The sequence below is a fragment of the Hemiscyllium ocellatum genome, chromosome 42 (assembly GCF_020745735.1).
Source record: "Hemiscyllium ocellatum isolate sHemOce1 chromosome 42, sHemOce1.pat.X.cur, whole genome shotgun sequence".
NCBI classification, from domain to species: domain Eukaryota; kingdom Metazoa; phylum Chordata; class Chondrichthyes; order Orectolobiformes; family Hemiscylliidae; genus Hemiscyllium; species Hemiscyllium ocellatum.
In genome coordinates, this window is record NC_083442.1 from 36,238,204 (window position 1) to 36,343,629 (window position 105,426).

The 105,426-nt window shown below is 42.2% G+C and overlaps 1 protein-coding gene across 1 annotated transcript; it reads left to right on the plus strand.

Annotated features, from left to right (window-relative positions):
* The first annotated feature begins 16,186 nt into the window (after positions 1–16,186).
* On the plus strand, positions 16,187–94,652 carry LOC132834727 (transient receptor potential cation channel subfamily M member 1-like). Its single transcript, XM_060853691.1, has 27 exons — positions 16,187–16,267; positions 22,122–22,201; positions 22,325–22,517; positions 26,648–26,861; positions 28,055–28,179; positions 28,695–28,866; positions 30,245–30,419; positions 32,886–33,009; positions 34,831–34,903; positions 38,717–38,817; positions 41,213–41,362; positions 41,445–41,579; positions 41,701–41,751; positions 55,165–55,305; positions 56,905–56,934; positions 60,334–60,632; positions 60,853–61,081; positions 62,052–62,171; positions 62,727–62,858; positions 70,029–70,157; positions 74,551–74,802; positions 77,164–77,338; positions 78,096–78,116; positions 79,001–79,145; positions 79,618–79,808; positions 88,719–88,851; positions 93,329–94,652. Exons 1-27 carry the CDS (start codon positions 16,187–16,189, stop codon positions 94,650–94,652), a joined length of 4,995 nt encoding a protein of 1,664 aa, XP_060709674.1.
* Positions 94,653–105,426: the final 10,774 nt, after the last annotated feature.

Consider the following 105,426-nt stretch of genomic DNA (forward strand, 5'->3'; position numbering starts at 1 on the left):
ACTTAATTTTGACTATGATCTTAATGTTTAGATCAAATTCCTAGTCTTGAGTAATGGTCTATCTGTGCCCAGTATCACAGTAATCACTGATCATTGCTATCTGTATATATTTACATGTGCATGCCAAGTGTGTGTCTGTAATTATCTGTTATCCTTCCTGGGCCACATACTTTGATTATCTGGTTTTGCTTCACTTACTAACTCAAGTGCAGATCCTTAGTTAAAACATACTCAAAGTAGTGGCTATTTTGTGTCATTCTGTCTCATCATGTTAGCCCATCACTAGTTTCACACCATCGATTTCTGTTAAAGCAGGAGGCTCCAACTTAGAGTCCCCTGGATTTGGGCCTATAGTATATGTTCTGTGTTGGAAAGCTGGAGTTCAGTGACAGAGATCCATCATTTTTAGGTTAAAAACTACGTACAATGAGTGACCAGAGACAGTTATTTGTACTTCTATTTACTATCACACTGCTTCCACTCAAAACACTTTCCTGGGATCTTAAGACCATAGAAAAACATTGTTGTTCCTCTTTCATATAGGTTTTTAAAAGCCAAGCTCTTCTCTTCCCTCAAGTGCCTTGCACAGTTTCTTGATACCAGCTCATGTTTCTCATGCTAAGAATTGGTGTGGGTGTTGTTTACTGTGTTGATATAATTTTGACACTGTCAGCGTGCATGCTGTGTTTACACGTCTTTTGCAATTCCAGCTGCATTGATCACAGTAACCAGCATCAGTTACTATGACAACACTGTACCACAACCCTTGTTCGTATTAAATGTTGTTTCCAGTTTCTCGGTTGTTGCTCTATGTGGGTGGTTTGAGGGTTCTTTTTCACATTGATTGTGCTAGCACCAGGCATACCTAAAAATGAGGTTTCAGCGTGGTGTCTCTACAACACAGTAAAAGCTGCATCAAACAAATCAAACCTCTAAAGTCCCAAGTCTTGCCACATTGAGTGGTGAATGGTGGTGGACAATTAAATGGCTCTCTGTAAGGGGAGGCTTCGTAAATATCCTTATTCTTGATGATGGGGAGCCCAGCAAATTAGTGCAAAAGAGTGGCTGAAGCATTTCCTATCTGATGTGCCACTTCCTCAGATACCCAGCATCACAGATCCCAGCCTTGAGCTAATTTGATTCTCTCTATATGATATCAACAAATGGCGGAAGTCACTGGACTCTGCAAAGCTGATGATCCTGAGAACACTCCAGAAGTAGTGCCGCGCCCTCACCAAACTGAACAAGTACAGTTACAACATCAGCATCTATCCTACAGTGTGAATAATTGCCCAGGGATGGCCTATCTGCAAAAATGATAGATTCAACCTGTTCAATTACCACCCTACTAGTCTTAAGTTGCACATTCAATACGGAAGAGTTTGCACTCCATTCCGGAATAGCAGGCAGTGGCCAGTGGGGTACTGCAGGGATCAGTGCTGGGACCGCAGCTTTTTACAATATATGTTAATGATATAGAAGATGGTATTAGTAATAACATTAGCAAATTTGCTGATGATACTAAGCTGGGTGGCAGGATGAAATGTGAGGAGGATGTTAGGAGATTTCAGGGTGACCTGGACAGGATAGGTGAGTGGTCAGATGCATGGCAGATGCAGTTTAATGTGGATAAATGTATGGTTATCCACTTTGGTGGTAAGAACAGGAATACAGATTACTACCTAAATGGAATCAATTTAGGTAAAGGGGTAGTACAAAGAGATCTGAATGTTCTTGTACACCAGTCAATGAAGGTAAGCATGCAGGTACACAGGTAGTGAAGAAGGCTAATAGCATGCTGGCCTTCATAACAAGAGGGATTGAGTATAGAAGCAAAGAGGTTCTTCTGCAGCTGTACAGGGCCCTGGTGAGACCACACCTGGAGTACTGTGTGCAGTTCTGGTCTCTAAATTTGAGGAAAGACATTCTGGCTATTGAGGGAGTGCAGTGTAGGTTCACGAGGTCAATTCCTAGAATTGCAGGACTACCTTACGCTGAAAGACTGGAGCGACTGGGCTTGTATACCCTTGAGTTTAGAAGACTGAGAGGGGATCTAATTGAGACACATAAGATTATTAAAGGATTGGACTCTCTGGAGGCATGAAACATGTTTCCGCAGATGGGTGAGTCCCGAACCAGAGGACACAGCTAAAAAATACGGGGTAGACCATTTAGAACAGAGATGAGGAGAAACTTCTTCACCCAGAGAGTGGTGGCTGTGTGGAATGCTCTGCCCCAGAGGGCAGTGGAGGCCCAGTCTCTGGATTCATTTAAGTAAGAGTTGGATAGAGCTCTCAAGGATAGTGGAATCAAGGGTTATGGAGATAAGGCAGGAACAGGATACTGATTAAGGATGATCAGCCATGATCATATTGAATGGTGGTGCAGGCTTGAAGGGCAGAATGGCCTACTCCTGCACCTATTGTCTATTGTCTACTTGATGAAAGAGCAGCGGTCCGAAAGCAAATACTTCCAAATAAACCTGTTGGACTATAACCTGGTGTTATGTGATTTTTAACTCTGTGGACATAGAAAGAGCACAATTTGGAGCTAGATGTGGAATCTGCTACTGATTCCTAATATTTAAGTTCACAATTGTGGAATTGTGACAGACATAAGTTATGAATGGTAATCAAGTGTCTGGACAATCCGTTTCTCGGTAAGGATTCTCCTCTCTGGAACAATAGTGGGCAATGTTGAGCACAAAGGAAATTAAATAAAGCAAGGAAGAATAAATTGTTGATAATTTAACTGTTCTATTTGTAATGAGGAAGGTGAAATGGTTTGGTATCCACTGATTCTGTTCAGAGTTAGCGGCTGTAAAGTTGTTATTCATTATTGAGTGTGACCACAGATTAGGTCAACAAGTGTTTTCCCTCAGTGCTGACTGTAACACCCTATCCACCACTTACAGCTGTTACTTTAAGGATGTGGAGTGGCATGCAATTTCTGGGCATCAAGGGTATGATTCTGCTGTTTTCAATGGGTGGAATCTGACCCAGGAGCCAAGAATACAGACCTCCCAAAGGCTCGAGTTCATTAACCCCATGCATCAAGGCTTGGAGCAGACGTCAGAGCCTTTGTTGTTCAGCTACATCTGACAAGGTACACATCCCATCTCTGGTAATCTCTGAACAGACAAGTAAGAGATTTAAATAGAATCTAAATTATAGGGAAAGCTGAAAAGTGACAGGATGTTTTGTGAAGGACTGTCTTGGAGCCATTGCTGATTGGGAGAATTGTGTCGCTGGCTGAACAGAATGATTCTTTTGTAAATCCCCCATCTTTTTCAGTTCCCATATCTTGCTGAGAGCTTAGTAGATGTACAGACTCAAGGGGCCCTAATTTTCAGCCTTGTTTTGTGCAGGATGGGTAAATATGACTTTTGTTTGTGGTGTGGGATGGTATAGTTAACCCCAGTGCTCCCAGGACAAGAAAGAAGGAGAAATCATCTATTGATGTTCCTCTCCACAGATGCTGCCAGACCTGCTGAATTTTTACAGTAATTTCTGTTTTTATTTTTATTACTGATGCTCCTGTTTCTGCTAGTTTCCTCAGGGCTGTTAGTTGGTCTCACATTTGTGGGGAAAGATTCTGGGTTAACCTCCTGAGACTTGAGCCCAAAACTTTGGCTGACACCCCAGTGCAGACTGTTTAGAGAAAGAAGAACCAACATGATCCAGACTAATGTCACAATCTCGATGCAAAATTAGTTCAGAGGCAGTCTCCATTTTTCTTATATTCTCTACCCCCCTCCCCACCATCGCCCTTTCTGGGATGGGCGGGGATTGAAGTGGGGGTGGTATGAAGTTGAGGGTGGGGTATGTAGTGGTGTAGAGGAGGGGTGGGGAAAGGGTTGGGAGAGGGGATCAGGTTGGGATTGGGGAATGGGATAGAGGTGGGGGATGGACTGGGGGATTGGGTAGAGGTGGGGATGGATTGGGGGTGGGGGTGGAGAGGGGGATGCAGAAGAGGTGGAGATGGATGTGGGGAATGAAGTTGGGGTGGGGGATACAGAGTGGGGTGCAGATATGGGAATGGGTTGAGGTGATGTTTGGGGTTGGAATGGGGAATGAGGTGAGTTAGGGATAGGGTGGGAGTTTGTGGTGTTGGAGAGTGGAATGTGGGAGTATGGGAGTATCATTCACCAAGTTGGAATAGATTCTTTCCTCGAGGTAAGAGAATCCTGGGGTATGTGTTATTCCTGAGTTGTGGTATTCGGTTCCCTTTGTTCCAGCTGTGTATGAGTTACTGGAATGTAGCACATATACAACAGCTGCCCTCCGCCAATAGATGTCTGGGGCTTAAAATAACTTTATCCTAATCCTCTTACCTACAAAGTCAGGCTGGATTCCACATGTGCAAATGTTCAGTTTGTGCCGTACTGGATACGCACTGAGCAGGGGCCAGGAGTCTGGCCATGAGGTTTTGACCAATGGCTAGGACAGAGATTTTCCTTGACCAACCCTCAAGACTTCTCATTCATACCATTCCATCACCAAAAGCTGGGAAATCATGTGCACATCATTTCCTTCTAGAAACTGTCAATAGCTCAGTTTAGTTTGGTGAGCAGAGGTGGGCCTAACCAGAAGCAGTGATGGTTCAAGGATTTACAAAATAAAAAGATTGTTATTCAAACAAAGTAGCCCGAGTTTTATAATCTTGAGTTATTTTGCCAAAATATCAGAGCATTTGGAGGCAAATGTCAAATTTAAAATTACATAATTTCACATTGACATCTGTTCTATATCTACATTTAACCAAAAATCAATGGCTGCTAACTGCATGTTGATTGTATTTTCAGAGTAAGTTCAGGATGAGGTCTGGAGATAAGCTGTGCAGGGCCCACAGAGAATCCCTAATAAATCTGCCCGTGGAGCTCATTGAGTACAAGTTCCCTTGGTAACAGGAAATGGCCTGCCAGTCAGGACTCATCATCTGAGCCCTTTATGAAGTAAACTGTCAATCCCAAACTGGAACTAGCTGATGTACACTACGAGCAGTGGCTCTATTTTGGTGTTCAACCATAAATGATGTTCCTTTCCAGTCGGGCTTCCTGAGTCAGTACTTTGATGATCAGAGTAAAGAAACGTTTCTCACAGCCTTACCTTTTACTGATCCTGGTAATATTATCAGTTCTGATTGCTGCTTTATAGGAAGGATGTGGAAGTATTGGAAATGGCACAGAGGAGATTGACCAGGATATTGCCTAGTGTGGAGAGAAGGTCTTAGGAGGAAAGGCTGAGGGATTTGAGGTTGTTTTCATTAGAGAGAAGGTTAAGAGGTGACTTAATAGAGATATACAAGATGATCAGAAGATTAGATAAGGTGGACAGTGAGAGCCTCTTTCCTTGGATGGTGATGCTAGCATGAGGAGATATAGCTTTAGATTGAGGGGTGATAGAAATAAGATAGAGGTCAGAGGTAGTTTCTTTATTCAATGAATAGTAAGGGCGTGGATCACCCTGCCTGCAATAATAGTAGACTCGTCAACTTTAAGGGCATTTAAATGGTTATTGGATAAACATATGGATGATAATGGATTTGTGTAGGTTAGATAGGCTTCAGATTGGTTTTACGGGTTAATGCAACATTGAGGGCTGAAGGGTCTGTACTGAGCTATAATGTTCTATGATGGTCAGCGCCTGATCCAACAGTCTACGGTTGGAGTCAGGAGTTCTAAATCAGCTTTCAGAGGGAGCAAATGTATCTACAGCAACCAATAAGGCCAAGGTCATTAGCCTGATCAAATGTAGTTGTACTTTTTGTAATTTTTTCACAGGATGTGGGCATTACTACCAGGGCTTTTATTACCCATCCCTAATTTCCCTTAAGATGGTGGTGAGCTACCATCTTGAATCAGTACAGACTGTGTGTTGAAGTACACCCCCAGTGCTAAGTGGGAATGATTTCTGGGATTTTGACTTTTCAGTGACACTGAAGTAACAGCGATATATTTCCACATCAAGATGGTGAGTGGCTTGAAGAAGAACTTGCAGTTGATGGTGTTCCCATGTATCAGCTGCCCTTGTCCTACTAGGTAGATGTGATAGTGGATTTGGAAGGACATATTGCTTGCTTACAGTAAACCTTATTTTCTGGGTTAAAAAGTCTATTATGTAGATGCTGTAAGAGTTGTATCCTCTAACATTAATCATACAATAGGTCAAAAAAAAGGAGGATTGGTGCCAGTGAACTACCTCAAACCTCCTTTAAACAGGTCCATGCTCTAAGAAAGGTGCCAAATATTGCAAGTTACCAACGGTGATCGTCGGAGAGAGTTTCACATTCTCCATACAATCATGGCTAGGGCCCTGTGGTTGAGTCTGAGGTTAAGCCTCTGTGCTCAAGAGGGAGGTGTCAGGGTGGGGGCGGGGGGAGCAGGGTGGGGGTTTGCCATGGCAGTGACTCAGACCAGGAACAGCCTGTGATTTCTGTCCCTGCCCTTTTTCCCATTTACATAATACACAACAACCTCTCCAGGTAGGAAACACTAATTGCCCAAAATTGTAGCATCATTTCAGTACAGTACTTTGGGAACAGAAACTTGGAAGATGCAACATTTGGTACATAAAACATAATTTTATCATTGTTAATAATGCGTCATTGCATTATAATCCAAAAAATTCCAAAATTATTTCTTCCAAGGGCTTTTGGATTAAGGCGATCATAGTTATTTCAAAACTTTGGCCATTAGTTATTTTTATAGGTGTAAAAGTGTCATTTTACTAACCAGAGGATGCTGCTGACTCTATCCTGTACAGTTTAATGGTGGTCTTCAACCAGTGTACCACAGCAGTGTGGTGTGAGAACTGTCCAAGTGTGCTATAAAATTTTGTACTAAAGTAAAGAAAATCGAATGTAATCAAACATTGTTTCATCTTCAACAATATTCTGTCCAACCAAAATTATAATTCAAACACCTCGAAGTTTGGACAGCAGTACATAAATATCCAATGATTTCTGACCGCGTTATTACTGTATTCTTGCTGTTTCTGAAATCATATCTCAGTGAGCTAGTGTTTCCAACACTAGAGAGTGGATGAAAACAACAGGAGGGAGAGTTTGTCAATGGAGCAAGATTTGTAGGTGAAAGCTGAAAATGTGTTGCTGGTCAAAGCACAGCAGGCCAGGCAGCATCTCAGGAATAGAGAATTCGACGTTTCGAGCATAAGCCCTTCATCAGGAATGAAGGGCTTATGCTCGAAACGTCGAATTCTCTATTCCTGAGATGCTGCCTGGCCTGCTGTGCTTTAACCAGCAACACATTTTCAGCTGTGATCTCCAGCATCTGCAGACCTCATTTTTTACTCCAAGATTTGTTGGTGGCCATTTCATCAATTCCTTCTGGGACCAACAGACTGCACACACTGGCAAACCCAGGTCTCCCACTAACCTGGTAAATTGCAATTTTCTCCACTTTGTGTTTTGCTCTGATCCATTGAGTTTCAATTAGGTATCGGTTCAATTACTTCATAAAAAATATTCTTTTAAACAGTGTTACAAAAATGAAATGTCTTCTGCAAAATTTAAACTGGGAACTGACTGCAACATGTGGAACAGATTAAAGTCTGTAAATAGTTAAAAAGAGTTGAATTGAGCAGACATTAACAATGTTTCGGTGCTCATGGTTGAAGATGGTGTATTTTTTCAGAGCTTATGATTCTTCTGTATCTTGTGTATGCACTATGTTGCAAACCTCTGCAGTAAGACAATAACTATTATAAATTTAAGTAATGGGCAATTAATTTGGCTGAAAAAGCAGGTGTACTGTGGAATTGTTTGTCTCACTGAAGTGTGCTGAGTTGTTGAAAGAGTTGGGAATAAATACCCTAACATATAGTGCAGCCATACAGTACGGCTGTGGGGGAATGGATCTGGTACCCTGGCTCTTGGAAACTAAACAATTCAAATTCTGGCTTTCATTCCCAAATATTCATCAACTCAATGACCCCATTCTAAATGGATTAAAGCCCTTGTTTTTAATCAATTAAATATTGCGTTAACATAATTAAATAGCACTAATCCATTATGACAAGTGCATATCCCATGCAGTCAGGTTATATATCTGGTAACATGCAGGGCTTGTTGGCTCACACTCAATCAATTCCTCAATCAACTCTTCAAAATAAGATGATTGTTGAGCAAGCACATTGAGGTGAGGAGAGAGTTTGACTCCTTTAGCCAGTCAAAGGAGTCCCTGGCTAAAGGAACTGAACCCATATGGTTAGCAACACTCTGCATTGAAACACAGCTGAGAGTGTGTTTATTGAAAGGCACAGCAGGTCTGGCAGCATCCAAGGAGCAGGAGCATCAACATTTCGGGCCTGACCCCTTCATCAGGAATGAGAATTGAAAAATAGCTGTCCAGCCAACTGATCTAACTGAACACACTTTTAAGGCTGCAGGAACATTTACACTGAATCAGGCTGTGTCCAGGACAGAATGCTAAGGTGAAAGTTTATTCTGACTGGTGTATTGAACCATCCTGTATCAGTCCTGGGAGTGTGTAATGGGGAGAGTGTAGTTCAAAGAATAAATAGCAAAATCAGCTTCATAAGTGGAGACAAGCAATCCAGAATTGAAAAAAACATGAAAAGCCTTGCCTCCCATTATCCTTAGAGTCATAGAGTTAAACGGCATGGAAACAGGTCTTTCAGCTCAAACAGTTCCATGTTGGCCGTGGTGCCCAGTCAGTTAATTCCAATTGTTTACATTTGGTACATATCCCTCTAAACCTTTCCCATCCATGTACTATCCAAATGTTTTTTAAAAATATTGCGATTGTGCCTACCTCAACCACTTCCTCTGGCAGCCCATTCCATATATCCACCACTCTCTGCGTGAAGAAGTTGCCTCTAAGGTCTTATTTAAATTTTTCCTCTCTCACTTTAAACCTATGCCTTCTAATTTTCAATTCCCCATACCTGAGAAAAAGATTATATGCATTCATCCTACCAATGCTCCTCATGATTTTATACACCTCAATAAGGTCACCCCTCCTTCTGCATTTCAAGGAGTAAAGTCCTATCCTGGCCAACCTCTCCCTATCATTCAGGCCTACTTGTCCTGACAACATCCTCATAAATTTTCTTTGCTCTTTTTCCAGTTTAACAATGTCTTTCCTATAACAGGGTGACCAAAACAGTACAAAATACTCCAAGTGCAGCCTCACCAATGACTTATACAACTGTAAGATAATGTCATACCTCCTATACTTAATGCCTTCTTCACCACCCTGATTATCTGTGATGCTGCTTTCAAAGACATGTGTACTTATACTCCTAGGTCCCTCTGTTCCACAATACTCCTCAGGACCTTGTTTTAGAAAAGGAAATATGTTGGCCTTACTGGCTAAATGTGACTTCAGACTCACAGCAACGTGGTTGCTCTTAACTGCTATTGAAAATGGCCGTGGAAGCCAGTCAGCCTTATCGAAGCACTGTTCAGTGGAGGCTGGGTTTGGGTAGAGAGTTGTTTTCAAGCAGATTGGTGCCAATGGCAATAAACTGGATAGAATTGAGACTTGCCTTCTAGCTGTACCCATAGCAGAGACTGTGATGTTATTACCCAGACTTCCCTTTGAACAGAGAACTGAACAAAATAAATAAATTCTTTCTTCTTTGAAGAAAATATTTTAATTTGACTTCCTTAAGTCCAAACTTATATTTCTCTATGTTAAACTTCATCTGATCTGATCTATTTATGTCTCTTTGTAACATCCTGTTCCTCCTTTTCCAGTTGGAGGTGGGAATCAGAAGCAGGTTTTGATTCTGGGTCATGAAGCTGCCCCAGCTGCAAATTCACCCTCTCGATGATCTTCATTGGGTTGGGGTTTTAACAGCTCGAGAAATGGATCTTCCACCCAATTAAGGCCCAGGAAGCTGGGATTCAGGTAGTACACAAAGGAATTAGGCCACATTCAATCCCAAATTGACAGCCGTTGCTGTGGTTGCCATCTCAGTGTCTTCATCTTCAAAGTGTGCATGACAGATAGAGAGCTGGGACCGTGGGAAATGGTCAGGAATGGTTGCTGATGAAAATATAATAGTTGCTCAGTTGTTGTTTTTGTCCAAACTTTCACTTTCTACATCAAAGAAGGTCCGTGCCACTGTCCTCATTGCAGCCAGGCTGTAGCTGTGGGCAGCCTCAGAGGGTTCTGACAGGAAATCTGTAGAAAGTCAGAAGACAAGGTCCCTAATGATCTCAACATCCCCAGTAAACAAAGTAGGTGATAATGTCTCAGGGTGTAAAAGTCTGAAAGGGTTAGTACTGAGCAGTGCTTTAAGCAACACCCACAATCATTATGTCATATGGACTTAGGACTTTGACCAAGTAAAAGTGATGAAGTGGATCTGCCTTGGTGTCTCTGTTATATTACTGTCGCTTGTGTAGTGTTGCAGGTGTGTTGGTTAGATCAGTGGCTGGACGGCTGGTTTGTGATTTTCAATTCCAGCATAACCTGAGGTTACCATGAAGGACTGGCCTTCTCAAACTCTCCCCTCAACACATGTGGTGATCCTTAGGTTAAACAACTACCTGTCATCTCTCTCATGAAAGAGCAGCCCTTTGGTCCATTAGAATTCTACCAACTTTGTATTTATCATACAATAATGTACGTACTGTTTCATCTACAAATAGTTTTCTTTTAACACATTAGATCAAGCAGACCCTGTAGATCCCTACCAGGATAGACAGAGAGTCACAGAGTCATAGAGTCGGAGATGTACAGCACGGAAACAGACCCTTCGATCCAACCCGGCCAGATGTTCCAACCCAATCGAATCCCACCTGCCAGCACCCGGCCCATTCCTATTCATATACCCATCCAATTGCCTCTTAAATGACACCTTGCAAAATGTCCATATTACAGAGGAGGAAGTGCTGGATGTCTTGAAATGCATAAAGGTGGATACATCCCCAGGACCTGATCAGGTGTACTCTATAACTCTGTGGGAAGCTAGGGAAGTGATTGCTGGGCCTCTTGCTGAGACATTTGTATCATTGATGGTCACAAGTGAGGTGCCAAAAGACTGGAGGTTGGCTAACATGGTGCCACTGTTTAAAAAGATTGGTAAGGGCAAGCCAGGGAACTATAGACCGGTGAGCCTGACATCAGTGGTGGGCAAGTTGTTGGAGGGAATCCTGAGGGACAGGATGTACATGTATTTGGAAAGGCAAGGACTGATTAGGGATAGTCAACATGACTTTGTGCGTGGGAAATCATGTCTCACAAACTTGATTGAGTGTTTTGTAGAAGTAACAAAGAGGATTGATGAGGGCAGAGAAGTAGATGTGATCTATATGGACTTCAGTAAGGCGTTCGACAAGGTTCCCCATGGGAGACTGGTTAGCAAGGTTAGATCTCATGGAATATAGGGAGAACTAGCCATTTAGATACAGAACTGGCTTAAAGGTAGAAGACAGAGGGTGGTGGTGGAGGGTTATTTTTCAGACTGGAGGCCTGTGACCAGTGGAGTGCCACAAGGATCAGTGCTGGGTCCTCTACTTTTTGTCATTTACATAAATGATTTGGATGTGAGCATAAGAGGTACAGTTAGTAACTTTGCAGATGACGCCAAAATTGGAGGTGTATTGGACAGTGAAGAGGGTTACCTCAGAGTACAACAGGATCTTGACCAGATGGGCCAATGGGCCAAGAAGTGGCAGATGGAGTTTAATTCAGATAAGAGTTCAGCAACACTCCCTAAAACCTTACCATTAAGTGTATAAGTCCTACTAAGGTTTAGTTTCCCAAAATGAAACACCTCATATTTATCTAAATTAAACTCCGTCTACCACTTCTCAGCCCATTGGCCCATCTGATCAAGATCCTATTGTAATCTGAAGTAACCATCTTTGCTGTTCACTACACCTCCAATTTTGGTATCATCTGCAAACTTATTAAGTATACCTCTTATGCTCACATCCAAATCATTTATCTAAATGACAAAAAGTAATTAACTCAGCATTGATCCTTGTGGCACTCTACTGGTCACAGGCCTCCAATCTGAAAAACAACCCTCCACCACCACCCTCTGTCTTCTACCTTTGAGCCAGTCCATGGAGCTTTGGTAAATAGCATCCCTGCCTCTCGGCCAGATCTTCTGAGTCCCATTCCAGGATTTACTGGCCACAGTAAAATTGTTCATGTGGGTAACAGTCTGCTCATCCTAGAAATATTTCCCAACTATTCCCCAAATGGAAAAAAAAAGAGATCAGCGAACAATTAACAGAACCATTTCACAAGGATCAGATTAGATTACTTACAGTGTGGAAACAGGCCCTTCGGCCCAACAAGTCCACACCGACCCGCAACCCACCCATACCCCTACATTTACCCCTTACCTAACACTACAGGCAATTTAGCATGGCCAATTCACCTGACCCGCACATCTTTGGACTGTGGGAGGAAACCGGAGCACCCGGAGGAAACCCACGCAGACACGTGGAGAACGTGCAAACTCCACACAGTCTGTTGCCTGAGTTGGGAATTGAACCCGGGTCTCAGGTGCTGTGAGGCAGCAGTGCTAACCACTGTACCGCCCACAAGGATACCTTCAATTTCAGAACAGTACTTTAACAGCATTTAATTGGTGTAAAAAGCTGTGAAAAATAAAACGTGCTACAGAAATGCAATTTATTATTTTTAATATTGCTATTAGCATCTGTAGGATCTGGTTTTCAAATGAAATGGTTTGTGTAGTATTGGGAATATTCCAGCAGATGGCGATGTTTTGCCCAAATTCGGAGGAATGTAGGGAGTGAAGATCATAGAACATATGCATAGAATATAGAAAGGTACAGCAGAGAACAGGCCCTTTGGCCCATGATGTTGTGCCGAGGTTTAATCCTAATGTAAAATATAATAACCTAACCTATGCACCCCTCAACTCACTGCTATCCATGAGCATGTCCAGCAGTTGCTTAAATGCCCCAAATGACTCTGCTCCCACCACCACAGTTGGCAACACATTCCATGCATTCACAACTCTCTGCGTAAAGAACCTGCCTCTGACGTCTCCTTTATACCTTCTTCCTAATATCTTCAAACCATGACTCCTCGCGCCAGGCAGTCCTGCCCTGGTGAAAAGTCTCTGGCTATTGACTCTATCTATTCCACTCATTATCCTGTTTACCTCGATCAGGTCTCCTCTCTTCCTCCTTCTCTCCAGAGAGAAAAGTCCAAGCTTATTCAACATTTCTTCATAAGGCAAGCCCTCCTGTCTAGTCAGCATCCTGCTAAACCTTCTTTACACCCTCTCCAAAGCCTCTGTATCTTTCCTATAGTAGGGCAATCAGCACTGGACACAGTATTCGAAGTGAGTGAAAACAATGACTGCAGATGCTGGAAACCAGATTCTGGATCAGTGGTGCTGGAAGAGCACAGCAGTTCAAGCAGCATCCGAGGAGCAGCAAAATCGACATTTCGGGCAAAAGCCCTTCAGTAGGAATAAAGGCGGAGAGCTTGAAGCATGGAGAGATAAGCTAGAGGAGGGTGGGGTGGGGAGAAAGTAGCATAGAGTACAATAGGTGAAGCAAATGTGGCTGTGGTAGCGAGTTTGTTTCAGGACATGGTTGAAGAGCTTCAGGGCAGAGGAAATGACTTGGGAGTTGCAGTGGGAGAGGGACTCCCTGAGATTCTTGTAGAGAGAGGAGGAAAACTTCTTCAAGGCAGGCATCCTTGCAAGAGGATTCGCAGTAGGGTTAAAATCAACTAGGTAAAAACAATGACTGCAAATGCTGGAAACCAGATTTTGGAGTATTCTAAGTGTAGTCTCAACAGGGACTTGTAGAGCTGCAGCAAAACCTCGCAGCTTGATCCCCTTGTTAATGAAAGCCAAAGATCATATACTTTCTTAACAACCCTGTCCACTTGGGTGGCAACTTTGAGGGATCTATGTACTTGCACACCCAGATCTCTCTGTTCCTCCACACTGCCAAAAATCCTGTCTTTAATCCTATATTCAGCATTCGAGCTCAACCTTCCAAAATGCATCACTTCGCATTTATCCAGGCTGAACTCCATCTGCTATTTCTCAGCCTAGCTCTGCATCCTGTCAATGTCACGCTGCAGCCTGCAGAAGCCCTCGATACAATTGACCACATCTCCAACATTTGTGTCATCTGCAATTTACTAACCCAGCCCTCAACCTCCTCATCCAAGTCATTTATAAAAACTACAAACAGCAGAGGTCCAAGAACAGAGCCCTGCGGGACCCCACTTAGCACTGAACTCCAGGCAGGATACTTTCCATCTACAGCCACTCTCTGCTTTCTGTCAGCCAGCCAATTCTGAATCCAGATCGCCAAATCTCCCTGTATCCCATACTTCCTGACTTTATGAATGAGCCTACCATGGAGAGCCTTATCAAATGCCTTGCTGAAGTCCATATACACCACATCCACTGCTTGACCATCATCAACCTGTCTTGACACCACCTCAAAGAGCTCAATAAGATTTGTGAGGCATGACCTGCCCCTCACAAAGCCATGCTGACTGCCTTTAATGATACTATGCTTTTCCAAGTAGTCATAAATCCTACCCCTCAGAATTCTTTCCAAAACCTTGCTGACCACATAGTATGACTGACTGATCTGTAATTGCCAGGGATTTACCTATTACCCTTCTTGAAAAGAGGAATAACATTTGCCTCCTTCCAATCCTCCGGTACGACTCCTGTGGAGAGTGAGGAGGCAAATATCCTTGCCAGTGGCTTAGCAGCCTCCTTTCTCACTTCCCGGAGCAGCCTAGGATAAATCTGATCTGGCCCTGGGGACTGATCAATCTTAATGTTTTCCAAAATGTCCAGCACATCAACTTCATCAATCTTGATCTGGTCAAGACTGTATCCCAGCTCCTCAAAGTTTTCATTCACAACAAAGTCCCTTTCCTTGGTGAAAACCGAAGCAAAAAACTCATTGAGGGCTTCCCCATCTGCACGGAAAGGGGAAGGTCAATTTCCTGAAAACAAGTGATAGGTGTGGAACTCTCATGCAAACCTTCCTGCACGATCCACAAGCTCTTTGCTTTAAGATAGAAATATTGAAGGATAATAAGAATGCGGTTAGGCTGACTGTGATATTAAAGAGAGATGGAAAGTGCTGGAGAAATTCGCCACCGTTGAAACAGAATTAATGTTTCAAATCCATAATTATTCTTCAAGAAGTTGTTTCTCTCCCCAGATGATGCCAGAGCTTTGAGTTTCTTCAGCACTTTCTATTTTTATTATAGGTCTCTATCACCCACTGTATTTTGTTTTTATTTGGTATATTAAAGGGTAGGGAGAATGAGCAGAGGAGTGGGATTAAACTTGATGGGTTACTAAAGGTTGTGGGGAGTAGAATTGGTTGGCCTGGTATGAACTAGAAGGACTGAATGGCCTCTTTCTTTGTATTAATGACAGCCTCCATGGAGAAGGTGGCCATTTGAAATTTGTTAAGCTGAATGGCCTGTTTTGGTGCTGGAGAAATTAGTTTTACTGTGGTTACAGACAGGAATATGAGGCAGAGATGTTGCTGGTGATCTCTCATGAATACTTTGGAAAAATCCTCAAGTGACAGCAATTATGACCATCACTGAGTTCCAGTAAAATCCTGAAGAAATTTCACGCTCTCTGCAAAATGTCAATCAGAAACATTCTATCATTTCACCTGCAACCATTTTAATTTAATCTTGTTCAGTAAATTATGATTGCGCCTTGTAAATCCATCCCTGTTGTGGACTGGGCACTATCGGGGCTGCCCTGGTTAACTCTCAGCATATAGCTCATCATTAACATTACATTCCAACAAATGTTGGCCATCTGCTTAATTCATTCACTCTTTTCCTGATGATATAAATTATTTCCATCTGACTCCTGTGTGTGTACGAAATCTCCACTCTGCAAAGTAGATTTATTTCCAATCACCATTTGTTAAATCTCCTTCCTTACAGCCGTTGTGGTCGGAAGCTGATTTAAGCCTGATTATAGTTGGGGCAGAGTGGGACTGATGTATTGCCCCGTGCTCCATTGATCTACTTTCTGCACAACTGTCTCTGTCAGGCTGCTGCGATCTCTTTTTTTGATTTTCCTCCCGTGTAATGTGTGTCGGCACCCATTGGTTGAGTACAAGTGAAAACTGAGCCCACCTTGAAGATGCAGGTCCAATGGGAGCAAGTAGAGCCGGCTGTTAAAGAGGAAGGATGCTGACAAATTCCTTGAAACAAACGAGTGGCTCCTTGAAACGCACCTCCATTAAACGTACAATATCTGGGTCACAGAAGGTGAGTAACACGGTGGTCACAGTCCAAGCTGTTGATTCATCTTCATCATCCTGTGTATAAACAGTGCTTAACTATCAATCAAGTGTAGAACCGAGCTTAAGGAGACCATTACAGGAGAGGGATCCAGATCCATTCTAGGTCCAATCTTTTATAATTTGAAACAGATTTAAAGACTTAAATTTTCCTCCAGTTTGTGTCTGATTAAGTGACACGTTTTGTTATGATAACTGCATCATACATGCCCTTTTACTTTTATTACATGTGTAAGTGTGACATTGACTTAAAATTAAACCGAGCATGTTTATTTCCCAATCTCCTCACTCTTACTGGGTCTGATTTCCAAGTTATCTGATATTCTCTTGTGCTTTGTACAGTTATACCAAGGAAGTGATCGGTAACAGGCTATTTGACAGTTGAGGATATCACTGACTATCTAATTCTATCCACATCCAATTCTCCACATTTCCAGCAAAACTGACTGACAAAGTTCAAAGTGTGAACATCCAGGTGATTATTGGGAGGGGGAAAGACAGAGACACTGAAGGCATTCCAGTGACCTTATGCCAAATAAGCAGAGGCTAGTGTACGCAGGCCCTTTTGGGGGATTATTGTGTAGATATTGGATGGGGAGGTGTGTATATGTATATATGGCATGGGGGGAGGGGGGAATGGGGTGTTGGTGGTCAGGGGACCTCATAGGGGTGATTGTACAATGGGAATGTTACTGGATAATTAATTCAAAGGCCTGGACTAATATACTGGATAAATTAATTCAAATCTCATCACAGAACCTGTGGAATTTTATTTCATTAAAAATCTGGAATAAATAAAACTTGTTAAATAGCATGGATTGTCATAAAAACCCACCGATTCATGGGCATCCTTTAAGGAAGGAAACCTGTCATCCTTAACTAGTGTGGCCTAAATATGACTCCAGAACAATATGGTGAACTTCTACCTGCCCTCTGAAATGGCCTGAATAAACCACTCAGATAACAGGGAAATTAGGAACAGGACACAAATACTGACCTTGACAGCGACTCTTGCATCTTAAGAATGGATTTAAGAAAATGTTTGTTTCGGGTGGCAGTGAGGAACTGAGATTATGATGATTGAGGAATGCGCTGTTGGACTGGGGGATGGCATGTAAGAGATTGATGCATGTTCTATATACCCCAAGATCACAACTTCCAACCTTCATGCAGTACATTTTCAATTCCCTGCCTCTGTGTTGTGTTTTCACGATTACATGAACAATACGGAGAACTCCTGTCATTGTAACTTACAGCAAACTAAAAGAATGAAAAACTCTTCACAAACAAGATATGAGCGATAATGAGATCAAAACAAGAAAAACACTAAACTGAAAAGAAGAACATTGACAAATTGTCTTCCTTTACAACTGAAACCATGTGCTGGGCATAGTCAGTTTTCTGATTTTGGTGTGGATTTATGACAGTATGTCCTATGATGGCAATTCTTTGTGAGTAATTCTGAACACAAATTTATATGTTTGAACACATTCCACTTTAATGTGTTGTCAGTACAGGGATTAAAGACATTAGTCATTGTCCAAGCAATTTAATCATTTCTCATTTAAAACTATTTGGATTCTGGAATTGCTTTCTGATATCGATCAGGGAATATTTAACTCTAAGCATGATAAGTCCTAGAATGACAGGAATCTGAAATGTGGAAATACTTAATGATCAACACTGACCACAGCATTTTGGGAGGTTCTCATTCTTCACCTTGGGATACTGCTCACCCATGAGCTGACTTGCTGATCTTGATGCAGGGCTTTACGAAGTATTGAGCAGAGGCCACTGTAGAACTGCCACAGGGAGACAGGACAGGACGTCTCAGTCATTTTGGTCATTGGTCAGAACAGACTAGAAATAAATTGGGAACAGTCACTGATGTGGCATCTTATGGTCAATATGTGACCTGCGGACTAGGCAAGTTATAAGCAGTGTGGAGCATTCATCGAGACTTGTTTTCCAGAATTATAACGGACACATTTATTGGAAGCAAATGTTAGAGGTTAATTCATCAAATGAACAAATGAGGTGTTTATTTAAAAAAAAGATGCCTGCTCTCAAATTCATTCATGTAGCATTATACAATGACATGACAGTAAGTGGCCATTTACCCATGGAGCTTTGCTGACTTATTGAAGGAGTTATCCATTTGGTTATTTTCTCTTCATCTCTTCCCATTATTGTGCACATTTTTAACTTTTAAAGGATTTATTCAATTCATTGGTGAAAGACGCAATTAATCTGCTTCTACAAGCATTTTTAATGAATTTCTGAATGAGCAAATTATTCAAACAGATTTTATCCTTTTGTCTTCAACATCTTAAATCAATGTCCTGTATCCCAGTGAGAGTCAACATCTCCAGGAACTTGCAATTATGATGCGATTAGACAAGATTTGGGATGCATAGGATGGTGAAAGAAACTGCAGGGATTGGGCACAATTAAAATGTGGAGCTTATTCAAGGAACAACTACTGCGTGTCCTTGATTAGTGTGTACATCAGGCAGGGAGGAAGTGCTCGAGTGAGGGAACCGTGGTTTGCTGAAGAAGTTGAACCTCTTATCAAGAGGAAGATGGGAGCTTATGTAAAGATGAGACGTGAAGGCTCAGGTAGGGTGCTTGAGAGTTACAAGTTAGCTAGGAATGACCCAAAGAGAGAGCTAAGAAGAGCCAGGAGGGTGACATGAGAAATCATTGGCAGGTAAGATCAAGGTAAACCCTAAAGCTTTCTATTGGTATGTCAAGAATAAAAGAATGACTAGAGTAAGATTAGGGCCAATCAAGGACAGAAGTGGGAAGTTGTGCATGGAGTCTGAGGAGATAGGAGAAGTGCTAAATGAAAATATTTGGTCAGTATTCACACTGGAAAAAGACAATGTTGTCGAGGAGTATATTGAGATAAAGGCTACTAGACTAGACGGGATTGAGGTTCACAAGGAGGAGGTGTTAGCAATTCTGGAAAGTGTGAAAATAGCTAAGTCCCCTGGGCCAGAAGGGATTTTTATTTTAGATTCCCTACAGTGTGGAAACAGGCTCTTCAGCCCAACCAGTCCACACCGACTCTCCGAAGAGTAACCCACCCAAACCCAACTCCCTCTGACTAATGCACCTAACACGATGGGCAATTTAGCATGGCCAATTCACCTGACCTACACATTTTTAGACTGTGGGGGGAAACTGGAGCATCTGGAGTATTGCAGAGCCTTTGGCTTTGATCTTTATGTTATCATTGTGTACAGGAATAGTGCCAGAAGATTGGAGGATAGCAAATGTTGTCCCCTTGGTCAACAATAGGAGTAGAGACAACCCTGGTAATTATAGACCAGTGAGTCTTACTTCAGTTGTGGGTAAAGTATTGCAAAAGGTTGCAAGAGAGAGGAGTTATAACCAGCTAGAGAGAAATAAATTAATTAGGGGTAGTCAACACGGTTTTGTGAAGGGTCGGTCGTGCCTCCCAAACCTTATTGAGTTCTTTGAGAAGGTGACCAAACAGGTGTTTGAGAATAAAGTGATTGATGTGCTGCATATGGATTTCAATAAAGCATTTGATAGGGTTCCCCACGGTAGGCTGTTGCAGAAAATACAGAGGCATGGGATTGAGGGTAATTTAGCGGTTGGATCAGAAATTGGCTAGCGAAAGAAGACAGAGGATAGTGGTTGATGGGAAATGTTCATCCTGGAGTTCAGTTACTAGTGGTGTACTACAAGGATCTGTTTTGGGGCCACTGCTGTTTGCCATTTTCATAAATGACCTGGCTAGGGCTTAGAAAGATGGGCTAATAAATTTGCGGATGACACTAAGGCCAATATGCATTAGACAGATTAACTGTGATTATTTTTCTGTGACATCTCTTTACAAGCCTGTCAGTAATTCCTCATCTAGAGAGAATGTAGAACTATAGCTTTCACCTGGGTCTTTGGAACATTTGCACAGTTGTTCCAATTATGGTGAATCAGTTGAACATGAACCTGGGCTCCTTGAGTTGAAAAGTGAGTTTGAATTTTGAGGACTTTCTCCTGTGGCTGGCCAATCATTGCAGCAGCTAAGGATCAGGAGTGTGGATGTGGGGTGAAAGGATCCTTTTGCACGGTGGTGATGGGTTCTTATCAACAAATGCCTCATCTCACATGTGAAGTAAAATCCTCAGGCCAAGAGGATGTCATGAAGCCACAGGAGGATTTACCTGGCAGCTCAATTCATGAGCCAAACAAAACAGCTTCTTCAATTCCTGGTCACATGAGCAGCTGCTTAAATGGCTACACTTGACTCACAGAGTTCAAAAGTCATCTCCACTGGCGTGGAGAATTGCAAGAAAACAACAAGAACCTGATCATGGGACCGGATCACTAAACTGAACAAGACACTGAAGTTCCAAAGTATTCTAACTTCATTGTAACTACATTGTTAGTGAACTGAAGAAATTCCCAGGAACTAAAGGTGAGAAAGTTGAGAAATGGAAGACTTGGTCTCCTTTATAACAGAGGTCGTTCCCCAGTCTGAAGTGTAACTTCACCAACATTTCATTATCAAGGTAGAATTATGATGCATATTTAAATTCTACTTTCTGATTTTGTGTTTCTGTTCTTGGAACATTGCTTTACTTAGACCTAACAGTGTGTAATTCTTGTTTAAACGAGTTGGACACATGACTGGCAGCTAACTTTGTGGTAGGGCCAGATTCCTTTTGAGTTGAAAAACTGATGATTAAGTTTAGACGCTAGAGTGCCAGGTTTCCAGGAACTGCTGGCCAGAGGCAGGGACTGTCTGTAATGATAGGTGCCAGAGCCTCCAGGGAAGACTGAGGCTGTTATGACATCCAGGTGTGTGAGTTTACAGATTTCCTTGAAGTTTTGGACAGTGAAAAATCTCCTGAAACTACACAGAAACCTTGGACTTCACCTACACCCAAGTGATTTCCATCAATTCCTCCTTGGTGTTAGGAAATTCCCCTTGGGAGTGGTGGGTTTGGAATAGCAGAGCCACACAACAAAACTCTGGTTTCAATATTAATAAAAATGCCTTTTGAGTTTAATTTCAATCCGTGATTTATGGTTAAACTTGTCATAAGTTTGTGTCAGTGTGTCTCTCAAATATTAAGCTAAAGGACTTAATTTTGCAGGAAATGGAAAGATGCAGCATTAGGGAGACAAAATTCTCCCAAATCTCACTCTCCATCTGATTCAACTTGACAAAACTTTATTGCCTGTTTCCAAGTCAGCACAAAGTCCCATTTACATACCATCCCTGTGTTTACTGACCTATATGGACTCTTTGAGATCAAATCCCTCAATGATCTTGCCCCCTCTTTACCTCTCCTCCAGCCCCACAACAATCCAAGACGACTCATTTATAATTTTCCGCTTGCCACCAATGCTAGCTGTGCTGTGAGCTTCCTAGTCCTTCTGCTTTGAAATTCCCTCCCTAAATCTCCCTATTGCTCTTCTGCCTCCTTCAGGAGGATCTTTAAAAGCCATTTCTTTGACCAAGCTTTCAGTCACCTCTAATAATTGTTGCAATGGTGCAGTGTCAGCTTTTATCTAGCATGCCATTGTTAAACACCTTGAGATATTTAATTATGTCACTAATGTTGTATGAATGAAAGGTATCAGAGTATAAGAGTCTACATTTTCTCAAATGAGATTCCATTTTTTTGTTAACAACAGAACAATAGGCAATGGGCTGAAGGGGTGAGAGTGTATGCTCCTTCACTGACATCTGGTTGTGAAAACTGCAATACAACATAAACTTGTTTTTTATCTCTAGATTATATCCTTTGCAATTTGAATTTAAAAATTCTTATTTCTAACTCCAGGGTCACAAAGCTTGGATTGAGAAACATTTCCAGAAACGTGATTGTATTTGTGTTATTCCGAACCCCAAAGATCCACAAAGGTAAGAGTACAGTTCTGAAGAGCTGGGCATTCAATGTTATGAGGTTTCAACGTTAAATGCAAGTTGTGTTGGTCACTTAGTGTCTCCTTTGGATGTGATAATTCAGCTCCCTCTTTTTCCAAGGTGCGGCTGTGGTCAGCTGATTGGCCAACATGTCACTATTGCTCCAACTGCTCCATCCAGTGACACAGGAGAGGAGGAGAAGCAGGTGGTTCAGCCTGAGAAATGGACACCCCAGAAGCACACTCAGGCTAGTCCCACTGATGCTTACGGAGCCATGGAATTTCAAGGTGGTGGGCACACCAGCAAAGCCATGGTAAGGACCAACACCAAATTGTACATTATGAATTTCATGTGATATTGACCCAAATCAACACTAAAATCTTTCTTTGCATTCCATCTTGGAGACACTGGATCTGGCTATACCTTCCCAAAGTGTTTGATCTAAGCATTAGACTTGGTACAATGTAAATAAATATTCAAGAAGATAATTAAATACATGAATCTGATCCTAATGATTATGGCTCTGTTGTTCACTGTCTGGGAATAAGATCATAAGACATAGGAGTGAAGTAAGGCTATTTGGCCCATCGAGTCCACTCGCCATTCAATCATGGCTGACGGGCATTTCAACTCCACTTACCCGTATTCTCCCCGTAGCCCTTAATTCCTTGTGACATCAAGAATTTATCAATCTCTGCCTTGAAGACATTTAGCGTCCCGGCCTCCACTGCACTCTGCGGCAATGAATTCCACAGGCCCACCACTCTCTGGTTGAAGAAATGTCTCCGCATTTCTGTTCTGAATTTACCCCTCTAATTCTAAGGGTGTGTCCACGGGTCCTAGTCTCCTCGCCTAACGGAAGCAATTTCCTAGCAACCACCCTTTCCAAGCCATGTATTATCTTGTAAGTTTCTATTAGATCTCCCCTCAATCTTCCAAACTCCAATGAATACAATCGCAGGATCCTCAGCCGTTCCTCGTATGTTAGACTTACTATTGCAGGGATCATCCGTGTGAATCTCCGCTGGACACGTTCCAGTGCCAGTATGTCCTTCCTGAGGTGTGGGGACCAAAACTGGACACAGTACTCCAAATGGGGCCTAACCAGAGCTTTATAAAGTCTCAGTAGCACAACGGTGCTTTTGTATTCCAACCCTCTTGAGATAAGTGACAACATTGCATTCGCTTTCTTAATCACGGACTCAACCTGCATGTTTACCTTTAGAGAATCCTCATCTAGCACTCCAAGATCCCTTTATGAATTTTCTCACTGTTTAGAAAGTAGTCCATGCTTGTATTCTTTTTTCCAAAGTGCAAGACCTCGCATTTGCTCACATTGAATTCCATCAGTCATTTCCTGGACCACTCTCCCAAACTGTCTAGATCTTTCTGCAGCCTCCCCACTTCCTCAGTACGACCTGCCTGTCCACCTAACTTCATATCATCAGCAAACTTCGCTAGAATGCCCCAGATCATTAATACATAAAGTGAACAGCTGTGGCCCCAACACTGAACCCTGCGGGACACCGCTTTTCACTGGCTGCCATTCCGAAAAAGAACCTGTTATCCCAACTCTCTGCCTTCTGTCAGACAGCCAATCCTCAATCCATCCCAGTAGCTCACCTCGAACACCATGGGCCCTCACCTTATTCAGCAGCCTCCCATATGGCACCTTATCAAAGGCCTTTTGGAAGTCTAGATAGACCACATCCACTGGGTTTCCCTGGTCTAACCTACTTGTCATCTCTTCAAAGAATTCCAACAGATTTGTCAGGCATGGCCCTCCTTACTAAATCCATGTTGACTTCTTCTAATCCTACCCTTCTCTTTCAAGAAATTAGAAACCTCACCCTCAATGATGGATTCTAGAATTTTACCTACAACCGAGGTTAGGCTAATTGGCCTATAATTTTCCAAATTATTCCAAGGAATGAGGAACAGAGGGCTTGGAGTTAGATTGGAATGATGACTGCTGTGTGTTATGTCACGTCTCACAGCAAAAATGTATTATTGTAAAAGAGATAGAGGACTTCTCACTTTTTCAGCCCAAACGTTATGCAATAAGAAGGTAAAATTGTCTATTCAAATTAGAGATCTGTACTCCAGTAAATTTATAGTGGCTGGTCATCCAAATGATTTATGATCCAGAGCTGTTTAGTATTCTGAGAGGATTATTTTATAAGCAATTCACAGAATAGAATTCATAGAATCCCTACACTGTCGAAGCAAGCCGTTCAGCCCATCGAGTCTACACCAACCCTCTGAAGAGCATCCCACCTAGACCCACCCCTTCACCTGCAAATCTGCATTTCCCATGGCCAATTCACCAAACCTGCATTTTTTTTACTGGAGAAAACTAGAGCACCCGGAGGAAACCCACACAGACACGGGGAGAATGTGCAAACTCCACACAGATGGTCACCTAAGGCTGAAATCAAACCCAGGTCCCCTGCGCTATGAGGCAGCAGCGCTAACCATTGAGCCACCAAGCAGTTCCAACCGTGATGCTTGCTGCCATGTTGCCATCGTGATATTTCTTTAAAACATTCATTCATTGATGTGGGTATTGCTGGCTAGGCCAGTGTTTATTGCTCATCCCTAATTGTCCAGAGAGCAGCTAAGTTTAGCAACATCTTTGTCAGTCTGGAGTCACATGTAGGCCAGACCAGGTAACGAATGCAACTTCCTTCCCTGAAGGGCAATCGTGAACCACAATTGGGTTTTTCCACCAATCAACAATGGATTCATGGTCATCCATTAAATTCCTAATTCCAGATTTTATTAGATTCAAGTTTCATCATCTTCTATAGTTGGATTTGAATGTGAGACTCTGGATTAATATTTGAATAATCATGCCACTAGCCTTCTTGACATGACATGGAATGATAGCTGATGATCTTCAACTATCATGATGTGTATCCTGATGTTAGCTCCTATTATACATGCATGAGACATGGGTCACACGATACTGCAGCACTCAATGACGTTTTATCACAGCACTTATATTTACATATGCACTGTACAATCACAGGCACGTGCATGTCTCAGTTCAATCCAAGTAACTTGGATGTAGTGTAATACACTTCCTTCAGCCCATCATGCTGCAAGAGTGCTCAGCTCAGTAAGATGGAAACTGAAATCTTTGTACCATCTGGCAACATGCTGTGATTCAGTAATGATATGATCAAGTCCCTTAAAGTTATCACATATCTGCTGTGAAGTAGAACTCGCAATGGGAAATGGATCTGGGTCACTGTGAGGTGATGTAGTAGATTGGGCTTTTATGGGGTATTCTGATGGTGTGGATGGGGTTGGGACTGAGGAATTTTATTGCTAGTTCTGTACCAAATTTCTCTTTTAAAAATGTGTTGTTTTCTTTTGTCCGCTTTAATTGTGAGCAAATGGATTGAGTTTGTGATGCATCTCATCTTCCTGCAGGGACTTGTGCTGATCAGAAGGTTTATGATCAAAATTCTGTTACAAAAATGTGATTTAAAGCTGATTCCATCATTTAATCCCATTGTGACCCAGATTCACTGTTTCACTCAACTGGAGTGCAGTTATACAAACTGATCTGTATAAAACCAGCTTTTTGAATAATTTGAATGAAGTGTTGGTCAAGGAACCAAGAGAGAAGCAGCTGCTGTTCCAGCAAACATTTCAATTTTAAAGAATGAGAGGCAAAGAAAGAGTGTGAGAAAAGGGGGAGAGATAGAGCCAAAATATATTTCCGACTGTGTCCCCATGAGAGTCAGCCCCTTCAGGAACTGTGTCCCAGTGAGAGTCAGCCCCTTCAGGAACTGTATCCCAGTGAGAGTCAGCCCCATCAGGAACTGTATCCCAGTGAGAGTCAGCACCTTTAGGAACTGTATCCCAGTGAGAGTCAGCACCTTCAGGAACTGTGTCCCAGTGAGAGTCAGCCCCTTCAGGAACTGTATCCCAGTGAGAGTCAGCACTTTCAGGAACTGTATCCCAGTGAGAGACAGTCCCTTCAGGAACTGTATCCCAGTGAGAGACAGCCCCTGACGGAACTGTATCCCAGTGAGAGTCAGCCCCTTCAGGAACTGTATCCCAGTGAGAGTCAGTTCCTTCAGGAACTGTATCCCAGTGAGAGACAGTCCCTTCAGGAACTGTATCCCAGTGAGAGACAGCCCCTGACGGAACTGTATCCCAGTGAGAGTCAGCCCCTTCAGGAACTGTGTCCCAGTGAGAGTCAGCACCTTCAGGAACTGTATCCCAGTGAGAGTCAGCCCCTTCAGGAACTGTGTCCTATGGAGATTCAGTGACTTTAGATTAGATTGAGACCAAGCTCAGTTTGGGCAGGAGGATCCATTTCGAGAGCAAGAAGATTTCAGGTTCTGTGGTAAATGGATAGGATGATCTGTGATGAAGGTTTAATTTGTAAATTTTGCTTTGCCTCAATCTCCACTTCTGATCCTGCAGTACATTCGTGTTTCCTATGACACCAAGCCTGACCTTCTGCTCCAGCTCATGACCACAGAGTGGGAACTAGAACTTCCGAAGCTTCTCATATCTGTTCATGGAGGACTTCAGAACTTTGAACTTCAACCTAAATTGAAGCAGGTGTTTGGCAAAGGTCTGATCAAAGCAGCAATGACAACAGGAGCCTGGATATTTACAGCTGGAGTCAACACTGGTGAGAGGCCAAACAGAGTGGGACAACAAGCGATAGGGAGTTTCATGGTAGTGGTGAATTGGCGAATATTGTCCATTCAAAAAATGCTAGTTTAAAAGTAAATTGAAGATTTGCACACCTGAAGCATACATAATATATGTGAACTAGAGGTGAAATAGAGTTAAATGGTTTTAACCTGGTCGCCATTACAGAGACATGGTTACAATGTGACTAAGATTAGGAAATAAATATTCTGGGATGCAAAACATTTCAAAGAGGCAGACAGAATGGAAAAGGAAAAGTATTTGCCTTGGTTAAAAGATAGCATGAGTACGGTAATGAGAAAGGATCTTGGCTAAGAATCTCAGTCCATTTGGAGATTAGAAAAGGAAAGTAAACATGGCTGACAAGAGACAAAAGGCCCCGTAATAGCCATTAAACAATTAAACAGAACATTATCCAAATAATTGGTACTTTTAAAAAAAGTCATGAGGAGTTTTAACTTTCAAATAGACTGGGCAAATCAATTTGGCAAAGGTGATCTGGAAGATACCACTCCACATTCCCATCTGTGGCCCGGAGCAGGGCAGCTACCATGGGACTAGGGTGTAGCCTGATGTTAAATCGGAATTAAAGATTTTCCTTGAACTTATTTCACCTTTTATTCCTGCTTGTTCTTTGGAATTTAGCTCATACCTCTGTCACACCTAAAAGCCGGGCAATGATGCATAGCATTGGAGTTAATCTTTACATATTTTCAGAAATTATTATCTACAGAGTTACACGTTACAAAAAGTACAGTTACAGAATGTAGTGACGCTCAGATTAATGTGTACTCTCCTCATACAATTAAACACAAACAATATACGATTACCATTCCCCACCTCTGCCTGTAACCCAATCTTGGCCTGTGTCCCCACCTCAACCTGTATCCCTTCCCCACCTCAGTCTGTATCTCCCACATCTCCACCTGCATCCTGCCCCCTCCCCCACTTCTGCATGTATCCTCACTTCTGCCTGTATTCCAAACTTTGCCACCCAAACTCCAATCCTCCCAATTTCCCCACCATCTGCCCGACATGCTTCCCTGTAGATTCATTGCACACTCACCATATCCTAGCCCCGTCGTACTGTCCCAACAAATTCCCCCATTCCCCAGGACAAGTGGTCTGTAACACTGCTGGGGCTGACAATTACTTCTTGTTGATTTGAAGGTGTGATCCGTCATGTAGGAGATGCCTTGAAAGATCATTCTTCCAAATCGCGTGGAAGGATCTATGCAATTGGATTTGCTCCCTGGGGCATTGTAGAGAACAGAATGGATTTAATTGGGAAAGATGTGAGTATTAAAAGCAGTAATTGTTTCCTCAGATCAGAAACTTCTCAAATTGTGCAAATTCCCAAAAGGTAGGATGTACCTGACTTGAAGGCCAGGGAACCAAACTCAAGAAGGTCATGGTCCCTTTGAGTTGATTTCTCTCCAGGTAATAATGGGATGTTTTCTTTGAGACAGTTTCTGATTCCAGTGAGAGCTCCAGTGTCAGCTTTACCTTCTGGGATGGGTATGTTAGTGTTGAGTGTAGTGGGGCCGGGCACCAATAATCTGTGATTGGACAAAACACCAAAGGTCAGGGAGAGCGGTAATGTCAGTGAGGGTTAGGAAGAGGAGAAGGTCACTGAGGGTCAGGAGAGGGGGATGTCACAGGGTCAGAGGAGAGAAAGGTCACTGAGGATCAGGGGTATCAACTGAAAGTAAAGGGGCAGAGGTCACTGAGGGTCAGGGGAAGGGGGGAGGTCACTGAGAGTTGGGGGAGGGGGACAGATCACTAATATTTTGCTGTTTTTTTTTCCCAGGTTACCAAACCCTATCAAACAATGTCAAACCCTCTAAGTAAACTGACTGTGCTAAGCAACACCCACACTCACTTCATCCTGGCTGATAATGGCAGCCTGGGCAAGTATGGAGCTGAGGTTAGACTCCGGCGACAACTGGAGAAACATATTTCCCTGCAGAAAATCAACACACGTAAGGAAATTTTCAGCACAAGGTGTACCCAGCGTGTGCACTGCGAGTCAGCTCGTCGCTAACATTAAAAGAAGTTTGCCAAGTCCCTGTGGCCAGTGAGTTTCCCTTTTTCATCCTGTGCCTGGGAATATTCATAAGGCGAGGAGGACAAAGGATCACTCAATTGTCACCAGGTCACTTCTATACTTTTCAGTTTTATTGAACTTTTGTGAGCGAGAGTTGATAAGACAAGCAATAGACCTGAAGTTTGGAGATTCTTTGGTTGCTCATGATAATGTTTCTTTAGGGAATTTAGATCCACACAGTTTCTCTTTGGGAAAGGGAATGAATGTCAACTTTACAAGAATTGACAGCGAGGATCAATGATCATTCTGAAAATTCAATACATTTTACCTTTTCTATAAGTTAATAGAACTATTCCAGTTTGACAGTTTCACCTTTCTAATCCCACCAACATAGCATTCCACCTCCACAACAAGTTAGATACAGTGTAAAGCTCCATCTACACTGTCTCCCATCAAACACTTCCAGGACAGGGACAGCACAGGATTAGATACAGAGTATAGCTCCCTGTACTCTTTTAAACAGAAAGTAAACTTGGAAGTTCTGTGTACTCATTTAAACTGAAAGTAAAATGCATCGTTCCCATCAAACACTCTCTGGACAGGGATGACACAGGTTTAGTTACAACATAAAGCTTTCTCTGCTCTTTTAAACTGAAAGTAAAGCCCTCTTTATACTGCCAGAACCAGGACAGCACACAGTTAAGTACAAAGCAAAGCTCTCTCTACACTGTCCCCCATCAATCACTCCCAGCACAGGGACACCCTGGGTCGAGCGTGTGATGGTAGAAAAGCACAGCCAGTCAGGCAACATCCGAGGAGCAGGAAAATCAATACTTCGAATATAAGGTCTTTATCAGGAAGGGACAGCATGGGAAAGGTAAATGTAACACACTCTCTACTCTGTTCCCACCAAACACTCACAAGACAGGGACAGCACATTCATTTAACTGTCTGTGAATACATGCCAAATCCAACTTCAGAAATTTTCCCATGACCACATGACTTATGTAGGTGGTCTGCTGCCTGAAATTAACTTTGGGATCTTCATTTTGTCCTGTAGACCCAGTCCTGTTGTGAACAACATCACTCTTGAGATCAAATTCCCTTATAGCAAATAGTTGTTAGAGAGTTGCATGGTATTTGTCCTGGTTACATATGGAGCCTTGATTAAAGATTGTGGTATTCAGTCTGTGACCTCTCTCACTACCAAGTCAGGATATTGTTATCTCTGAACTTATTGACTTGAATTTTTGCAAAGGTGGGACTGTGTGCTTTTGGTTTGAGTTTTCCTGACTTTTCTGTTTTGTGCCTAGGGCTTGGCCAGGGAGTACCAGTGGTGTGTTTGATCGTGGAAGGTGGTCCCAATGTGATATCGATTGTCCTGGAGAGTCTCCGTGAGGACCCTCCTGTCCCGGTGGTGGTCTGTGATGGTAGTGGAAGAGCTTCTGACATCCTGGCATTTGCGCACAAGTACTCAGCAGAAGGAGGGTATGACTTTAACTCACTTACAGCTTGACAGTATGTCCATAGCAACCCAGTACTATCCAACCCATAACTGTGTGAGACTGTGTCACCTGAACAACGCAAGAGTATGACAACATTTTAGCATCTGATGATCTTACAAAGCCCTTTACTTGTTCACACTTACATTGATTTATATTTTGATCTGAATTTGAGAAAAATATGAATTTGCAAGTCAGCATATGCCATTGCAGCACAGCTTCTCTCTTAGAGCAGCTTGATCTCATTGAAAACTCTGCTGTCCCAGCCCTAGCTCACTCCACGTTTGTTCACACATTACCCAGGTGCTTGCTGATTTGCATAGGCACCCAGTCTGACAGCACTTCAATTTTTGAATCCCATTCCTTTTTAAATCACTAGTTCGACCCTCCCAATCTCTGCAACCTCATTCAGCGCCAAACCCTTCCCAACTCTGGAACCTCCTCCAGTCTCTATACTCCTCCCTATCTCTGTCACCTACTCCATCCCCTACACAGCCCTTCCTATCTGTACAAAGTTAAAAATCACACACCAGATTATAATCCAACAGGTTTATTTGGAAGCACTAGCTATTGGAGCGCTGCTCCTTCATCAGGTGGTTGTGGAGAATACTGGTTGTGATGAAGGAGCAGCGCTCCAAAATAAACCTGTTGGACTATAACCTGGTGTTATGTGATTTTTAACTTTGTAAACCCCAGTCCAACACCGGCCTCTCCAAATTATAACTCCCTATCTGTCACCTACTTCATCTCCTACACAGCCCTCACTATCTCTGTCATCTCCTCCAGTATCTACACTCCTACCTACCTATATTACTTCTTCCAGCCCCTGTACCTCCTTATCTCTATCACCTCCTCTAACCTGATGACCTTCTGAGATGGCTGCACACTCCAAACCCAGTCCTCCTCTGGTAGTTCTGACCAGATACCTTCAAGACCATCAATAATAGCCTTACTGGCATAAAATTCACAACAGAGGAGGAAAACAACAACAAACTGCCACTCCTAGATGTCACAGTAGAATGAATAGTCAATGGGGAACTTCAAACCAGCGTCTACAGGAAAACAACACGTACAGACCAAATACTGAACGACAGAAGCAATCATCCCAACATCCACAAATGAAGCTGCATTAGCACATTATTTCAACGAGCCACCACACACTGCAGCACAGAGGAAGAGCAGAGAAAAATCACCTATACAGCGTATTCAAAAAGAATGGGTACCCAGTGAACACAATCCACCAATTCTCAACAACAAACACAAACAAACAGACAAAATGCATCTAGAACCCCCAGCCACTCTCCCCTACATCAAAGGCATCTCAGAAATGACTGCCAAATACTCAGATCCCTTGGCATCATGGTAGCCCACAAACCCACCAACACACTAAAACAGCAGCGAATGAACTTGAAAGATCCTATGCAGACAACAAGCAAAACTAATGTCATTTACGAAGTACCTTGCAAGAATTGTAACAAATGCTACATTGGACAAACAGGCAGAAAACTAGCCACCAGGATACATGAACATCAACTAGCCACAAAAAGACATGACCCTCTCTCACTAGTATCCTTATATAGGATGAGGAAGGACACCACTGCAACTGGGACAACATATATACCCTAGGACAAGCTAAACAGAGACATCCACGAGAATTCCTTGCAGCATGGCATTCCAACTGAAACTCTATCGACAAACACATCCACTTGGACTCCATTTACCACCTTTGGAGAAAAAGAACAGGAAATGACATCACCAACCCAAGGAAACCGAAATACATAAATAGAAAGCAAGTCACTAACATCAGTGCTTCACCGGACTCTCACTGATGATGTTACCTCATATGGTAATGAAACGTCTGAAAACGAACCTTCCAGCTCAGTGAGCAAACTTACATCCACCCCTCCCTACCTCTGTCATCTCCTCCTGGCCCTACATCCCCTTCCTATCTCAGTAATCTCCTTCAGCTGCTACACCCCTCCCTATCTCTGTCACTGCCCCCAGCTCCAACACCCCTCCCTATCTCTATAACCTCTTTCAGTCTCTACACTCCTCCCTATCTCTGTCACTGCCCCCAGCTCCAACACCCCTCCCTATCTCTATAACTTCTTTCAGTCTCTACACTCCTCCCTATCTCTGTCACTTCCTCCAGCCTGACGACCTTCGCAGGTTGCTGCACACTCCAAACCTGGTCCTCCTCTAGTAGTTCTGACCTCAGGCCTGCCTAATCTCCTTGCCTCTGGGATTCCTGCTTTATCTCACCTCATTCCTTTAAGATGCTTCTTAAACCCGGCATGTTGGCAAGCTTCTCGTCACCTCATGATACTCTATCAAATTGTGTTTGATAACACCCCTAGGGAGATATTACTTGTTAAAGGTGCTATGTAAATGAACGTTTTTGACTCACAAATGAGTCACTCTCAGGTCTTTCATTTCCACTTGCTCTGTGCAGAATAATCAGTGAGTCAGTGCGAGATCAGCTCATGGTCACCGTTCAGAAAACCTTCAACTACAATCGCCATCAGTCACAGCAACTGTTTGTCAGCATCATGGAGTGTATGAAGAAGAAAGCATTGGTGAGCATCAACATGGGCATAGAGAACATTTATTCAGCACACAGTGAATTTCTTATTTTGTATATTTTACATTTATTTTACATTTGGCTTTCATTGTTTTTGATTTGTCATGGAAAGATTTGCCTGTTGAGTCCATCTTTAAACACTGATCTATTGAGTCAATGTGTAAACACTGGGCTGTTGATGAAGTGTATAAATGCTGGGCAATTGAGTGAGTGTGTAAATGCTGATCTGGTGAGTTAATTTGGTATTCTCTGTCACACTAAGTGTTTGAGACCAAAATATTGAGTGTTTTGGATACAGTGTATATGAAATCTTTAGAGCTAAAGGGATCAAAGGGTATGGGATGAAACTGGGAACAGAATACTCCTTTGGCTGATCAGCCACGGTCAGCAGACTCAAAGGGCTGAATGGCATACTCCTGGTAGAGAGAGGAGGAGAACTTCTTCAATGTAGGCATCCTTGCAAGAGGATTCGCAGTAAGATTAAAATCAACTAGGTGAAAGTGAGGACTGCAGATATTGGAGATCAGAGTCAAGATTAGAGTGGTGCTGGAAAAGCACAGCAGGTCAGGCAGCATCCGAGGAGCAGAAAGGGCTTTCGCCCAAAACGTCGATTTTCCCGCTCCTTGGATGTTGCTTGACCTGCTGTGCTTTTCCAGCACCATTCTAATCTTGACTCTGATCTCCAGCATCTGCAGTCCTCACTTTCACCTGGCATACTCCTGCTCCCACCTCCTATGTCTCTTGTCATGAGGTACGCTGTGATCGACCAACCTGCTGTTCATGTCTGGGCTGAAGCTGAGTGAGGCAGACGGTAGGCAGATGGTCCCTATAAAAGCTTTTCAAGGGAGAATTTCAAAAATGGAAACAAGGGTCACTAGCATTGTATTCTACTAGGTAGGCAACAACTCAGCAGCTGACCCTTCCATTAGTGATACACAAATGGTTCAATTTTTAGGTTTTTATCAATCCATTTAGCTTAACCATGGGTTTTTGTTATCTCAGACGTACAGTCAATTCTTCGATAACATGATGTTAGCATTCTTGTACAACCCCGAGTTATAGAAAAACCATGCTTTAGAAACAGCACTTAAAGTGTTGGCGATGTAATCGTATTACAGCCAACACACGTTTTAAAAGTTTGCACTTTACAAATAGTGTCCCCGATTCGTCAATCAGGTTAGAATGAATTTGCGTTGAGGAAAAGTGTGTTATACCTGAATGGTCTGTAGGTCCTGTGGTGCAGTAGGTAGTGTTCCCGCTTCTGAGCCAGGAACTCCAGGTTTAAGTCCCACTCCAGGGCTTAATGAATAACTCAGACAAAAAGGTGGAGGAGCAACTTGTAAATCCTTCCAACGTACATCAATGTCAGGCACCAGGAATGGAAGAGATTGCTAGTCAGACACTGGATGGAAAATAATCGGACCTTCTACTGTCATTATCGATACCTCCAGGCTAACATGATGGAAGTGTCACCACATAGACTCCGGTCGTTTACGGCTCCAGTTAGCTCAGTGGCTGGGTAGGTAATAGGCCTCTCTATTCCTGATGAAGGGCTTTTGCCCGAAATGTCGATTTTCCTGTTCCTCGGATGCTGCCTGAGCTGCTGTGCCCTTCCAGCACCACCAGTCTAATCTAGACTCAGTGGCTGGTGTCGGTTTGGGAGCGTCTCTATGTCCTCCCTGTGATGAAGATCACGGCATTGTGGGTCAGACCTCTCTTCAGGGACAGAACCTGAAAAGAAAATATTCATTGGTTTATCCCTGAATTTATTGAGTCTTTAACCTGTCACTCCAGTTTTGACTTTTCTCTCCGACAGATCACAGTTTTTCGAATGGGTTCCGAAGGACAGCAGGATATTGATCTTGCTATCCTAATGGCACTGCTAAAAGGTAAGACGATTTATTTAGGTATTTTCTCATAGGATGTGGAAATTGCCGAAATTTGTTGCCCAATGTCTTTGAACTGACTTGGCCGTTTCAGAGACAAGTGAAGAGTCAACCACATTTCTGTGGGTCTGGTGTTACGTAGGTCAGGGCAGATAAAAACAATAGATTTCCTTCTCTAAAGAAAAGTACCATTTCAGAAGGCATTGGTGAACTATTCATGAATTTTTTGAACAGTTGATGGTTTCGTGGTCACTATGACTTAGACTAGATTTCAATTTCAGATTGCATTGACTTTAAATTTCTTTTCCATGATGGGATTCAAACCCATGTCCCCAGAGAATTTAAATGAACCCCAGGATACCTCACCCAATGACAGTGCTCCCTATCCCACCAGCTTCTCATTGAGTTATAAAGATGTACAGCATGGAAACAGACCATTTGGTCCAACTCATCCATGCTGACCAGATATCCCAACCCAATCTCATCCCATTTGCCAGCACTTGACTCATATCCCTCTAATCCTTCCTATTCATATACACATCCAGATGCCTTTTAAAAGTTGTACTTATACCAGCCTCCACCACTTTCTCTGGCAACTTATTCCATACATGCACGACTCTCTGCATGAAAAAGTTGCCCCTTAGGTCCCTTTTATATCTTTCCCCTCTCACCCTAAACTTATGCCCCTTAATTCTGGACTCCCCCGCCCCAGGGAAAATATTTAGGAAAAAACAATGACTGCAGATGCTGGAAACCAGATTCTGGATTAGTGGTGCTGGAAGAGCACAGCAGTTCAGGCAGCGTCCAAAGTGCAGCGAAATCGACATTTCGGGCAAAAGCCCTTCATCAGCCCGAAATGTCGATTTCGCTGTAATTTGGATGCTGCCTGAACTGCTGTGCTCTTCCAGCACCACTAATCCAGAACCTTGTCTATTTATCCTATCCATGCCCCTCATTATTTTAAACCTCTATAAGGTCACCCCTCAGCCTCCAACACTCCAGGGAAAACAGCCCAACCTATTCAGTCTCTTCCTATAGCTTACATCCTCCCACCCTGGCAACATCCTTGCAAATCTTTTCTGAACCCTTTCAAGTTTCACAACATCCTTCCTGTAGGAGGGAGACCAGAATTGCACACAATATTTCAAAGGTGGCCTAACCAATGTCCTGCATTGCCGCAACATGACCTCCCAACTCCTGTAGTCAATGCTCTGACCAATAAAGGAAAGCATACTAAATGCCTTCTTCGCCATCCAATCTACATGTGACTCCACTTTCAAGGAACTATGAACCTGCACTCCAAGGTTTCTTTGTTCAGCAACATTCCCCAGGATCTTACCATTCGGTGTATTAGTCCTGCTCTGATTTCCTCACATTTATCTAAATTAAGCTCCATCTGCCATTCCTTAGCACATTAGCCCATCTGATCAAGATCCTATTGTACTCTGAGGTAACCTTCTTTGCTCTCACTATACCTCCAATTTTGGTGTCATCTGCAAACTTACTAACTATACCTCTTACGTTCACATCCAAATTGTTTATATAAATGACAAAAAACAATGGATCCAGCACCAATCCTTGTGGCACATCACTGGTGTGCCTGTGGCCTCCAGTCTGAAAAGCAACCCTCAACCACCACCCTCTTCCTTCTACCTTCGAGTCAGTTCTGTATCCAATTGGCTAGTTCTCTATGTATTCCATGAGATCTAACCTTGCTAACCAGTCTACCATGGGGAACCTTGTTGAACGTCTTACTCTCAACTTCTGCTGAATTTCCTCCTGTTGTTATCTTCAACTGTGTTAAAATCAATGTCATTAGAATTGTTCTCATGCATCCTCTCCCCCAATCTCCTGATGAAATGCTTATTATATCCTAATAAATAAATAAATCCCAAAAGGGCTGGTTCAATTTTCTTTCATAGCCCATCTGTGTTTTTGGAATTTACTTGTAATTTACTCTCAGTACCATCGTGCATTAAATGCACTGGGAGCAATTAGTGAACATGGGAAAATGTGAGTTTTTAAGATACCAAGGGAAGTGAGATTTGTTAAACAGTTTATGGTATCGTAGAGAGGAATAATGTTTAAAAAATAAATTTGAACCTTCAGGTAATAGCTGAAAAGGCAGCACAACAAGATTTCACATGGTCTTCAGGAATTATTGGGTTTCCACCCAAGATTTTACATTTTTAGACTTTAGAGTAATTAAAAGGACTATTGACTAAAGGCTACTTTTATAAGCAACTTTACAGTCTGAAATTGATCTCCATCTCCCAACCCACAAGCCCATTTTACTTTTAACACAAAAACGACAAACTTTCCTCCCTTTAGGCAAAGTTTCGAGTCTCATTTTATGAGTTTTCCTTGTTTTTAATCCAAGCGTGAGGTCTCAGTACATTCCTTCATAGTGAACATTTTTTTAATGTTTTTGACATCGAGCTGCTTGATGAAGACTAGGTGTGTGAGTTTCAGGAATATCTTAGAAACTTTCTCCTCTCAAAGTTAAGTGCTATTGTAACAGGAATTACATGGGCTTTGTATCCAAATACTAAAACTGATCAAAAAAAATTTAGGGCCCAAGTCGATCTTGGAATTCAAAACAAAAAAAATGCAAATGCTAGAAATCAGAAACAAAAGTGTTCTGAAGTTTAGATTAGATTTGAGTTATTATTGTCACGTGTAGTGAGATACAATGAAAAGTATTGAAAGTATGAAAAGAAGGGTCACTGGATCTTGAAACATTAACTCTATTTTCTCTCCACAATCTGTTGTCAGACCTGCTGAATTTTTCCAGCAATTTCTGTTTTGTTTCTATTTTAGAACTTACATGGACAATGAAGAAGAGATCTTTTTCCATATTCTCAACTCCTTCCTGGGGCTTTGGAAACTACTGGTTTGACCAGCACCAATACTGGGTTTTCCCCAGGTGTACACCATGCACCTTGTTCCCAGCAGAACAGTCTGGGCCTCCTTTTAATCTTTATCACTGTGTCATGCAAACATCCTATCAGTCAGACTTCAGAACAGGTCAAAAAAACCTCTTTTATTTTACCCTAAGTTTAAAGGTAAACATCACACAACATCAGGTTATGGCCCAACATGATTATTTGGAAGTACAAGCTTTCAGAGCGCTGCTCCTTTGTCAGGTAGCTAGTGCGGCAGGATCATAGACACAGAATTTATAGTAAAAGATCAAAGTGTCATACAACTGATGCGAAGTATTGAACAAACCGAGATTGCTGTTAAGACTTTAATCAATTAGAATGGGATTGCAGATTTTAATTCATTAATATGTAAATCCCAGAAGTTCTTTCAAGTCACATTCCAGAGATAACTTAACATTTAAGTTTAAAGTTTAAACCTTAGTTATCTCGGGAATGTGACTTGAAAGAAGTTCTGGGATTTACACATTAATGAATTGAAACCTGCAACGCATTCTAAGTGATTAAAGATTTAACAGCAATCTCGGTTTGTTCAATACTTCGCATCAGTTGTAAGACACTCTGACCTTTTACTATAAATTCTGAGTCCTATGATCCTGCCGCACTAGCTACCTGATGAAGGAGCAGCGCTCTGAAAGCTAGTACTTCCAAATAAACCTGTTGGACAATAACCTAATGTTGTGATTTTTAACATGTCTCCACTATAAGTTTAAAGACACAGCCCCAAAAAATAATCATCTCATAAATATCATACTTGTAACCACAGTTATGAACTCGAATCATTTGTTATCAGATTGTGATTACTGAACTAACAACAAGCTACCCTGCCAGGCTTTCCTATTCTGATTCACGCCTTGTCTTTCTTCCATTCCAGGTACAAATGCATCAGCCCCAGACCAACTGAGTCTAGCAATGGCCTGGAATAGGGTGGATATTGCCCGGAATCAAATTTTTGTCTTTGGGAATCATTGGCCGGTACAATTCCTTTCATTTGTATTTCTGTTACGGATTTTGGGGCATTGACAGATTCACATAGCTATCTGAGAAAACGATGCAGTTCTGTGGAATGTAAGGAAGGTAGCCACAGCTGTGTGATAATCTGGCTATATCCTGGAATGGGATAGGACAGGTGTTGGATGGGATGTGTATGTGGGATTTCTGATAGAACTTTTGATGCAGGAAGAGTAAAATATAAAAATATAGTTGCTAAGCTTATCTTTGTCCCCTTTTTTGAACAAGGATGTAACAGTTCACAATTATTCAGCTAGGTAAAAACAATGACTGCAGATGCTGGAAACCAGATTCTGGATTAGTGGTGCTGGAAGAGCACAGCAGTTCAGGCAGCATCCAACGAGCGGCGAAATTGACGTTTCGGGCAAAAGCCCTTCATTATTCCTGATGAAGGGCTTTTGCCCGAAACGTCGATTTCGCTGCTCGTAGGATGCTGCCTGAACTGCTGTGCTCTTCCAGCACCACTAATCCACAATTATTCAGTTGCCTGGCACCAGCCTTGAGTCTAAGACTGAAAAATTATTATAAATACCTCTGCTATTGTAGACAACCAAGGAGATAATGGATAGCAGGACAGGACAGCATTTAGCACAGTGAACCCATTTTCTCATTTTTAGCTCTTACTATCTCTTATTAAGTTTTCTTTCTGTCCTAGCTTGGTCTTCAATATCTTCTTGTTTACCTGCCCCTTCCGTATCTCTCTTTCTCTCCTGGCTCCATCTCCTCCTATCTGTTCAATTCTTCCTCTGCCTCTCCCACTTCAGTTTCAGCATAAATACTGGCTTTTCCTAATGACCAATAGTTCTGAAGTCACTGGACTCAAAATCTTGACCCTGCTTTCTTCCCACAAATGCTGTTAGACCTACTGAATGTTCTCCAGTGATTTCTGTTTTTGTTTAACCCCAGTTTATTTGGTTTGGATCCATTTTTACCCCCAGTGAAATTGGCTTTCCTCACAGCTAACTCTGTTTTTGTTTTGTCCTTTTTTTATATTCAATCTAAACCTTGTGATAGATGATCACTGTTCCCTAAATATTCCTTGACTGACACTGAATCCACTTAGCCTTCCTTGTTCCCAAGATCCAGTGCAGCAGTGTTTCCTTTTCTGTCAGACTTGACACATATTGCCTAGATGCAGAATTCTCCTGAAACACTCTGGGAATTGTTGCCACTCTCTTCCGTTTACACTACCACTATCCCAAGCTAGATTTGGATAATTAACGCCCCCCCCCCCCATTATGACTGTTTTATCATTTAATTTTTGCAACTTTGTATAATTTCCTTACAAATTTGTTCCTCTTTTTCATTCCACCGGCCATTAGATGTTGGAGCAGATGTAGGCTATTCAACCCATCATGTCTGCTCTACTGATCACTGAGATCATTGCTGATCTGATAATTCTGAGCTCCACTTTCCTGCTTTTTCTCTGTAACTCTTGAATCCCTTATAGATTAAAGTCCATCTGTCTGAGCCTTAAATAGACTTAACAATCCTGTTTCTACAGCCCTTTGCAGTAAAGAGTTTCAGATTCATTACCCTCTAAGAGAACATTCTTCCACATGGCTTTCTTCCTTATTCTGAGATGATGTCGATTGTTCTTAAACTCTCTCAAAAGGGGAAACAATCTCTCCACATCTACCCTGTAAGAATCTTGCATGTTTCAATAAAGTTTCCTCTTCTTCTTTAATCCAATGAGTACAGGCACAATTTTCTCAACATTTTTAAGATAGTTCTTCCATGTCTGGTCTCAGTCTAATGAACCTTCTCTGAACTGCCTCCAATGTCAGTATGTCTTGCTTTAGATAATGGGCTCAAGTAGGGCAGTGCCGTTAGGACAGTTCCATGGGGTAAACAAGGTGGGGAATCAAGGTGTGGGTGGGTGAGGGGTCTTGGTGACGGAAGGGGCTGCTGTTCAGTGCATTCAGGGGACAGAGAATAGTGCAGTGAAGGTATCAGTGGAACTGCAGGGAGGGGTTAGGATGAGGGTCACATTGGCAGTGGTCAACCTAGATGTTACTTCCAGGAGAGGAAACAGGGGAATTAGCTGGAAAATAGACTCATTTTACTGGTCAGGGCTAGCAGACATTGCAGAACTCTGGGTTGTAATTTGTGGAGAGTTAGGGCTAGGGTTTAGTGTCTGGTGACCCTTGGTGTCTGGATTTGACCTTGTGCTTACTGCTGACTCCTTTTAAAAACCTGACTGGAGATGAGGCCAATGTTTGAATAATTTATTCTTTCTAATTCTACGAGGTAACAACTGGATGGGTTTGATGGATTGACATGAAGTGCTGGTTAAATCCTATCGTATGTAAACTGTCTCTGTTTCACAGCCAACATCCTGGTCTTGTTCTGTTTTCAGCCAATGGGCAGCAGGTCTGAGTCCGCCCCTCAGGAAGTGAAAAAATCTGTAAAACAGCGGCCAACTAAAGTAAAGGGAAAAGGGAAGAGGAAAGGAAAGGATGAAGTGAAAGAGGAGAGTGACCCACGGAAGTTGGAGCTGCTGAACTGGGTGAGAATCCAGCTGTTGTAGCATTCCTGCCTCACAGCTGCTGATATGACCGTGTACTGACTGCTCTGTGCTGGTGCTGCAGGTGAACTCACTGGAACAGGCCATGATTGATGCACTGGTTCTGGACCGTGTTGACTTTGTGAAGCTGTTGATTGAAAATGGAGTAAATATCCACAATTTCCTGACCATCCCTCGATTAGAGGAGCTTTACAACACGGTGAGTTAGCATCATCCCTCAACAGAGATTGGCTGAGTAAGATGGTTGGACTGAGGTGGGGGAGGGGGCTGGGGTAACCACTGAAACAGGACTAAGTAATGACTTCATGTTTTTTTTCCAGAGGCTGGGCCCTCCCAACACTCTGCACTACCTGGTCAGAGATGTCAAAAAGGTAAGAACAGCTGCAATTCACACTGGACACCTCTAATTATGTGACAGATTTCTCTCAACATGAACAGACACCATGAATTAAATATCAGTGACCAGGAGAGGGATCAGAGGGTCAGAGTAAAACAGTGTCAGGAGTCAAACTGAGAAGAACTTGGTGAACTGACTTTCAAGATCTATTATCGGTATACTGAGATGAAGATTAACTGCGCCTGGAGGACCATCACCTCTGTGAACGATGCTCTTTGGTCCACCCAAATCCCCTTGGTCTTCCAGAGCAAGGAGTTGGCCTTGACCAAGTGTTGCAGACTGGCACATTCTAAGGTCCAGGATTATTTACTGAGGGACGCATGAAAGCTTAGGGCAGCTGCCACCAAGGCGCAGTGGGGAGAGACCATATAAGGTCTTTCTGCCAAAGTACAATGGGGGCCAGTTCAGTTATTGGACTTTTTTGGTGGTTCCAATATATGTAAATAGTATCTTGCATAATTAAGAAATGCCTTCAGGTTTGTTAGAGCTGTCGAAAATGAAACTTCAATGTTTGTTTAGTTCTCTATATACAAAGACTACACAGAACTGAACTGCTGTAGTAACTAATCTTTTATAGAAAGACTTTTTATGAATAAGGTATATTTTTGAAATAAAAAAAAGCAAAGACATTTAAACAACGTGGGATTGAGAAGATCAGATACACATCTGGAGAGAGAATGAATTGTTGGAGAAACTGTCAGAGGAGTCACTGAGTGCGGATTTGGGGAAGTGGTCTTGTAGTGTGTGGACAGGAGTGCAGTTGGGGAAGGGACAGTTCCTTGGATTAGACAAGGTGGGGGTGGGTAAGGGGTATTGGTGAGGGAAGGGGCTGTTGTTTGGTGTATTGAGGGACAGAGAATAGTTTAAAGGAGGTGTTAGTGGAACTGCAGGGAGGGGTTCGTTAAGGGTCACATTGGCAGTGGTCAACTTAGCTGTTAGGAGAGGAAATGGGAGAATCTATTTTATTGGTCAGTTCCCAGCAGACATTGCACAGAACACTAGCTTGTAATTGGTGGAGAGTTAGTGCAAAGGTGAAGTATCTGGATTTGATCGTGCGTTTACTGCCATTTCCTGACTGACTAATTTATTGTCACCTGTATCTGAGTACAGTGAAAAACTTTGTTCACCCAGACTGTATGCTTTCTATGGTGTATCTAAATGCCAAATTTCCTGAGCTGCCTAAGGAAGAAGAAGTGTGACTGGGGATTAGTATTGCTTATCTGCCAGAAGACTGGAGGATAGCAAATGTTGTTCCCTTGTTCAAGAAGGGGAGTAGATACCACCCTGGTAATTATAGGCCAGTGAGCCTTACTTCGGTTGTGGGTAAAGTGTTGGAAAAGGTTATAACAGAGAGGATTTATAATAATCTAGAAAGGAATAATTTAATTAGGGATAGTCAGGATAGGTCATGCCTCACAAACCTTATTGAGTTCTTTGAGAGGGTGACCAAACAGGTGGATGAGGGTAAAGCAGTTGATATGGTGCATATGGATTTCAGTAAGACGTTTGATAAGGTTCCCTATGATAGGCTACTGCCAAAAATAAAGAGGCATGAGATCGAGGGTGATTTAATAGTTTGGATCAGAAATTGGCTAGCTCAAAGAAGACAGGGTGGTGGTTGATGGAAAATGTTCATCCTGGAGTTCAGTTACTGATGGTGCACCACAAGGATCTGTTTTGGGGCCAATGCTATTTGTCACTTTTAAAAATAACCTGAATGAAGGCGTAGAAGAATGGGTTAGTAAGTTTTCAGATGACATTAAGGTCAGTGGAGTTGTGGATAGTGCGAAAGATTTTGCAGGTTACAGAGGGACAGAGGTAAGGTGCTGAGCTGGGCTGAGAGGTGGCAAATGGTGTTTAATGTGGACAAGTGTGAGGTGATTCACTTTGGAAGGAGCAACAGCAATAAAGAATATTGGGCTAATGGTAAGATTCTTGGTAGTGTAGATGAACAGGGAGATCTCTGTGTCCAAGTGCAGAGATCCCTGAAAGTTGCCACCCAGGTTGATAGGGTTGTTAAGAAGGCATACAGTGTGTTAGCTTTTGTTGGTAGAGAGATCGAGTTTCAGAACCAAGAGGTCATGCTGCAGCTCTGGTGTGGCCACTCTTGGAGTATTGCGTACAGTGGTCACTGCATTATAGGAATGTGGAAGCTTTGGAAAGGGTTCAGAGGAGATTTACTAGGATGTTGCCTGGTATGGAGGGAAGGTCTTAGGAGGAAAGGCTGAGGGACTTGAGGCTGTTTTTGTTAGAGAGAAGAAGGTTGAGAGGTGCCTTAAAAGAGACATACAAGATAATCAGAGGGTTCAATAAGGTTGGCAGTGAGAGCCTTTTTCTTCGGATGGTCATGGCCAGCACGAGGGAACATAGCTTTAAATTGAGGGGTGGTAGATATAGGACAGATGTCAGAGGTAGTTTCTTTATTCAGAGAATAGTAGGGGGCGTGGAACACCATGCCTGCAAAAAGAGTAGACTCGCCAAGTTTTTAAAAAAAATTTTAATAGGTATTTTTATTGAAAAAAATAAGGACATTTTTAACCTTTTTTTTCAAAATTACAAAGTAATGCAAACAAGTATAAACACTAATATACAATTAAATATATATATATAAAGAAATCAATAATAACTAAAAGACAAAAAAAGGAAAAAAAACCCAACTAATCTATCCTACAAACAACCAAAACATAAAGTAGGATATTCTACATTACTAGCAAAAAATAACGGGATAATTAAATAATTAAATACACTCTCAAAATGAATTAACATCAAGTCATAATGAAACCCGTATTTATACAGGATTCCTCCTCAGGGGGCCCCCGGACCAGCCAGAACCACTACCACAGCCAGACAAAAGCCTTTGACAATATGGCCGAAATATCTGTGTGGATATAGTTCAGAAAGGGCTGCCATATTTTAAGAATAATTCAATTTTTTGGTGGACCAAATTTGTGAGGAAGTCAAGGGGGGGTATGTTTCCTGATTAACCTGTGCCACTTCGAAAGTCCTGGAGGGCCTTCAGCTACCCAATTCACTAAGATATTTTTCCTTGCACAAAAAGAGAGCATGGAAAATAGTTTCCTCCCATGCACATCCAGGAAGGGCAAATCTGAAAAGCCAGGAGAAGAGATACTGGTTCCAATCTAATCACCATTCCCAAGATCTCTGTCAAAGCATTCGCTGCTCTGTTCCAGTATCTACAGATCTTGTGACATGTCCATAAACAATGCGTCAGAGTGCCCATTTCTAGTTTTCATTTAAGACACATTGGGGATGTTCCTACCCTAAATTTTGCCAGTCATTCAGGTGCTATATGAGCCCTATGGAGTATGAATTGCTTGGCTTCTATTGCAAATAGAGATCTTTCTGGTATTTTCCCAGATATCCTCCCACGTTTCTAGAGGGATTTCAAACCCCAATTCCTGTCTTTCGATATCTCGTTATATAATGAGTGATAAAGAGTACTGACTGAGGGTGGACCCATTGGCCACAGCACTCTTCTCTCCCATCCAATTTGTAAGGACTGTCTAATAATGTGGTCTTCTTCTGTATATAATTTTGCATTTGGAAATACCGAAAAAGGTCTCCATTAGGCAGTTCAACTGGTGCAGCTGCTCAAAAGACATCATAACCTCCCCATCGAACAGGCCCCCTAAGCAAGAGATACCTCTGGACCTCCAGGTTTTAAATGTAGCATCTGTTAGCCCTGGCTGAAAACCAGATGCTCCCACTATAGGAGTATAAGGAGAGATTTTTTGTAGGTTATCCTCATCTTGTTGCATTATCCTCCAGGCTTTAATTGTATTTAGAACAATAGGGTTTTTGCAATGGTCCATAATAGCTCTCATCTTATCTAAAAATAAAAGATTAATGAGGGGACACTTTGCTTGGGAAGTCTCAATGTCTAACCAAAAGAGACCCAGTCAGCTATATAGCATAATAAAGAACTCAACTGATACCTCCTAAAATCTGGAAAATCCAGTCCTCCCCTTGCTTGTGGAAGCTGCAGCGTTTCTAATTTGATAAGGGGCTGTCTATGATTCCAAATAAAGGAACCAAGCCAGCTGTGTAGTTTACGCAACACCAGTCTCAGCCACATCAGAGAAAGCATTCTCATTGGATATAGGAGATGAGGCAGAATATTCAGTTTAACTTGGGAGAAGATTTGTAGCTCGGGTGCTCATTGTTGTGGTTCTGTTCGCCAAGCTGGGAATTTGTGTGGCAGACGTTTCGTCCCCTGTCTAGGTGACATCCTCAGTGCTTGGGAGCCTCCTGTGAAGCCAGGAACACAAATCTGCAACACAAATTCCCAGCTCGGTGAACAGAACCACAACATTCATTTTAACTAGAGCTACTCTGCCTAACCAGGATATTAGGAGATCTCCCCAGTGTTGAAGATCCTGCCTTATTTTCTCTAGTAGGTGTACAAAATTGACTTTATACAGCTGACCAAATATTGGGGTGAAAAAAAACCTAAGTATAGAACACCCTCCAGTGAACACTGAAAGGGAAAGCAAGATCCGTCTGATAAATTGGATATACTGGCGAGACCCCCCAACAGCATGGTCTCCGATTTCGTAAAATTGATTTTATAGCCTGAGAACATCCTAAATGGATTGATCATTTGAATTAAACGGGGCATGGATATCAAAGAACTACTTAAGAAAAGGAAGACATCATCTGCTTGGAGAGTGATTTTATATTTACCCGAACCAACCTTGGAGCCATTATGTTAGAGTCGGTTCGTATAGCTTCCGCTAGTGGTTCGATTATTAGTGTGAATAATAACTGGGAGAGAGGACATCCCTGACGACAGTCCCTACCCACACTGAAGCTATCCGAACCCAAACCATTGGTAATCACGGCTGCTTTGGGGTCATTGGATAATATTGAGACCCATTTAGAAAATACCTCTCTGACACCGAACCTTTCCAGTGTATAAAAAAGATATGACCGCTCTACCCAATCAAATGCCTTCTCTGCAGCCAGAGAGACAACTAACCCCGGTATTTTTCCCTGTTGACAGGCTTGTATCGTAATTAAGACTCTTCTAATATTGTTAGTTGATCTATGGCCCTTGATAAACCCCGTCTGGTCCTCTTTTATGATATATGGTAAGACCCTCTAAATCTTAATGCTAATGTTTTAGAAAGGATTTTAAAATCTACATTTAGCGAGGATATTGGTCTATATGATGAGCAATCCTCTGGGGCCTTTCCTTTTTTAAGAATGAGAGAAATATTTGCTTCTCTCAACAAAGGCGGGAGGCAGCCCTGACTATGTGAGTAATTATATATGTCTATAAGTGGACCAGCCAGTTCCCCTATGAAATCTTTATAAAATTCAACCTGAAATCCGTCAGGTCCCGTACTTTGCCACTCTGAAGCTGTCTAATTGCATCGAGTACTTCCTGGGTTTTTGAGGGGGCATTCAGGATTGACTGCTCCAAGGTTAAATCCGGAAAGGCCAAGTTTTTAAAGAAGGACTCCATCTTCTTAGTTCTATCCCCACAGTCCTGCGATTTATACAATTCAAAATAGAACTTTCTAAAGGCTGTATTGATCCTATTACGATCACAAGTCAGAGTACCAGCTCTTTCCCGAATGGACATGTTGGTTTGAGGAGCCTTTTATTTCCTAGTGAGATATGCTAGGTATCTGTCAGGCTTGTCGCCATATTCATATAGTCTTTGCTTTGCAAATAATATTTCCCTCTTTGCTGTTTGTTTGGGTAAGTGCGGTATTCAAGGCTGCCTTAAGGGCTGTGACCCTTTGTAACTTAGTAATGGAAGGCCTGTTAAGATACACTGTCTCAGCTGCCTTCAAGCGAGCCTTGAGCAGGCGCTGTCGCTCTCCCTTTTGTCTTTTCCAGGTCACAGAATATGAGATGATCAAACCTCATGTATAAGCCTTAATGGTCTCCCACATTGTCGACAGGTTACTGGCCGTACCTAAATTAGTTTCCAAAAAGGTTTTGAATTCCTGAGAAAAAATATTTCATAAATTTGTTATCCTTCATTAAGAAAGTTGGGGGTCTGTCCCATCGCCTGTAGTCTTAACTTCCATATATACTGCGGCATGATCAGAGATTGCTATATTACCTATTTTGCAGGACAATATGGAATTCAAAAGGGTTGAAGGAGCAAAAAACATATCAATTCTAGTATGGTACTTGTGTGGATTAGAATAGAAAGTAAAGTCTCTGCCCTGGGGGTGAAGGCACCTCCACACATCTACTTGCCATAGCTCCTTATTCAGATCCCCCAATTGTCTAGATCTAAGAGATATACCCATAGTGCTCTTAGGTATCCTATCTGTCTCTGAGCCTATAGTACAGTTAAAATCTCCTCCTATAATTGTATAGTGTGCCCCAAAAGCCATCAACTTGGAGAACGCTTCCATTACAAATTTGAAGGGGTGTGCCAGAGGGCAATAAAGATTCAAAATCCTATATCCTCTCCATTTATTAGGGCTTTAATTAGTATATACCATCCAGATTCATCTTTTATCTGACTTAAGATTTTGAAAGGAAGGTTCTTAAGAATGAGAATGACTACTCCCCTACTTTTTGAACTAAAGATGAGAAAAAAGCCTGGTCAAATCCACCCTGTTGTAATTTTAAGTGCTCTTTGTCAAATCTATGCATCTCCTATAAGAAAGCTATATCAACCCTTTCTTTTTTAAGGTTTGATAATATCTTCTTCCTTTTGATTGGTGAATTACTTCCCTTCATATTCCAGGTGTACCACTTAAGCGAATGGCTAGTCATGATCGTCTAGGCAAGCCCGAGGAAGAAACCTACCCAAAACATCTTGAATAAAGACCATGAAAAATTCACAAAAGCAAACATTCTTTAAGACATTTACACCAACACTATTCCTAAGTAAAGAAAACAATACAAAACACATTTGAAAGGAGATTTTCCCCCTTGCTCCCAGGGATCGTAACTACCTGTCAATAACCCCATCGTAACCTCTCCTAACTAGTGCCCTGCCCTCAGTCCAGGCATTATAAAATCGAATAGACAAATTTGAGTGTTCTATAAAACCAAAGTTGAAAGTGAGTGACCCCCCCCCCCACCAACACCAACACCGAGGTGCATTTAGCAAGAATAATACAAGACATAAATATATAAAACTACAAAGTTACAATCCCAGCAATTATTAGAAAACTAAATAAGATGACAGAAGAAAAGAACCTCGCTCTAAAAAAGAGGTAGGACAAAACAACAAACCCCCCTCCCATACAAATCAAATAAGCCACGTGGCCTATTAAAAAAAATAACATTGTGAATAGCAAATAAGCCCCCCTCCCTGCCCCCCCCCGAGAAGGTAATGAACAAAAACGAAGGAAAAAAGGGTAAACGGGGGTGTGGGGGGTTGGGGGGAATAAGATCATTATCCATACGGTTTAAGTCTCACAGTCTATTTAAAAGAGTCAAAGAATTCTTTAGCCTTCTCTGGTGATCCAAAGTTAGAGTCATAGAGATGTACAGCATGGAAACAGACCCTTTGGTCCAACCCGTCCATGCTGACCAGATATCCCAACCCAATCTAGTCCCACCTGCCAGCACCCGGCCCATATCCCTCCAAACCCTTCCTATTCACACACACACATCCAAATGCCTCTTGAATGTTGCAATTTTATCAGCCTCCACCACATCTTCATTCCATACACGTACCACCCTCTGCGTGAAAAAGTTGCCCCTTAGGTCTCTTTTATATCTTTCCCTGCTCACCCTAAACCTATACCCTCTAATTCTGGACTCCCCAACCCCAGGGAAAACACTTTGTTTATTTATCCTATCCATGCCCCTCATAATTTTGCAAACCTCTATAAGGTCACCCCTCAGCTTCTGATGCTCCAGGGAAAACAGCCCCAGCCTGTTCAGCCTCTCCTTGTAGCTCAGATCCTCCAACCCTGGCAACATCCTTGTAAATCTTTTCTGAACCCTTTCAAGTTTCACAACATCTTTCCGATAGGAAGGAGACCAGAATTGCATGCAAAATTCCAACAGTGGCTTAACCAATGTCCTGTACAGCTGCAACATGACCTCCCAACTCCTGTATTCAATACTCTGATCAATAAAGGAAAGCATACCAAATGCCTTCTTCATTATCCTATCTACCTGCAACTCCACTTTCAAGGAGCTATGAACCTGCACTCCAAGATCTCTTTGTTCAGCAACACTCCCTAGAACCTTACCATTAAGTGTATAAGTCCTGCTAGGATTTGCTTTCCCAAATTGCAGCACTTCGCATTTATCTGAATTAAACTCCATCTGCCACTTCTCAGCCCATTGGCCCATCTGGTCCAAATCCTGTTGTAATCTGAGGTAACCCTCTTTGCTGTCCACTTCACCTCCAATTTTGGTGTCATCTGCAAACTTACTAACTGTACCTCTTATGTTCGCATCCAAATCATTTATGTAAATGACAAAAAGTAGAGGGCCCAGCACCGATCCTTGTGGCACTCCACTGGTCACAGGTCTCCAGTTTGAAAAACAACCCTCCACTACCACCCTCTGTCTTCTACCTTTGAGCCAGTTCTGTATCCAAATGGCTAGTTCTCCCTGTAGTCCATGAGATCTAACCTTGCTAATCAGTCTCCCATGGGGAACCTTGTCGAACGCCTTACTGAAGTCCATATAGATCACATCTACTGTTCTGCCCTCATCAATCCTCTTTGTTACTTCTTCAAAAAACTCAATCAAGTTTGTGAGACATGGTTTCCCACACACAAAGCCATGTTGACTATCCCGAATCAGTCCTTGCCTTTCCAAATACATTTACATCCTGTCCCTCAGGAATCTCTCCAACAACTTGCCCACCACTGAGGTCAGGCTCACTGGTCTATAGTTCCCTGGCTTGTCCTTACCACCCTTCTTAAACAGTGGCACTACATTTGCCAACCTCCAGTCTTCCGGCACCTCACCTGTGACTATCGATGATACAAGTATCTCAGCAAGAGGCCCAGCAATCACTTCTCTAGCTTCCCACAGAATTCTCGGGTACACCTGATCAGGTCCTGGGGATTTATCCACTTTCAACCATTTCAAGACATCCAGCACTTCCTCCTCTATAATCTGGACATTTTGCAAGATGTCACTGGTCTATATCTTCCATATCCTTTTCCACAGTAAATACTAATGCAAAATATTCATTTAGTATCTCCCCCATTTTCTGTGGCTCCACACAAAGGCCGCCTTGCTGATCTTTGAGGGGCCCTATTCTCTCCCTAGTTACCCTTTTGTCCTTAATATATTTGTAAAAACCCTTTGGATTCTCCTTAATTCTATTTGCCAAAGCTATCTCATGTCCCTGTTTTGCCCTCCTGATTTCCCTCTTAAGTATACTCCTACTTTCTTTATACTCTTCTAAGGATTCACTCGATCTATCCCGTCTATACCTGACATATGCTTCCTTCATTTTAACCAAACCCTCAATTTCTTTCGTCATCCAGCATTCCCTATACCTAGCAGCCTTCCCTTTCACCCTGACAGGAATATACTTTCTCTGGATTCTTGTTATCTCATTTCTGAAGGCTTCCCATTTTCTAGCCATCCCTTTACCTGCGAACATCTGCCTCCAATCAGCTTTCAAAAGTTCTTGCCTAATACCGTCAAAATTGGTCTTTCTCCAATTTAGAACTTCAACTTTTAGATCTGGTCTATCCTTTTCCATCATTATTTTAAAACTAATAGAATTATGGTCACTGGCCCCAAAGTGCTCCCCCACTGACACCTCAGTCACTTGCCCTGCCTTATTTCCCAAGAGTAGGTCAGGTTTTGCACCTTCTCTAGTAGGTACATCCACATACTGAATCAGAAAATTGTCTTGTACACACTTAAGAAATTCCTCTCCATCTAAATCTTTAACACTATGGTAGACCCAGTCGATATTTGGAAAGTTAAGATCCCCTACCATAACTACCCTATTATTCTTACAGATAGCTGAGATCTCCTTCCAAGTTTGTTTCTCAATTTCCCTCTGACTACTGGGGGGTCTATAATACAATCCCAATAAGGTGATCATCCCTTTCTTATTTCTCAGTTCCACCCAATAAACTTTCCTGGACGTATTTCTGGGAATATCCTCCCTCAGCACAGCTGTAATGCTATCCCTTATCAAAAATGCCACTTCCCCTCCTCCCTTACCTCCCTTTCTATCCTTCCTGTAGCATTTGTATCCTGGAACATTAAGCTGCCAGTCCTGCCCATCCCTGAGCCATATTTCCATAGTTGCTATGATATCCCAGTCCCATGTTTCTAACCATGCCCTGAGTTCATCTGCCTTCATATGCAGTTTAATTTATTAGTCCTATCTTGTCCCTACCTGCCCTAACTGTTTGACTAATTTCTGTTCTCAGCTGTACGCGTCTCAGGTCAATCTCTTTCCTTATTATCTCCTGGGTCCACCCCCCCCCCCAACCTTACTAGTTTAAATCTTCCCGAGCAGCTCCAGCAAATCTCCCTGCCAGTATATTAGCCCCCTTCCAATTTAGGTGCAATCTGTCCTTCTTGTACAGGTCACTTCTACCCCAAAAGAGATTCCAATGATCCAAAAATGTGAATCCCTCCCCCATACACCAGCTCCTCAGCCATGCATTCATCTGCTCTATCCTCCTATTCTTGCCCTCACTAGCTTGTAGCACTGGGAGTAATCCAGATATTACTACCTAACTCTCCCTTCAGAGTCTCAACCTTTTTCCTTCCAATGTCATTGGTTCCAATGTGGACAATGACCTCCTGCTGGCCCCTCTCCCCCGTGAGAACATTCTGCACCGTCTCTGAGACATCCTTGATCCTGGCACCAGGGAAACAACACACCATTCTGCTTTTTCTCTGCTGGCCACAGAAATGTCTGTCTGTAGAATCCCCAAACACAATTGATTCCTTGGAAAGTGCGTGGCTGAAGCAGAGCGTTGCTGGGTAATGAAAGGTGTATAGGATATTTAGGACTCTTAGACACTTCTTTGCCTCATTGAATGCCCCCGTTTTGCAGACCACGATTGGACAAAAGTCCTGAAATAACATAATTCTGGAACCCTTGTATATCATGGCCTGGGGATCCTTCCCCAGGAATCTGGAGGCTTCCAAGAGCATCTGCTTCTCTTTATAGTATTGGAACCAGAACAGAAGAGGGCGGGGGTGCTGGTCCGACCCGGGCCTGCGTATAGCAACCTGTGGGCCCATTCCACCTGTACCTGGCCTGATCAAGACTCCAACTTTAATATTTGAGGGAGCCATTGCTCCAAAAAAAACTGCCAGCTGGCCTTCCTCGGCCTGTTTGGGAAGGCCCGGCAACCGAATATTTTTTCAACGGCCCCGATTGACGAAGTTGTCAATGAGCTCTTCCAAGGTCTGGACTTGCTGCTCAAGAGCCCGGACCCAGCCCAGGGGCACGGGCAGCAGCTTCCGAGGTCGCGGCCTTTTGCTCCGACCCTCCAACACACTGTTCGGGTTTTTCAATTTCTTGGTCGTGCTTCTGCAGCACGACCGAGAACGACTCCCACCTGGTCCCGGATTCTTCAATGAAGCTTGTTGATCCCGGAGATCAGGGTCGCCTCCGCAGGTAAGTCCCCCGAGGCTGCGGCGGGCTGCTGCTGCTGCTGCTGGAGGGAGTGGGGAGGGGTCCCCGCCTGTTGCGAACTGCAGGAATTTTTGCCGTTAGTCATTTTAAGAACAACACCAAACTGTAAAAGTTTGATGTAAAATGACTAACTATGCTGGGCAAAAGCTATTTTAAATGATTTAAAAGGTGTGATGAATGCGGGTGCCCCACTTTGCCCAAGTCTTAGGCAGAGCAGTACAGACTCAGACTTGCTGAGTCGCGGCCATCTTGAATCTCCCAGACTCACCAAGTTTAAGGGCATTTAAATGGACATTGGATAAACATATGGATGAAAATGGAATAGTGTAGGTTAGATGGCCTTCAGATTGGTTTCACAGGTTGGTGCAACATCAAGGGCCGAAGGGCCTGCACTGTGCTGTAATGTTCTATGTTCTATGTCTTGACAGACTAGGTTTAATGTACTTTATTCATAAAAAAACTTTATATACAAACATAGTCACTAAAGCAGTTCAGTTCTGTACAGTCTTTGCATATGGAGAAACAAACAAACATCATAGTTTACTTTCCTGACAGTTCCAAAAAACCCAAAAGCATTTCTTACCTATGCAAGACACTATTTACATATATTTGAGGCACTGGGAGAGTCCAGTGACTGAACAGATGCTCATTGTATTTTGGCAGAAAGACCTCAGGCGGGGTCTTTCCCCACTGTGCATTGGCGGCAGCTGCCCCAAACTTTACTGCATCCCTCATAACATAGTCCTGAACCTTGGAATGTGCCAATCAACAACACTCAGTTGAGGCCATCTCCTTACTCTTGGAAAACAAACAGGTTTCAGGCTGCATTCTTTCACCAAATTGATGGTCCTCCAGGTGCTGTCAACCTTTGTTTCAATGTCTGTCCGAGGGAACAGTCTGTAGAGCACAGAGTCCTGTGTCATGGATCTGCTCAGGATTGACCTCAACAAAACTCTGTACCTCTCTCCAGACCTCCTCTACAAAGGATTTTCCAGAATGAGAGGTGTGATGGTCTCTACACCACCAACCCCACCACGCCTCCCAATGTGCAGTAGCGCACAGAGACTGAGCGTACATGAAGGATCTGACTGGCAGTGTCCATCTCACCACTAGCCGAGCTAGGTCTTGGTGCTTGTTGGAAAGTTCTGGTGAGCAGCCATTCTGCCAAATTACTTTGACAGTCTGCTCAGGGAACAGCCTGACAGGATCCACCCTCTCTTTTTGTTGCGGTGTCACAAGGACATTACATGCTGACCACTACCTGATGGACTGGTGGTCAAAGGTGTTTTTCTTTGCAAATGTCTCGATGAAGGATGGGTGACATGGGCCAGTCCAACTATTCAGAGGCCAGTCCCATCGTTCGTTGAAATCTAAATTCAGCTCTCCACTTTAAACAATTTTTAATGACTGGATACTTTTGTAATCTTAATTAAATTTGTGCTTGAAACTCAAATGTACATTTTAAACAGCTGCTAACAGTCAGCTCATATCAGTGAGGTGAATAGAACATTAAAATTACTGATATTGTCAAGGTAGAAATGGAAAAGACATGTTTGCTTACAAATGGTTAATAATTTGGTATCTATTCAATTTTCAGTAGGAGCATAAATGGAGTCTGCCTGGATTACATCTGCAGCTCAGAGCGGGAGGTTTGTTCCCATCCCCTGTATAGGGAGTGAGTAATGAACCAAGACCTTCAGTGTTCTTGGCTTCTCTCTCTGTGTAACAGGAAGCTGCCCTGTAGATTGAGGTTGTGAATTTGGGTGTAACACAATGATGTATTTTGACTTTCTGTTCCAGGGAAACCTGCCCCCTGACTACCACATCAGTTTGATTGACATTGGGCTGGTCATAGAGTACTTGATGGGAGGAGCCTATCGCTGCACTTACACAAGGAAAACATTCCGCACTCTCTACAATAATTTATTTGGGCCAAAACGGGTAAATATAGTCCTGATCTTTAAGTAAAAACAATAATTTCTGATACGATTGGAATGAAAGGTGTTTAAAGTTCACACTGTAACCTCCAGGGCTCCCCGTCAGGACAGCAGTCACCCTGTGAGCAGGACAAGAATACACATGCGCACATGCACTCTGACTGTTCCGGATGACAATTGCTACCCATTCTTGGGCTACAGGGTTCAGTTAGCTAATCTCATTTGAGACTGAGAGTTTTCAGGAGTCAATCATTCAGTTGGCATATGTGTAAATTGACCAAGATTAGGTAAGGACAGCAGCTTTCCTTCCCTAAGGGACCCTTGCGAGTAAGGTACGTTTTATGATAAATGACATCTTTATTTTCATTTTCTGAGAGCAGTCTTTTACAGATTTTCCAAATGCAATTCAAACTGTAAACCACCGCAGTGTAAACAAAACACAATGGTCAAATTTTATTCCAAGGTGACAGGGATCTTGGCTTCTGGCAGGAAAGCAGGCAAGGGCCCCTTGTCGTGGTAACACAAGTGGTACCACATTCCAGCACCTTTCAGCGCAGTTGCTGGCTTTCCTTTCTGGGTGGGTTACTCTTCGGATGGTCGGTGTGAACTGGTTGGGCCAAAAGGCCTGTTTCCACACTGTAGGGGATCTAATCTAATCAGGGAATCTAATCTAATCTTAAGATTAAGAAACCCAGGAACAGAAATCCCCCCACCAAGAACTGCCAGCCAATCAGAAGACAGCATTGCTTCTTACAATCTGTGGGATAGATTATTGTGCTGAGAATCTCACCAGAGATCCAGAATCATTCAGGCCACAAAGACTGAGGGCATTTGGAGTCCAGGGAGGGACTCACTAGCAATCGGAAAGCACAGGTACTGGGGGCAACTCTCAACGGTTCCCATGTCCTAATCTGTGGACGTAGGCAATTAGGGACCTCTACTTGTCCCTGTGCTAATTACCCTCCCTGCTGCTGATTGAATACTGATTGTTGTGGAATTAGGCCTTTAAATGGGTGAAAGTGAGGACTAAAGATGCTGGAGTTCAGGGTCAAGATTAGAGTGGTGCTGGAAAATCACAGCAGGTCAGGCAGCATCCGAGGAGCAGGAAAATCAACGTTTCGGGCTGGAGCCCTTCATCAGGAATCAGTATTAATCGCACATGCAAAGACCTCAATTAGTGTCAGGGTAGGAAGCCCATCTATGAGCGTCCCTGTCCTCACATCATCGGGGAATAGGTGGGAAGGTGCTGTGATTCCGTATAACAACATCTTCCCAACTACTAAATACCCTTCAATTTCCCTCTCTTATTAATTCAGTAATGATCTCCAAAGTCTCCGATCTCTCTACAAGCTACGCTGTTCTCTGATCGCTGGTCAGTGACTCCTTACTCCCTTCTTAATTATTGGTGATTTCACTGAGACAAAGTTGCAGACCTTTACCTCATAACCACAGATTAACATCGTTGGTGAAATAATTTGGGCTGTTTCTGATGACAATGTAAAGAAAATATGTGTAAATATTAATCATTTTTCTCATTCTGCTCTGGCAGGTGACCAGTCCCTACTCTCTGTTTGCTAATCTATTTCGTTCTGTCTTCCTGCAGCCAAAAGCTCTGAAACTTCTGGGGATGGAGGTGAGTGATGTTTGAAGTATTCTTGATGCAGAGTTTTTGATGTTCAGTTGGTTTTTGATTCCTTTTGATTCTTGGTACCTTGATCCTTGGGGCAGCACAGTGACTCAGTGGTTAGCACTGCTACCTCACAGCACCAGAGACCTAGGTTTAATTCCGACCATGAGTGACTGTCTGTGTGGAGTTTGCATATTCTCCCTATGTCTGCATGGGTTTCCTCCGGGTGCTCATGTTTCCTCCCACAATCCAAAGATGTGCAGGTTAGGTGAGTCAGCCATTCTAAAAAAAATGTCCATAGTGTTAGGTGCTTTAGTCAGAGGGAAATGGGTTTGGGTGGGTTTCTCTACAGAGGATTGGTGTGGACTTGTTGGGCTGAAGGGCCTGTTTCCATACTGTAGGGAATCTAACCTTGGTATATTCCATTTTTCCCTGTCAAACTGTTTCTTTGCCCAGGACTGAGTCTTATTCCATCACTAGCAGCTTGTCTTCAGTGTTTTCCTTTCTAACCCCTTCACATTGAGATTGAGCCTTAGCATCATTTGCTTTAACCAACAAGACTGACCTTTTAATCAAAGGTGATCATTTCGCACAGTTTCCTATGACTGAACAGAATCTTTTGATTTCTCTTAAACAAAGAGTGAAGAATATAACAATGTAGGTATTGAGAGTAATTCCATGCATAAAGAGGTAATTACATAGGTAATATAGTAACTGCCTGTGGAATGAGATAATTCCATTGTGATACAGGGAAATGGTGGGTGCGACATGGTAACTCTACATAACAATGTCCATGTAACGTGGTAACTATGTTACTAATAGTGCTGTAATGCTATGAACAGGTGGACACATACATGATAGGGAGGATACAAGTAATGGTAAGATTAAAGTTGCAGCTTCAGTGCTGTGTTCCAATGATTTTGTGTTGACACTGCATCCCCAATAAGATCGATGGAGGAACAACATTCATAAGAAAATATGTAACGTAAGACATTGGAGCAGGAGTAGGCCATCTGGTCCTTCGAGCCTTAAGATCATGGCTGATCTATTTGTGGCCTCAGCTCACCATAACCCTTAATTCCTTCATTATTCAAACAAAATCTATCTTAGCTTAAAAAATATACTGAAGTTGTGTCAACTACATCACTGGGCAGGGAATTCCATAGATTCACAACCTTCTGGGTGAAGAAGTTCCTTCTCAATTCAGTCCTAAATCTGCTCCCCCTAATTTTGACGCTGTGCCCTCTTGTCCTAGTTTCACCCGCCAGTGGAAACATTCTCTCTATGTCTCTCTTGTCTACTCCCTTCATAATTTTATATGTTTCTGTAAGATCCCCACTCTTCTTCTAAATTCCAATGAAAATAATCCTAGTTTACTCAATCTCTCCTCACAAGCCAACCCCCTCAACTCTAGAATCAACCTAGTGAACCCCCTCTGGACCAGTACATCCTTTCTCAGGTAAGGAGACCAAAACTGCATGCAGTACTCCAGGTGTGGCCTCACCAGCACCCTGTACAACTGCAACATAACCTCCCTGCTTTTAAACTCAATCCCTTTAGCAATGAAGGATAAAATTCCATTTGCATAGCAGCATGCTGCAACTTTTTACCATTCAAGTAATAGCCCTTTTTACTATTACACCTACCAAAATGGATGACTTCACATTTATTAACATTGTATTCCATCTGCCAGACTTTGCCCATTCACTCAATGTATCTATGTTCCTCTGCAGAGTTTCACAGTCCTCTGCACACTTTGCTGTACCACTGATCTTAGTGTCATCTGCAAACGTTGACACACTGCATGTGGTACCCAACTCCAAAACATCCACGTAAATGATGAAAAATCGTGGCCCCAACACTGATCCATGAGGCTCACCACTAGTTAGTGATCACTAACCAGAATAGCACTCATTTATCCCCACTCTTTACTTCCTGTTCATCAACCAATCCTCTATCCACATTAATAATTCACCCGTAACGCCATGCATCTTTACCTTATGCAGCAGCCTCTTGTACAGCACCTTGTGAAAGACCTTTTGGAAATCTAAGTACACCACATCTACTGGGTCCCCATTGTCCACCGTGCTCATAATGTCTTCATAGAATTCCAAAAGATTAGTTAAACATGACCTGCCTTTCATGAACCCACGCTGTGTCTGCCCAACGGGACAATTTCTGTCTAGATGCCTTGCTATTTCTTCCTTGATAATAGACTCAAGCATCTTCCCCATGACAGAAGTTAAGCTAACCGTTCTATAATTCCCCATCTTTTGACTACCACCCTTTTTAAGTAGTGGCATCATATTTGCTGTTTTCCAAACTGCTGGAACTATCCCAGAGTCTAATAAATTTTGGAGAATTACCACAAACGCACTTGCTATTTCTCCCACCATCTCTTTTAGTACCCTGGGATGCATTCCATCAAGGCCAGGAGACTTGTCTAGCCTGAGCTCCATTAGCTTGCCCAACACTACCTCATCTCTGATAATGATTTGTTTTCTGGTCCTTATCTACCTTTTTCTCTTTGTCAATTACTGGCATGTTATTTGTGTCCTCCACTGTGAACACCAACACAAAGTACCTATTCAATGCCTCAGCCATTTCATCATATCCCATGACTAAATGCCTCATCTCATCCTCTAAAGGACCAATGTTTGCTTTAGCCACTTTTTTTTGTTTTATATATTTATAGAAACTTTTGCTATCTGTCTTTACATACTGTGCTAGTTTTTTCTCATGTTCTATCTTACTTTTCTTTATAGCTCTATTTGAGGCTTTCTCATGAAATTAATGCTTACTTATTCCCAATGCCTGTTGTCCACATGGCTTGCAACAATCAATGTTGGTCCCAATTTCTTGACCCTTTCCCCAGCTTATGTTGTACTGTCCACTCCAAAATATAAGAACCTCCTTCCTGTGAATTGGTGTCAAGGATATTCCGAGTGCATCACAAGGAATCAGACTGAATACAGCAGCAGCACCCTGCCCTTGTCCTCCATCCTGTGATTCTCAGATTTCCGGCATGAACAGCTATTTGTCCTTATTTTACTTTATTCGTCATGTTAGTGTAATTAGATACAATGCTGGCATTTTGTACACACCGTAACCCCCGATTACTCCTAAATCTAAACCTTTCCCCAACGTCACTTTTATTTTCTTTATCATTTTTATTTTCCAAACGGAGGATGAAAGTACGAGGTTTAAAAATTACTTTTTGAATAAAACAGATGTGTAGACCTTTGGGATGAGCCTGGTTTCTGGTCATCCTTGTGCCTGCAAGCCCTTGGTTTTTTTTTCCCTTTCTGTGACCTGGCATCATGGAAAGTGCTGGTGAATGAGTGATGTGTTGATGTGAAAGGATATTTGGTATGTGCTACTAACACTGTTTGTGGCCTGTCCCAGGATGATGAACCACCCTCAAAATCCAAGAGGAAGAAGAAAAAGAAGAAGAAAAAGGAAGAAGAGATTGACATTGATGAGGATGACCCAGCCATTGGCCGATTCACCTACCCGTTCCATGAGCTGCTAGTGTGGGCTGTGTTGATGAAACGGCAGCGAATGGCATTGTTTTTCTGGCAGCATGGTGAAGAAGCTTTGGCCAAGGCCCTGGTTGCCTGCAAGCTTTACAAAGCCATGTCAAATGAATGTTCTGGCAGTGAGCTCGTGGATGACATCTCGCAGGATCTGGAAAACAACTCAAAGTCAGTCCCCCTTCCTTTCAACCCCACATTCATTTCTCTTTACTTTTTAAAAAAAATGGTGGGTCCTGTTCTTCTCCAAAATGCAGTTGTCTCTTTGCGGCCTATTAAAAATTCATAAACAGCATAAAATTGGTCAAGGACCTGTGAACTCTCAGTCACATGTCTGTGACAGCATCTCTTCCTTTCTGCTCTCTCACTATTTCTTTCTCATTGTTTGAAGGGATTTTGGGCAGCTTGCTGTTGACTTGTTAGACCAATCATACAAGCACGATGAGCAGGTGGCCATGAAACTGCTGACATATGAGCTGAAGAACTGGAGCGATTCGACCTGCCTGAAACTGGCAGTGACAGCAAAACACCGCGACTTCATCGCACACACTTGCAGCCAGATGCTGCTGACTGACATGTGGATGGGGCGGCTTCACATGCGGAAAAATCCCGGCCTTAAGGTGCAGTTCTCAGGTTGCTGCTTAAATCACAAACTATAAATGCAAACCCATTCATCTTTTTATAACTATAATCGTAATATCTTGTCATTTATCCTTTTGATTCTCCCACCATGGTGCATCTTTAAAAATCTTGTATTCCTCAATGAATGCAATTTTTTTTATGTCCAAGGGATGTGGTTGTGACTAGCTCAGCCAGCGTTTATTGTCCATCCCCAATAAAAGATGCAAACACGTTGCTGTAGCTCTGCAGTATCACATACTCCCGACCAGTTAAAGAAAGTGTCTTTTCTTCCCCAAAGGGCATTACTAAAGACAATGAGTTTTTACAACAAATAACAATGATTATGTGGTCATTTGGTATCAGCTGTTTGTTTCAGATTTTTTAAAATTCAAATTCGACCATCTGCCACGCTGGCATTTGAACCCAATCTTAAGAACACTGAGGTTTTGAATTATTGTCCAGTGACATAGCCTCTACACCACCACTTCCCCAGATTATTGGCGTTTCCTCGATTACAAACAGTAACTCCTTTTCAACATGACATACTTGTCTGTACTGTGCTTAGTGACATTCTGAAGAAATGACAAGTTTAAACAGAAAGAAAGAACTTGTATTTTTTCAGCACATTATCCATGTGAAAACATTTGTCAAAGAATTGTTAATGTGGCGAGTGAAATTAAACTGTAATATGATATGTTATGCATAGTTCAAGTGATTCCTGATGAAGGGCTTATGCCCGAAACGTCGAATTTCCTGTTCCTTGGATGCTGCCTAACCTGCTGTGCTTTAACCAGCAACACATTTTCAGCATAGTTCAAGTGTTTCCATGTTCTATGTGGTATTTTTATTTAGATCTAACTGCCTGCATCTTATATATAAGTGGTTATAAAATCAATTAATAAATCAGTCCTGTGGTCACTTTTCATCCTGAATGTACTTTACTAACAAGTGATTTTGATCTCCTGTCAGATTATGTTGGGCATCATATTTCCACCAGCCATCCTCTTCATGGACTTTAAAAGTAGCGATGATTTGTCGTATGAAGCAACTGGGGACAATGAACAGGGAAAAGAGAAGGAGGAGGACAACGTAAGTGGGTCAAAAGGGAATGGGATTGGGCAGAAACGGGCACCCAGTGGGTGGGGAATGACTATTGGGTGAGGGGATAATCCATAAAGTTTAACATTAAAAATCTAAAACAGGAAAATCGGAGTCCCAGCAAGTGAATGATGTGTTCAGCATGGGACTGAGCTTTGTTGACCAGGCAAGTACATTGTCCTGTGTGGACTACTGACCAGGCGAGTACATTGTCCTGTGTGGACTACTGACCAGGCGAGTACATTGTCCGGTGTGGAGTACTGACCAGGCGAGTACATTGTCCTGTGTGGACTACTGACCAGGCGAGTACATTGTCCTGTGTGGAGTACTGACCAGGCGAGTACATTGTCCGGTGTGGAGTACTGACCAGGCAAGTACATTGTCCTGTGTGGAGTACTGACCAGGCGAGTACATCGTCCTGTGTGGAGTACTGACCAGGCGAGTACATCGTCCTGTGTGGAGTACTGACCAGGCAAGTACATCGTCCTGTGTGGAGTACTGACCATGTACAATGCACCATGTGAAATTCAATTATTGTTATTTCAGGATGCAAACACTGAGGCTGTTTCAAGAAAAGGGGATGAAGAAGATGGGATGGAAAATCACAGAAGCATCCCAATTGGAAGAAAGATTTATGAGTTCTACAATGCACCAATTGTTAAATTTTGGTTCCATACTGTAAGTTCTGGCTTTATATGTAGAGCAATAGAGTCATAAAGCATGGAAACAGACCCTTTGGTCCAACCAGTCCATGCCAACCATAATCCAAAACGAAACTAATCCCACCAACCTGCACTTGGCCCATATTCTACCAAATATTTCTTATTCATGTACTTATCTAAATGTCTTTTAAATGTTGTAACTAAACCCACATCTACCACTTCTTCTGGAAGTTCATTCAATACATGAATCACTCTCTGTGTAAAATAATTGCCCTCATGTCTTTTCGAAATGTCCCCTAGTCTTGAAACCCCATCTGAGGAGAAAGACACCTGCCATGCACCTTATTGATAGCCTTCATGATTTTATAAACCTTTATGAAGGTGACCTGTCAACCTCCTGTGCTCCAGTGAAAAAAGTCCCAGCCCATCCAGTATAGTTTTATAACTCAAACAGTCCATTCCTGGCATTATCCTGGTAACTGTTTTCTGAACCCTGTCCAGCTTAATAATATCCTTCCTATAACAGGGCAACCAGAACTGGACACAATACTCCAGAAGAGGCCTCACCAATATCCTGCACAACCTCAAAGTAACATCCCCAACTCTTTACACAGAGGTGTGAGCAATAAAGGCAAGTGTGCTAAATGCGTTCTTAACCACCCTATCTATGTGTCATCTAAACTTTAAAGAATTATGTACCTGGACCCCTAGGTCTCTCTGTCCTACAACACTAGCCAAGGCCCTACTTTTAATTGTATAAGATTTGCTTCAGTTTGTTTACCAAAGTGCAATACCTTGCATTCATCCAAACTAAATTCCATCTGCCATTCTTCAGCCCATTGATCAAGGTCTCTTTGTAACTTAGGTAGCCTTTTTCACTGTCTGCTATTCCACCAATCTTGCTGTCATCTACAAACTTCCTATTGTGTCTTCCATATTCTCATCTAAATCATTTACATCAATGACAAACTAAACTGGACCCAGCACCGAACCCCCAGAACATTGCTGGTCATAGGCCTTCAGTTTGAAAAACAACAGTCCACCATCACTCTTTGTCTCGTGCTGTTAAGCCAATGTTGTATCCGATAGGCAAACTCACCCTGAATCCCATTTGATCTAACTTTACCAACTTTAGTCGACTGTACTGAACATTGTCAAAGATTTTACTAAGGTCCATGTAAACAATGTCTATTGCTCTGTGCTTGTCAACCTTCTTGGTTAATTCCTCAAAAAACTCAATCAAGTTTGTGAGACATGACTTCCCTCACACAAAACCATGCTGACTATCCCTCTCTAAGTGCATATAAATCCTATCCTTCAGAATCACTTCCAACAACTTACCCACCACTGAATTCAGACTCTCAGCTTCATAGTTCCTAGCCATCCCCTTGCATCCTTTCTTGTTGTGGTTCTGTTCGTCGAGCTGGGAATTTGTGTTGCAAACGTTTTGTCCCCTGTCTAGGTGACATCCTCAGTGCTTGGGAGCCTCCTGTGAAGCGCTTCTGTATGTTTCCTCCGGCATTTATAGTGGTTTGTCTCTGCCGCTTCTGGTTGTCAGTTCCAGCTGTCCGATGTGTTTGTTGATAGAATCAGTGGCTGAGTGCCATGGCCTGGACCCTATATACCAGCCACTGCAGCGGACAGCTGGAACTGACAGCCGGAAGCGGCAGAGACAAACCACTATAAATGCCGGAGGAACGATCACAGAAGCGTTTCACAGGAGGCTCCTAAGCACTGAGGATGTCACCTAGACAGGGGACGAAACATTTGCAACACAAATTCCCAGCTCGGTGAACAGAACCACAACAACGAGCACCCGAGCTACAAATCTTCTCCCAAACTTTGAAATTCTTTCTTAAATAAAGGCACAACATTAGCCACTTCCTAGCCATTCAGCACATACCTGGATATGTAAGTGATACAAGCATTTCTGCAAAGGGTCCTGCAATTTCCTCCCTAACTTCACAACATTCTGGGATAGACTAGATCAAGTCCCAGAGATTTATCTACCATTATACTTTCTAAGAACTCCAGCACTTCTCTTCTGTCATGTGAATTGTTTTCAAAACCTCGATATTTATTTCCCAGAGTTCTCTAGCCTCCATTTCTATCTCTACAGGAAAAAAACTGATGCAAAATATTCATATAGTATCTATCCCATCAACCTCATTGATCTCTAAGGGGCCCTACTCTCTGTCTCTAATTGCTCGTTTGCTTATAATGTACTTATAGAATTTCTTTGGATTATCCTTAACCTTATTTGCCAAGGCTATCTTGTATCCCCTCTTTACCTTCCTGATCTCCCCCTTAAGAATGCCCCTACACTTTTTATACTCTTCAAGAGATTCATTTGAACTCAGTTGTTTACATCTAATATACGATCTTTTTATTCGTGATGAGAGCCTCAATATCTTTATTCATCCATTGTTCTCTAATCCCACCAGCCCTTACCTTTGACTCTGACAGGAATATAGTGACTCTGAACTCTCATTATTACACTTTTGTCCCTCCACATGCAAACAGTCTACTCCAATTAATTTTTGAAATTTCCTGTCTTGTACCATTAAAATTTGCCTTACTCCAAATAAAAACTTTAATTTTCATGCAAGATTTATTCTTTCTCATAACTACGTTAAAATTACTCGAATTATGATCGCTACACCCAAAGTGTTGCCCTGTTATCGCTTCACTCACTTGCCCTGTCTTAATAAGGCAAGTAGAAATATTTACATATTGATAAAGAAATTTTTTTGAATATATTTAACAAATTCTTCTTCATGCAAACCTTTAACACTATGGTAATCCCAGTCAATGTTTAGAAAGTTAAAATCACCTCTTACCACCTTATTAATCTTACATATATCTGAGATCTTGACATTTTTTGTTTCTCAATTTCACTCTAACTCCTGGGAAGGGGGTCTATTGGATAATCCCATCAAGGTTGAGAGAATGTTGCTGGAAAAGCACAGCAGGTCAGGCAGCATCCGAGGTGCAGGAAAATCGACGTTTCGGGCCGAGCCCTTCGTCAGGAAAACCTTTTCCAGCAACACACTCTCAATTCTGATCTCCAGCATCTTCAGACCTCACTGTCTTCTAATCCCATCAAGGTGATCATTCCTTTTTTTTAATTTCTAATTTCAACTCATTTTCACAGGATCATTTTTCAGAAATATCTTTTCTAGTTACAGCAGGAATGTTTCCTTTCATCAAAAACACCATCTCTACTCCTGTTTTGCCTCCCTGACTATCCTTCCTATAGCATCTGAGACCTGGAATATTGAGCTGCCAGTCCTGCCCATCCCTCAGTCAAGGTTTCATAATAGCTATGATGTCCCAATCTTATGATCCCAAACATACCCTGACTTCATCAGCCTTATCTATAAGACCCCTTGCATTGAAATAAATTCAGTTTAATTATTTAGAGTTACATTGTTCACTGACTTGCTCTTGTCTGTCTTTTCTAATTAATTTGTTCTTTTCTGAGTCAAACTCATCCATCTTTCTATTTACTCTGCTACTTAGGATCCCTCCACCCCATTTCTCTCATAGTTTACAATCTCCTTTAATAGAATTAGTAAATCTTCCCACTAGGATATTCATTCTTTTCTAGTACAGGTGAAACGTATTCTTTTTGATCAGTTTTTTTGCCCCAGAAGAGATTCTAATGATCTAAGAACCCAAATCCTTGAGCATTGCATCACCTCTTCAACCATTAATTTATTTCCATTATCCCCTTTTATTCTTTCCCTCATTTGAGTTTGGCACCGAGAGTAAACCAGAGATTACTACTTTTGAGTTCTGTTTTTTAATCTTCTACCTAACCTTTCATGTTTACTCTGTAAAGCCTTTATCGTTTCCCGAACTATGTCATTCCTACCAATGTATACAATCACTTGTAATTTCTAACTCTCTCCTGTAACAATGTGCTTCAAACATTTTGAGATGTCCTTAATCCTGGCACCAGAAATGCATCATTCTATCCCAGATTCATGCACACTTTCACAGAACCTTCTGTCTGTGCTCTTGATAGGACAGTCACCTATAACAATTATTCTTTTAAATTTTGTCAAACCCCAGCCTAACGTAACATTCATCCCTCGTGCCCAAGATCTGACTGTCTCTTGTATTTTCCTCTCAGAGACTATTCTATTCAACAGTACCCAAAACTGAGTATCTGTTTGACAGTGGAATAGCCATAGAGACTTCTGAAATACCTTCTTACCTTTCCTGACAGTCACCCAATTATCTGACTGATCCTGCTGTGTAATCACTTCTCTAAATCTATTAGCTACTAGGTAATGGTAATGTCACTGGATTAGTAATCTCAAACATGAAGCTAACATTCTCAGCAAATGGGTTTGAATCCCACCATGGCAGATGGTAAAATTTGAACTCAATAAAAAGTCTGATCTTAAAAATATTCACCTAATGGTGACCACTGTTGTAAAAACCCATATGGTTCATTAATATCTTTTAGAGAAGGAAATCTGCCATTCTTCCTTGTTCTGACCTGAATCTGATTCCATACCCACAGCAATGTTTAGAGTCACCTGCCATCAGGGGAACTAGGGATAGCCAGCGATGCCAACATCTCATGAATGATGAAAAAAATTGAATTAAGAGCAGGAGTGGATCATTCAGTCCCTTGAGCCTGCTGTGCCAGTCAATATGATGATGGTTGATCTGACTATGGCTTCAACTCCACTTTCTCACCTAATTCCTACACCCTTTGACTCTCTTGTTGTTCAATAAACTATCCAATTATGCTTTTAAAATATTAAAAGCTATCTGGGGAAGAGAATTCCGCAGACTCAAGATCCTCTGAGGGAAAGAAAATTCTCCTCATCGCCATATTTTTAACTGTATCCCTTCATCTCTCCCTCAAGCGAAAACACCCTTTTAATATTCATCCTGTCAATTCTGCTCAGAAACTTATGTTTCAATAGGGTCACTTCTCATTCTTCTGAATACAAATTATAGAGGCCTCCCTTCCATCGAGGTTAAACTGGTAGGCCTGTGGTTACTGGACTTCTGCTTACAACCTTTTTGAACAAGGATGTAATTTATAATTGTCTGGCCCTCTAGGAACTTCTCTTGAGTGAAAGTTTATGGCCAGTACCTCATCAATTTCCACTCTTACTCCCTTCAATATCCTTGGTGTATTGTATTCATCCGGTCTTTTGTCAACTTGATAACTTGATAATTACTGTCAGGCTAACCAGTAATTCCTCATCAATTTTGAATCCTTCCAAATGTAGACTTTCCTCTTCTATCACTATAATCTGAGTAGGATCAACATCCTCCATTCCTCTTCCTACCCTCCTTTCACTATTAACGTGCCAAAGAAGACTCCTTGCTGATCCCAATAGAGTCAGTTGACCCACAATTAGTTATTATTACTCTGGGTTGTTGTTCTTTCCTACTGTCATCCTAACATTGTCCTACAATGAACACTGTCTCCTCAATGTTTCCTCGATGACACTTGATCCACCTGACACACTCAACCCCAAGAAGTGGGGAGATGGTGACATAGTGGTATTATCACTGTAATAGTAAATCAGAAACCCAGGCTAATGCTCTGAGGTCATGGTTCAAATCCACCTTGATAGATGATGACATTTGAATACAGTCAAAAACTAGAATGAAATACTAGACTAATGGGAACCATGTGATCACTGTTGATTGTCATAAATTTGGTTCACCAGTGTTCCTTTCAGGAAGGGAATCTGCCATCCTTACCTGATCTGGCATATATGTGAGAACATACCTACAGCAATTGACTTTTCAATGCCCTCTGAAATGGCTCTAGCAAGCCAGCAAAGCCGACATAAAACATAGAATCCCAACAGTGAAGAGGCCATTTGGTCCATTGAGTCTACACTGACCCTCTGAAGACCTTCCCAGCCATATTTATATTGGCTAATCCACCTAGCCTGCACATCTGTGAACACTCAGGGCAATTTAGCATGGCCAGTCCACCTAACCTGCACATTTTTGGACTATGGGAGGAAACAGGAATACGTGGCAGAAACCCACATAGACCCAGGGAAAATGTGGAGACTCCACACAGGCAGTCACTTGAGGATGGAATCGGATCTGGGTCCCTAACACTGTAAGGCAACAGTGCCAGCCACTGAGCCACCATGCCACCCCACGTACATCCCATGAATGAAAGAAAAATAAATCCTACACCAAGCAATATAATTAGCAGCTTGTTCTGTACATGCATCACCCTCTGAGTGGAAAAGGTTGCCCCTCCAGTCCTTTTTAAATCTTCCCCCTCTCACCTTACATTCTGCTCTCTAGTTCTGGACTTCCCTATCCTGGGAAAACACCTTAGCTATTCACCCTACCGATGCCTCTCATGATTTTATAACCTTCTATAATGTCACCCCTCAGTCTCCTTTTATCACTTGCTGCTTTGCAACCATGGGGAAGATGGATGACTTACCTAGCCAAATGGATTCTTACCTTGTACTGAGGAATATTTAACACCAGCCTTGCCCTTCCCTGAGCCAGATCTCTGTTACAGTGATGTCATCATATTTCTACTTGAGAATATGCACATGTAATTCCCCAAACCTCTTGACTAGACCCTATGCATTCACTTGTATGTAGAGTAACCTTGATTTAGACTTTTGGTGCTTTCCCTCCTGCTCCAACTTCACTCATGACTTAATATTCTTTGTATTAGTGCTATGCATCACTTCAAGAATGTATATTCCATCAGGGACTCAGATGACACTTGAAAAGGACAATTTAGCATGACCATGAGGAAAGATAATGGTGTCGGACTAATTGATAACTCACAGACTGGCACAATGGGCTGAATGGCCTCCTGTATAGCAAGATGCTATAATATTGTGGACAAGGGATTGAGGATTTGTGGAATGTGGGAATGTTAATCCATCAGAAAATTGCAGACGTGCTTGCCCCCATAAGCTTTTATCCTAATCACTTTATTTTTGAATTATGATATTTTGAAATTCTGCTTTAGATATTTTAATGGAATTGTACAGTACAGATGGAGCTGATTCAGTCAGTTGTGCTTACACTGGTCTTTATTGACACAGTCCCACTCCCTCTGATATTTCAGCTTGCAAATACACTGTTATTGGTCTTTGTGCACCCTGTGAAATTATAAATACTCCTTATTCAAAAAGCATCTCTGTCCATTCTTCCACAGATGGCATATCTTGCTTACTTGCTGCTCTACAACTATGTAATACTGGTGAAGATGGATGGCTTGCCCTCGATTGCAGAATGGATTCTCATCTCATATATTTTGATGTTGGCTATTGAGAAAATCAGGGAGGTGAGAAAACCATATCATTTTATTACTTTCAAATTTGAGCCTTCAGTTATGGTGTCCCCAAAATGGGGATCTCTATTTTTGTACTTTTAACCTTAGCAGGGGAGAATCTAAAGGGGAAGGGTAATTTTGGGAAAATGTCATTGACCATGCAGAAAGGTCACTGGTTTTGGAGGGAGTGACACTGGTCAGTTGGAGAGGTCAGTGTTGGGGCAGAATATGTCTTGGGGGTTAAAGATCACTGACCACAGGACAAGTCAAAGGATGTAGCAGAATGGTCATCAGTTGAAGTGAAAGGTCACTAATCCATTGACGGTTTCATTCAGTCTACTGCCTGCAAAGTTATTAAACTCCAGTAATTTTCTGTAAGGACTCTAAGAAACCTGTCCCATTTGTATGCATACTTTTAGGATCCACCCCCTCTGTCTTTACAATAAAAATTCCAAGAGGATGATTCACCATCTGTGAATAATGAAGAAGGTTAAAGACAACATCAAACTAAATGAAAAGGCAGATAATTGCACAAATTCAGGTGGAAGGAGATTGGACAGAATATTAAAAAAAGCAGGTCGACTAAAATTTTAAAATATTACCTATAGCTTTAGAATTAGAATCTCTACAGAGTAGAAACAGACACTTCAGCCAAACAAATCTACACTGACCCTCCAAAGAGTAACCCACCCAGACCCCTACCCTATCATCTTATATTTACCCCTGACTAATGCCCCTAATCTACACATGGGCAATTTAGCATGGCCAATTCACCTAACCTGTGCACCTTCAGATTCTGGGAGAAAACCAGAGCACTCAGAGGAAACCCATGCAGACACGGGGAGAATGTGCAAACTCCACACAGACAGTTACCCAAGGCTACAATCGAACCCAGGTCCCTGGTGCTGTGAGGCAGCAGTGCTAACCACTGAGCCACTGTGCTGCCCCATGAAAAAGATCAATGAAGATGGAAAAAATAGAGAAAAAACTCACTAGAAACATCAAAACAAACAGTAAGAACCAATATAGATATTTTAAAACAAAAAAGAGTTTTTAAAGTTAACATTGGATAATAACTAGTGAGTCTGGGAAATTAACAATGGAAAATAAAGGGCTTGTACACGAATTATTATTTTGCAACAGGTTTCACTATAAAGAAATCCAGTAACATCCCAGAAATATCTGTAAATCAGGAAATGGAAGGGAGGGAGGAATTCAAGATAATGATGACCATCAGAGAAGAAGTACTGAGCAATTATTGGAGCTGTGGCTTGACAAGTCCCTAGGTCACGATGGACTACATCCTAGGGTTTTAAAGGAAATGGCTAGTGCAAGAGTTGATGCATTGATTTTAATTTTCCAGAATTCTCTTAGCATTTCCTTTAGGGAAGTTTCCATTAGAATGTTTCCATTGCTTTGCTCAAAAAGGGAGTTTGATGATCCTAACTGATGAAGGGCTTATGCCCGAAGCGTCGATTCTCCTGCTTCTTGGATGCTGCCTGACCTGCTGCGCTTTTCCAGCAACACATTTTTCAGCTCTGATGTTAATACTGGACAAGTCAGATTGTAGAGAGAAATCTGACTTAATAAACCCATAGTTTTATGTTTTCAATTTGTGTACCATGGTTAATCACTGAACATATTCACAAGAGACTGTCAGTGTACTTTTAAGAAAAAAACATAAAAATTAATAAGACAGAAATATTAAAGAAAACAATTTTACACAATTTCAGGACAATTTGAATCAATACTATTACAAATATCAGAAACAAAAATTCTACCTTTTACCCTCAACAACAGCCTTATAGATACAACTCACAGTGAAGGGTTAACCTGTCTGCATTTTAAGTTCCTTGTTTAGTGGGTGCAGCTGCAGTTGCTGCTCGCTGGTAAATATCTGCATTTGCACATGCTATCATCATTAGTTAATGCCTCTTCATGGGTCCTTTAAACAAACCACTAAAATGGCTCACATGCTTCTTAACGTGTTCCTTAAACTTATGCATAGAACAATCTTGTAGGAAATCTTAATTTGGCACTTTAAATCATTCTGTTTCTGGAGTGTTTCACTTACTAACTTGTAAGCCAATCAGGACTTAAGTTATAAAGATGTGAATGATGGTATGATTGGAGAGGGGTATGTTAACATTCTAGGGCATGTCGATATTAAGGAGGAGTCGGAGGAGTCGGTGTCGTTGTCATTGTCGTTGTCGTTGTCATTGTCGTTCGGTGTCTTGAAAAGCAGTAAGCTAAGTCCCCAGGACCTGTTGGGATTGATCCCATACACTGGAGGAGGGAAGAGAGGAGATTTCTGGGAGCTCAATAGAGATTTTTCGCCGTAGGCAAGGTCCCAGAAAATTGGAGAATAACTATTGTAATTCCCATTGTTTAAAAAGAGCAATGGGATAATCCAGGCAGTTATAGGCCAATGAACCTTACATTAGTGATCGGGAAATTATTGAAGAAGGTCTTTAGGAACATGATTTACTCACATTTGGAAAGGACAGCAAAAGTCAGGACCCTAAAAGAGCGTTGATATACAGAGGGATCTTGGGGTGCAGTTGTAACACAACTGGATATGGTCATAAAGCAGGCATATGCCATGCTTGCCTTCAACAGTATGAGCACTGAGTATAAAAGTTGGTACGTCGTGTAGCAACTGTATAAAGATTCAGTTAGGGCACATTTGGAGTATTGTGCACTGTTCTGATCACCACACTGTAGGAACAATGCAAAAGAGATTTACCAGATTTATCCAATTGCCTGGATTGGAATGTATTAGCTAGAGAGATTGGACAAACTTGGATTGTTTTCATTAGAGCATTGGAAGCTGAGGGGCAATCTGGTTGCAGTATATAATTTTATGGGAGACATAGATGGGTGGATAGTTGGAGTCTTTTTTTCCCAGGGTGGAAACTAGGGGACGTGGGTTTAAGGTGAGAAGTGGAAAGTTTAAAGGTGGTGTGTGAGGCAAATTGTTTGCACAGAGTGTAAGGTGCCTGGAATGTCCTGCCAGAGGAGGTGGGAAATGCAGATATGTTAGCAATGTTTAACTTGCATTGAGACAGACACATGAGCAGGCAAGGGGTAGAGTGATTATGGATTGTGAGCAGGAAGGTGTGATTGGTTTAAAATGGCATCATAGTCAGTGCATACATGGTGAGCTGAAGAGCTAGTTCCTTTGTTATACTGTTCTGTGTTCTGCCCTGACTGTTTTGAAGACTGTCAAACAGCCTTACTGATGTTATAGGCTTTTCTCTTTGAATGATGTGCTTATCTCTAAAAGAAGCCTGTTCACTCTCTAACTTTCTGAATTGATCTGTTTTTCAAAAAGGAGACTTGGTTTTGTCTTTGTTTCAAGTTAATAGCCCCTTTTCTTTCTTTCTTCTACTTTATTTTTCCCAAAGCATTGAACTACTTACCTCAAGGGTCTTTTTAAAATGCCATTTTGAAGTCTACTTTAGGAACCGGTATCACAATAATAGCATTACTATGAATATTCTTCACAGGAGAATGATCAAAATCAGGTACCTACAGACCAGTTAGTTTAGTATCTGTCATAAGGAAGATGGGAAATATGAAATTGTCCATTTTGGCAAGAATAAAAATGAATCCTATTATCTAAATGGCGAGAGATATGAGCGTCTTAGTGCATGGTTCACCAAAGGTTAAGATACAGGTACAGCAAGTAATTAGAAAAGTTAACAGAATGTTAATACTTATTGTGAGGGGAATAGAACACAAAAGTAAGAAGGTTATGACTCAGTTGTATAGGGGAATATTGTGTACAGTATTAGTCTCCTTATTTAAGGTAAGGTGAAAATGTGTTAGAAGCAGTTCTGAGAATGTTTATCAGACTAATATTTGAACTGATAACTATGAATGGATTGTCTTATAAAGAAAGGTTGGACAGACCAGCCCTTGTGCGCTAGAGTTTCAAAGAGTAAGAGGCAATTTGATTCAAATGTATAAGTTCCTGAGGGAACTTGACAAGAATGATGTGTCAAGGATGTTTCTTCTTATAAGAGAATTTAGATGTAAGGACACTGTTTAAATTAAGGGGTGATCCATTCAAGACAGAGATGAGGCAAAAACTCTCCTCAATGTCATGACACTTTCAAACTCCCTTCTTGAAAAGGTGGAGGAAGCAAGATACTTTAATGTTTTAAAGGCAGGGAAAGCAGGTTTGTGGTTATTTAGGAGGAGGTGGGAATCTGGAATAATCGATCAGCCGTGATCCTATTGAATGGCAGAGAAGGCTTGAGGGGACAAATGACCTACTGCTGCATCTAATTTGTATGTTCATATGTATTACATCAAACACACCACAGAAATTGGAGATGACATGTTTATGCCTATTGAGTAATAACAAATTCCATTCTTGTTAATTTATTTTTAAATTTAGATTCTGATGTCAGAGCCGAGTAAACTGAGGCAGAAGGTGAAAGTGTGGATGCAGGAATACTGGAATGTCACTGACATGGTGGCAATTGCTATCTTCAGCTGTGGTGTGTTACTGCGGCTCCAGAGTCAACCCTATATGAGCTATGGTCGTGTCATCTACTGTGTGGATATTATCATCTGGTATATCCGTGTCCTTGACATCTTTGGTGTCAACAAGTACCTGGGACCCTATGTGATGATGATTGGGAAGATGGTGAGTGAGCCCTCACATCTGACTCATAAACTCTGAGAATCTGTAGTTAAATCTGGAGCTAGTTTCCACTTCACAGTGGCCATACATTCTAATTCCTTTTAGTACAGTCAGAAAGACGATAATTGAACTTTAATGTGGAAACATGAAGAATGGGGCAGAGAATTCTCCTTTAAACCTGGATCAGATTCTCCTTTTAGATCATTCTCATTTCTTTGCAGAAAGACTTAGAAATTCTACTCAAATGCAAACTGACAAAACGTTGTGATTGGGTTCCCTCCACACACTTTAGTGAAGCCACCATCTGCTGCTAGTTCTTTAAATCAAGTTCCACATCCTCCTTTCTTGATCCTGTTATGGTTTTACAATGCCTAGTCTTCATGCTAATCTGCTGTACTCCCCACTTCAGTCCTACACAGTTGCTCCAGAATACATGTACTTCTACTTCCCTGTCTTCTACCATCAGCTTCTGTTTTTTAATCTCTCTGCCTCTATCTCTGGAGTTTCTATAGACCACACAATTTCCCAACTTCAACAAATCCATCAAGTCTCTGGGCTGTGTTCTTTGGTATCTACCCCTTACTACTTACTGTCTGCTATTCACTGTTACATGCTCGCCAACCACCCCCGCCCTCAGTTTTCTTGGGGTGTTTCACTGTAGGAGAAGTACCTTATTGAAGCAGATTGTGGAGGAGGTTAAAACTTCTGTTGCAGGATTTGTAGAACCTTATTCCCAAAGTTGTACATTTTCCTGTGCTTGGGCAAATGATGACCTGAAGTCACCAGTAACCTCTAGTTGGGTTGTGATCAGCAGAGGGGAGGGAATGTCTCAGCAACTTTCCCAGGGTCGGGATGTGTGGAGGTTGAGTTGAAGATGGTTCGGAAAACAGAAAATACTGCAAATACACTCGAGGATTGAGTGACCTGTGAGAGGAATAAAGTGCAAAATACAAACGCTGGAAATATGCAATGAGAGCAGTCATCTCAGGCTCCTATTCCCTGTCTTGGTCTCTGGTCCCTCTGTTGGCTCCAGTTTCTAATTTCCAGTCTAATATTCTCTGGGTGAAGTAGACAAGGAACATGGTAAATACAAACAAAACACAGAAAGTACTGTAGCTGTTTCTGAAATTAAATGGCCATCTACTGAAACTGTTAAATCAGGGTAGATGAGGAAATTCTCTGCTTCAGATTCAAACATTTCCTGAAGAAATTTTATGGAATATGATTTTAATTCCATGATTTCAAAGGGAATAACTGTTCCTTGGATGCTGCCTGACCTGCTGCGCTTTTCCAGCAACACATTTTCACCACTTTCAGTGCTGTAGACCTCAATGATTCTTCAAAGCCTATTATTTGCTTTCCTTTTCATATATTAGGATTTCCAACAACTGCAGTATTTTGCATTTATGTTAGCATTTCTTTTAACATTGTAATGGTGTTTAACAATTTAAATTTACAGAAGTGAACTGAAGTTATTGAAGAATTGAAATCTGCACATTTACTGCCATTGTTTCATTTGCTGATTTTGATTTGAATAACAGAAATGAAGAATTAATTATTTTACTCAGGCAGAAAATCAACATATGTGAATGCTTCAAATATGCTGTATGACACTGACTATAAAGATTGCCATGGGTGAAATAATAGGTACTGAAAAGAGGGTTAGGCACCAATAATAAAATCTGCTAACGCATGTTGAACCTGTGTATGCATCTGGTCAGTTTTATGTTGTAGCTCCTGCTGTATATAGTAGACAGCCATCATGGAAAGAAAAATTGATCCCTTTAAATGCAAAAATCAAATCATTAACTTACATTTATTCCATCAATTCATGTACAATGTAATAGTACAAACATTACACTGTTTAAAAACTCATTTACGGATGATGGCATTGCTTGATAACCAGCATTTATTGCCCATCCCAGCAGGCAGCTAAGAGTCACATATAGGCCAGACCAGGTAGGGACAGCAGTCTCCTTCCCTAAAGGACATTAATGAACCAGATGGGTTTTTTTAATCATAATCAACAATGGATTCCTGACAATCACAGGCTCATGATTCCAGATTTTTATTGAATTCAAATTCCATCTTCTGCTGTGGCAGGATTTGAACCTAGGTCCCCAGAACATTACCTGGGTTTCTGAGTTAAGAGTCAGCAATAACACCACTGGACCATTGCCTCCCCTACAAATGTACTGGCAAAGTTTAGGAGTGGGGTCTGGTCAGTGTAAGAAAAATTGATACATTCGATTAGAAGTTTTATGAAGACTCCAAGTTTCCTGTATGACACTTTTATGATGATGGTTGCTCTATGATATAATGCTATCTTTGTGATGGAATGACTATTTCAGTGTTGTTTTCCAGATGGTCGACATGCTGTACTTTGTGGTCATTATGCTAGTGGTCCTGATGAGTTTTGGGGTGTCAAGACAGGCCATTCTACATCCAGATGAGGAGCCTTCCTGGAGATTAGCCCGGAACATTTTCTACATGCCCTACTGGATGATCTATGGAGAGGTGTTTGCGGATCAGATAGACCGTAAGACTAGAATTTATAGTAAGACTCTGTTTCCTGTTTCCTTGGGCAAATAATAAATATGAAAGCAGCCAAGCTGATGTCATGGGTTACTGCCATTGTTCATGTCTGAAGCAGTAACATCCTGACATATTGTGGGCTGTTCCACCCAGAGCCACCGCTTTATCCAATCCCTGTCACTGTGCATTTCCCTGGATACTATAGGCAATTTAGCATGGCTGATCCACCTATCCTGCATGTCTTTGGACTGTGGGAAGAAACCAGAGTACCTGGAGGAAACCCATGCAGACACATGGAGAACATGTAAACTCCTCACAGACAGTGCCCAAGGTGGGATCCAATCTGGGTCTCTGGTGCTGTGAGATCGCAGTGCTAACCACTGAGCCACCATTAGCCCAATCTCACAATATCAAAGAGGAAAATACTTCAGATATTTGAGCTCCTTCTGAAAATCTATGGCAGCTTTAACATTAATTGCAAAATGTTGTCTGTCACATCTAATCTTTGCATTCATGGAGAGTAAGACTGGGTTGTCAATATGTAGTATGAAAAGTCAGAATTTGAGGGTGTCCATCTCATTTAGTATTTGCTGATTACAGTCTCTTGGCCTGTACTCTGTATTTCATTCCCTGGGACTGCAAGGTTTTGTTATGAATATGAATGATAGAAATTCTTGCTTGTGACATTGTGGAGATTTGCTCTCACTGTCTTCCTTTACTTTCTTAATTTTTGCTCCTGCTGTAATGAAATCTTGTACCAGTATACGCCATGGAAATTAATCGTAAGTGTGTGACTGTAGATGCTGTTAAGTGACAAAAGTAGTCTGTGTGTATTATGGGTATGATGTGACGATGTCTAGTTTCTGTGTTTGTGATTTTATGTTTGCTTGTTACAAAGGCTTGGCTATAAACTGACCAGATTTGACTAAGCCTTTTTTGTTCATTATTAAAGTTATTTTGATCTTTAAAAGGTTGGAATTCAGCAGTTACAGGGGCTAGCCAGATTGATTAAAGTTGTTCCAAGTTGGCGAGGGCAGTCTGGCTGCGAAGATTTTGTTTATGCATTTGTTCTATCAAACGCAATAACATACATGATTCAGTAGCCTCATGGGTTAAACGTTTCCAGTTTTCTGTAAAATTCAGCAATGTTGTGGGAGTTGCTCATAAGTTGTGACTCACTTCAAGCCACTGTCTAGTGTGGGCAACTTAGCCCATGTTCCCACATTCCACATATAGGGTTGCAGGTAGCATCCAGAGTGGGTGTGGATTTGTGTCAACATCTGTGTCTGCTCACAACTGCACTTATCAACTCCCTCCAAATATCTACTACAAATCTGCCCACATAGGCGTGACCCCTTTGCTTTGGCAGGTATTACCCTAACCCCCTGTGGTTTGGGAAGGTGTAACCCCACTCCCAGTTTGGAAAACTGTGACCTCCTGCAGTTTGGAAAGTAGTGACCCCTTTGTTCTGGTCATTCTGTGCCTCAATCTGACAATGCGAATGGGATCTTTGCAGTTTCTCAAGTGATAAGGGACAAACAACAATTGGAGCGGGGTCATGTTCTCTGAAATAAAATGAATCCATTCAGTGAGATAGGGCATTGAGCTTGTGTAGGTGCACCTTGTGTTTTCTGTGTTGAACTGTGAGGAATTTCTTCCCCTGTAGCTCCTTGTGGAGAGAACCTGTTTGATGATGATGGGAAGCGGCTCCCTCCCTGTATCCCTGGGGCCTGGATTATTCCTGCTATCATGGCTTGTTACCTTCTTGTTGCTAATGTCCTGCTCGTAAATCTGCTGATTGCTGTCTTCAAGTAAGAATCGAAACAGTTAACGTGTTCAACTTTGCAACCATGTAGTAACTGATGGTTTAAAGAAACTGCAAATTATAGTCAGCCATGTAGCAGCTGACAATGTCCTTCCTGCTGTCTCCAATGTTTGTTATGAATCATACTCCTGTGAACATTCCTTTATTATTCCTTTAAAGCTCCAGTCACCTTGCTCAAACTGTTCTTCTTTTTTTCTGGATTGATATAAGGGTTGTTATATTATTCCCTGTTTAATTTCTTTCTTACCCTGAGTTATAAAACTCTGTTATTCCCTACCCTCCCTCTTGCTCCCTGTCTGCTTCCCTGCACTGGACTGCAAGTAACCTCCTTCCCTCCTCTCTCTCTCTCCTTCAATCTCTTCACTCCCTCTTCCCTCTCCCTTGGACTATAGGACCTGCTCCTCAGTTGGGTCTCTTGTGGTCTGTTTGTTGATTGAGATTTGTGTTCTGTTCTGCAGCAACACCTTCTTGGAGGTGATTTCCATTTCCAACCAGGTCTGGAAGTTCCAGCGTTATCAGCTAATCTTGACATTTCATGAAAGGCCTGTTTTCCCACCACCACTGATCATCTTCAGTTATTTGTCCATGATTGTGCAGCAGTGCTGTCGCAGGAAGAACAAGGAGATGGAAGAACGTGATCGGGGACTGAGTGTGTACACTTTCCTCCTAATAATAACTGGGCCTTAAGCTCTGCCTGTCCCCCAACCCCATCATCTGGATATTCAACCAACTACTGTCTCCTAACCAGCAGTTACTGTAAACACCTTCCATCCCTCCCCTCCCCGAGATCTCAACAGTTACAAAGTCTGTATCATTACCTGAGTTACAAGCAAATCGGTGAAGGAATAAATAGATAAGGGAAACTGAAGAACCGTGTGGGAAAGAGGGATAACTGAAAGGAAATTGGGATGGATTCCACCTGAACTGGAATCGAACCAGAATCTGAGTACAAAGGATGAAGAGGATGGTCACAACTTGTAAATGGAGTAGGGCTATGGTGGAAAAGGTCATTTAGATAATAGCTCAAAGAAAGGATAGGGAGTAGAGTAATAGTTTAAAATTGTGCTTTTATCACTACAGGAAAAGAGGAAACTAAAAGATGTAAATTAATTTAAACAACAGAGATAAATAAGAAATGCTTAAAGAACACATAAGCGGGACAGGCTAGGGTATGTGACCAAGTAAACAAGTTGAATGAATTGCAAGGGTAAATTCAACTGGAGTCTATGAAATGGTAACTATTTCCAAGACATGGCTATAAGATGGTCAGGATTGGGAACTAAATTAATCCAGGTTAATAGAAATATAAGCTCCAGTCCCACACCAGGTCCTAGCTCCCAGCCTTGCTGAATCTTCACCATCCCTCCAGACCTCCCCCTCTCTGAGGATGAAAGATCAGTCCTCAGCAGAGGCCTCACCTTCATTCCCCTACGCCCTCGAATCAATGAGTTCAACACGCGGCGGGATATTGAACAATTCTTCCGCCGCCTTCGCCTCCGTGCCTACTTTCACAACCAAGATCCCGCCCACCCTCTGACGACCCCTTCTCCCGCCTCCAACGCACCCCATCCACCTGGACACCCCGTGCTGGCCTCTTACCCGCCCTCGATCTATTTGTAGCCAACTGCCGCCGCGACATTAACCGACTCAACCTGTCCACCCCTCTTACCCACTCCAACCTCTCACCCTCAGAACGTGCAGCCCTCCACTCCCTCCGCTCCAATCCCAACCTTACCATCAAACCGGCAGACAAGGGAGACGCGGTAGTAGTTTGGCGCACCGACCTTTATACCGCTGAGGCCAAACGCCAGCTCGCGGACGCCTCCTCTTATCGCCCCCTCGACCACGACCCCACCTCCCACCAGCAAACCATCATCTCCCAGACCATCCATAACCTCATCACCTCAGGGGATCTCCCATCCACCGCCTCCAACCTCATAGTCCCACAACCCCGCACCGCCCGTTTCTACCTCCTGCCCAAAATCCACAAACCTGAATGCCCCGGCCGACCCATTGTCTCAGCCTGCTCCTGCCCCACCGAACTCATCTCCGCATACCTTGACACGGTTCTGTCCCCTTTAGTCCAAGAACTCCCCACCTACGGTCGGGACACCACCCACGCCCTCCACCTCCTCCAGGATTTTCGCTTCCCTGGTCCCCAACGCCTTATTTTCACGATGGACATCCAGTCCCTGTACACCTCCATTCCCCATCACAAAGGACTCAAAGCCCTCCGCTTCTTCCTTTCCCGCCGCACCAACCAGTACCCTTCCACTGACACCCTCCTTCGACTGACTGAACTGGTCCTCACCCTGAATAACTTCTCTTTTCAATCCTCCCACTTCCTCCAAACTAAAGGAGTTGCCATGGGCACCCGCATGGGCCCCAGCTATGCCTGTCTCTTCGTAGAATATGTGGAACAGTCCATCTTCCGCAACTACACTGGCACCACCCCCCACCTTTTCCTCTGCTACATCGATGACTGTATCGGCGCTGCCTCGTGCTCCCACGAGGAGGTTGAACAGTTCATCAACTTTACTAACACCTTCCATCCCGACCTGAAATTCACCTGGACTGTCTCAGACTCCTCCCTCCCCTTCCTAGACCTTTCCATTTCTATCTCAGGCGACCGACTCAACACAGACATCTACTATAAACCGACTGACTCCCACAGCTATATGGACTACACCTCCTCCCACCCTGCCCCCTGTAAAAACTCCATCCCATATTCCCAATTCCTTCGTCTCCGCCACATCTGCTCCCAGGAGGACCAGTTCCAACACTGCACAGCCCAGACGGCCTCCTTCTTCAAGGACTGCAGATTCCCCCCAAACGTGATCGACGATGCTCTCCACCGCATCTCCTCCACTTCCCGCTCCTCCGCCCTTGAGCCCCGCTCCTCCAACCGCCACCAAGACAGAACCCCACTGGTTCTCACCTACCACCCCACCAACCTCCGCATACAACGTATCATCCGCCGTCATTTCCGCCACCTCCAAACGGATCCCACCACCAGGGATATATTTCCCTCCCCTCCCCTATCAGCGTTCTGCAAAGACCACTCCCTTCGTGACTCCCTCGTCAGGTCCACACCCCCCACCAACCCAACCTCCACTCCCGGCACCTTCCCCTGCAACCGCAGGAAATGTAAAACTTGCGCCCACACCTCCTCCCTCACTTCCCTCCAAGGCCCCAAGGGATCCTTCCATATCCGTCACAAGTTCACCTGTACCTCCACACACATCAGCTATTGCATCCGCTGCACCCGATGTGGCCTCCTCTACATTGGGGAGACGGGCCGCCTACTTGCCGAACGTTTCAAAGAACACCTCAGGGACGCCCGAACCAACCAACCCAACCACCCCGTGGCTCAACACTTTAACTCTCCCTCCCACTCCACCGAGGACATGCAGGACCTTGGACTCCTCCACCGGCAAAACATAACAACACGACGGTTGGAGGAAGAGCGCCTCATCTTCCGCCTGGGAACCCTCCAACCACAAGGAATGAACTCAGATTTCTCCAGTTTCCTCATTTCCCCTCCCCCCACCTTGTCTCAGTCGGTTCCCTCAACTCAGCACCGCCCTCCTAACCTGCAATCTTCTTCATAACCTCTCCGCCCCCACCCCACTCCGGCCTATCACCCTCACCTTGACCTCCTTCCACCTATCACATCTCCATCGCCCCTCCCCCAAGTCCCTCCTCCCTACCTTTTATCTTAGCCTGCCTGGCACCCTCTCCTCATTCCTGATGAAGGGCTTATGCCCGAAACGTCGAATTTCCTATTCCTTGGATGCTGCCTGACCTGCTGTGCTTTAACCAGCAACACATTTTCAACTATCAAATAAATATATCAGGTTATGAAGTCTACAGGCATGTTTTGGAAGATGCTAAATGGGGAGAAATAGCCTTTGTGATTAAGTCTGAAATCAGTTTGATGATGAGGGGATAAGCAAGCAGTGATGAATCATGGGCCGAATTAAAAAATAGGAAGTGTGATACTATGATGTGAGTTTCACACAGTGCCCCTAACCAAACCTACCAAGTAGCGGCTATGAAATGGTAGATTGTATAAATGCAGATATTAAACAAGCACACAGATTGGGCAGTGATCTTCAGACACAATGTTAACTTTCACGTAGATTTGGATAAACAGACTAAATCATATCAAAGAGAGTCAGTTTTCTGAATGTGTCTGAGGTAGTTTTCTGCAACAATATATATTCACAAATTGCTAAAGAGGGCAACCCATTTAATATTTAGTGATGAGCCAAGTTTACTTCATGACTTGACAGTGCACAAACATTTATCTAACAGTAATCTGAATACGATTGAGTTCAATTATTTGAAAGGGTGGAGTAAATAACAACTTGAATCCTAGATTTAGGTTGGGCTGTTTTCAATGAGATGGGACAGTAAACAGGAAAGGGGAGGCAATGGTCTAGTGATATTATCGCTAGACTATTAATCTAAATACTTGGCTAATGTTCTGGGGACTTGTGTTCAAATACCACCACAGCAGATGGTGGAATTTGAATTCAATAAAAATCTGGAATTAACAGTCGATTGGTGACCATAAATCCATTGTCAATTGTTGGAAAAACCCATCTGGCTCATCAAAATCCTTTAGGAAAGGAAATCTGCCATCCTTACCTGATCTGGCCTGCATGTGACTCCAGACTCTAGGCAATGTGGTTGACTTTTAACTGGCAATTAAGGATGGTCAATAAATGCTGGCCTGGCCAAAGACACCCACATCCCAAAAATAAACAAAAAAAGGATAAATCTTTGGACGGAGAACATAGCAGAAGGCCTGGAGCAGTTCCTGGCAACTAGGAAATATGCAAAACATGTCAGAATTAAATAAAAAGTCTAAATACTATAAAAATGTGAAATAAAAGGGAATTTGTAAGGGATATCAAAATCAAAACAAAAAAAAGTCATTATAACTATATTAGGAATAAAAGGTTGGTCAGGAGCAATGTAGGATCTTAAACTGATAATGAAGGTACTATCCACAAAAACAAGGAATTGATGGACATACTGAATAATTAGTTTGAATTGGTTTGGTAATTATTTATATTTGAGTCAGAGACTACTATGGCCAGATACCCCAAAAAAACTAATATTTGGAACAGGTCCACCCAAATTACTGTAAGTATAATAACTGTAATAAAGAAAATAATGGTGCCAATGAACAGATGGCTCATATCTCTCATTTTAAAAATAAATTAGTGAGAACATTGTTGATGCCTTAACAATAATCTTCTAAAATTCTCTTGATTTGGAATCATGCTTTAGGTTGAATTATACATGCCATTCTGCTATTTAAGAAATGTGAGAGTAGAACTAGGGAATTAGGGATCAGTTAGCCAAACATCTATTGTAGAGAAATTACTAGAATCTATAATTAAAGATGGGGTGACTGAATGGCTTGAAATCATTGTGAGACAGGACTAAAGAGAAAGCTTGATAATATTTTAATTAGGTTTTAAAATGCTATTCATACAGACTTTCAGAAGAAATTTGATAAGGTCTCTCTCAGGAGACTACTTAGTTGAGGTTCATAGAATTAGAGGCAAATTATTGACCTTATCAATAAATTGGTTGAACAACAAAAGATCGATCAAGGATAATAGGCAGATGACACTAACTGACAGGATGTGACTATTGATGTCCTGTAAGGATATCTGTTGGAGCCTCAACTATTCATTGTATTTCTTAATGACTTAGATGATGGGTTAGAAATCTACTAATCCAAATTTGCTTATGATGCAAAACCTGATGACATTAGTGATCTGGCTGAAGAAACTGAGAGCATTGTTGTTAAGTTTGAGATGACACAAAGATAGGTGAAGGGACAGATAGGGTTGAGGAAGCAGTGAGACTGCAGAAGCACTTGGACAGGCTATGAAAGTGGACAAAGAAGTGGCAGATGGAATACATTTTGGAAAGTGTGAGGTTATGCACTTTGGTGGGAAGAATAGAGAAGATAATTTTCTAAACTGCGAAAAGCATCGGAAATCTGAAGCACAAAGAGACTTAAGAGTTCTGGTTTAGGATTCACTTAAGGTTAACATGCCAGTTCAGTTTGCAGTTAGGAAGGCAAATGCAATGTTAGTATTCAGTTTGAAAGAACTAGAATCCTAAAGCAGGGATGTACTGCTGGGGCTGTATAAGCCTCTGGTCAGACTGTTTTTGGAATATTGAGCAATCTTGGACCCATATCTAAGGAAGGATATGCTGGTGTTCGAGGAAATCTAGAGGATGTTTGCAAGAAGTTGTGTGTGGAGTCCGAAGAGATAAGAGAGGTGCTAAATGAATATCTTTCGTCAGTATTCACACAAAAAAAGACAATGTTGTTGACGAGATTACTGAAATACAGGCTACTAGACTGCATGGGATTGAGTTCATAAGGAGGAGGTGTTAGCAATTCTGGAAAGTGGAGGATAGCAAATGCTGTTCCCTTGTTCAAGAATGGGGTTGAGACAGCCCTGTTAATTATAGACCAGTGATACTTACTTCTGTTGCAGACAAAGTTTTGGAAAGGATTATAAGAGATAGGATTTATAATCATCTCGAAAGGAATAATTTGATTAGGTAAAGTCAACAGAGTTTTGTGAAGGATAGGTCGTGCCTCACAAACCTTATTAAGTTCTTTGAGAAGGTGACCAAACAGGTGGATGAGGGTAAAGCAGTTGATGTGGTGTATATGGATTTCAGTAAGGTGTTTGATAAGGTTCCCCACAGTAGGCTATTGCAGAAAATATGGAGGCATGGGATTGATGGTGATTTAGTGGTTTGGATCAGAAATTGGCCAGCTGTAAGAAGTCAGAGGGTTGTGGTTGATGGGAAATGTTCATCCTGGAGTTCAGTTACTAGGATGTGTTTTGGGGCCACTGCTGTTTGTCATTTTTATAAGTGACCTGGATGAAGGTGTAGAAGGATGGGTTAGTAAATCTGTGGATGACAGTAAGGTCGGTGGAGTTGTGGATGGTGCTGAAGGATGTTACAGGTTACAGAGGAGCATAGATAAGTTACAGAGCTGGGCTGAGAGGTGGCAAATGGAGTTTAATGCAGAAAAGTGTGAGGTGATTCACTTTGGAAGGAGCAACAGGAATACAGAGTACTAAGCTAATGGTAAGATTCTTGGTAGTGTAGATGAGCAGAGAGATCTGTGTTCATGGACATAGATCCCTGAAAGTTGACACCCAGGTTAATGGAGTTGTTAAGAAGGCATACAGTATGTTAGCTTATATTGGAAGGATTGAGTTTCGAAACCATGAGGCCATGTTGCAGCTATACAAAACTCTGATTTGGCCGCAATTGGAGTATTGCGTACATTTCTGGTTGTCGCATTACAGGAAGGATGCGGAAGCATTGGAAAGGGTTCAGAGGAGATTTACCAGAATGTTGGCTGGTATGGAGGGAAGGTCTTATGAGGAAAGACTGAGAGACTTGAGGCTGTTTTCATTAATGAGAAGAAGATTAAGAGGTGACTTAATTGAGGCATACAAGATGATCAGAGGATTAGATAGGGAGGGCTGTAAGAGCTTTTTTCTTGGATGGTGATGGCTAACATAAGGGGATATAGCTTTAAACTGAGGGATGATAGATATAGGACAGATGACAGAGGTAGGTTCTTTACTCAGAGTAGTAAGGGTGTGGAGTGTCCAGCCTGCAACAGTATAGACTTGCCAACTTTAAGAGCATTGAAATGGTGATTGGATAAACATATGGATGATAATGGAATAGTGTAGGTTAGATGGGCTTCAGATTAGTTTCACCGGGCAGTACAACATCGAAGGCTGAAGGGCCTGTACTGATCTGTAATGTTCTATGATTCTGGGAATGAAGGGCTTGTCATATGAGGAGCGGTTGAGGACTCTGGGTGTCTCCTCGATGGAGTTTAGAAGGATGAGGGATGATCTAATTGAAACCTACACAATACTGAAAGGCCTAGAAAGAGTGAACATGCAGAAGATGTTTTCACTAGTAGGAGAGACAATAACCTGCAGACACAACCTCAGAGTGAAGGGATGACCCTTTTGAACTGAAATGAGGAGGAATTTCTTCAGCCAGAGGATGGTGAATCCATGGAACTAATTTCTACAAGGGCTGTGGAGGGCCAAACCTTTGACTGTATTGAAGACAGAGATAGGTCGGTTCTTGATAGAAAGGAGATGAAGGGTTACAAGAAAAAGGCAGAGAATGGACTTGTGAAATATATCAGCCATGATCGAATGGGGGAGCAGACTTGATGGGCTAAATGGCCTAATTCTGCACCTATATCCGAAGTTGAAGTCACTATACAATTACATAGAGATATTGAAAAATAAATTTAATAGAGAAAACCGACAAAATGATTTTGAAATGGTTTTTAATGCAGGTAAATGTGATAGAACAGACTGATTTCTAAATGGTGCAAAGGTAGTAACTTTCAAGGTCCAAAGAGACTTGGGAATTCAGGTACATGCATTATTAAAATGTCCTGAATATGTACAAAAATAATCAAAAAGGGGAATACAATTCTAACCTTCCGAGTTAAAGCCATGCTAGATGTATACAAAGCCCTGGCTGGACTATACTTGAAACATTGAGCACTACTAGGTAGCAAGATCTTTGAAAAGCTATTTTGACAATGAAGCGAGTTCAGGATAGATTTACCACTCTAAGAACTAAATTATGAAGAAGGATTACAGCAACAATTATTGTATTCCCTGGAAATTTAAAGTTTAGGACCTAATTTAATAAAACTTTTCAAGATACTTCGGGAACAGATATTTCTGCTAGTGGTCGAGTCTACATGGAGACATTATCCAAAATTTGGATCAGAATTTTTGGGAATCAAATTGAGAAAATCTACATGCAAAGGGCAGCACACATTTGGAACACTGCCCTGTAAATGGCAATTGATTCTTGATCAATTGTAGTCAAAAGATTAAAAGGGATATGAGGTAAAGGTGGGTCTATGGAGTTATGCAGTGGATCAACTGTGATCTCCTGGAATGTTAGAACAGACGCAAGGTTGAAAAGGGCTGCTCATTTATAAGTATTATCCAGTTCCCTGTCATTGAGTGGGATATGGTGGGGTAGTGGTAATGTATTAGTAATCCAGAACCTGAGGTTAATGTTCTGGGGACATAGGTTCAAAGCTGACCATTGCAGGTAGTGAAACCTGAATTCAATAAAAATTTGGCATTTAAAAGTTAGCTAACAATTGTTGTAAAAACCCATTTGGTTCACCAGTTCTCTTTAGGGAAGAAAATCTGCCATCCTTACCTGGTGTAGCCCACATGTCACTCCATTCTCATAGGAATGTGGTTGACTTTTAACTGCCCCCATGGGAATTCAGTGCTGATCAGTCAGTGATGCTTTCATCCCATGAATGAATTTTTAAAATCCTCTTCACTTTCCATTTCCACCTCAAAGAGAATTTTGCTGTGTTTGCATCTTTGCTGATTCAGACAATTAATACGGACTTTTAAAAACCTTTTACTTCCATGTTCTTACCATGGATGTAGGAATAATCTTCTTTGTGTCCCCTTCCTTGTGACAGAACTAATCCTAAGTGAGGAAGAACTGAAGAAGCTGCAGGAGTTTGAGGAGCAGTGTGTGGAACAGTATTTCACACAGAAAGAAGATCAAGAACAATCATCAAATGATGAGCGGATTCGGATCACAGCTGAAAGGTGGTTGTTCATTTTGTTTCTAGAATAAATCTCACAATGTAACTTCTCATGTTGTGTTGTGCAAAATTTCTTGTTCCTGCCAATGATTCTTTCATGAATAGAAGGTGGGAACAATTGGAGTTAATTCAGTTGTCAAGCTTGTTTTACCATTTTGTTAACTCTAGGCTGATCCATAGTTAAATGTCATCTGCCACATTTTTTTCAAACCTCAGTAACTGTACCAAAAAAACCCTATTAATAAAAGCAAAATGCTGCAGATACTGGAAATCTGAAATAAGCAGAGAAATTGCGCCTGAAGTTCAGCAGGTCTGGCAGAGCCTGGGGAGAGAGAAACACAGTCTGGTTTGACTCTTCTTATCTATTAATCTCAGTTTGAACATGTTCAGTTTGCTACCAACTCTCCAACAGCTTTTGACAATAAAGAATTCCAGCTTTGAACAAACCTTTGTGTGATTTAAATATTTATTGACATTAGCCTGAGTTTCTTGGCTCTAATTTTAAGGTTACACCCTTTTGTTCTCTACCACCCCCACCTGAGGAAATAGTTTCTCTCACCTTCTTACCAAATCCTTCCATTGACTTAATCACTTCAATTAAACTTAATTTCAAACAAAAACAAAATGTTGGAAATATTCAGCTTTGGAGAAAACCAAAGTGGTATGTCCTCCACTCCATTTCCTTAATCGATAACCAGCTCCTTTGTTTTGCTGACAATCAGAGAGAGATTGTTGTCTTTACACCATGCCATTAAACTGTCTATCTCTTTCCTGTATGCCATCTTGTTGTTGTTTGAGATCTGAACCACTACAGTGGTGTCATCAGCAAATTTGTAAATGGAGTTACAGCTGAATTTGATCACGTAGTCATGAGTGAATAAGGAGTATAGTAAGGGGCTGAGTAGTCAGCCTTGCAGGGTGTCAGTGTTGAGGATTATGTGGAGGAGGTGTTGCCATCTATCCCCACTGATTGCAGTCTGTGCGTCAGGAAGTCGAGGATCCAGTTGCAGAGGTGAGAATAGAATCTTAGGCCTTGGACTTTGGAGATGAGTTTTATTGGAATTTTGATGTTGAAAGAGGAGCTGAAGTCAATAAATAGGAGTCTGACTTAGGTATTCTTGTTATCCAGATGTCCACAGATGTTCCAGGGCTGAGTATAGGGCCAGGGAGATGGTATCTACCATGGACTATTTGTGACAGTGGATGAATTGCAGTGGACCAAGGCAATCTGGGAAGCTGGAGTTGATGCATGCAATTACTAATCTCTCAAAGCACTTCATAATAATGCATGTCAGAATCACTGGGCGATAACTTCACATACTTCCACATTATATTCCATCTGCCACATGCCTGTTGACTGACTTCACCAGCTCTAAATCTTCTTGAAGCCTCTTTACACCCTCCTCGCATACCCACCTAGGTCTGTGTGATCAGCAAGGTAGGATGCTTTTTGGAGGGTCTGTATAGAATCAGTGAGGCAAATGGCTTCTTACTGCATTGTAGGGATTCTATGAAAATATTACACTTGGTCCCCACAGTCACAACCTGGCAATATGAGATTAGCCCATTTATTCCCACTCTCTCTCTTCCTCCTGTTAGGTAATTCTCAATCCAGGCCAATTTAGTACTCAATCTAACCTTGTGTGTAGGATCTTATCAAGTCTTCTGAAAAGTGAAATACACCAGATCCATGAGTTCTCCCCTGTCTAATCTGCTAGTTAAATTCTCAAAAATACCCTTACAAGTTTACAATAATTATTTGGTAGTATAGAAATTGACTTTTGCTGATGATTGACTGTTAACAGTAAAGCTTTGTTTAAATTTTAAACCAAACATGTCAGTAAAGCTTGACAAGTAACTGTCAATCACCAATAATGGAAATGTTATCATAGACAATCAGAATCTACTTGTTCACCAATCAACATTCTCCCCTCGCAACATAAATTTTGGTTTTCCCTTAAATTGATGTTCTTGATAATGTCCTGGTTAATACAAAATAAAAACAAACTGTGTTTCCTTTTCAGCCATATGAGTTTAGATTAGATTGGATTAGTATAGATTACTTACAGTGTGGAAACAGGCCCTTCGGCCCAACAAGTGCACACCGACCCTCCGAAGAGCAACCCACCCAGACCCATTCCCCTACATTTACCCCTTCACCTAAAACTACTGGCAATTTAACATGGCCAATTCACCTAACCTGCACATCTTTTGACTGTGGGAGGAAACCAGAGCACCCAGAGGAAACCCACACAGACACGGGGAGAATGTGCAAACTCCACACAGACAGTTGCCCGAGGCGGGATTTGAATCCGGGTCTCTGGCGTTATGAGGCAGCAATGCTAACCACTGTGCCGCCCAAATTCTGACAGATTTATCAAATGTGATTTCCCTTTCATAAATCCATGTTGACTTTGTGCAGTTCTACCATTATTTTCTAAATATCCACTTATTATGTCATCTATCATAGATTCTAACATTTTCCCTACTGACTTCAGGCCAATAATTTTCTCTAATCTTATTTTTGAAAACAGTAGGGCTATATTTTCTGTCTTCTAATCTGCAGGTACTGTAAAGAAAATATACAATAAGGTTAATACTTAGCCCTTTCTTTTGATATAAAACTGACCTATAATAGACCATTGTCTCATTGGTTCCTCAACATACTGTTCTAGAAAACCATCACATTTCAGGAATTTGTCCTCTATAACATTCATGTTAACTAGTTTTATCCAGGATTATTGTCTCACATTTGTTACATGCAACTAAAGTTTCCTGATATATTAATGACTTAGAGGAAAGTGAATACACTTTCACTAAACTTGCAAATATCTTTATAAGCTTCCCTATCCTCTGGTTTCCCACTGCCCTTCGCCAATTATATGTTTCTCTTTTGCTTTTATGCTATCCCTGACTTCCCGAATCAGCCATCCTCCCTGTACCATGCTTCTTTGAATCTCTGCTATGTCTCCTGAATTACTCCCAGAAACTCCTGCCATTGCTGTTCCACTGTCTTTCCTGCTAGGCTCCTCTCCCAGACAATTCTACCCAGCCCCTCCCCATGCTTCTGTAGTTGCCTTTATTCCGCTGTAATACTGTTACCTCAGATTCTATCTTCTCCTTCTCAAATTGCAGAGTACATTCAATCATATTATGATCACTGCCTCCTAAGGGTTCCTTCATCTTAAGCTCCCTACCTGATTGCTCAACACTAAATCCAGTATTGCCTGTTTCCTAGTGGGCTCCACCAATGGCTCCAAAATGCCATTCCTTTTCTTGCAATCCACTACCAACCTGATTTTCCCAGTCCACTCTCATGATCACTGTAACTTTGCCTTTCCTATACATCTTTTCTATCTCCTTGTGCCCCAAACAGACTACTGTTTGAAGGCTGATACATAACTCCAACTATGTTTTTTTACCTTTGGGGTTCCTCAATTCGGCCTAAACCATCTGATTCTACACCATCTGAGCTTACTTTGTTTTTCATGGTTGATTTAATTTAATTTCTTACTCAAAGGCAACCCCACCCCCTATCCCCACCTGCCTACCTTTTCAATAAAATATATGTCCTTGAATATCCAGCTCCTAATCCTGATCCCTTTGCAGCCACTTCTCCGTGATGCCCACCATGTCATACCTGCCAATTTCGATCAGCACTAAAAGCTCAGTTACCTTATTCCTTATACTGTGTGTATTCAGGTATAACACCTCCAGTCCTGTGTTAACCACCCCTCTTCTCATTGACATTCATTTATCCAACATGCTTGAAGTTTGACTGACAATCCTTTCCATACACTGTGTCCTGTTTGTGTCTGTGCTGGAGATTTTAATAACCTCTCCTGAGTTCTTTCGCAATGCATTGGCAGGCTCCATCAGGGTTCCCATCTGCCTTTGCTGTTTGTGTTCTGCAGACACTTCTTCCCTCTTAAATACACTCAGCGTTTGGGTGCTGAGTTCCAGACAATTAGGATATTTGAATTTCAAAATCAAGTTAGAAGAGTTAAAAATCACACAACACCAGGTTATAGTCCAACAGGTTTAATTGGAAGCACACTAGCTTTCGGAGTGACGCTCCTTCATCAGGTGGTAGTGGATGAAGGAGCGACGCTCCGAAAGCTAGTGTGCTTCCAATTAAACCTGTTGGACTATAACCTGGTGTTGTGTGATTTTTAACTTTGTATACCCTAGTCCAACATCGGCATCTCCAAATCATGTTAGAAGAGGGTTCAGATGTAGCACTGAATTGAGACTTGGAGATAATTCAGGCACCAGCTTCCTGACCCTGATTTAAAATTCAAGTTAATTAAATTTGAGTTTCCCTCTACAGATGTTGCCTGAACTGCTCAGAATTTACAGCATTTTCTATTTTAATTTCAGATTTCCAGAATCTAAAGTAATCTTGCTAGAGTAAAATTGCAGTTATGCACTTCATTCAGAAACTGGATCTCATTGATGTGATAATTACTTTTCTGTTTCAGAGTGGAGAATATGGCAATGCGCTTGGAGGAGGTGAATGAAAGGGAACATTTCATGAAAGCGTCACTCCAAACTGTTGACATTCGATTGGCCCAGTTGGAGGAATTCTCTGGTCGCATGGTCAATGCAATGGAAGTTCTGGCTGGTATTGATAAGGCTGAGCTAACTCACACTCGTTCAAGGTGTCCTTCAGAATGTGATGCTTCCTACCTGATCAGACAAAACAGTACCGAGGCAACCAGCATGTATCGCTTCAATATGGATGGAGATGATACTAACTTGGAAGACAGCATGGGTTTAATGTCTCCTTCAATGGGATCTCACAGGAAGAGTTATTCTGCTATTACTCCGAGAGATGAAAAAGAACTTGTAGAACAGAAAGTGAGCATGACACCAAAACACCGGTTTGGGTTCCACCAATCCTCCAGCTCCCGTAAAATGAGGGAGAAAAGCCTGAGGCTGGAAGTTACACAGGACCCCAGGAATTTCAACTCTTGTGTCGATATCTTTGTTTCCTCATCTGATGATTGTCTGAACCCACTGAACACAAAAGAGGAAGCTAATTACCAAAAGTTCCTGCATACAGCAGAAGCTGGGCTTAATGGAAAATTAGTAACAAAAGCTGGATCAGTAGGACGAACAAAATTGGAAACTCGTTTCTCGTTTCCCTTGGAGAAGGCCAAAACAGCTAATTATTTTTCTTCACAGACTTATAGTGCATGCCAGACCACAGTGGTAAAGTCTCGAAGCGTTGTCATTGGGTTAGAAGGTATGGTATCTGATCAAGGAGAAATCCAGAGTTCAGACAATGGCTATATTATAGATCATGTACGTACTGTCAAACCCTCTTCTACAAAGACTCCAGAATGGGTCACTCAGTGTGACCATAAGTTTTATAAAAATCTGCCTGAAGAACAAGTAATGGTCGAAGAAGCCACTCCCCAAACATTACCATCCTCTCCTGAGACACTGGCAGAACAAAAACAAGAGCTGACAGATACAGAGGAGGACACTGACACTTCCAGCTATGTCTTGGATCCCTGTATCTCTAGAGGAGAGATACTAAGGACAGTTTCAAAGTCTAAGAACTTTCTAACAGTCACACCAGATAGATTCGCCACCTCGAGGTCAAAGAGTCTTCATGGACATTGCAGGAAAACAGTGCCCATGATGGGAGAAAGCTTCAACAAACCAAAACAAGCATTCAGCACAAAAGACCTGCGCCAGGCATATGGAGAGCCCCGCCAGGTGTACAGAGAGCCCCGGCGAACAGGCAGCAGCCGAGCACCAGGACCAAAGAAAAAATCCACCGAGACCTTTTGCTAAAAGATCTCCCACAGCGTCCTGTTACCCAAAATCCTGGTTGTTATCAGATGAATTTTTATCCACCATCTTCATATTTGAGCCATCTTTAAATTCTTTTTTCCACAAATTTCTCTTCTTCCTTCCCTAAAGATCTTAACCTCAGTCTGGGACAGATACAGGGCCACCAGAAATTTTCTGGTAGCTCTGCCCTAGTTGGGCTGGCTTAAGGAGCCAGAAATCCATTCTTGCTCTTATGATCTATGTTTCTTAAGTGACTATTGTTCTGTGAGCCTACTCAGTGAATTAAGAAAAAGTCACAGGATTTGGATAAAGCTGCAAGACCATCATTTATTGCCCATTCCCCATTTCCTTTAAGAAAATTGAACCATTCTATCAAATTGCCACAATTCATGTGTTCTTAGGGAAGGAATTCCTGAGTGTTGGTCAAGGAATGGTCCAGATTGAAGGAATGGTAATATTTCCCAGGTTAGAGTGAAAGGTGACTTGAAGCTGAAATTGCAGGTGGTGGTGTTCCCATGCTTCTGTTGCCTTTGTCTTTCCCAGTGGTTGAGATTCTGTGCTGGAAGATGAACCTTGGCAAGTTGCTGCTTTGCATCTTGGAGATGTACACATTGTTTCTCTGATGCACTGGTGGTGGAGGGAGTGTATGTTTGACCTGGTAGATGGGGTGCCAATCAAGCAGAATGCCTTAATATAAATTGTACTAAATTGTGGAAATGCCAGAAATGTTCCAGCATTCTTCAGCTCAGTCACACTGTAAATTCATCCAAGGTCATCACATGAAGGTGATGTGTTGTCGATTTGATGTGAGAAATTACATAAGAGCTTTTCGACTAACGAGAACTGTCTTTAAACTCACAAGAATTATAAAGTCATGTAGCACGGAAACAGATCCTTCCTTCCAACTCGTCTGCACAATCAGACATCCCAGTCTGGCCTAGTCCCATTTGTTAGCATTTGGCCCATTTTCCTCTCAATCCTTCCTATTTTTATTCCCATCTAGACACCTTTTAAATGTTGTAATTGTACCAACCTCTACCACTTCCTTTGCCCACTCATTCCATGCACGCACCACCCTCTCCTTGAAAGGTCCCCTCAGGTCCTTTTATAATCTTTCCCTCTCACCTTTAACCTATGTCCTCTAGTTTTGGACTCCTCCACCCTAGAAAGAAAACCTTGGCTATTTACCCTATCCTTGTCCCTCATGATTTTATAAACCTCTATAAGGCCATCCTTCAGTCTCTGAAGCTCCAGGGGGAAAAAACCCAGCATATTCAGCATCTCCCTATTGCTCAAACCCTCCTTGCAAATCTTTTCTGTATCTCTGAAGTTCAACAATGCCCTTCATATAGAAGAGCGACTGGAATTGTACACAGTATTTCAAAAGTGACCACCCTAATGTCCTATATATTTGCAACATGACATCCCAACTAACCAGGGCTCTATAAGAGCTGCAGTATAACCTCGCCGCACTTCAACTCAATTCCCCTGCTAATAAAAGCCAACGCACCATACATCTTCTTAACAACCTCATCTACTTGGTGGCAACTCTTGACGGATCTATGGATCTCGAGTCCAAGATCCCTCTGTTCCTCCACATGCCAAGAATCCTGCCTTTAACCCTGCATTCAGCATTCAAATTCGACCTTCCAAAATGAATCACTTCACATTTTTCCAGGTTGATCATCATCTGCCACTTATCAGCCCAGTCTGCATCCTGTCAATATGCTGTTGCAACTTACAACAGCCCTCCACACTATCTACCATTCCTCTAACCTTCATGTCATCAGCAAAATTACTAACTCACCTTCCACTTCCTCATCCAAGACATTTATAAAAATTACAAAGAGCAGAGGTCCCAGAACAGATCCCTGCGGAACACTACTGGTTACTGAGCTCCAGGCTGAATACTCTCCATCTACTACCATCATCTGTCTTATATGGATCAGCCATTTGTGTACCCAGACAGCCAAATTTCTCTGTATCCCATGCCTCCTTACTTTCTGAATGAGCCTACCATGGTGAACCTTATCAAATGCCTCACTAAAATCCACGTACACCACATCCACTACTCGGCCTTCATCAATATCTTTTGTCATCTCCTCAAAGAATTTAATAAGGCTTGTGAGACATGACCTGCCCCTCTCGAAGCCATGCTGACTATCTTTAATCAAACTATGGTTTTCCAACTAATCATAAATTATATCTCTCAGAATCTTCTCCAATAATTTGCCCACCACAGACATAAGACTGACTTGTCTGTAATTCCCAGGATTATCCCTGTTCTCTTTCTTGAACAAGGGAATAACATTTGCCACCATCCAATCATCTGGCACTTCTCTGATGGACAGTGAGGATGCAAAGATCATCGCCAAAGGTGCAGCAATCTCTTCCCTCACTTCCTGTAGTAACTTTGGGTATATCCTGTCAGGTCAAGGGGAGCAATGTATCCTTATGTTTTTCAAAATTTTCAGCACATGTTCCATCTTAACATCATCCAGTTCTAGCTTATCAGCCTGTTTCATACTGTCCTCACAAACTTCAAGGTCCCTCTCGATAGTGAATACTGAAACAAAGTACTCCTTAAGGACCTGCCCTACCTCCTCCGACTCCAGGCACAAGTTCCCTCCACTATCCCTGATCAGCCCTACCCTCCGTCCTGCCATCCTCTTGTTCTTCACGCATGCTTTTTCATGCCTCCTTCTAGCTCTCCTAAGTCTATTCTCCAGTTCCTTCCTGGCTACCTTGTAACTCTCTAAAACCCTTCTCAATTTTTGGTTACTAACTGCCCTTTGGCACATTATATGCTTTCTCTTTTGCTTTTATGCTATTCCTGACTTCCCTAGTCTGCCATGTAACATGCTTCTTTTCCCTTGGGATGAATCTCTGCTGTGTATCCTGAATTACTCCCAGAAACTCCTGCCATTGCTGTTTCACTGTCTTTCCTGCTAGGGTCCTCTTTCCGTCAATTCTACCCAGCTTCTCCCTCATGCCTCTGTAATTGCCTTTATTCAGCTGTATTACCATTATGTCTGATTCCATCTTCTCCCTCTCAAATTGCAGAGTAAATTCTATCAAGTTATGGTCACTGCCTCCTAAGAGTTCCTTCATCTTAAGCTTCCTTATCAAATCTGCCTCATTGCTCAACACTAATTCCAGTATTGCCTTCCCTAGTGGGCTCCACCACAAGCTGCTCCAAAAAGACATCGCCAACATTCCACAAATTCCATTTCTTGTGATCCACTACCAAACTAATTTTCCCAGTCCACCTACATATTGAAATCCCCCATGATCACTGTAACTTTGCCTTTCTTATTTCCTGATGTATCTAATGCCCCAAATCATGAATATTGTTTGGAAGCTTGTAGATTTTTCCCTTGTTTTTCCTTTGCGGTTCCTCAACTCTCCGCACACAGATTCTACATCATCTGACCCTAATTCATTTATTGTTATTGATTTAATTTCAGTTTTTACTAACAAGACAACCCCACCTCCTCTGCCTATCTGCCTGTCATTTTGATATCTTCTTTGTCACCTCTTCAAAAAACCAAATCAAGTCAGTGAGACACAATTTTTCCCACACAAAAAGGTATGCTAACTAGCACTAATCAGTTCTTGCCTTTCCAAATGCATCCCTTCCAACAACCTACCCACCACTGATGTAAGGCTCACTGGTCTCTATTCCCTGTTTCTTCCTTCCAGCCCTTCTCAAAAAAAATGGCACATTAGCCAACCTCCACTCTTCCGGCACTTCACCCATGGCTCCTGATGATGCAAATATTTCAGCCAGGGGTTCAGCAGTCTCTTTCCTAGACTCCCACAAAGGTCTGGGAAACACCTGATCTTGAATGAATTCAACTTCAATTCATTAAAACAGAATTACTAAACAATCTGATCAATGTGTGATTTGATGATGAACAGGATTTGAATGAAAGAAATTCAGAAAAAAATGTTTTTCTTGCAAACAGGGATTGCCTCTTCAATGTCCTTTGAAATGGTTATTCAAGGGCAGTTAGAAATGGACAACACATGTTGGCCTTGCCAGTGACATCCACATCCAATGAAAGAATAAAGAAAAATGTTGAATTATTTTTCCTGTTGATTCCTTCTTTCAGGATGTAAGTTAAACTACTAAAGCTGTTTTTAATTTTGTTTCCTTTTATCTCGATTTATTTCAAAAATACTTTCAGAAATCTTGATTCCAGTGCTGCAGGCGCTGAGAGTGAACTAACAATGTGCTGTAACTGTTTAGACTCAATAGTAGCTTTTGTCAGTTTCAGCTACTTCAGCTACTGGATCTTGCTGTCTGGTAGTAGACATGCTGAGTTTGTTTCAATTTATTGTTGTCAAATTTGTGGGTAATTTGCTGCAATGTGCAGAGTGACTCAAAGTACTTGTCATTTTCATATTTTAACTCTTATTGTCACTAAAAACTACACTGTTTTCCATGGTTTTAGCCAGTAACTTAAAAACAACTAGAATAATAATGTTGGATTTTTTATGGCTGAATTCTTTAACATTTTAAGCCATCTCTCTCCTGTATGTGAACAATGTTTAATTAAACTATGATTGATTCTAATTCAGTTTTGTGTTATGGGCATACAGTGTTCATGGTGAGTTGCACCCTAGCTATTGACTCCATTACTATTCCTGTAAAATCTCCAACATTTAACCAGGTTGTTGTGAACGTTGGTCCAATAATTAAACCCTCTGAAAAGTTTCTGATGAGATCTGTGCCATCTGACTTAGCTCTGTACTTTGTCCTGTTATCTACTATCCATTCCCTGTTTATTGTCATTTGTTTGTATATCCTAAATTGCTATACTACCAGTCCTATGTAACTTGAAATTTCCCTGTGACCTCTCAAATACAAATTTTGACTGTTGTCCCAGAAGTGATTCCAACTCTTCTGTTCCCATATATTTTTCTTTATTTCTTTTTTCTTCACCTCACCTAACCCTTTGTCACCTGTCTTCAGGTCTTCTTTAATTTCATCTTTTTGGACACTCAGCCTTTCCAACATCCTTTTGGCTTTGATGTTCATGGAGTCTCTGATGTTCCACAAACCTTTTAAAAATAGCAAGCAAGACTTGATTTGAACATCCCGCCCCTCTTTCTGATCAATTTTTGCTGGTGGGGGAAGGGCATTATTCTACATTAAGAAACTTACTTTATTTCACCTAAAATGCCTCTTGATGTTTGCCCATGGTGGATACTGGAAGAATTTGCATGAATGTTGTAAGCATAAAGAGTGATAGGTTGGTTGGCATGGATTATGGTCACTAAAAGTACTATGAGGCTGGTGTAGTTGTCATGGAGGCTATGAGGGCCTTTGGGCATGAGTGATGGTGGCATCAATTAGCATGAGAGGCATGTAAGGAGTATTGGGAGAGTGGGAGTGAGAATGAAGGGTGAGGACTTAAAGGCCTAACTTTAAAGGAAACTGGCAGTGTCCCAGAGGAATGAGATGGGCCTTTTAAGCAGCTCAGCTTGGTACTTGCCCTCCCAATCTATCTCCAGGTGAACAGTTTGACACCATCTTGCACTTGCCCCTCTATGTTGATGAGGTAAAAATAAGGACTGCAGATGCTGGAAACCAGAGTCTAGATTAGAGTGGTGCTGGAAAAGCACAGCAGGTCAGGCAGCATCTGAGGAGCAGGAAAATTAAGGGCTTTTGCCCGAAACGTTGATTTTCCTGCTTCTCGGATGCTGCCTGACCTGCTGGGCTTTTCCAGCGCCACTCTAATCCAGACTCTCTATTGTGATGTTCCTGTCATACAGAAAAGTTTCACCTGAGGCAGACCTAACTTCCCACTGAATGCCTTAAGAATGAAAATTTGGCCAAAACTCTTCAAAACTCTTTGACCTTCCAGATTCTCTTGCTGCTAGTTCAAGATTTAACTCTCTTTTGGTAAGTCCACACTTCTTTGTGCCTCCTAAGCATCCTCCATACTCTACTTGCTGATCCTCCATCCATTGGGGACTGACCTTGCCAACTCTTCCCCCTCTTACTCACATGTCCCACTGCCAAGTTTATGGACTCTAGATTCCCCTAGAATGCCTCATCACTTGTCAAAAAGTTCCTTGCCATCCACTAGTTTATTGTGGATGTTTGCATTAACATCATGGCCTTCATGGAAACTTGTCTGAAAAGTGATAACACTCACCAAGGTGAAATCCTCTCACCTGACTATGCCTTACATTTCTAATCTCAATATACTGTTGTGATGGCAATGTTGCTGTTCTGGCCTGACTCCTTACTGCCTTCTTCTATAAGCATCTCAGTTTGTTCCACCCTCTCAGCCCTCATTTAAAATCTTCACTTTTTACACCCCATTTAAAAAAAAATCCTCTAATTGAGATATTTTCACTGTTTGCCTCCCTCTGCACTGAGCAATTTCTCATTCTTGGAGATTTCAACCCTTATCTCTCTCCTCTGAATTCACAGTCTTTATTTCCTTGTTAAATCTCTTCAATTGTGTAAACTCCCCAACCCTTAGTCGTGGTGACACCCCTTGACCCTGCCATCTTACTACTGCAATCATATTAATCCCAGATCAGCTCATTTCTGATCACTTCCTTGTATCACTCACCATCACATTTCCTTTTCATGCCACAATCCAACCTCTTCTTGTGTCCACTCCTGGGAGATACAATCCATAATTTACTCAAAACTGCACTTTCAAAGTTCCAAACATTTACTACAACATTTCTGCAGCTACTGATTTGCTCACCTCCAACTTTGATACATCAGTTCTCCTTAAAGCCATTGTTGTCATCAATTCCCTCTTGCTTCTTGAAATCTATTATTCCTCATCCCTCCCTCAAAGCATAATGCTTGGCTTAACATTTTAGCAAACTGCTGTGTCATCTTCAATGTCCCTTTCGTCTCCAAAGATCTTGAATGCGTTTCTGTCACTTAAATTTGTTGTCATCTTACCCAGAACTCCAGGTTTGAATTCTTCAACCAGGGGTTTATCCCTGCCATCTGTTGTACTGAGATAGCTCTTATCAAATGTTCTGGTTCCATTTTTATTTATCTACTTGTCATCCACTATTGGTAGCTTAGTGATTAGTACTGCTGCCGTACAGCTCCAGGGACCCGGGTGTGATTCCACACTCAGACATCTGTCTGTGAGGAGTTTGCATGTTCTCCCCGTGTCCTCAGGGTGCTCCACTTTCCTCCCACAGTCCAAAGATATGCATGCAGGTTAGATGGATTGGCCATTGTAAATTGCCCATAGTGTCCAGGGATGTGCAGGCTAGGTGGATTGCCCAGAGGAAATTCAGGGTTAGAGGATAGGGGAGTTGGTCTGGGTGGGATCCTCTTCAGATAGTCACTGTGGACTCAATGGGTTGAATGGCCTGCATCTCCACTGTAGGGATCCTACTGTATCACATGCAAGGACTTTTCCTCTTGCTCCATTGTTATCACCATATTCAAAGAAATCTCTTTGCTGTCTTCCTATTTGTCACTGACATGTTGCCCTTTGGTCAGATGGCACTCAGTTCTACCTTTTAGTCACCACTCTGGATATCTCTTCTTTTGTAACATTATAAGACAGCATGTCAACATCAAGTACCAGATAAGGGAAATTACTTGCAATCTACTGTTGAATAGCTATCAAATCTAGCCCTCCCTCTGGCAACATACTAAGTTTGCATGTTACATTTGACATCAAAGAGGAGCTTTGGAACACACAATTGAGTGATCATTAAGCCTACTCATTTCTACCTCTGGAACAGAGTCCAACTTTGCATCATCTGAGTTATTCTGTTCCAGAACATTGTGTTCATTCCTTTGTTATGTCCAGATATGATTATTCCAATGTACTCTTAGCTGGTTACTCACACCACATACTTGAGATCATCAAAAACTCCTTTGTCTGCCCTGAATCCCATTCACCTGTTGATCCCACACCATGAGAGGAGTGATGTTTCCCAGGGCTTGATCTAGCCCCACAGCCCATTCATTAGTCTCTAGATCCACTCTTTCCCTGATCTTATCCTGGACATGCAGTACTTCCAGTCTGTGGACCTCATGGCCCCAGCAATGACTCTGCTCTAAGGACATAAGACCATAAGACATAGGATTGGAAGTAAGGCCATTCGGCCCATCAAGTCCACTCCACCATTCAATCATGGCTGACGGGCATTTCAACTCCACTTACCTGCATTCTCCCCGTAGCCCTTAATTCCTTGTGACATCAAGAATTTATCAATCTCTGCCTTGAAGACATTTAGCGTCCCGGCCTCCACTGCACTCTGCGGCAATGAATTCCAAGGCCCATCACTCTGGCTGAAAAAATGTCTCCGCATTTCTGTTCTGTATTTACCCCTCTAATTCTAAGGCTGTGTCCATGGGCCCTAGTCTCCTCGCCTAACGGAAACAATTTCCTAGCATCCACCCTTTCCAAGCCATGTATTATCTTGTGAGTTTCTATTAAATCTCCCCTTAATCTTCTAAACTCCAATGAATACAATCGCAGGATCCTCAGCCGTTCCTCGTATGTTAGACCTACTATTCCAGGGATCAACCGTGTGAATCTCCGCTGGACACGCTCCAGTGCCAGTATGTCCTTCCTGAGGTGTGGGGACCAAATCTGGACACAGTACTCCAAATGGGTCCTAACCAGAGCTTTATAAAGTCTCAGTAGCACAACGGTGCTTTTATATTCCAACCCTCTTGAGATAAATGACAACACTGTATTCGCTTTCTTAATCACAGACTCAACCTGCATGTTTACCTTCAGAGAATCCTCGACTAGCACTCCCAGATCCCTTTGTACTTTGGCTTTATGAATTTTCTCACCGTTTAGAAAGTAGTCCATGCTTGTATTCTTTTTTCCAAAGAGGAAGACCTCGCATTTGCTCACATTAAATTCCATCAGCTATTTCCTGGACCACTCTCCCAAACTGTCTAGATCCTTCTGCAGGAAAAAGTGAGGTCTGCAGATGCTGGAGATCAGAGCTGAAAATGTGTTGCTGGAAAAGCGCAGCAGGTCAGGCAGCATCCAAGGAACAGGAAATTCAACGTTTCGGGCATAAGCCCTTCATCAGGAATCCTGATGAAGGGCTTATGCCCGAAACATTGAATTTCCAGTTCCTTGGATGCTGCCTGACCTGCTGCGCTTTTCCAGCAACACATTTTCAGCTCTAGATCCTTCTGCAGCCTCCGCACTTCCTCAGTACTACCTGCTTGTTCACTTAACTTTGTATCATCGGCAAACTTCGCTAGAATGCCCCCAGTCCCTTCATCTAGATCATTAATATATAACGTGAACAGCTGCGACCCCAACACTGAACCCTGCGGGACACCGCTTGTCACTGGCTGCCATTCCGAAAAAGAACCTTTTATCCCACTCTCTGCCTTCTGTCAGACAGCCAATCCTCAATCCATACCAATAGCTCACTTCGAACACCATGGGCCCTCACCTTGCTCAGCAGCCTCCCGTGTGGCACCTTATCAAAGGCCTTTTGGAAGTCTAGATAGACCACATCCACTGGGTTTCCCTGGTCTAACCCCCTACTTGTCACCTCTTCAAAGAATTCCAACAGGTTTGTCAGGCACGACCTCCCTTTACTAAATCCATGTTGACTTGTTCTAATCCGACCCTGCTCTTTCAAGAATTTAGAAACCTCATCCTCAATGATGGATTCTAGAATTTTACCAACCGAGGTTAGGCTAATTGGCCTATAATTTTCCATCTTTTGTCTTGATCCTTTCTTGAACAAGGGGGTTACAACAGCGATCTTCCAATCATCTGGGACTTTCCCTGACTCCAGTGACTTTTGAAAGATCTCAACCAATGCCTCTGCTATTTCCTCAGCCACTTCCCAAATAATGAAGCTTCCAATGCCGTGTCATTGCCAAACCGCAATGCCGTGACTCGGATTCGAACCGAGGTTGCTGCGGCCACAACACAGAGAACTAACCACTATACAATCTTAGCGAGCTACTTGGAAGCTACTCACATCCTTCCCTTGTTCATGTTTTTAATGCTCCCACAACCCCAAGGCTCCTTGCCTGTGTTCGTACCCACATTGGTTCCATGGAAACCCCTCATAGGGCCAAGTCAAGATTAGAATGGTGCTGGAAGCACAGCAGGTCAGGCAGCATCCGAGGAGCAGAAAAATCAACATTTCAGGAAAAGGCTCTTCATCAGAAATCCTGACCTGCTGGGCTTTTCCTGCACCACTCTAATCTTGACTCTAATCTTTAGCATCTGCCATACTCATTTTGTCGTAAGTTCAACCTTAATGACCATGCTCCCACCACCCTGACACTGTCCTCTTCCTGGCCCCACCCACTCCACTTTTGACCACACCGCTTTCCCTCTGGCCCTTTCCACCCCTCTGCACCACTGACCCCCTTTTCTGAGTTAAAAATCACACAACACCAGGTTATGGTCCAACAGATTTATTTGGAAGTACTAGCTTTTGGAGGGCTGTTCAATATATTATCTCAGTTACAGGACACTGTAATCTTTTGCTATAAATTCCATGTCTTATGACCTTATTCTCCACAACCACCTGATGAAGGAGCTAGTGCTTCCAAATAAACCTGATGGACCATAACCTGGTGTTGTGTGACTTCTACCTTGTCCACCCCAGTCCATCACTGGCTCCTCCACATTATGGCTATCATCTCTCACGAACCAGGTTCCCCACTGACCCGCCCCCATAAACCCCCTCCATGACTCCACACCATCTCCCCTCCATTCGACCCCCCGCGATGCTGTGCCTCCATTAGGCCCCGCCCCATTCCCCCCAC

Excerpts from the sequence above, each read along its gene's own strand:
- LOC132834727 (XM_060853691.1), top strand. The coding sequence starts at position 16,187 with ATGCTGACAAATTCCTTGAAACAAACGAGTGGCTCCTTGAAACGCACC. Across the intron at positions 22,518-26,647 it reads GGCACACCAGCAAAGCCATG|TACATTCGTGTTTCCTATGA; the intron begins GTAAGGACCAAC and ends CTGATCCTGCAG. Across the intron at positions 62,172-62,726 it reads AAGAGAAGGAGGAGGACAAC|GATGCAAACACTGAGGCTGT; the intron begins GTAAGTGGGTCA and ends TTGTTATTTCAG.